General features: G+C 37.0%; 3 protein-coding genes and 3 long non-coding RNA genes across 8 annotated transcripts; 3 read left to right on the top strand and 3 right to left on the bottom strand.

Annotated features, from left to right (window-relative positions):
• The first annotated feature begins 20,332 nt into the window (after positions 1-20,332).
• LOC120075615 (uncharacterized) lies at positions 20,333-35,237 on the top strand. Its single transcript, XM_039029169.2, has 7 exons — positions 20,333-20,813; positions 21,291-21,380; positions 21,494-21,574; positions 21,724-21,855; positions 32,985-33,203; positions 34,542-34,634; positions 34,818-35,237. Exons 1-7 carry the CDS (start codon positions 20,607-20,609, stop codon positions 34,977-34,979), a joined length of 984 nt encoding a protein of 327 aa, XP_038885097.1. The 5' UTR covers positions 20,333-20,606; the 3' UTR covers positions 34,980-35,237.
• A 2,179-nt stretch (positions 35,238-37,416) lies between these two features.
• On the bottom strand, positions 37,417-40,094 carry LOC120076735 (uncharacterized). Of its 2 annotated transcripts, XR_016529224.1 has the most exons (3): positions 39,612-39,957; positions 38,232-38,256; positions 37,417-38,152 (listed from the first exon to the last, which is right to left on the bottom strand). It is a non-coding gene; the product is annotated as an uncharacterized LOC120076735 (long non-coding RNA). The 2 variants fall into 2 exon arrangements; XR_016529225.1 differs by lacking the exon at positions 38,232-38,256 and having other exon boundaries at positions 39,612-40,094.
• Positions 40,095-41,974: 1,880 nt separating this feature from the next.
• LOC120076737 (uncharacterized) lies at positions 41,975-44,122 on the top strand. Its single transcript, XR_005481630.2, has 2 exons — positions 41,975-43,310; positions 43,466-44,122. It is a non-coding gene; the product is annotated as an uncharacterized LOC120076737 (long non-coding RNA).
• Positions 44,123-45,329: 1,207 nt separating this feature from the next.
• On the bottom strand, positions 45,330-58,218 carry LOC120076733 (inactive purple acid phosphatase-like protein). 2 transcript variants are annotated; one of them, XM_039030632.2, is made up of 11 exons: positions 57,625-58,218; positions 57,236-57,327; positions 56,878-57,071; positions 56,097-56,136; positions 55,087-55,168; positions 54,919-54,996; positions 54,713-54,838; positions 53,915-54,036; positions 52,156-52,195; positions 45,837-45,911; positions 45,330-45,765 (listed from the first exon to the last, which is right to left on the bottom strand). In XM_039030632.2, the coding sequence occupies exons 1-11, from the start codon at positions 57,897-57,899 to the stop codon at positions 45,600-45,602; spliced, it is 1,290 nt and encodes a 429-aa protein (XP_038886560.1). In that variant the 5' UTR covers positions 57,900-58,218; the 3' UTR covers positions 45,330-45,599. The 2 variants fall into 2 exon arrangements, with proteins under 2 accessions (XP_038886560.1, XP_038886559.1); XM_039030631.2 differs by having other exon boundaries at positions 52,156-52,228; positions 57,625-58,167.
• Positions 58,219-58,830: 612 nt separating this feature from the next.
• Positions 58,831-60,929, top strand: LOC150036694 (uncharacterized). The gene is made up of 4 exons (XR_016529426.1): positions 58,831-59,632; positions 59,712-59,861; positions 59,939-60,540; positions 60,618-60,929. It is a non-coding gene; the product is annotated as an uncharacterized LOC150036694 (long non-coding RNA).
• An 8,729-nt stretch (positions 60,930-69,658) lies between these two features.
• Positions 69,659-82,106, bottom strand: LOC120076659 (WD repeat-containing protein DWA2-like). The gene is made up of 13 exons (XM_039030542.2): positions 81,817-82,106; positions 81,622-81,705; positions 81,400-81,532; positions 80,849-80,960; positions 80,447-80,546; positions 76,245-76,372; positions 72,852-72,924; positions 71,491-71,579; positions 71,333-71,378; positions 70,959-71,029; positions 70,802-70,875; positions 70,662-70,720; positions 69,659-70,246 (listed from the first exon to the last, which is right to left on the bottom strand). Exons 1-13 carry the CDS (start codon positions 81,880-81,882, stop codon positions 70,208-70,210), a joined length of 1,074 nt encoding a protein of 357 aa, XP_038886470.1. The 5' UTR covers positions 81,883-82,106; the 3' UTR covers positions 69,659-70,207.
• Positions 82,107-127,570: the final 45,464 nt, after the last annotated feature.

The following is a 127,570-nucleotide window of genomic DNA, read 5'->3' as shown; positions in this document are numbered from 1 at the left end:
CGGGTGGACCATGTTTAAGTGATAACCTAAATGGTCTGTAGTAAATTGATAAGACTGGATACCTTATCCTTGTGACACTACGAGTACGACCCGCTTTGTAGATGTTACAATTATTGTAAAGTGCTACAAATGATAGATGTTGATAGACACTGATAGACTTCTATCAGCGTCTATCAGTGACATTGATAGACACCAGATAGAAGTCTATCATTGTCTATCAACATCTATCATTGATAGTTCTAAAATTTTGCTATATCTTGTTAATATTTTCAACAGTTTTACCATTTGAAATAATTTCCTTTACTATAATGTATTTGATACATTATAATATAAAGTTTATTTGAGAGAAAATAAATATTTGAATATGATTCAAATATTAATGATATGAATTTGATTCATATAATTAAATTTAATAGAAATAGGATTTATATTAAGTACCATTAGTGAGAGAATAAAAACTATAGGTTATATTGTATATGATCCAATATTAAGTTATAGGTTGTATGTTATATATGATATAACATATGGTTTTATATATATATAATAAGTTAGTTATTATATATATAATGGTTTTAATTATAAATTAAAATTGATAAATTTTAATTTTATTTTTTAAAATTTGATGGGAGGGAAATAACTTCCCTCCCATAATTCTCTCTTAACTCACAATGTGTGAATGGTTGGGTGGTTGTGATTTTGGGGATTAGGTTTCTTCTTCCCATTCTAGCTTTTCACATAAACCAAGACATATAAACGTTCTATAATCTTCTGATCTTCTCCTCCTCTCCTCTTTCAAAATAGTCAGAGCACACACAAACTCGTGGATTCTCACACAAAGAATACAAAGGTTTCATTGTGGTGATGTCCTTTTATTTGAAGGTTTTTACAAATGAAGGATAGTTTTCAAAGGTAAGGGTTTATGAAACTCATTACTATTATGTAGTTTTCGAGCATGCTAAAATTATATTTTAGATGCATAACGCTTGTTTGCTGTAAAATTCATAATTTTGTAAATTTTTTAATTTGGTCCAAATCCTGTTTTTTCCACTTAAGGACCTTCGATGGTTCATTCTGGTGGTATTAGAGCGGGATTTTTTGGCCCAATTTTTCCAAAATTTTGGAATTAATTTGATAGTTTCTGGTGGGATTTTACATTTTGTCTATTCATGTGATGATTGTGATGAATGTTGGTATTACAATTATAGATAGTTTTCGAGAATGGCACTTTGTTTATTGCTTTGATTTTACAAAATTATTTTGTAAAGGCCCATGTTTTGGGGAAATTTTTTTGCTATTGAGTTTGTACATTTAAGTTTTGAGTCGCTCGTGATGTTCCCAGTGACGATCTGGTGAAAACAGGGCCAAAATCCAAGGCGTTTCGAAACTGTACAGTGGGCGACTGTACAGTAGCGTCGTGTTGTGCCCTAGCATCGCGACGTTGCGATGCGGTGGACGAAAGTCATCTTTGTAGCATCGCGACGCTAGGACATGATGTCGTGACGCTTCGAAATGGAGAAGACCCACGGTCCAGCTCCGGTTCACGCATGGTTCGTGGTCTGCTGGTCCGATTCGATTTGTGGGTTCTTCGGTTCAAGTTGGTTGGGTTCTTCTGGATCGATTCATGGCTAGTTCAAGTTGTTTGTGGTCTAGTTCGAGCGGTTCAAGACCCGATTCACCTGTTTCGAACTGGATGACTTTTAATTTGTAATAGTTAGATTTATTTTGTTTTAGGCATCTAATCCCAGTCTATTAATTGCCTTTAAATTATGCATGTGATGTATGATTTAAATTTTATTATTATATGCCATATAGTATAGAATCCCACCATGGATTATGCATTTAATTTCATGCATCATTTATATTGTAAGTGTTATAATATATATTTGTATGATTTAATTTTATAGCATGCTTATGCATCATATAGTATAAATGTTATAATATATGCATGCATGCATTACATATACATGCATCATTTATATTGTAAGAGTTATAATATATAGTATGAATGTATGTTTGAAGTATGTTATTAATAATTTCATTACTTTATTATATAAATGTTATGTATGTTAGTAATGAAATTAAATTGCATGAAGCATGTATAAGGATGTTATGGTAATTTATAATTGTTATATTGTTACCTAAGTATACTTTCACATGCAATGTATGGTTTTAATTAATTTCATTATTTTTTATAAAATTTATAATTAAATGAAATTAGAATGAAAATCAATAATTCAAAATTGCATGCAAACCTTAGGTTAAAATTATCTTTTAAAATTGTTTTAAAATATTATTCATATAGACCTAAGATCACTTTTCTAATGATATTAGAAATTTAGTTTAATCTTTTAATCAGTTTAATAGGATTAAATTGATTCTTAATTAAAAGATTAAATTTGTAACAAATGTATCTATAAGAGACCTTTTGTCTAAGGATGCTTAATCTAGGCTGGGGTATTTAAGTTGACGGAAACGTAATACCCCTACCTAGGAATTTACCTGAAAATATGAATTAGATAGATTTGTTACAAGCATGCAATATTCAATTAAAGATTATTAAAATGTTTAATAAACATTAATCAAATTTGTTTAAACTATCCAAAATAAATGTTATTTTTTGGCAAATTAAACAAACACTTAGTTTAAATCAATTGTCGGATTTCCCTAGGTTAATTAACCATAGGTACAATGCTCAATGGGAGGGAAATGGGTATATAATACATCATTTTATCCTCTTCATGTTTCTCCCTAAAAGTTCACACCGTGACATCTATACTCTGCCTCGAGGCACCTTGAGTGTCCCCCTCTGGATAGTGTTTGTACAGATTAATATCAAGTGTTAAAACTAGAGAGCGCGCAGCGGAAGCGAAACAGATCAATAGCATTCTTATTCATTAATTTTGGGTATAAATTAAGCATGCTCATAAACTAATAAGAGGGTTTCATAACAAACCTTTGTAGAACCACTTGATTCTCGAATTCAACTGTAAATCTTCTCCAAATCAACTTGTGAATCACCTCAAGGCCTTCCTTACTATTCTCTTGGAGCCTTAGATTGAGTTGTGAGAATCAAAATAAGTTTGAATTAAGGAAATTTGGAGAAGAAGCTCACTGCTGCACCATGGAAGAACACTTTCTTCAACCACAAAGTTTTTCAACAAAAACTCATATGTTGCATTAGTTTGCATGCTCGATTCTCAACCCAATCTTCTCTATTTATTTCAAGACCATCATGCAAAATAGATTGCTACATGAAGAGCACCTCATGCTTGGAAGATTGAATCAAGATTTTGGTGGGAAATGAGTGAGCTACTAAGAGTGAAAATAAAGAAATCCCACTTCTTGAGATTTTCCATTTTCAATCTTTTTTCCAATTTTGATTTTTCAAATTAATTTCCAAAATCAATTTTTTTTTTTGTTTTCAATATTGAAAAACTTAATTAATTTTACAAATTAATTCATTAATTAATTTTCTAATAAAATTAATAATAAATAATTAATTAAACAATTTAATTAATTCTAATTAATTTAATATTAAATATTAAATTAATTCTAATTAATTTAATATCAAATATTAAATTAATTTAACACAAATTTCTCCATCATGAATCCATATTCATGACTTTAATATTTAAATCATATTTAAATATTAATTGATTCTCCAATCCCGTTTAATTCCAAAATTAATCGTGTGATTATATCACATATAATTACTAATTCTCTTAATTTTAATTTGAATGCTTCAAATTAACTTATCACACTACTCTAAGGCTAATCCATTTACGAGCTAGTAGGGGGACCTCGTGGACCTACAGATCATGGGCTCCAACGATCCGAGATTAATTAGCTAAACTCTTTACATCGAATTAACCCCCATTCATTAACTACTGGGTCACTCCACTAAAGCCCAGAGTTGCACTCCTCTCACTGTAGATATATTATGTCCACTCGATATAACCATGATTAGTAAGGTAACCCTTCACAGGTTGTTCGTAATAACGGCTGGATCAAATGACTATTTTACCCCTGAGATTATCTATTGTTCCTTAAGTTCCACTAATTCTTTAATGAACAATTGATTTGTGATCCAATCAACAAACCGAGTTCTTCTCGTGCCAATGAGAGGGTGGGTCTCTTTTTCAAGATCCGGAGTCAACACTTAAGGGAACAACCTCTCTACTATCCTTAAAAACGGATAGGAGTGAATTCCATCTTGCACCCTATGTCCCCAACTATCTACCTATTCTTACCCTTGAAATTAAGATTTATTGAGCCGACGCTGTTGAGCCAACCCTCACCTATGCAAATCTAAGGATAATCCCAAATAAAAAGAAGTTCATAGTTAGCTTAGGATTAAGGTCAAGTTACCTAGGTCATCGCTTTGAAATAGTCAGTCTTAAATAGTAAACGACGTTATAAAGTAAGTGTGACTAATTTCGTGGTCCAATCTTGTATAAAGTCATTGCATAGAACGCCTTCACTCCTCATGTCATAACATGTACGAATTAGGATCACATCGTCTGTAGCACTTTACAACTCCCTGTAATAATTACAAAGTGGACCGCATCTGATAGTGTTACCAGAATAAGGCACCCAACCTTATTCATATACTATAGATCATTTTGACTATTTTCTTGAACCTGGTCCACTTTTATGTCTCCACATAAAGTTCAAGTATTCATGTAATAGTCATGGATCTTTTAGTTTATTGGATTTATTTCTAAAATAAAATAAGCAATTCATATATTCAATAACAACTTATTGAATTTTTAGAATAATTTTTATTGTTTACAAACCACGAGTTTTAGGACATAAAACCCAACATCAAGGTGAACGGAGAGAGTGTTTATAGTAAGTGGGAGCGGGACGTGTGTGTCTAGAGCTAAGTAGGTATCGTTAGTTCTACCTAACTCGAAACAAACAATATTTATGAAGCTCGAACAACATCCTAACTAACTCGAAGTTAAAGTGGAAGTAAGAGGTTGATCCACAGGGAAATGTTATTTAATCCTTTCTTTAACTAAACTTAACGATGAAAGCTATAAAATGGGGGATTTTTTATTAAGACAAGAAACATGCTAAAAATCAAAAGATAAAGGTGAAGGAACTCTTAAACAAGAGTATCCATGAGCGCATGCGGATCTTTCCAATTTCATTGTGACTGAATTACCACACATACATTCTAACAATTAGATATGCATTGTAACACTAATTATAGGCATGCTTTAACAAATAAAGTACAAAAGATTGAGTAAACATACCAGTTGAAGACAATCTTCACTCGAACTCAGTCCAGCGAAAGCGAACCCCTCTACGCTTCTTATCGCTCAGCAAATAGTTGCCTAGCAACACCATGATCGTCTACACGATCGGCAGTACACGAACCAACAGCAACTGGGGACGACACCACCACTCGAAGCCCTCGGTATTCTTGGAGTGAGAATCCAAAGGGTAGACTTTGATGGGATTGGTAGAAGGAAGAGAAAAAGACGATCGTATAATACGAACAAGCAAGTGGGAGATAGTATAAGACTATTATATAGTCGGGTACTTGTCATTTAGGAAACAGTACACGATCGTGTAGGTTTTACTAAACGATCATCTAGCAAATAGTAAGTGATCGTTTAGGTCTGCTCGGTGCGCTAAGCGATCGTTTAGAAAAGGTAAGCGATCATTTAGAAATCGCGTGCAATCGTTTAGTGCGTGGGTGTGCGATCGTTTAGGACGATGGGCACTATCGCATAGGCTCTCAACGTTAAGTGATAGTAAAGTGTTCACACCGTGAGTGAAATTTTGAATCTCTTACAAAATGAAAACAATTTTCATTTTATTCTTTAATTATAAGAACCGAATTCGATCTTCCCATTTTCGCACGATTCTGGAGAAATTCTCGGCCAATTATCTCATAACCACCTAATTAATTAAATAATGAATATAATCATATTATATTCTTAACCTATACTCTTATATCATATATCTACTATAGTAATTTCTCCTCTGCTTGATATAAATCATATTTATATCCAATTTTCTCCAAAATAATGTATCTCATACATTTAGTCAATTATATCATATATAATTAACCAGTTCAATTATATCATATATGATCGAAATCCTTCTTGTCAATTTGAACATTTCAAACTGACCCAAAAACTTATTCTCAACTTTATCCAAGCTACCAAGGGGACCTTATGGATCTATGGCTCGAAACTCCAATGGTACGTGAATAGCTAACTAAACTCTTTAGCCACGAGATCCACCATCTGTTAATTGTCAGACATTCCACTAAAGACCAACAACTGAATTCTTCTTACCACATATATATTTTTGTGTCCATCGAAACTCCAATGGCACTGGGCGTTGGAGTGTTGTGCACGCGGACGATCATATAGCTACATGCGGCGCTAGATGATAGTGCTACACGATAGGCGATGGCACTACACGATAGGCGACGAAGCTACACAATAGGCGATGGTGCTAGACGATGGCACTACACGATGGGCATGAAGCGCTAGATGATGGGATGCGTTAGACGATTGGCATCAGCACTACACGATGAGTGATAGCGAGAGATACACGATGAGGGATAGCAAGAGCTACATGATGAGCGACAGCGAGAGCTATGCGATGGGTGCTGAGCTAAACAATTGAGGTTTGCGCACGTGCGAACCAGGATAGGCATTGAGCACTAGCTACTTAGTGTGCGTTAAAGCTGTGCGTAGGGGTAAGGCTTGCTGTGCGTTGGTCAAGCTTGTCATGCGATCTGTAGAGCTTGCGTGGGTCAAGCTTTGGAAAGCTGAAAGAGCTGAAGTTGTGTTGAGGCTTGAGGTCGAAAGGAGGCCAAGGCACATAACACATGCGTTGGAATAGGTTTGCATGAATAACTAAGGTGTGCGTTGAACCTAGTTGAAGCATGCGCTAATAGTAGATGAAGTAATCGGTCTTAACCACCGATTAAGGGGCAACAACTATCCTAAGCACCAGATTTAACTCCATTTAAGCTGGAGGTGTCATGCTAGGCTTTAATGATAAACAGTGGGAAGCAGTATAAAAGGGAGGCTGAACTTCAAAAGCCCAGTTTGATCAATTCCTCTGTGCAAATTGAAAGATCTTGGTGTCGTTGAAAAGCTCTAAAAGTCTAGTTTTAGTGGTAATGTTGCCAGAAGAAAGTCTCACTAGAATAAGGCCGGAGAAGGGAAAAAGTGACCAGAGGTTTAGTTCACGGGTGAATCCAGGGCGTTGATGGATAATTAAGGCTCTAGGACGAACCACGAAGAGTTTGAAGCTAAAATTTCAAGGTAAGATTCCTAAGACGACTTTAAACAAGTTTGTGGAAGGAAATTTCTTGAGATGACTCTAGAATTCTAGTTATTAATTCAGTAAGCCAAATTTGGAATTTTATGAACAAACAGAGAGCTGCTTGGGTTGAGTAAGTTAGCAGCTCAAAGTAGATGCTCGGACAGACTAAGGGTTGAGCACTCCACTGCATTGGACCTATTGTGCGGGCTGAGGAAAGCTTGCGTTGAAGTCTTGGATGCATAGAGGTCTTTGTGGATGACCATGTGTGGCTAAAGGAACACTTAGAATAAGTGTTGGTTGCACAAGTGAGATGCGTTTGTGTGATGAGTTGAACGCATAGTAAGAGCCAAAGTCTCAAGGAAATTTCTAAGTACTAGACCTACAACAAGGTAAGCATTTGAGTGAAAGGATTCTAAAGGAAGGCTAAATGCAAGGCTTATTTTAGAGTTAGTCTCAAAAGAGAGACCAATGCTAGTAGCTAAATATATGCTTTTGTGTCCACAGGATTGACACCAGTATTAGAAGCATATCTTTTTTATCTTTGAGGAGTAGTCCTAAAAGTTGTGAGTGACTAAATATTTACAATGTTTTAAAGAAACCATGTTTTAAGAAAGATTATTATCATACTAGCTAGTTTTACAAAGTAGTTCTCCAAGCAAACTATGAGTTATGTTTTAATGCATGCCATGTATGAAAGTTTATTGAAAAACTATTTATGTGTTTAAACACACAATGCATGCGTTAGAGCCTTTAAAGACATGTTTTGTCTGTTTTGCTTTACATGCTTTAAAGAGGAAGTCATAGTATGACTAGTATACTTTAAGCTCGATACTGAGAGACATTGAGAAGGTATCTGAGCACCTCGATACTGAGGGACCTTGAAAAGGTATCCGAGCACCTCGATACTGAGGGACCTTGAGAAGGTATCCGAGCACCTCGATACTGAGGAACCTTGAGAAGGTATCTGAGCAGTAGTACCTAAGGTATAACAGTACTTAGTTATAACCACATGCATGTAGGTAGTTAAAGTTAGAGATTGAGCAAAAGGGTTCTCTCTTGACTAAGTCAGAGATTGAGCAAAATGGTTCTCTCTTAACTAAGCAGTTGATGTTGGGATTTAACCACAGTAGGGTTATTCTCAACTAAGGAACAGTTTTATGTTTTATGATGAAAACAACTTTACATGTTTTATGATTGGAAAATGTTTATATTTCAGTACAAGGTTATTGTAAAGATTTATATTTCAGTATGAACTCTTAATCGAGACTTATGCATGAGAATCAGTTTTCTTTCTTAAGTCACTCATTGGTCTAGCAAGCTCACCCCGTTTTCAATTTTTTTTCTTTCCCCCAGGTAGTGGTCAAATCCTCAGAAGGTAGCTCTGCATCTGCTCTACCACTTAAAGATAAGAGTTATTGTAATCAGTCAGCTAGGTGGTTACTATAAATATTGTACACATGTTATAGTTGTTCATGTAAGGACTAATTTTTGGGTGTTTGGACTTATGAGACTTGTAATGTAATAGCCATAAATGTTTTGTGTTTAATAGTTAATGTTTATTTTGGCCAAAGAGGCAGCCGTTGTGTTTGAGATTGCATGTTGGTATCATATTATTTCCACTAGAGTTAGTAGGCCGTAAGTTTCATAAAAGGGTTGATAACTGCAACAGTCATGTCCTTTCCTAGGCTAATTGAGTAGTCTGGGAGGGGTGTGACATTAACGGTCATATAAAAGAGAAAACACGCACATTAAGCTCTAGAATTCAATTGCATTGATTAATTGTTAAGATAGCTTACTCAATTAACCGAATTTTCTCCAAATCTATTAATTAGTGCGTCCTAGGTTAGTTAGCCATTCGACACACAATTATTATTGCCTCTTGGAGATCTTTGCTAGACATTCTATCGAACACATTAAAAGCAACGTATTCAATCATGAGTGAATATGACAAAACCAAGCATTTAGGCTAAACATGCTCAAGATATAGATCATTCAACGTGCTTCAAGAATTAAAACCAGATTCAAGAATGCTCAAATTCAGATTTCTAATGATAAATAAAAGTAGAAAACTCAAAAGAATCTGCAAGAACTTTTGAAATAGAAACAAGATTGAATTACTTCATAAATTCATAGACAAATTCGTGAAGAATTACAACTTATTGATTACAAATAAAAAAGAAATCAAAATCTAACCTAGGTAGGAAACAAAATTACCATAGAGACTAATTGATATAGAGAGAAATTCCAGCCTCCATCGAAATCGTGCTTCCTCCCCTTGAGCAAAAATGAAAGAAACTATTTATAGTTGCAGGTTAGCGTCGTGATGCCAAGGCCAGCATTGCAACGCTAAATCGTAGAAAAGCCAAGAAGCTTTGGGCTAATGTTGCAACATTGCACTGCCGTTTGGTTGCTCAAGGTGCGGGGATGAATAGTATCAAAATCTGGAACGTTGCAACGCAACAAGTTCTTGTAGCAAAAAGCGAGCATTCTGTCTTTAACTCGATACTCAATGCTCGATAGTCCTTTACTCGATACACGATGCTCGATTACTCAATAGCATTTACTCGATGATCTTTTTTGTAATTACTCAATGACTCGACAACCTTACTCAATTATACTCGATAGTATTCTGGTAAATACTCGATGCTCGATTACTTGATAGTTGATTATACTCGATGACATTCTAGGTATTTACTCGATTACTCGATGCTTGATTACTCTATAGCATTCACTGGCATTTATTCGATGCATTACTGGATGGCCTTTTTAGTAATTACTTGATGACTCGACAGCCTTACTTGATTATACTCGATAGTATTCTGGTAAATACTCAATGCTCGATTACTCGATGGTTGATTATACTTTATGGAATTTTGGGTATTTACTCGATGACAATTTACTCGATTACTCGATGCTCAATAGCATTTCAGTAATAGTTTGAAAAACCTCTTGTGACGAGAATAATATTCTACAACGAGCAATTCATTTTCAACACACTTCCATTTTAGTGTCATCCCCGCTAACCCGAGTGAGCGCTACAGATGGTCTAATGAGAGGATTTTCTTTTTTGTCTAAAAAAAAAACCTTTGAGTTGAGTCCAATATTGAAATTCTTCGCTCGCGGTAATTGTGACCTCTCGGGAGAATCGATGACATAATTATTAATATTTATTTGAAATTTCGCCGCCGATTCCCTGTAGTCGAGCGGCATTTCTTTAGACAAAGACTCCGTTTTTTCAATGCCTATGCTTTATTCTTCTGAAGGTGGGAAAAAAACAAAATCAATGTGAAATTTTTGCAACAAAATATTTTCTTTGTGCGGCGAGGGAATTTCCGGTGGAGCGGTGAAAAGATTTGCTTTATCCGGTATCAAACGCGAGCCCAAATAAAACGAAGTGGTAGAAAGCAACGTGCGACTTGAAGGGCAAGAAAGCTCTATGGAAAAAAGATGAAGGGGTCATCCGAGCGTATTTAAATAGATACTTGGAGAATGTCAATAAATTCCAAACAATAGGATTTTCTTAATCCTCCCTTCCCGAAATACTCGGTTCTCTTCAATTTGTTGATTTTCTTGGTCATTTTTTATCCTTTTGTTAAATTTTCTCTTAATGACTCCTAAACGCCTCGATGACCATTTTACCTACAAAATTAGCATTTAAAGCAAATAATCAACACAATTTTGGAAAAATTAACATAGAAAATATACATCCTTTAAAAACCTAACAGTGTGAGAACACATCCCTCAGTCTCTCTCATTAGTTTGAAGTAAAGTCTCATGCACGGTCTCGTGGCACCTTGAGTGTTCCCCTATGGATGGAATTTTTGCATGACGCTTTATTCAAACTCCAAATTTGGATAAGGGTTACTTTAGTTTTTGCCCCAATCGATTTTTCCCTACGATTGGCTCATTAGGGCGAAACTCTAGAATCTAAAATGAAGGGTTACACTTACAAGAAATGTTCAGTGAGTTTAACAATTTCTGGACTGAATGATGGCGACTGATAGTTACAATAACAAAGAGTTGTTCTGTCTATTGGTTGAGATTGTCTCATTTCAGTGAAGGGGTACCTGATCACCCTACAGTGGCTTTTGTCCTATCTTACTGAAGCATCATTACAAAATGAATGTCACATAGGGTAGATTAGATTATTTTGCTAAATTTGATTGGTTTTTCTAAGTGGTTTAATGCAAATATACTAATATAAATAATTTGTATGATTTCAGCAAATTAATTCATAATGACTTCCGCGACTCTTAATTTACTCACAGTCGACAAACGGATGATAATTATGCAACTTGAAAAAATACAATCAACACTATCTTAATCATCGATGACCTCCAATTTGTCCTAATAGAGGATTGTCCCCCCATTCAAACTCTAAATGTTGCTCAAAATATTCGAGAAGCATATGAGCGATGGACACGGGAAAATGAGAAGGTCTGAGCGTAAATCTTGGCAAGCCTTTCTGAAGTCTTGTACAAGAAGCATGAGCCTTGCTCATGGCCCATGAGATCATGGAGTCCCTGAGGGAAATGTTCAGACAACTGTCTGCACAACTCAGGCATAATGCTCTCAAATTCATCTTCAATGCCTGTATGCAAGAAAGGGCATCTGTTAGAGAGCATGTTCTCAACATGATGGTTCATTTCAACGTGGCGGAGATGAATGAGTCTGTTATCGATGAAGCCAGTCAGGTTAGCTTCATCCTAGAAACTTTACTTGAAAGTTTCCTATAGTTCCATAGTAATGTTGTTATGAACAGGATTGACTACAACCTCATCACCTTGATCAATGAGCTACATACCTTTCAATCCTAGATGAAAACCAAGGAATAGAAGGGTGAGAAAAATGTTGTTTCATCCTCTAATAAATTCTTCAAAGGTTTGACCTCTAGGACGAAGTCTATGTGTTCTTCTTCTGGCACCAAAAAGTGGAAGAAGAAGAAAGGTGGAAAGGGGAAAACCAACTCATTAGTTGCTGCTCAGAAGAGCAAGAAGGCCAAGGTTGCAAAGGAAATCTATTTCCATTGCAACCAGAAGGGATATTAGAAGAGGAACTGTCCTAAATACTTGGCAGAAAAGAAGAAGGCCAAGCAAGGTAAATTCGATTTGCTTGTTTTGGAAACCTGTTTAGTGGAGAATGATGATTCGACCTTGATAACTTTGCCTAATTAAGTGACACCACATGCCCCTAACCTTTTTCTTAAGCCTCTAATTATTCCACTTAGCCCACCAATTATGTTGAATAAATGGTCTCCCTTAGTATATCAATGCCTAAAGTGGCATGACCTTCACACCCTCTAGTCTCTCGGCCAAGGGCTCTCCTCACCACTCATGCTGCTACCTTGCCATTGCCTAACACTTCCAATCTTTCTCGCCCAAGGCTCACCTTCATTTCCTTGCCTAGGCCTTCCTTGAAATCTTCCTTGTCTATGGCCAAGCTTCCCATGACTTTCCCACCTATGTCATCGTCTAAAGCTTGCCAACACCAACCTTTCTTTGGCTCGTCACCAAGGCCTCCTAGGCACTTCCTTCATGCTACATGTCTTCACACATGGCTCCCTTCTCTTAAATACTTGAAAATTCCACTAACTGTTGGAAACTTTTATTTAACCTGAGAACTTATTTTTCTATACTTATAATATTTTCCAACTAAACCTTAGTTCCTTCCTTTTATAACTTAAACACTTAGAAAAAATTCTTCTTTTATTATTTCACTTACTAACTTCAAAATCAATCAAATTAAAACTAACTCCCTAAACATTCTTTAAAGCAATTATCAACAACATGGACTTTCAAGCAATACTATTTTAAAATTCAAGTTCTAGGGTTTACAATTTACCTTTCCCTTAGAAAAATTGAAATTTTAGTTGAGCATTCTACAAGAAGAGATGGGGATACTTGTTCCTCATTTGATCCTCTGTCTCCCAAGTGGCTTTTTCCACTCCATGGTTCTTCTATAACACTTTCACTAGAGGAATGGTCTTGTTCCTTAATACTCGTACCTTTTTATTCAGAATCTATACCAGTTCCTCCCCATAGGTTAGGTTCTCTTTTAATTGAACCAATTACACTTGGAGAATATGTGATGGATCTAGAACGTACTTCCTCAATATGGATACATGAAAGACATCATGTATCTGAGACAACTCCATAGGCATACCTAATATTTAAGTTGATGGTCTGACCTATTCTACAATCTCATCTATATACCTTGGACTCGACTTTCCTATTCTATCAAAATATAGCACCCCTTTCCATGGAGATAGTTTAAGAAAGACCCAATTTCCAACTTCAAGCTCTCACTCTCTTCTTCTCTTATCTGCATAACTTTTCTAACGATCTTGTGCTATCTTTAAGTTTTCTCTAATTAGCTTAACATTATCTGAGGTAACTTGAACTAACTCTAGTCCTATTAGTTTTCTTTCTCCTACCTCATTCCAATAGACTGGAGTTATGTATTGTTTTCCATCCATTGCCTCGTATGGTGCCATCCCAATACTGGAATGATAACTGTTGTTGTATGCAAACTCCACTAAAGGCAAGTGGGTATCCCAACTACTTTTAAATTGTAGCACACATGCTTTTAACATATCTTCTAGTGTCTGGATGGTCCTTTCTAGTGACCATCTATCCGTAGGTGAAAAGTTGTACTGAAGGGAAGTTTAGTTCCAAGTGCTTCTTGCAAACTTGATCAAAACTTTGAAGTAAACCTTGGATCCCTATCAGATACTATAGACACTAAATCTCTATACTAGCTCACTATCCTGCCCACATAGAACGTAGCCAACCTGTCAAGCGTAAATGTTACCTTGACTGGCAGAAATTTGGCTGTCTTTGTGAGCCTATCCACAATCACCCAAATGTCATCATAACCACTAGGAGTTCTGGGTTATCCAAAAAATACATCCGTTGTCATATGCTCTGTTTCCACTTAGGTAGTGGAAGTGGGTTTAGAAGCCTTATCGGATTCTGGCATTCTACCTTAACCTGTTGACAAATCAAGCATCTATCTATATGGTTAACTATATCATGTTTCATTCCTGGCCACCAATAAAACTTCTTTAAAATCCTATACATCTTAGTGGTTCCTAGGTGCAAAGCACAAGCTGAACTATGGGCCTCTTCTATAATAGCATTCTTCAAAGTCATACTATTAGACACGCATACCTGTTTTCTATCAACAAGGCTCTGTCTTACCTCATCATGTAATCCGTTCTCCAATTCAGACTTACCTCCCTAGCTAACTTCTAGAGAATTGGGTCTCCAGGCTGCTCCTTGCTGGCACTAGACTAAGCGATGGGCTAGATGTGTTAAGGCTATGTGTGGGCCAAGGGTTGTACGTTGATTGTGCCACACTATGGTGAGTTGATAGTGAAGCCTTGCATTTATAAATGGTGATTACAACTTAGTCACCCACTCTAATGGGCTAGTTGTCGAAATTAAGGGAACTAATCCCACTTAGTGGGTTAGCTAACATGGTAGGACTCAAGTTGAAGCATGCAGTTTTCACTATAAAGGAAGGCCTCAATTCAGAGAGTCGGTTTAAGCATTTGACTCGTGCTAATGAAGTGATTTCAGAGCCATTTGAAGGCTTGATGAGTGTAGTTTAAGTCCTAGGGGTGTTGAAAGGAATCTCTAAGAAATTAAAGTCTAAATTTGAAGAAAATTACAAGAAGGTCAAGCTCTCGGATGAATAGAAGCCAGTGATGAAGATTTTAGGTTTCTGCACAAATCACGAAGAACTAAGAGCTCACATTTTAAGGTAAGCAAGTTAGGACATTTTTAAACAAGTTTATAGAAGGAAATTTTCCAAGATAAAGTCTGGAAAATAAGTTATTCGAGCTTAAAGTTGAAACTAGTTTTTGGTTGAACAAGCAAGCAGTTGCAACCGTTAAGCAAGCAGGCTGCAGGCGCGCACGAGAAGCTGGTTAAACACAAGGCATGTGTTGGGTCGTGCGTGAGGGTATGCATTGAGCTGTGCGGGCGTGTGTTGAAGTGGTGGGCACAAAGGGGCGCTGACTATGCGTTGATGTGCGACTGGTTGGGTGCATAGGGGCATGTGATGGGCACTTGGTGTGTGCTTGTTAGCCGCATAGCTAAGGCTTAACTAGTCAAGATTTTCCTAAGTGTTGGACGCATAAGAAGGTATGCATTGAAAGGGAAATTGATGTTTTAAGTTGAATGTTAAGTTCATTTAGGTGGGTTAGTCTCATAAGAAGATTAAAGGCACTAGCTAAACATGTTATTTATTTCCACAGGGTTAATGCCAACAAGAAAGGAATATCAACCCTAGGAGGAACGCCCAAGGCTGTGAGTGACAAAAATAATGTTTCCAAATGTTAGTAACACATGTTTTACTTAAATGTTTAGACTCATACTTGCTTATGTTAAAAGAATGTTTGAAATGATTTCCAAGTAAACTATGTTTCATAAAGCCATTAACGCATGCTAGTTTAAAGAAGTTTATAAGCATGACTTAAGTGTTTCCATATTTATTTTACAAGAAGCATGCGTTGGAAGTTGATGATTTATAGTAAAAATATTTAAGCATATGATTTATGTTGCTATGCATTCAAAATATGATTTAATTCAAAGTATGAGTTTTATGATGATTATTAGAACCTGATACTGAAGGACAATGAGAAGGTATCTAGGCAATAGTACCTAAGGTATAACAGTACTTATTTATAGCCACGTGCACGTAGGTAGAATCGATGTTGGTTGTGTTGAGAATACTCCACACTAACTAAGGTTTGACGTCGAGGGATAGAGCAAAAAGGTTTTCTCTCAACTAAGGATTATGTTAAGCTATGTTTTGAGCTATGTTATGTTTGAAAGTTTTAAATATGATTTTGCTTGATAGTTTTCAGTTTAAAAACATAATGTTTATGATTTATTAGCCACTCTCTAGGATAGTAGCTCACTCGTTTTAAATGTTTTCATCCTCCCCAAGTAGTGGTCATCTCCCCAAAGGTTAATTGCACTGCTGCTCTGAAGACTCAGTTGAAAGAGGAAGTTTAGGTGTTTGCTCTGTAAATATTTGTACACATGTGTCTTCATATTAGGAACTAGTAATGAGTGTTGAACCTACTGAACCTTGTTTCTGTATATATGTTGTTAAGTATGTTGTGTATGGAGCCTTAAGGTTATTATAAATGTTTTAAGTTATACTAGCACCTGAATGTTAAATATGTTATTCTAGGGTTTCCTAAGCAGGTTAAACAACCCAGTTAGACAGTAAATGCCACAAAAGGGTTGGTAACTATTGTTGTCACATTCTCTTCTGGATTAAGAGGGTAATTTGGGAGGGGGGGTGACACCTCTAGAATAGTCTAAGCTTCTGTAGCAGTTCTAGAGAAGAGAGATCTTCCAGCAGTAGCATCTAGAATGGATTTAGTGTTGCCATTCAACCCATCATAGAAGAATTGTATTTGCAACCAACTAGAGTATCCATGTTGTGGCACTTCATAAGGAGATCTTTACACCTTTCCCGATATTCAAATAATTGTTCATCCAGTTGTTAAGAAAAAGAAACAATTTCAGACCTCAATTTAGAAGACTTGGAAGGAAGGAAATATTTATTCAAGAAAAATGCTTGAGCTAGCTTCTCCCAAGTGGTGATGCTTTTTGATGGAATGGTCTCTAGTCAATCCTTAGCCCTATCCTGCAAAGAAAAAGGAAACAGTCTTAGTCTAATTGCATCATTTGTAACTCCATTAATCTTAATTGTTCCAAGAATTTCAAGAAAGGATCAACCCTAGTTTTAGCTCAAAATTATTTGCAATGATCACTGTTCACAATTTCGGATTGAGCAATATGAGAGATGTTTGGAAGTAATCCTTAATTGCTTTCTCATGCTCCTCGACCATTTCTTCTTCTACTCTTTTCTTGTTCCTAAGAGTTTTCCTCAAGGTACATTCAATCTCAGGGTCAAAAGACAAAAGAGGAGTGTCTTTGTCACGGGACATGCACAAGGAAAAACCAAACAAGATTAGGAAAAAAAAACCCTTAGTCTAGAATGTCTCCAACCCTTAAAATATTAAACAGAAATTGTTATTTTGATCCCCAACAACAGCGCCAAAAACTTGGTGTGGTATTTTTGTGTTACACGCAAGTGTACATGGTCAAGTTATAATATTAAAACAACTTGTAAGGTCGAGAATCATTCTTTGGGATCAAATTAATAGTTATTGTTTAGCTATCTTAGAATTGTGTCAACTTTAGCTAAGGAATTGAAACCGAGTTTGAATTTGTGGTTTTATAAAGAAATAAAAGAAAGCAATAAAGTGTTTTGGAAATCTGAGAATAAGAGAGTTCAGGGTATTGAATCCGTTTATTACTTCATTAAATCTACTCTAGTCAATTTATTGAATCATGTATAAATATTATGCCTAAGTCTAGAAACTTAGTTCAAGATTACTTTCTCTAAAAAATAACCTATTCTCATGCAACTTAATTGATAGCTAATTTTCTTGAAATCAAATTTAGAAACAAGACATTAGGAATTGTCATCAACAACTTTCACTATCAACCTAACTATTTACATGAAGATTAATAATGATTTAATGATATAAATCCCGTAAAACATTCAATCCTCAATTAAACATTCAACCTAATAATCATTGATGGCCAATCAATAAGAATGAAACACAATATCATTGAAAAGTAAAGAGTTTAATAAAAATTCTTGAAAGAAACTAAACTTAATTTAAATCCATAACAACTTTATAAATATCCTAAAACAAGCAAGTTTATTTTTTTTTTTTTATGTTAGAAAAGACCGTGTAATTACGCTCAGCGCTAGCATAACTACGTTGGTTTGATGTTGCCACAGTGTAAGGTTACGCTAGTTGTAGCGTAATTATGTTGCATCTTAATCGTAGCTACTGCCTTCAAACATGACGGGTAGCGTCGCAACACTACGTGTTGATGTTGCCCCATCATACTGTTTTTTTTATGACGTACAAAAGATGGCAGACAACAGAAATCTGCACATCTTCATGTTTTCTTTCTTCTTTTCTTCCCTCTTTTCAACATTAGCTTGGGTTTGACTTCTTTAAGCATAATTTTATCCTTTTTGGCTCATTTTGACTATAATTCAATTCTCGATCATAAAACCTAAAAATCACTAGCAAACACATCAAATCTCATAAAATCATATAAAAAATAATTCTAAATCTGAGGTAAATACCACACATTTTGTGTGCATTTCAATATATAACAAATCTAAAAAAATACACTCTTACAACGGGAATAAAAAGTATTAGAAACATACCGATGAATAAAAAATTCACCGAAAGAACTCAAGTTTGTGGATAAAACAAAAAAAAATGCAGATGAACACCCAACACACAACACATGTGATTAATAAACAACCCAAACATGGAAAGAATTATAAGAGGCATGCAAATGTGAAAATACATATTGGTATGTGTGAATAACAATCGGCTATTAATTTGAACAACTTAGACCGCACGTGACAAAGAACACAGTATGAACCCTAAGTGGTGTTTCAAAGTGTGTGGAAAACATTTATGCATTAATTATCGTTACTGTTTGGGTTTGAGTTTTACCGTTTAGGCTTCAGTAAGTGTTACCAAGAATGTTTAATGTTATGGAACTATACACACACACGATCAAACTATTGCAACGTCATATATTTACCATTTTCGTGACCCTTAAGGTTACCATTTCCATTACAGTTTATTTATAAACTAATCTGAACATTAATTGACGACTTCTAATCATTTTCTGTCGATGCACATCGGGAACCATAATGTCACTAATCCACAAATTAAATACATGCATTCAATTAAGTTAATCATGACCAAACGGTAACTATTACATTACATGTTCGCATATGGATGTCACACATATATGCTTATCGCTTGGGTTCACTTCAACGGTAACCCAAATGGAAATGGAAATGGTAACAGTAAATATGTAGTGTTTTGTGAAGCGGCATGTCATTTTCGAATAAACAGACCAGATGTCCCTCCGTCTTTCTCCCTCAAACCATGCACCCCTTGAACTATATATATACAACTACCATTCTGTAAAATTTTCACATTTTTCTTGGACAAAAGAAAACAACTTTGACTCATACGAGTACCCAACGACTTCTCAATGGTCTAGTTTAGAACTAAATAGCCCCACCAACTGCTGCAACCACACCAGAGTCATCCATGGACGACTCTTCATATTTCGCTGCTACCAAGGGGTTTGGAAGTTTGGACAATGAATCCCCCCATCTATCATTCACTTTGTCTCCAAAAGACGAGAAGGAGCCTTCACAGCCAAGTGTGAACAGGCCTTCCCAGGCATCCCTTAGCTCTGTCAACGACCTTCCACCACCAGGCAGGACTGAGGAGAATAAAGAGAAGCAGTGTGGAAGAGATGTAGGGATGAAATGTCGTTGTGTGGATGAAGGACCTATTGATGGGAAGATGGTGGCCAATAAGACGGGCATTGGTGATCATGTTCAGTGACTCGGAATAGGGTGTATTTTGTTTTCTTCTTCTTCTTCTTTCTTTTTTTTTTTAATTTTGTTTTCGAGAACCACCATTCGCCATGAAAAAGCAATCTTTTGGAAAAAAAAATGTAAACCTACGTATTTTGTTTATAAAATATTTTATTTTGGGTTTGATCAATCTTACCGTATTCCTTAACAAATAAACATTTCCTGGTAGTGAACAAATGCATGCAAAATATGAATATAAATAACAGGGATGATAAATTTTTTTATCGATAAGATTTCCGATTCCATTTAATGGTAGACTGAAAACCCTAAAAATTGGATCAATGATAACAGTCATTTAGACCACTCATCATTACCTATCAACCCAAATGGTGCAATAATAACGGATGACGTGTGAGGGCAAACCAAAATATAAATTTATCAATACGATTTATGGTTTCGTGCAATGCCGTGAAGGTAAATTTTGGAAACTCAAATAAAATTATCAACAAAAAAGACGTGGATCCCATTCAATATTCAAACACAATTCGATTCATCAGCACACGCTTTTCATGAGATTATAACTTCATTACGGAATTCCAACGGGGTAGTGAAAGGAGGCCTGAATTCTGAAATATCGTAAACGTGCGAACCCCAGCTCTCGTGCGACTCCATAAGCGCTACTGCTGCATTAGCAATAGCGATAGCTTCATTATAGCCTTCTCTAATGGCGATAATTTTTCATTAGACCACTTTAGATTTCCGGAGCTCACTCTTCGATAGAGCCAACTTATATGCTACTTTAATCCATCTCTTCTCCTTACACTTTTCAACAACGGAGCTTTACCATGTCTTCGTCGACTCTTAAACCCTTCTTTCCTCCCACTAAATTGCCTTTACCCTCATCATCTTCTTCGTCTTCCTGTACTTTTCCTCCAATTTCCTTCTCTAGGAAGCTGAGAAATGGTGTCTCGTTGCGACTCTGTGCTTACGACTCTTCCAAGAGCGGCAATCCCGATGCCTCTGGCGATTCCAAGCCTCCCAACGGTACTTTGGTATTTTCCCTTCTCCCTATCAGCTTCTCTGCTTTTTCTTGTTGCGTATGGATTGTATAGTCAAATGGGTATGTTGTTAAAATGTCAACTGAAACTGGATTTTGTTTGAAGCATTCAAGTAATGTAGGTTTTTGGGTGTACTATATTCTCTGCTATATTTAGTGGAATGGTCTGAGTCAACGTTTTTCAAAATGAATCTGGTTTGGTCAAACTATTACAGCCTAGCAGATAGATGTGAGATTATATTCTTTACATATCACTGACAACATTGAAAATGTGGATGCTATATTCAATTTCCTTATAGAGCTTTTACAAGATACTAGATATTAAGTGGTGTGGTACTGTTTAATTTAGATGGGTTTTTTTTTTCGTCATCTTGATGAACCTGATGGCTGTTATATTATATAATTAGTTCCCTTTATGTTTTCTAGATTTGACTTTCTATAATTGTTCGAATATCTTTTATGTAACTGACAGCCAAAAACTCGGAGAGACATTCTGCTGGAATATGTTAAAAATGTCCAGCCAGAATTCATGGAATTGTTTGTTCAGAGGGCACCACAACAGGTGGATCTCCATTGGAATTAATACCAATTTCTTTGATGCAGGATTTAGCTTACTTTCATTTTCAATTCCATAACTTTCTCTGATAATTTTATACTTCTCCGGTTCCTTTCTAGGTCGTTGAAGCAATGCGCCAAACAGTCACAAATATGATTGGAACTTTACCTCCACAGTTTTTTGCAGTTACTGTCACCACAGTACGTATATACTAGTTGTGTAACTCTTACATTCAAAGTCACTGAAATGGCCAAATATTTGTTGTACAATTGATATTTGGTAAGAACAGGTTTGACTTTTAAATATTATTTACTATGCAACCATGTTTAATTTTTAATATTTGGTTCAGGTTGCTGAAAATCTTGCACAGCTCATGTACAGTGTAATGATGACTGGATATATGTTTAAAAATGCTCAAAATCGCTTAGAACTGCAGCAAAGTTTAGAGCAGGTTGCTCTTCCAGAACCAAAGGATGAAAAGGTAGTTTGAATAGTTTTATATAGTTCTCGAAGAATTTTACATTTGTTATAGTTCCAACATTAAGGTTATTTTATTATTGTAAATATCTTTGTTATATTTTCCTTTTATGGTCTTTTCTACGATTTCCTTCTTTGGTCACTTTTGTACACTTGTAGATATATATTTCTTTAGTGAATGGAATAAAGTATTCTGATTCTCTTAAACCTAAGAGTTTTACATGGTATCAGAGCTTTAGAAAATTAGGGCTTTGTGAACCCTACTGTTTGAGAATTTAGAACCTTTTTGTGTTACATTTAGGGTTTTGTGGAGGGGTGGGTTTATACTTTTGCCCACTGCCACCGTCTTCGGTCTGTTCACTATTGTCAGCCGTCGTCGTCAACAGTCCTTGTCGCTATCAGTACAAGTTGGGTCGTTTTTCTTTGTTATTTTTCGACACCGCCCAGTCCAACGAGGAGCTCAGTTGCCGATCTACAGATTCCCAAATTTCGGTGTCCATCTGACTAGCGTGTGAAGCTCACGTGCCGCCAACTCACTTTGCCCTCCGATCCACATGTTGGCACCTGTAGTTGCGTGCATCGATCCTTTCCATTCGTCTTTTGTGGGTATCATCGGGGTCATTTTCTCTTTGTGGTGGTATGTTTGTTTGGGCTATATACTCACTGTTTGTGGTTCATTGAAGGAAAAACCTCTCGGGTAAATTAGGGTTTGCTTCAACACAACTTTCCTTTAGATTTTAATCTATATTTCTGTCCGATTTTTGAGGTAATGGTTGACAAGAAACCAGTAGTCACGTTTGAGATGATTTTTATGGTGTCAAAAGTAACTAAACACAAGTTGAATGGATCAAATTACTATTCAAGGAAATCAAATGTTTGCCACTTTATTAGGAACATTGAGATGGATGATCATATCACAAAAGAGCCATCGACTGATGCTACTAAAAAAATTTGGTAGTAGGACGATTCAAGAATTTTTCTACAAATCAAGAATTCTATTGACTGTGAAATCGTTGAGTTAGTAAATCAATGCGAATCAATCAAGGAACTATCGGAATATTTGGATTTTCTTTATTCTGGAAAATAGAACATTAACTGAGTGTTTGATGTTGTAGACTCTATATCAACCTGATCAAGGAGAGAAATCCCATACCAGTTACTTTATGGAAGTAAAAAATACATGTGAGGAAGTCAATGCCTTGATGCCAATTAGCACTGATCCAAAGGTTCTAATGGCTCAATATGAAAAGTTGTTTATCATGAGTTTCTTAGTTGGTCTTTCATCTAAATATGAGATGGCCAAAGATCAAGTTTTGTCAAGCTCAAACATCTTGTTGTTGGAAGCAGTGTATACTTGAATACTTCGTACAGAGAAGCCACAAGCAACTATGCCATCTGATTCTAGTAGTGCTTTGATTGAGGGCACAAATGACTATAGAGGTAATAAGAGGGTTGGATCAAATAGCTCCAAAGGTTATCCCAATAACCAACGATCAAATTCAGGAGATGTTGTTTGTTATTACTATCGTAAACCTAACCATACGGAAAGTGAAGGTAGAAAATTGTTGAATAAGGATCAAAGGATGCCATTCGCACGTGTCGCTTTTACTTTTGATAATCTTAACAAGTCAATTACGATTTCTGCAGAGGAGTATGCTAAATTTCACCAGTATCATGAGTCATTGACGACATCATCTTCTACTCCTACTACTCCTATTACTCCATCGTCGAGACAGGTAACATCTCTAAATGCCTTCTTTCCTCCACTTTGAAATGGGTCATTGACTCTGGCGCTACAGACATATGACAGGTAACCCCAGTTTATTCTCTAACCTTTGTACATCTATCTCTTCACCTAATGTCACTATAGCTGAGGAACCTCCACTTCTGTTTTAGGATCGTGAATCGTTCATCTTATTGAATCAATTTCTTTGTCCTCAATTTTAAATTTACCACAATTCTCTTTTAATTTGATTTCAGTCAATAAACTCACTTGTGATCTTCATTGTTGTGTATCCTTTTTTCTTGGTTATTGCTTGTTTCTGGATCTTAGACGAAGTAGACTATTGATAAAGGGCGTGAATTTAAAAGTCTTTACATCTTTGAACCACAAATACCTACAACCATCACATGCTTTAGTGTGTTGTCTCCCTTTGAAGAACATTGTCGTTTGGGTCATCCGTCTATCTCTGTGTTGAAGAGTCTTCGTCCCCAGCTTCAACATTTGTCTTCTTTAGATTGTGAGTCATGTTAGTTTGCTAAATTTCATTGTTTGAGTTTGTATCCTCAAGTCAATAAACGACCCAGTGCTCCATTTGAATTAGTCCATTCTAATGTTTGGGACTCGTGTCCTATTGAGTCCAAAGGAGGGTTTTGGTATTTTGTTACATTTGTCTATGACTATTCTCGTGTAACGTGGTGATATTTATTGAAAAATCATTCTGAATTACTTTCTCATTTTCATAACTTTCATGCTGAAATTCGAACTCAATTTAGCGTTCTTAAAATCTTAATGAGCAATAATGCTAAAAAATATTTCTCTCATGCACTTAAAGTCTTATTTAGATGTCCATGATATTCTTCATCAATCTTCTTGTGTCGATACTCCATCTCAAAATGGGGTTGCAAAATGAAAGAATCGTCATCTTCTTGAAACAGTTAGAGCCTTAATGTTTCAGTTGCACGTTTCAAAATCCTTTTGGGCTGATGCGGTTTCCATAGTCTGTTTCTTAATAAATCGCATGCCCTCATCCATTCTTAAGGGTGAGATCCCTTTTCGTACTTTATGCCCTAAACAACATTTGTTTCCCATTCCACCCAAAATATTTGGTTGTAACTGCTTTGTTCATGATGTTCGGGCTCAACATACCATGCTGGATCCAAAGTCCTTAAAATGTATTTGCCTTGGTTATTCCGTGTTCAGAAGAGGTATCGGTGTTATTGTCTTAGTCTAAATAAATATCTTGTCTTTCCTGATGTCACATTCTTTGAACATTCATCATTCTTTTTCTCACCTTCTTTCTCTTCGAATAAGAGTTATGGGGAGCATAAGGAGTTAGAGGATGATTTCCTTGTCTATCCAGTTGTTTTCCCTTCTGATCATGTTCCCTATTCATCTCTATCTGTGCCTATCTCTATTCCTCCACTGATCGCCAAGGATTCGACAAAAACCTCCTTTAGTTCCATGCCCTGTACCAGAGACTTCTTCGTCTCATTCAGTTCCATGCCCTGTACTAGAGTGGTGTAAGGCCGACAGAGCCCTTTTGAAAAACTAGTTAAAATGATGGGAGTTAGCTAATTGTTAGTTGTTATGATAGTTAGTTAGACATTTTGTAACTAATTTCTTCTATAAATAAGATCATCCTTTCTCATTTTGGGAGAGATTCATTTTGATTTAAATTTAAAGTTTTGGTAATACATCATAATGGTATCAGAGTGATGAATCCTCGGACGAATGGCGGAAAGAAGAGTTGCCCACCCGAGAGGAGAAGATGCTCTGAAGCTAGATCAAGAGGTGAAAGAAACCACCCCCACCCTCTCTCCAAGAACTACAACGAAACGCTTGCTGTCCGTTGAAGGCTCGTTGGAGGGAATTCACGATTCGTTGAACAACCTTCAAGAAACGATGGCAACACTTGTGAGAAGGATGGATGCATTGGCAGCTCCAGCCCAAATTGAAGAAGATGGTTCGTTCAATCAAAATTGGGGAAGAAGAGGAAGACATGGAGCTGGACAGCCCAGAAACTTCCAATTTCAGCAAGAAATTCATCAAGAAAGGGTTCCAAGAATGCGTAGGCATCTCCAAGAAAACCCAAGAAGATGACCAAATGCTCAAGAAAGATTTCAAAGAAGACCAGGATTGGGGTGCTTCGAGTGAAAATGATTAAGAAGAAGAATATTTTTTATGCAAGAAGGGGTTAAGAAGGAAGATATGAAGCTAGAGGTGATCCATACGACTTCAAAATGAAGATAAACTTATTGTTTTATAATGGTAAGCATGACATTGACACATTTCTTGATTGGATCAAGAATACGGAGAATTTCTTTGATTACATGAACACATTGGATCACAAGAAGGTTCGATTGGTTGCCTTCAAGTTGAAAGGAGGAGCATCCTCGTGGTGGGATCAATTGGAAGTAAATCGACAAAGACATGACAAGAAGCCTATCTGAATGTGGGAGAAGATGAAACAGTTGATGAAAAAAGATTTCTTCCTCCCTATTATGAGCAAACACTATACAATTATTACCAAAATTGTAGACAAGGCCCTCGGACAGTAGTTGATTTCGTGGAAGAGTTGCTAATTTGGCTGAAAACAAACAACACTTGATAGCACGGTTCATTGGTGGGCTGAGAATGGACATCAATTAGAAGGTAAAACTTCAACAATTCAATTTGTTTGATGTGATTGCTTTTACTGAAATAGTGGAAGAACTCAATGAAATTCGCTCCAAGAAAGCTTTAAGAAAGACCCCATGGGAAGTATCCACAAGTAGGAGAGTGAATTCTTCATCAGAAGGTACTAACCAGCCGTCATCCACATCTTCGGCCAAAGAAAGGGAGAGAGAATCTTGGGGAGGCCGTGGAAAAGAACACTGAAGCTGCCAACAAGAAGAAATCCCAAAATTCTTACAACCAGTCTTCATTGGGCAAATGCTTCCGATGTGGCCAAGCTGGCCATTTGTCCAATGAGTGCCCTCAAAGGAAGATAGTAGCTTACATGGAAGATGAAGAAGAAGTCTTAATTGAAAATAGTGAAGAAGTTGAAGAAGAAACTGCATTCATTGAACCGGATGATGGTGAGAGGGTATCTTGTGTTCTCCAAATGGTGCTAATTGCTCCTAAAGGAAAACCCTAACCCTCAACAACATTGTCTTTTCAAGACAAGATGTACAATCAATGGGAAGGTGTGCAACTTGATTATAGATAGTGGAAGTAGTGAGAACTTCGTCTCCAATAAACTAGTGACAGCCTTGAACCTCAAGGTAGAAGTTCATCCAAACCCTTACAAGATTGATTGGGCGAGACACAAGTAAGTGAAAATTTCACCACTCCTTATTTCCTTTGTCAATTGGTAGTAGTTATAAGGACCAAATAGTATGTGATGTGTTAGAAATGGGTATTTGTCACATACTATTGGGAAGATCAGGGTAATATGACACTCGAACCTTGCAGAAGGGGAGAGAAAATACTTACGAATTCCATTGGATGGGCAAGAAAGCGGTGTTACTCCCATTGAATGAAAAGAACAAGGAAGGAGTAAATTCAAAGAAGGAGGCTAACAATCACCTATTCACCACAATAAGTGGTAAAAAAAACTTATGAAGGAAAGGGAGGCCGATGTGTTAGGGCTTGTTGTTGCTGAAAAGTCCAATGACATGCAAGATGGTGAAATCCCTCTTGAAATACAAAAATTATTTGATGAATTCCCACAATTGAAAAAAGAACCCGAGGGGTTGGGTTACCCCTACTACGAAACATTCAACATCACATTGATTTAATTCTGATAGCGATATTACCACACTTACCTCACTATAGGATGAGTCTTAAGGAGTACGAAATCATTCTTTAACATATTGAGGATTTGCTAAAAAAAGGGCATATTCAACCAAGTCTGAGTTCGTGTGTGGTGCCAACCCTTCTTACTCCTAAAAAAAATGGTAGGTGGAGGATGTGTGTGGATAGTAGAGCCATCAATCGAATCACTATGAAATACCCCTCGAATAAGTGATCTATTTGATCAACTTGGAGGAGCATTGATCTTTTCTAAGTTGGACTTGAAGAATGGATACCACAAAATATGTATAAGGTCGGGAGATGAGTGGAAAATGGCCTTCAAAACTATTGAAGGATTGTTTAAATGGCTAGTTATGTCATTCGGATTATCAAATGCTCCAAACACTTTCATGAGACTCATGAATCAAGTACTTCATTCTTTTTTTAACAAATTTATCGTAGTGTATTTTGACCATATTTTGGTGTATAGCAGGAACTTTGAGGAGCATTTACAGCACCTTCAAAGCTCATTTCAAGCCTTGACAACAGAGAAGTTATATGTCAATCAAAGAAGTCTTTTTCTTGTGAAGGAGATTGCATTCCTTGGCTTCCTAATTGGCCAAAATCAAATCAAATTGATCCAAAGAAGATTGAAGCAATCACTCATTTGCCAACTCCATCAACAGTGAAAGACGTCCAAGTTTTCCTTGGTTTGCATCATTTTATAGGAAGTTTATTAAAGACTTCAGCTCGTTGACAGCACCAATAACTGATTGTTTGAAGAAAGGCAGTTTTATATGGGGTGAAAAGCAACAAACTAGCTTTGATTGTATTAAAAAGAAGTTGAGCACCGACCCTATTTTGAAGTTACCAAATTTTTCAGCTCCATTTGAAGTAGCAATTCACGCATGTGGTGTCTTGTCTCAACAAGGCCATCCAATAGAATATTTTAGTGAGAAGCTTAGAACCTCAAGGCAAACATGGAGTACTTATGACAAGAGTTATATGCTCTTGTTCGAGCATTAAAAAAGTGGGAGCATTACTTACTATTCAAGGAGTTCCTTTTGTTGACTGATCACTTCTCATTAAAATACTTGCAAGCTCAAAAGAACATAAGCCTAATGCACGCAAGGTGGATTTCATACATCTAACGGTTTGATTTTGTTATCAAGCATCAAGCCGACAAAGAAAACAAGGTTGTCGATGTCTTGAGTTGAAAGAGTTCTTTGCTAACCATTTTATCCACTGAAGTGATTGCATTCAACCACCTTTTAGAACTATATGAAGAAGATGTAGACTTTGGGAAGGTATGGTACAATTGCACTAATCACATAAATTCGGAAGATTTTCATATCGTAGATGGCTTCCTATTCAAAGGTGAACAATTGTCCCACACACATCTCTTCGAAAGGCTCTAATAAAGGAAGTTCACTTAGGAGGATTGGCGGGACATTTTGGCCAAGATAATACTATTGACTTAGTCTCCATGAGATTCTATTGGCCACAAATTCAAAAAGACACTAATAATTTTGTTAGAAAATGTGTCATATGCCAAAGAGCCAAAGGGACTTCCACAAATGTCGGCTTATACACACCTTTACCTATATCCACAATCATTTGGGAAGACTTATTAGTTGATTTTGTACTTAGACTTCCTAAAACACAACGGGGATGTGATGTAGTTATGGTGATTGTTGATTGCTTTAGCAAGATGTCTCATTTTCTAGGCTTGCAAGAAAACGAACGATGCAGTCTACATTACTAACCTCTTCTTTAGAGAAGTTGTTAGATTTCATGAAGTGCCTAAATCCATCATATCAGACAGAGATGTCAAGTTCCTTAGCCATTTTTGGCATGTTCTATGGAAGAAGTTTGACATTACACTAAAATTCAGTACTACATCTCATCCATAAACAAACGGTCAAATGTTGGTAACCAACAAAACATTGGAAAATCTTATACGTTGTTCAAATGACTCAAGACCTAAACAACGGAACTTAGCCCTTGCATAAGCCGAGTTTGCCTTCAACAATATGAAGAACAGATCAATTGGAAGATGGCCACTTGTAATATATACTCGAGTTCCAAGACTCACATTTGACCTTGCCAACTTACCATCCTTTGTGGATGTAAGTATTAGAGCTGAAAATATGGTGGAAAGAATACAAGAACTACACAAGGAAGTCTATGATCACTTAGAAACAAACAACCTTATCGTACAAAGAAGCCAAGGATAAGTCAAGAAGAGAAGTAACGTTTGATGAAGATCTCGTAATGGTTCATTTACACAAAAGCTGATTTCCTACTAGAACTTATAATAAATTGGCTTGGACCATGTAAAGTACTAGCAAAATATGGTACCTACCAATGCTTATCGAATTAAGCTATCGAAAGATCTACATGTCAACCCTGTCTTCAATATTTCTGATTTGAATCCATATTATGCGCCGGATGACTTTCATTTAGCTTTTTAGCTCACTCAAGGACGAGCTTGATTTTGGGAGGGGTGGATTGGTGTAAGGCCGAAAGGGCCCTTTTGTAAAACTAGTTAAAAGGATGAGAGTTAGCTAATTGTTAGTTGTTATGATAGTTAGTTAAACATCTTGTAACTAGTTCCTTCTATAAATAAGATCATCCTCTTTCATTTTGGGAGAGATTCATTTTGATTTAAATTTAAAGTTTGGGTAATACATCACAAAGTCTTCTTCGCCATTGGATCCGAAAACGAGTGATGATCTTCCTGTTGCTCTTCGTAAAGGTAAATGTAAGTATGCTCATCCTATTTCCTCTTTTGTTTCATATAACCATTTGTCGTCTTTTACATGTTCATTCATTGCATCCTTAGAGTCTGTATCCATCCCTAAAACTGTTTATGAAGCTTTATCTCATCCTAGTTGGTGTGTCGCAATGGTGTAGGAGATGACTGCCTTAGATGACAATTGTACTTGGGATTTTGTTTCGCTTCCTGCAGGAAAGAAGCCTATCAGTTTCAAATGGTTGTTTGCAGTTAAAGTCAATCCTGTTGGTTCTGTTGCTTGGTTAAAAGTACACCTTGCAGCGAAAGGTTATGCACAAACTTATGGCATTGACTATGCTGATACTTTTTCTCCCGTAGTAAAAATGGCATCTGTGAGGTTGTTTATTTCATTAACTTCAATTAATCATTGACCTTTACATCAGCTTGACATTAAAAATGTATTTCTTCATGGTGATCTTTAAGAAGAGGCGTATATGGAGCAACCACCCGGGTTTGTTGCTTAGGGAGAGAATGGAAAAGTGTATCGCCTCTGTAAATATTTGTGTGGATTAAAGCAGAGTCCATGAGCTTGGTTTAGCAAATTTAGTCAGGTGATTGAAAGCTTTGGAATGGGAGGAGCACGTCAAATCATTCGGTCTTCTTAAAGAGATCTGAGGGTGGTGTCATCCTATTAGTCGTATGTGTTGATGATATTGTGATTACTGGTGATGATGATTTAGGTATCCACCTTTCTCCATAGTCAATTCCATATGGGCATGTTGAAATACTTCTTAGGAATTGAGGTAATAAGAAGCAAGAAATGAATAATATTATCACAGAGAAAATTTGTACTTGACTTGTTGATTGAAATAGGGAAGCAAGGGGCTAAGCCATGTAGTTAGGGTTGGCAAAAATCCCCGTGGGGTTAGGTCCTCGTGGGGCAGGGAATCCCCGATTTGACCGGGGATTCTAATTGGGTCCCTAGTCGGGGACGGGGAGGGTATTCCCACTCTGTCCCCGACCCCGTCCCCGATTAAATTTTTTAATATATATATATATATATATATATATATAGAAAGGATGGGTCCCTGCGAGGACCCATTGCCCGACGAGGAATCTCCGTCCCCGTCCCCGCCCCTGCCTCCAATTGGTGGGGACGAGGGCGGGGACGGGGAGTTCCCCCCCGGCCCCATTGTCAACCCTACATGCAGTCACCCTATGATGCTCAACTTACAGCTCACAAAAGATAGAGAGATCCTGAAAGATGTAGGAGGTTAATGGGAAAACTTAATTACCTTACAGTAACTCGATCTGACATAGCCTATTAAGTGAGTATTATGAGCCAGTATATGTCATGTCCTACAATTGATCACTGGACTGCATTGGAACAAATTCTGTATTATCTGAAGGTTGCTCCTGGGCGTGTTTTGTTATATGAGGATTATGGTCATATTAATATTGAATGTTTCGCAGACGCCGATGGGGCAGGATCTAAAGAGGACAGAAAATCAACTTTAGGATATTGTGTTTTTGTTGGTGGTAATTTGATTTTTTGGAAGAGTAAGAAACAAAATGTGCTGTCACGTTCAAGTGCAGAATCAGAATATAGAGCAATGACACAATCTGTGTGTGAATTAATTTGGATATATCAACTTCTTGTTGAGTTGGAATTTGAAATCACCATACCGACAAAATTATGGTGTGATAATTAAGCAACACTTCATATTGCATCGAATTTAATATTCCATGAGAGGACTAAACATATTGAAGTTGATTACCATTTTGTACATGAGAAAATTCGACAAGGTTTGGTATCTACAGGATATGTGAAGACTGGAGAACAATTAGGAGATATCTTCACGAAAGCAAAGCATTGAATGGAACATGTACAAATTATCTGTGTAACAAGTTGGGCATGATTAAACAGATATGCTCCAACTTGAGGGGGAGTGTTATAGTTCCAATATTAAGGTTATTGTATTCTTGTAAATATTTTTGTTATATTTTTCTTTTATGGCCTTTTCTACGCTTTCCTTCTTTGGTTACTCTTGTACACTTTGTATATATATTTTTTTAGTGAATGGAATAAAGTATTTTGATTCTGTCAAATTTAAGAATTTACGACATTTAAATGTTTTCCGTCTGGAGTTTACCTTGCCCATTAGTATGCTCCCCCACAAGAAGTAATTAAAATACTGTCAGTCTTGTAATGTGCATCTGTTACTTCACTGTGGGTTAGAAACCCCATCTGCATTGATGCCTGTTAATGTCATGATAACTTTGTTTTTCCTTTGCCTATTGTTTATGCGTAATCATAATTTGGTTTGGGCCTTGGCTAATCACATATGTCACTTCAATTCTACATTAGTACATGTTCCATCTTGTACTTTTTGTTTTGGCAAAATCATTAGCTTTTTTATTATTTTTTTTTAACCTCAATAGACTACTATAGTGCATCTGTATTTATGCTGTGGCAGAAGTTGATGATTTGTGGACTTTTAAACACAGTAGGCACTAGGGAATGATGTGGAATATTTATGAAAAGCTTTGCTCTACAGTCTGTTGGTCCCTCAATCTGCTAGTGTTTCACTCTTAAAATTCTGCAAGTGAATGTCTTGTATCACTCTTTTTTTTCCCTGCTGTAGATCGATCCTATTTTCTCTTTGAGCATTCCATCTTTCTTTAATTATCGATATTGTGGTTTTACTCCATTCTAATATAGTCATGGCTAAATTTGTCAGTGTTCTGATACAATCAGGTCAGTTAGTGCCTATAAAAACATTCCTATACAATTTCATTATGCATTTCTCTGCCGTTGCCAAACTTACGTGTGGCATACTGTTAGAAGTGTTTGGTTTTCACTAAAATTTATGTATGCATTAATCCTGTGATTGGTCAGGATGATTCGAATTATGCGGCCGGTACGCAAAAGAATGTCACGGGTGAAGTTATCAGGTGGAATAATGTATCTGGTCCCGAGAGAATTGATGCTAAAAGGTACATAGAATTACTTGAAGCAGAGATAGAGGAACTGAATCGTCAAGTAGGTAGAAAATCTGCAAATGGGCAAAATGAACTCTTGGAATATCTCAAAACACTTGAACCCCAAAATTTGAAGGTAAGAAAACTTCCTCTTCATATGTTTATTAGCTTTTTGCTTTTGTTGGCCTTGTTGGCTGATAATTACATTGTTGATTACTTATCTGGTACGTGAGTCTCTTGGACTTGCAACCTCATCTAGTCATCTGTGACAAAAGTGATTGCCTATGTTGGGAAAAAGTGATTCTCTTTTATTCCTGAAACAGGAAATACTTCTCATTTACATATCAATAAGTCCTTGTTATAACAAAGGTGATGATACTGATAAATGTCTCTGCTCCAAGATATGATTGACATGGTTGTGGAACCGAATGCACTTGCAATTCAGACAAGATATCATGTCTTCATTTAAATGCTATTCCTTTACCCATGGCTTTTAGGACAAGCTATCGTTGGTGAGCGGAGTAACAGCAAGATTTTATTAGAGGTATAAGCCATTAGCAAAATAAGCATGGGTTTGAGTATTCTTTTCTTTTTTTCTTTTTTGGAAACAAGAAACCGGAAAATTTTATTGAAATAATGTAGAGACTATCGCTCTAAGGATATAAAGCTTTATTGAAGAAATAAAAGAACTAAAAGAAGGAATACAAAAGGAATAAATAACAACTCACATAAACATTAATCTTCTACGAAGAGCAATAAAGAAAATAATCCGAACAAAACACAAAAGTAAAGGTCAGGAACAATGAGTTCTGAGCAAACGAAACCAAAGGAGGGGGGAGCCAAAAGAAACTGAAGAGCAAAGATCTTGGAAAATGAAGATGCACAACCGTGCTAACACCAAACCACCAAAGTATAAAGCCCCAAAGACTTCCAAAAAAAGCTTCAACTGACAAACTTTGAAGGTCAAAATAAAATTGAGAAAGATCTTCAAGACAACACTAAAATAACAGCCCCGAAGCCTTTGAAGTGCCACACATTGCAATACTATCTATAAAGACTAGTGAAACACAATTAGATCATAATTTGTGGTGATTGAGGCAATTTATTCAATCTGTAGTTTTTTTTTTTTTTGGGGGGGGGGGGGGGGGGGGGGGAGATTTCAGTATAATTTATATTTCATTCTCTGGTTTCCATCGGGAAAAAGAGAATCATTTGATATTGCATGCATACAAGTTCTCTTCTAACTATAACTAGAATGATGTTATAAAGGATGTGCCTTATTCATCTGGATCCTTACTCTTTTTCCAGTGTAGTGAACCATGCAACCATGTCATATTGATCATACCCCTTTCAAGTTAGCTGCTTCCTTAATTTTATTCTTCTGAATCTAAAGAAGCCTAATGGTTCATTGATTAGTTGTTTGTACCGTACTGATATTATGCACAGTCTCAACCTTTGATTATCTCAAATGTAGGAGTTGACAAGTAGCGCTGGTGAGGATGCTGTCGTTGCAATGAATACATTCATAAAGCGCCTATTAGTGGTTTCAGATCCAGGTCAAATGAAGGTCTGTGTCCAGACAAACATTCTCTATCCTATTTTATAATTGTAACTGCCCTGGATCGATGTTCGGTTTAGCTAGTTTGGTTGAGAACTAAACCAAGTCTAACTGATTTACTTCATTACATGAAACAACATTACAAAGTTGTATCTGAACTTCCCCCATATATTATGGACCTTTGTATTTCAGACAAGTGTAACAGAGACAACAGCACCGGAGCTGGCAAAGCTTCTGTATTGGCTAATGGTGGTCGGGTACAGCATTCGCAACATTGAAGTTCGATTCGACATGGAAAGAATTCTGGGGAGTTCACCGAAGCTTGCAGAATTACCTCCTGGAGAAATTGTGTAAGCCAGCAAGCAAGGCCTGAATTTTGAGTTTTTGATGGGACTTCAGCTGGAAGCAATTATATAAATCCATAGACGACTAAACTATATGTTCATTGTTCGGGAGGAGAACATCTGCCATCGCCACCCACTATTTAACTTTTACGACCGTTTTGTAAACGTAAAAGAATGAAGTTACTTGGACTTATATTGTAAGTTTTGCAATTTGTAAGATGCAACAGACCTTAACAATTTACAAAATTTTATTCTCACGTTTTATTTATTTATTTATTTTTAAGTTGGAACAATTGCATGGTAGATGGTCAAATCGTTGACCTTAGACAAGATAATTTTTTCTTCCTTTTTTTAGAAAATGGTAATTGGTGTCATTGTTCATTTAATTGTGATACTCATGTTTATCTACTATTAATATTTTTGGACATAATCTACACTATTCATTTTTAATTTTAATTTTTAATAATGTGAACCATGATTATGATGAGTTTAAATATGAAAGGTTTTTGGAAATTTTGACCGAGTTGAAAACGAGTGAGTATGGGAAGAATTGAATTTTGATCCACGGGAAAAATTGGAGTGTATAACAACATTCTAGATTTCATTTGGATATAGGGTAAGAATCAATTTTTTTCAAAATTATAGCCAATCGCTCTTGATTTTTGGATATATCTTGATTGTCTGCTAAATTATCTCCCCACTATTTTGAAATTAAAAAATTGGATGTATTCTTCTTCTTCTTCTTCTTCTTCTTCTTCTTCTTCTTCTTCTTCTTCTTTTTTTTTTTTTTTTTTTTTTTTTTTTTTTAATTTCAAATCTTATTTTATTCAAGTTTTTCAATTTTTTTTTATCCTTTTCCTACTGATTCTATTTTTTGCATTGAAATCTTTTAGAGGTGTTTTTAAATTTAGAAATCTAAATAAAATATTTATAAATATAGCAAAATATTACTATCTAGCAAAGTTAACCTCAAAAGATCGCGATAAAAATTTATCAATAGATGTCTATCGCAGTTTATAGTCTAGTAATAGATGTCTATGAGGGTCTATCGCTATCTATCACTAGTAGATAGTGACATTTTACTATTGTTTGAAAATATTTTCAGTCGTTTATCTTTAAAATAATTGTTTAATTTTTTATTGCATTTTTTATATATGGTTTTTTAAAACAAGGAACTCAATGGGCGCTTTGCAACCATTGTAGCCATTGTTGCGCGACTTTGATGTCCAATTTGCAAGGTATATTTTTCCGACTATGGAAGTTGTAGTTTTCAGCGTTGGTGTTTTGGTGAACTTTCAAAGAATCTGAATTCTAGGCGTCTAGTCGAAAATCTCTAGTGAAAGGAAATTATAAATTAAGACCGTTTATCTTTGTTTTTTATATTTGGTTTTTAAAAATTAAGTATATTTTCTTTTTATTTCTTACAATAATTTACATATTTTTTTAAGTATAATAATTGATTATTTAGTCAAATTTAAAAGACAAAAACAAGTTTTTAAAAGCTATTTTTTTAGTTTTTCAAAATTGGCTTGGTTTTTTAAACCGTTGGTAAAAAGTATATAACAAATGAAGAAATTTTAAAGTGTAAGTAGTGTTTATAGGCTTAATTTTCAAAAACAAAAAACCAAAAACTAAGGCCCTATTTGGTAACTATTTGATTTTTTGTTTGTTTTTTAAAATTAAGTCTATTTCATCCACATTACTTACGATGATTTGCATATTTGTTAATTTTATTGGTTGAATTCTTAACGAAATTCAAAAAACAAAAACAACTTTTTCAAAGCTACTTTTTTTAGTTATCAAAATTTGGCTTGGTATTTTAAACCATTGATGAATAATAGATAACAAAGAAAGAAATTTGAAAGTGAAAGTAGTGTCTATAGATTTAATTTTCAAAAGCAAAAATAAAAAACAAAAATGATTACTAATGGAGCCTAAATGATTACCAAACCCGTTATCTCCACCATTGGTGTGTTTAATCTTTTGTTTTTTTGATGGGGTCAGTGACATCATAAAAAACTTGTAAAAAAAAGCATAGTAATGTATTAACCATTCTATATCTGTTTATCTAAATTGGAAAGGCTACTTTAATCTGGTCACACCAATACTCAACAGATACCTAAATTTGATTGTAACATATAATCATTTAAACTTTAGGTTACACTAATGAGTTTGGCTAGTTTATATTCAAAATTTTCCTTTGCCATATATATTCATCTACAAAACAACATGTAAATTTGTCATGGATGTTTTAAATAATATTGTTATTAAAATCGTTCATTAACAGTCAACAATTTGTTGGGTTATTTCTTTATTGCTCAAATACAATTTATTTGTTTATTTATATAATATGCTGGTATTTGTGTTGTGGTTAATTATGTTGAAATTGGCTATTCAATTTCTTCAAATATTGTGTATTTCTATTTTTCTCTTTTTTGAGGCATAAGTAGAAGCAAACAACAAACTCAACTACTCCCTAGTCATTTCATCAAGAATGAGAAGAAAAATACATTCTAGAAAAGCATCTTTCCAAACCAAAGAAGAACCTTGAGAGAAGGCCAAAGTCGCAAAAGCATGGACGCCTTTGTTTTCCTCTCGAGGAATATGACAAAAACTCTCAACATTAACAAATTTTTTAACCAAAAAAAATGTCCTCAATAACAATTTCAACCTCCACAAAAGAACGATCCTCTCAGTTAAGAAGTTTGACAATCTCAAAAAAGTCAGACTCAACCTCAATGTGTGGGTTAGTAACCCACACATTCTTTGCCAATTGCAATAAGGCCCTTCAAAAGGGCTTCAACTTCAAGCACGCAAGCACTCCAACATTGTTTCTTGAATTTGCAGCCACCAAGAAGAGCACGACTCAAGTGATCGCGAACAATCTATTCGAGACCATCTCTACCTTTCGCATTCAACCAAGCATCCACATTAGTTTTCACTTACCACGCCTGACGACATCCAACTTGAAGGAGGAGGTGGGATGGAAGGGGCATCGAAAGAATCCAGCTTTGGAATGACATATGTCCCATCAACTTCAAGAAGATGAGGCTCAATTTTTAACTTGAGGGAGGAAAGGTTCACACTTCCCTTTTTGAAACACACCTTGTTTTGCAAATTCCACGAGCACCATAGTACAACGACCTCAACAAATTTCAATAATCCAAAGGCATCCAAACGCCTCTGCCGACATCAAAAGAAGCAACATAAGATGGAAGAAAAATATTCCAAATTTTCCTAGAAAAATTACACTCCCTATTACATGGCTTGTAGTCTCCTGATGCGACCTGCACAAATAACACAAATAACACAGAGAATTAGCATGAATTCCTTTAGAGTGAAGATTATGTATGGTAGGGATTAAATCGTTAAAAGTCCTCCAACCGGTGATTTTAATTTTTGGTTTGACCCTCGTTTTCCACAAATTTTTCCAAGACTTTGAAGCCTCTATCCAGTTTGAGGAAGAAGGCCTGGAAAATAAGTCGAGTTGAACCCCAAGATGATACGCTCTCTTGATAAAGAAAACTCCTTTCTTGTCGAAGCTCCAAAACGTCTCATCATCGATCTTCCTCCTATCTAAGGGGATCCTCAGAATTTCATTCGCATCATGAGGGAGGAAATCTCTCTAATAAGGTTCTCATCCCAATTTCTTTTTTCCTTAATAAGCAAGGACACAAACAACTCCTTGGCTCTATTAGGCACCCAACTTGGTTTGAATTTCTTATCATTTGGGATTCAAGGGTCGTTCTTGATAGAAATGTTCATTCCATTACCAACTCTCCATCTAACACCACGAGAAAACAAATCCCTCCCCCAAATAATATTTTTCCAGTGTACGAAGGATTGTGACTAAGATTTGCACTCATGAAAACACTCTTATTAAATATTTGCCCTTCAGCACTCTCACCATAAGACTATGAATTTTTAATGATTCTCCAACAAAGTTTGGCCAACATAGCTTGATTAAAAATCTTGAATTCTCGATAACCCATTCCCCCAAGATCCTTGCTCACACCATCTTTTTCCAGCTTCTCCAATAAACTTTCTTCTTATCTGCGGATGTACCCCACAAAAAAACGAGAACACATATTATTTAAATCTGCAAGAGGCTATCTGGAAGCTTAAAACAACTCGTCATATAACTAGGGATAGCTTGGACCATGACTTTTAACAAGACTTCTTTCTCACCATCTGAGAACAACTTCCTTTTCTAGATCTAAACAACTTTTCACACCTTCTCCTTGACCACTCTAAAAGCCTGGTCTTTATCTCTAGAATTCTGAGAGGGAAGGCGTAATAAGACCCAAAGGACCTTACAGCCAGAACTCTAAGTCAACTCTCTAGAGTCTTTCTTTTTCCAAGAGAAACATTTTCTTCTTGGCGATAAACATGGATTTGTTTCTATTAATGGTGTGGCTTGACGCATTCTCATCATCTTCAAAGATCTCCTTCATTTTTTTTTTTTTTTTTGACATTCTTTCTCTAAATTTTTGAAAAAGAAAAGACCATCATCTACAAAGAAAAGATGTATTATAATAGGAGAAAATCTAGAAAATTTTAACCTAGAGAGATTCTTCCCTGATAAGGCGGGTAGAAGGACCCTCAACGCAAAGGATAAATAGATAAGGAGATAGCGGATCACCTTGTCTGAGACCTCTGGACGGCTTGAACACCTTCCTCGGAACCCCGTTCGCCAGCACAACAAAACTAACTGATTCATTACAACTTAACCAAATTTTCCCATCTTGGGTCGAAGCCTAATTTTTCATCACCTTATGCAAATAGCTCCACTCGACTCTATCATAAGCTTTACTAATGTCAGTTTTTAGTGCCATTCAGCCCACTTTCCCTGTCCTTTTGCTATTGATAGCATGGAAGCATTCATACTCGATAAGAGCAATATCCGACCAGGAACAAAGGCCAACTGAGAAGGATGGATGATTTCGTTAAACACACCTTTCAGTCTATTAGTCAGAGTCTTTGTTACTAATTTATAGATCACATTACACAAGCTAATAAGGTGGAAATTGGTCATTCTTTTGGGGAGCCTTGATATTAGGAATGAGAGAGAAAAAGGTAAAGTTGACTTCCCCAATATCCACTTGACGATTTAGCATACTTAAACAAATGTTCACCATTTCATCTCCCACAATATCTCAATATTTTTTGTGGAAAAGAGCTTGCCCTTGAGCTTTAGTAGTATTCATACCTTTAAGGGCTCTCTCCATCTCTGATCTACTAAAACTTTTCATCAGAGACTCATTATCATTTCAATCACTTTATGCGGGATGTACTCAACTATCCTCCTCTTTTTAGTTCATGGGTTCAAGGTAGAAAATAAGGCCTAAAAGAAGTTTATAGTAGTCGTCTCATTGGCCTTATCGTCCTCAATCCACTGGTCATTATCATCCATGATTCCACCAATCAAGTTCTTCTTTCTCCAATATGAAGCTCTTTGATAGAACCATTTAATATTGCGATCACCCGAAGAAGTCAATCTTCCTTATCTCTGGCTCTCCAATTTCTTTCTTCCTCATCATGCAGCACCTACAGATTCTTTTCTGCTTTAGTGACTTTTTCTCTCCAATTCGGCTCCAACCCCCGATAAAGAGCCTTAACATCCTCTTCATTTTTTACAATCGCCTCTTTCAAAGAACCACCAAACCTAGCTTTATCCCAACTCTTCATTCTTTTTATACATTGATCCACTTTCACTTTGAAGCTCCTAACACTTGAAATAGGATTGCCTTGCCAAACTTCTTTGATGATGTCTCTGCAACCCTCAATCTTAGTCCACCATTCTTCAAATCTAGATGGATGATATCTCACACTATCCATTTTTACATACCTTTCTTTGTCTTCCCAAGCAACAATAGGCATTTTCTTTCACATCTTGCCCTTTCTTCAGGAAATCCAAAATGGGTTACCCTCATATATGAAAAAAGAGCCAAAAATTCAGAGTTAGCATCGAAACGATTGAGTCTCTCCCGAATGAGATTTCCATCTAATTTCAATTAGTCCAAGTAAATCTGTCACCCTCAAAACCCAAATCTTGCAATTGACAAAAATCGTGGGCTTCATAGAACTTATTCATTTAAGACTCGTTTCTCCAATAGCTCCCCTATTTTTCAGCAAAAGAGGTAATTTCATTAAAGTCTCCTCCAATCAACCACAGAAAATTTCTAAACTTTATAAGGCACCTCAACAGTTTCCACATGTCTTTCCTTAAGTTTGTAATCGGATTGCCATACATCCCTGTAAATCTCTATCTTCTACTTCCATCCAACACCAAAATATCAATGTGACTCATAGAAGCCGATAAAACCTCAACAGTAACTTTATTTGACCAGTATAGAGCCAATCCACCACTTTTGCCTTTGCAAGGAATGCTAAAACACCCTTCAATATCCAAATCACTGAACTTCTCATCAAATCCCTACTTAGTCTAGTCTCGGAGAGGAAAACAGGCGATGGTTTTTGGTTGTCCACTTGTTTAAGATTATGGAATGCTCGTGGGTTCCTCACTCCACGAACATTCCAACATAGTGTTTTCATGGCGATCGGCGCAGCTGCTCCATGGCCTTCGCCGATAGCAAGAGATTAAAACTCTCCTCTATGCAAATCTTCTTTTGATCATGAAGAAATTCATAAGAGTCAACATCATGTTTCTATCCCGATAGAGGTCCCATTTTGTCTTGATTTTCTGAGTCCACTTTCTAAGCTCTCCGTTTCTAAGACTTTGCTAAATCCCTTGATTTCAAATCATTATTATCCTTTTGAGACTCATTTATGTCTTTAATAAAAGTTCCTCCTTTTGACAGGTTAAAACCTTCATATTTTTCTTCGTCCCAAAAAAGCTCATTCCCTTGCTTTTTATCATTTTCTTCCCAGACTACAAGCCCAACCTTACTTCCTGCTCGGGGCCCATGGTAATTGGATTAAAGCTCATAAGTCCAACAGTCCCTATTTTTTCTATTAATTTTGGTTCAACGGTCACTCCTGAACATTGGATTTCATCATGTGCATGTCAGCCTTTTCTTTTCCATCTTGCCCTTTAGCCATACTTGTCTCCTTTCGTCACCATTCATCCGAGTCAACTGTTCTCCTTTTGCTATTCTGCTTATCGTTTTTTTAGCCAATTCCGACCTTTGGATTGTACCATCATCATCGTTGATCTTATCTCCCCCGAATTGGTCCGTTCCGTCACTGCAACTTCTAGCCACCATTTTTATCGCCGACTGAAATTTTTTCGCCTGAAAAGCATCTCAATTCCCCACTCCTCTACTAACTTTTTCTATAAATCCTTCCTTTTGGGAGAAGATTGGTGTTGTCTTCTACTTTTCTTTGATCCTTCCTATTTCTTTTCCTTCTGCCCTTTTTCCACTACCTCTACTCAAACCATTGAATCACAACAAAGAGCTATATTGGAGATCCTCCTCTCTGAACACCATAATGGGTTTCACACTCTTTTATGATATGGCCAATCAGTCCACATCCATAACAGAAATCACCCATTTTTTTCATACGAAATTGGTATTACTGTTTCCTCAGCCATGGACCCATGCGAACCTTGACCAGTCTTCTTAATGGTTTGAGAATATCTATTTTCACCCGTACACGCAACAATCTACCCCAACATCTTGCTTTTTCTTCAATATGAGCTTTCTCGAACTCACCCACCATATTCCCCATAATCATAGCCATTTTCCTTGTGAAACCTACAATAGGTAGGTTATGGAAATGTATCCAAAAGGAAGCATACCTTACTCTAAGGCTGGTTATACTGCTATTGCCTTTTAAATCCTCAAATAATAACAGAGCTTTATCGAAGAACCACGATCCATTGTCCAAAATCCCTTTCATGTCTCTTTCCAAATCGAAGTAGCAAACATACAAGTTCCTTCCTACGTTCTCCAATCTAACACGTTCCTCAAGATTCCAGATCTTTGGCATTAAGATTTGGAACGTCTCAGCGTGTATGATCTTTTGTCTTTGAACTTTGCATGCCAAGGTTGTCTTCAATCTTTTGTTAACATTATCGATGTCATCATCTTCAATGTCCACGACAACTCCTTCTTCCGATAATTTTAGCTTTTCGAGATACCTATTAATGCCTTCTTCGTCTATCTCAAAACACCCAGATGAAATATCAAACCCCCAAGATAACCAGAGCACAACCTAAACAGATCACTTGGATCCCCTTCGCAACAAATAAGTCGCCCTAACGTTCATCCAGACTTTCCTCTCGCCGATGTGAAACACATATATATACTGTGCATTTTTGTGTAAGTATAGTATATTTGGTTGAAGTTACACCTTATTCCAAGCTACTTGAAGAAAGGTAAGTATTTTTATGGGGAATTGTATTGAGTGGCAAATCAAGCAAACATGATTTCAACTTTTCAAATGTTGCAAGTATGGCAAATTATTAAGATTAGCTTTGTAGTCGCGTTGTCAATAACCCACAATGACTAACTTGCAATGGTGCTTCATAAGGTGGTAGACCAGTGACAACGACAATGGCGGACTAGAATGAGAGGTTGAACGCGACAATGACGATTGTGGGTAAAGGTGGTAATGTTTGGAGACAGATTAGCAACCAGATCTAAGCATGGATGGTTCTGAGATGTCATCACAATTTGTGGAGTTGCCTGCCTTCATCATACCATCAATTGCCTGCCACGTCACTCGCCGATCACCAATTGTTGTTGCGATAAGTTCCTCTACAATTTTCTCTCTCCTCTTTGTGCAGCAACCTTCTCCTTTTCAATTTAAGGTGATATATGAAGGAGCCCTAATTAAATAAAGATCAATTTAATTACAAAATTTCCACAAGTTTATTTACTTAAATGCCCATAAATTTAAAAGACTTAAATAATTAGTCATCTTCAACCATTTAACGATAGTATATCAAGTTTATCAAGTGTATATCAATAGTGTAATCGTGTGTATCAGTAGTGTATCAGGTATATACTAGTAGTGTATCAAATATATATCAGTAGTACATCAAGTATATATCAGTAATGTATCAACTATATCAAGGGTACAAATATATCAAGTGTATCACATGGGTCAAGCTTATTTTTTTTGTCATTTTTGTAAAAGTAATAAATCTAAGTTATGTGCCTAATTTTTTAAACTTATTTTGTCAAATTTAAAGAATCTCTATTTAAATAGAATTTAGTGTTTTTTATCATTCAAACATCTTGTACTTTGTAAGAAATGTGTAATTTGTAGCATTCGGAGGTATTTTTGACATTAATTAATTATTAATTAATGAATCATTAGTTTTTTTTAGTGTTTCTCTAATTGAAAACCTTTTTGTCATATATACAAATGAATTTTTAAAATTTATCAGTCTTCTTGTCAGCCTTTAAGTATATTAATAAACCTATATTACAAAAAGGCATCCAAAACTAAATAAATGTCTCTCAATGCCCCCAACATTTCAACATACTTAGATATTTCACACTATCGTAAAATAAAAGAGCAACTACAAATATCCACCCATGCAAATCTGTGATTCCCCTCCAAACATGCAAGATGATGGTTTTAGTACAAATTTTGTCTATACTTTCAAATGTTTAATCCTCCTAATTTTAATAAACATTTTAATAAAACTCATATAAATAGAAAAATTCTTAAAAATATTTATACTTTATAGCAAAAAATTCCAAAATACTTGAATATTTATGCTTTTGGAACTTTTTACAAGTGTAAATATTTAAGTATTTTTTTTATATTTAAAAAGATCCCAAATCTTAAAATAAATCTACCATTAGTTTGTGATAACTTTGCAATCACGCTAGATGAACTTTGAAAATGTACACATATGGGCTTTCCGATTGAAGATTATAAAAATTAACTTCGAAGTAATAATAAAGAGTAATTTCAAAATTTATTGAAAATATAGAGATTAATTTTAAAGATTTGAGAGTGAGTGGACCAAAGTGCTTATCGACTAAAATGGTACTTGACCAAAAGACAATTCCACGACTTTTTCATTTTCAATTCACCCCTTCCCTATCTTCCTCAAATGAAGTAGAGAATTTAGATGAATTGAGGAAGCTACACAAAGTATATATCCAAAAACAATTTCAAGAATTAATACTTTCGATCAAAACCATGAGTTAGATATCTGTTTCTAAAGAAGCAAAAACTATTCATGGGTTTCACAAAGGAATTTACCTCAGGAATTCAAATACCTTCCTATCAATCTTGTCACACCTTTATTGGATTTCCACTGTACTTGTAACTTTTCTGGGTATATTCAATCAAACCTTGAAAAATGATTTGATGTATTGATTCAATTGCTACCCAAATTTTACACACTCTCCATTATATTGTGAAGACAACGAGCTAAGAAAAGCTGCATCCTCCATACAAATCCCATAAATCGGAGCATTAGAAGTCAGAAATGGGAGTGAGTGATCCAATGACAAAAGTTATGAGTCAAATAGTTCAGGCATGTCGTGCACATGGGACACGAAATTGATAACATTAAAGAATGAATAAACGTAGTTCTTCACGATAATAAACTGAATCGGATATTTCCAATATAAATGGATTTGGAAACAAAAAATTCCTAACCGACTAAACCAGAAATGAGGGCCTAGAAATCACCAGGTCTTCATTGTGAAGGAGGCAATTCTTGTGGAGGCTCCTCAGTTGGGGCAGGGGGGGTTGATCCGAAGTCGAGATTCGGGTAGACACCGGGTGGCCTCTCTCGAGGTTCTATTGACAGCAATTGACTGGAATCGCCAACTACATCTGCCCATCCGTAGTGAGGTTCAGCCCTTCAATGAAAGGGCAAGGTTGTTAACATGTCATTGATCCTTCAGTTTGTGGATAAGTTGAGAAAACTTACTCATAATATGTTTCTTCATCCACAACAATATCCCAACTTTCCCCTGTCGTACTCTTCCCATATTTGTGCACTTTACTGCGTACAGATAATGGTACTATTATTAGCTAGTAATACAGCTTTAAAGTAAACAAAGCAATAATCTTTTAAAGCAGATTGCCACATGGTTATAGTCTACGACCCATTTTACAACTATTTTGTTTTTTATTTTCTATTTTGAAAATTAAGCTTATAAACTCTACTTCAACCTACAAATTTTTTTTGTATTACCTACTTTTTAAAAAAGTTTTAAAAAACCAAGCTAAAATTTGAAATTTAGAAAGTTATTTTAAAAACTATTTTGTTTTTTAAATTTAATGTGTTTTTTTTAATAAAGGTGAAAAACTTACCAAAAGATTACGAGAAAACAGAGCCTAAGATTTTTAGTGTGTTTGGAAATGTTTTTCTTTTCAACATTCTAAAATTGTTTTCGACTTGTTCAAAAACCCAAATCCCAAAAGCATTTCCAAACACATACTAATCAATCTAAGTCTTGAAAAGTTAGGGAAAAAAAAACACCAGAGTTACGTGGAAAACCCTAGACCAGGGAGAAAAAACCACGATAAGAGTTTTTATTTTTAATTCAGATACACAGTACACAATACAGGAACAGGTTTAAATAACCAAACAATGAGAAACCCTAGACTGATAAAAGACAAAAACGCCCTTAGGGCTAAAATATAATTTCAACACTCCCCCTCAAGTTGGGGCGTAGATGTCAATGAGACCCAACTTGCTAACACAGGTGTCAAAAGTCTGTCTGGGTAACTCTTTGGTGAGAACATCCGCAACTTGTTGGCTGGACGGAACATAAGGAATGCAAATGCTACCGTTATCCAGTTTTTCTTTGATGAAGTGTCGGTCAATCTCAACGTGTTTGGTTCTGTCATGTTGAACGGGATTGTGTGCAATATTAATGACAGCCTTGTTATCGCAGTAAAGTCTCATCGGGTCATGATTTTCTTGATGTAGATCTACCAAAACCTTCTTCAACCAAATTTCTTTACATATACCCAAGCTCATAGCCCTATATTCGGCTTCAGCACTGCTTCTAGCCACGACGCGTTGCTTCTTACTTCTCCAGGTAACTAAGTTTCCCCACACGAAGGTACAGTATCCTGAGGTAGATTTCTTATCTGTAACAGAACCGGCCCAGTCAGAATCTGTGTAGGCCTCGATACACATTTTATCATGCTTTCTGAAAACCAAGCCCTTTCCATGAGAAGACTTCAGATACCTCAGGATTCGTGTGACTGTCTCCATGTGTCTTTCACATGGAGCCTGCATGAACTGACTGACCAAGTTAACTGCATATGATATATCAGGTCTGGTATGTGACAGATATATCAGTTTCCCCACAAGCCGTTGATATCTTTCTTTGTTTACAGGAACATCATCTGCTGACTCTATCAGATTGAGGTTGGCTTCTACAAGTGTATCTGCAGGTTTACACCCTGTCATTCCAATTTCTTTCAACAAATCGAGTGTGTATTGATCTTGCTACACTCTGAGACACTGAGATCCCTTCTACTGATCTTGCTACCTTCATTCCTAGAAAATATCGCAAGGTACCGAGATCTTTTATCTCAAACTCATCTGCCATTCGTCATTTTAACCTGTCAATTTCTGCTGAATCATTTCCTGATAGTATAATATCATCAACATAGACAATCAATACTGCTATTTTTCCTGGTGCTGACTTCTTAGTGAACGAGGTGTGATCTAAATGCCCTTGAACAAACCCCTGAGATTTAACAAAGGTGGTGAATCGATCGAACCAAGCTCTAGGGGACTACTTCAGTCCATACAAGGATTTTTTTAATTTGCACACCTGATTGCCAAACTGGGCTTCAAAACCTGGAGGTGGGTTCATATAAACCTCTTCTTCCAGTTCACCATTCAGGAACGCATTTTTCGCATCCAACTGATGGAGAGGCCAGTCTTGATTAACAGCCACAGAAAGAAGGACACGAATAGTGTTAAGTTTTGCCAAAGGTGAGAAGGTTTCTGAGTAATCCACTCGTCTGAGTGAATCCTTTTACAACCAATCTGGCCTTATATCTGTCGAGAGTTCCATTTGACTTGTATTTGACAATAAACACCCACCTGCACCCTACAATTTTGTGCCCTCTCGGAAGACTAACCAGATTCCATGTTTTGTTAGTCTCAAGGGCCCGCATCTCCTCCATAATTGCACCTCGCCATTCAGGAATTTCTAGAGCCTTGTGCACATTGCCCGAAATTATCACATTATCCAGGCTGGTAGTGAAAGCTCTAAATCTCGTAGACAAGTTACTATAAGACAAGAAGCTTGTCATAGAGTGTTTGGTGCATGACCTAGTACCTTTTCGTAGAGCTATCGGCAAATCCAAGGTAGCATCAACCTCAATCTCATTGGTCTTGTCAACTTGTTGATCTGTACCCAACTGTTGTTCATTTTCAGTCCCCTGAGCACCACTGGGCGCTTCATTATTGCCATCATCCCTGACTTCACTGTCATCATCTTTGACTTCACCTGAGTCCCCTATATCACCTTCAACATACTCATTGTCATTATGACTAGGGGTACCTTGAACCTAAGCCGGTTCTAGTTCTAACTCTTGAACACCTTCCGACGGAGCAACAGGGGAAACAATTTCGAGAACCATTTCCTTTCGGAGATGCTTCCTATAGTAGGTTATCCAAGGCACTTGTTTTGTAGGAATGATGGTGGGGTTCATTTGTTTCTGTTTTAGGGATAGGTTCGGGAAACAAGTCTAAGGGAACAGAGTAGGTGGAAGTGTTAACCTCTTCACTCGAAGTCTCCTCCTGAAGAGGACTAACGGGAAAGAATGGCTTGTCCTCCAGAAATGTGACATCCATGGTGACAAAATACTTTCGAGAGGAAGGCTGAAAGCACTTGTAGCCCCGTTGATGGAGCGGATAACCAACAAAGACACATTTTTGGGGCCTAAGAGCAAATTTACTTTGGTGTGGACCATGATTATGGACGAACACGGTGCACCCAAAAACTCTAAGAGGAAAATCAGGGAAAAGGCAAGTGGACGAGATGGATTCTTTAAAATATTCTAAGGGGGTTTGGAATTTGAGCACACGGAAGGGCATCCGATTTATGAGAGAGCTGCCGTAAGAACATCCCCCCATAGATACGAGGGTAAGGATGCAGGTATCATGAGGGATCGGGCTACTTTAATGAGGTGGCGATTTTTCCATTCAGCCACCCCATTCTGCTGAGGTGTATAGGCACAGGAATTTTGGTGGACAATTCCTTTCGAGTTTAAGAACTCACGAAGGGTCTGATTAACAAATTCACGCCCATTGTCACTTCGAAGAATGGCGATTTTGGTATTGAACTGGGTTTCGACGGTAGTGTAAAACTGTTGAAAGACCGTCATCACTTCAGACTTGTTTGTAAGAAGAAACACCCATGTAAGACGGGTGTGATCATCGATGAAGGTAACGAACCACCGTTTACCTGATACCGTTGTGACATTCGAAGGACCCCAAACGTCACTATGTATCAAGTGGAAGGGCCGGGAAGGTTTGTAGGGTTGTGAGGTAAAAGACGCCCTAGGCTACTTAGCACGGATACAAACATCACACGACAAAGATGACACATTCACATTACGAAATAAATGAGGAAATAGATATTTCATATAATGAAAATTTGGATGTCCAAGACGAAAATTCCATAATAAGAAATCAGTTTCAGAAATAGTAAGAGAATACAGTAAACAAGTGCTAGATAAACTCCTAAACGAAGCATCGTCGGAAAGAAAATAGAGCCCCCTATTGTGCCGGGCAGTGCCAATCATCTTCCCCGAGCTCAGGTCCTGAAACAAAACATTATCTGGTGAGAACACAACTTTGCAGTTCAAATCTCTGGTTAACTTACTGATTGATAGCAAATTATATGATATTTTTGGCACATGTAAGACATTATGCAAAATCAGTCCTTGAAGTGGGGATAAGTGGCCCTTTCCTGCAACGGGGGCAAATGACCCATCTTCAATTCTTATTCTCTCATTTCCAGCACTTGGATAATAGGAGAGGAATTGGTCGGATGATCCAGTTAGATGGTTCGTTGCTCCGGAATCAAGGATCCAGGATTCATTCCCTCAGTAAAGAAACTAAAGGAATGGGGAATACCTGACTGTGCAATATTACCGATTCCGACCGTACCTGGATCCACCTGGCTCATCCCCGGAGGGGCACCATCAACAGCTTCACTAACAAAGGCGCAACCGGACTTAGATTTGTCGTTCGGAGGACGCCGCTTGCTATTTGGAGGTCGACCATGTAATTTCCAGCATTGATCTTTCGTATGCCATGGTTTCTTGCAATGCTCACAAATTGGAGGGTTCTTTCCATTTTGTTTGTCATTTTCTGAATTCGATGACTTGGCTCCAAACGCAGCAGAGTCCAAGGTATTAGGCGTTGTACCATTCATAGTGCTGGTTCGATCTTCTTCCAATCTGACCTTTAAGCAAACTTCCATCAGGGACGACATTGGTCTTTGTCCCAAAATTCGGCTCCGAACACCATCAAACTTCGAGTTTAAGCCAGCCAGAAAATCATAAACACGGTCAGCCTCCTCAATCTTCGAATATTGAACCCCGTCAACTGGGCAATTCCAAACTATTTCCCGACATTGATCCATCTCCTGCCACAACAGTGATAATTTATTGAAATAGGATATTACGTCGAGTGTCCCTTGCTTGCACTCATGCACCTGTTTTCTCAAGGTATAAAGATGTGAAGCATTCTGCCTCTTCGAGTAAAGTTTCTGGACAGCTTCCCAGATATCCCGAGCAGAAGCTGAGTAAAGAAGAGGCTTACCGATCTAAGGCTCCATACTATTTATTAAAATTGAGCAAAGGAGAGAATCCTCCCCCTTCCATATCCGTTCCTGAGGAACCCTGGGGTTAGGTCTGGGTATTTCCCCTGTTAAATACCCGAACTTGTGCCGCCCCTCGAGAACCATTCTCACAGATTGTGATCCAGAAAAATAATTTTGTCCATTAAGTTTTTCGCCAATGGAAATTCCTGTAGAATTGCCTATAGACCCAGACATAATGTTTGTGAAAGGTAAAGTAGGGTAAGTAGTTACCGGAGTTTCTGAACATAACGGAACCCCCGGGTATGAATCTGGTAGAAAATCTGTTGAAGGATTGGCCGAAGATCTAACAGCTGCTCCAAGTGCAGAAATTTGGTGTTGAATACTAACAGTCCCACCATAAATCGTTGTAGGTTGTTTCTGCCCATAAACCCCTGAAGATATCGTTTCTGTCGGTGTGGGAAAACCAACGGGAGGAGTTGGCTGACCAGAGGAAAAATAGTGGGAGATAAGAAGTTGTTGTAAAGGGTTCGGTTGGACCGGGTTCGGCTGGACCGAGTTCGGTTGGACCGGGTTCGGATGGACCGGGTGGTTCAAATGATGTTGTGGGTTCTGGTAGATCGATATATCGGGCACATTCAGAGGGCTTGGAAAACTCGATGATGAAGGAAGACTCGATGGGTAGACAGAACTAGGTAACGCCGGAAGGGAGAACGACTGACCTGAAACACTTCCGCCGGTGGGATCTGGAGCGGAATCAGTGGCTGTAAAACCCGGCGGATGGAAAACATAGGAAGTCGACGACGGATGCTCGTATCTGGGTTGGGCTGACGGTGGATGGTCGAGTCTCGACGGTAGCAGCGGCAGTGTGGTTGAAGTCGTCGTCGACAGCGGCGGGGGTCCTCCGACGACAACGACGGTAGTAACAGCTGGATCGATTAGGGTTGGTTGAATATGAATCGGTCCAAGTAATGACCGTAGGTATTGATCGACGGTAGCCCTAATTTTAGCACTGTTAGAGTTTTCTCTTGGAGTTCCATCCCCTACTAGAGTCGATGACTAAATCTCTGCTATTCTAGTAATGTTCTCATCACCATGCTCTGATACCATCTTGAAAAGTTAGGGGAAAAAGAAAAAACAACAGAGTTACGTGGAAAACCCTAGACCAGGGAGAAAAAACCACGATAAGAGTTTTTATTTTTAATTCAGATACACAATACACAATACAGGTATAAATAACCAAACAATGAGAAACCCTAGACTGATAAAAGACAAAAACGCCCTTAAGGCTAAAATATAATTTCAATACTAAGAAATGCAGATGAACTTAGATGTAATTTATCCATATAAAAAGTTACTCGAGAGTGCCATCACAATCGAAATGATGATAATATTTAGTATGTTAACTGCAAAATCCATAATGCCATTAATTAGCTTGAACCTTACCCATTTCCAAAGTGTTCTTCGCCCCACGTTCTTGACCAACCTTGTACATGTGACGGGAAGGCAGTTAGTTCCACTTCTCTCATAACCAACAGAAAATGCAAAACACAACGCAAGATTTAGCACAAATTTTGCTTCACAAAGAAGGATTTAGTCATAGTGTAGCCAACAAAAGAGACCAAGGCGGTTGGCTGCCCCACATGCTTAATTGATTGAAATTAGATAAAGATAACAATCATTTACTACACAAAAAGAATGGCATTCTTTGAAGAAACTATGAAAACTAATCATAAACATGACAGCTTGATTTCATTACTCTCTAACCATTTATGGAACTTGTAACTACTGATTGTCATAAAAACGTTAACATATATTCTCATTGCAATATTCAGCTTTAAGCTTCTCGTAAAAAAAATATATATTCAACTTTAAGCGAATAAATTATATATCTTTGAGGGCATGCCACTTTCCGCCACCGATATATAGAGAATAATCCAGAAAAATACATGGTGTCTTTCAAACAAGAAAAGCTTTCATCTCAAGCATCTTCTGTAGATGCTCGAAAAAGTCACATCAGTCCCTAGGGTTTTAACTTGGAAAACTTCAGTTTTCCTTATCACATAAAACTTACACGTTTCTTTGTCCTTCTCTGTTTAATTTCTTAGTGGCTCGAGATTCTAAAACTTGGGACTGGTAACGCCAGGCGTATATTTAGTAATTAGTATGTAGGTTCAGTTGTCTGGTACTATGAGTTTGCTAAACTTACCGACAACACATACTCAGGCTCTTGAAACCCCAAGCATGAATCACTGGTAAACGTAAACCAAACTCAAAGTTGAGTAAATTAAAGTTTCTAATGCTCATCAATCACAAACCTAAAACTAAACAAGATAAGCTAGATAAACTTAAGCTAACACATTACTATAACAATCTGAATATAGGATCAAACTTCTGAACTCTAAAATTCTTAAATCTAACCCAAATATCCTCTTCAAGTGTCTCAAACATATATTTGCATAAATTATAAAGAATCGCACCAATCAAACTACCAGTCCATCAACAGCATGCCTTTACTTGAAATGAAACACTATGCGAGTCTCAATACATCCTAGGTGGTGGGCACTACTTCCGGAAAAATAAGTAAATAAACCTAAACTATTCATATATTAAATAGAACAAGATTTATAGATACCTTCGAATTAAGTTATAAAAAAATTCCCAATCTATTTATTTTGCTGGTGGCTTAAGTCAATCAACTAAGTCGTGATATAAATGATTTCATATAATACATAATTTTCCTCTTGAAAAAAAAGGATATTCTCAAAAGAACAAAGATAAGTTGCAATTTAAAAATAAATCATTATTGTACTAATGTTCTTCAAAAGAAAAGTTATTGTACTGATGTAATTACAATTAAGAAAAAGTAAAAGGAGCGTGCCATGTTACTTATAAAAGTAATATGAAAATGAAGTTAGGGTAATTCTCTCAAAATTTATATAAAAAAGAAAACATCGAGACTTGAATATATACTTAACACTTGCGTTGAATTGTAATATGAAGAGAAATTTAAAATGTATTATAGTTTGAACAGAACGACGGGTTCATGTTAAATAGTGTAAAAATGAAATCAATAGCAACCAACCCGCAAATAAATGGTTTCCGATGCTTTCATTTGAACTAGATCAATTAACCAATTTTAACTATTAAAAATTCAAATCCACCTGATTTAGATGAATTGAATATGATGCTAGAGTAGACTTACGTTCACCACTAGGAGATACATGCCATGTCTCCCCTTGCCGAGAACCAATTCCAGAAAAGAACTTCTCTTCCCACTTGTCTCCCCATTTTGTACCCAATTCAGTTTCAGCCCACTTATCCGTCCTGATAAGTAGGCACAAAAAGAGATCTACTGTTAGCATCCCAGAGCTATTTGAAGAAGCTTTTACCATTCAAAATTTGAAACAGAAAAAAGAAAGTAGCTTAAGTACTCCATATAACAGCATAAGAATGAAGTTGATCCAAATATTTTTAGGCCTCGTTTGGTAACCATTTGATTTTTGGTTTTTTGTTTTGAAAATTAAGCCTATAGACACTACTTCTTCCTTTGTTATCTACTTTTTACCAATGGTTTAAAAAACCAAGCTAAATTTTGAAAACTAAAAAAAGTAGCTTTTAAAAACTTATTTTTGTTTTTGGAATTTAGCTAAGAATTCAACAATTGTACTTAAGAAAGATATAAATCATTATAAACAATTGGGAGGAAATAGGCTTAATTTTCAAAAATAAAAAACAAAAAAAGAAATGGTTACCAAACGAAGCTTTAGTTATTATCAATATACGAAAGCTTTTCAGTGACACAAAATTAACACCAAACATGACCACTGTGCAACCACCAAGTGTTCTGATCAATGAAAAGAAATATATCTGACTGATATAAACAAAGTATATAGTATAACGTTATCCAGATATCTCACAATCAATGAGATTATGTATTGTATTATCCATAAATGATGCATGGAATATGTTGCAAAGAATGTGAAATCAAGGAGTAGAGAACCATTTAAGAACAGATCCTCTTCCATCATAATGCTCTCCCCACTTCTCCCACCATGACTGTTCATTCAATCTACCGTATTTATGTGCTCCTTTCTCAGTCCATCCTTTGGCGTCGTATTTCTCCCACCTGTATCACTTGAACAAATTAAGAATTTTCTGTACTACAAATCTATCCCATAATTTCAATTGCATTGAATATGATCTCACCATTTCTCATGCCATCCAGCATTTTCAGTGCCAGATTTTGCTTGTTTCTGTGCACTCCTTTCAATCCTTGCAAGATTACTGCACCATCAGAATTGCACAGTATTTATACTTGGTAAGAAGTGATCTCCTCTACATCACTGAGCCAGTGTACTATAATAGTAAAAAAACCTCCATTCATCTTGATGAAGAACTTCTTGCCATGTTTCCCACCATGAATCACCTTCGACATTTTTACCCGATTTTTCCACTCCTATCAGGGGATGCAAAATTCAGTCAGGACTAACAAAAAGAAATCATTAAGAGCAAGATAGATGGTGTTATAGAAGAGACAACGGTTGATGAAGGCAGGCTTAAAAGCATGGATACGAAACAACTGGCCATTTTATAAAAATCTAAGACAATGAAACGGTAAAGACAAGTTTATTAAAACATACATTTTCTAAAATATATATCATTTTTATACAAAAAAAAAAATTTAAGTCGATGAGTTTATGCATTTATATGATTCAAAAATTACTTTGATGTATTTCGCTCTCAAAATTCATTATTTTTTCCATATTTGTGTCTAATTAGCTTAACATATGTTTGAAGCATGTTAACAAATGTTGAACCTAACTCGACTATGTTCAACTAGTGTCTAATAAAGCTATTGCACTAACAAGTGTCAGATACGTGTCCAACAAGTGTTTGAGTGTCCAAGTGTCCAACACGTGTCAGACATGAGCATGATAGCTAGACTAAAATGTTTGTGCTTCTTAGAGATATGTATCTAGTGAATTTCTCATCACAGTTGAAAAACAGGGGAAAAGGCATTTTGTGATTCCAGTATTGATACCAACCACAAATAAGGTGAATAATAATCAGTTTTCACAAATTTAACTTTAAAAGCTACATTAACCATCAGTTCTTGACAGTCGAATCAATATCTACAGTGATCTTATTGCTTGGATGTTTACAAAATCTAGCTCTTTGAAGAGATCAGAAGAGAATGTAGGGGTAAGGGAAGCTACATTCACATCTGCTCTCTTCGAAGAACTAGATTCTGTATATGTCCAAGCAACAAGATCACTATAGAGAAAAGTTATCTATAGGATAAGGTAAGTTTGATTGTCTTCCATTCTCTCCAAAGAGTTAGGTTCTGTAAATACCCAAGCAATAAGAGAAAAGATGAAAATTACCAAGCTCTTTGTATCCAGTCCAGTCACTTTTCTCCCACCACTGTCAATGAGATCAATAAATCCATTAAATGCAGTCACCTGGGATGATACTTCATGAAGTTATAAAAACAATGTCAAAGTGGCAACAACATTTTATGATGCTTGATTTTAAGCGCAATTTTTACATTACATAAAATACCATTCAGAAGTTAATCACTAATGACTACGCACTAACCAGAAAATGGATGAATTTGCCCAACTGGCTCAGAGGTAACTGTTGTTTTATTTTAAACTGAAAAACCTAGTGGAGACTTATCTGTATTTAAAAGAAACATACAATTCAAATATTATCCAGAGAGTTGTACTCGTGACCAATGCCCCAAGTTGAATTGATTGAGAGTCCATTTAACAGTTGCTCACCAAATTTTTCTTTGGTGGGGAAACTACAATTCTATGGGAAATAGTGTAGCACCAATATGGACTAAGAAGATGATAAATCAGGATAATAAAGATGAGAATTAAGACATACATACACGTTCCATAATGGAAATTCAATTCAAACTATAGTCACGATGGAAAAAACTATTCCAGTGAGAACAAGAACTCTAACTTGCTTACACAAAAGTATTTGCACAGGGGTGACAATCATGAGTTTCTTTTTCCAATGTAGATTGGCCAAGGCCACAACCATGGATTGTCACAGAGATTCCCTATTAAGAGAGTTAATTTACAACATGCTTAAGTTCACTTCACTCTGGATCAACAACAAAGCCAATTACACGGAAAAATACAAAATTAATACCGTTTCTTTCCATTCGGAGTAACCATCATGTGATTGACCACCCATTCTGGTCCATCTACATCTGTATCCATTATCACCAAGGTCCTCCCCACTTTCACGATACCAAGTACTGCCATCTTCATTCGTTCCCGACTCGCTAACATTTTCATTCAACAAGTTGATCCCCCAGTCCTTCTCATTTGCAATACCAGTGTCTACAGACAAGGCGGATATTTTCGTCAGTTGTGACTAATATTCAGTTAAGATAATTATTCAAACATTAAAAACAGAAATTTTATCTAATGCAATAATGCTACACAAATATTCCTTTAGACTACCTGGGCTAGCTATGAAATTCCCATAAAGCAATTTGGATTACCTCTTTTTGGCGGAGTATCACGTGACTGTGGACCAGAGCCCCTTGGGGTGCAGCGAGGATAAAATTTTTCTGGTTTGGAAATAAACCGAGATCTGCAGAGAACCAAGAAGATCAAGCAACCCCGTGAGAATACACATTCCAAAGCAATATATAACTTGCGTAAATACTGATCATTAACTTGAACTATTATTCCCACGTTCCACAACATGCGGTCCAAGCGTCATTCAAAGTTATGCCTAGCTAGAAGTAAGAAGTAATCACTCCTTACCGGTGAAAGGAGTTAAAATCTCCACCTGATTAATCCAATTGCATCGCGCAAAAAAGGGTAGAAGAAAGCAACAACGATTGATTATAAAAGTAGTGGCATACAGTACAAAACTTCAACTTACTGAGGAGAGGCAAAGGGCATTGCGGGAGTGGCGTGGACACGGAGTCTACGAGGGGGTTTTTTGGGATCGAAACACCAATCTTCTTGCTTCTCAACGCTCTTCCCAGACCCAGTAGCTCTGCGTATCGGAACCATAGAATCAGAGCAGCAGCAACTAATAGGAGTAAACCCAACTCGATTAATCCCAAACAAAATCCTCCTCCATCTCCTCCGCCTCAGCTCCGGCCCCCCATGGGCAGGCAAACGAAACCACTCGAGTCTGCAAGAGGCAGCCATTGCTTACAAAAATTCCATGGGGAAACACTGAAACAGCAAGAGCTAAAAGACGAAATGTGGGTAGAAGGGAAGAAAAGCAACCCTAATTTGGAGTGGTCACTGAAGTTCAAAAGAAAGTGGGAATGCGAAGGAATAGGGGAAAATGGGAGTGGATGTTCAGAAGAAGAGAGAAGAAGAGAAGAATGTGATGGGAAGAGGAAGAAGCATTTGAAAAATGGGAGAAATTGGGGTTTGAAGTTGAAAGGGCGGGCGGAGTTATGAGATCGGTGATGGTGGCTCGGCGAAGGGAAGGAAATTCGGGAAATTGTACGGATGCCCAAAAATTGGGCAAATGACCTATTTTTAAAAAATAATGTTAATTAACCCTCTGCTGACATCATCGTCATATCAAATTACGTAAATTGTTTTCACTTCTTCGTTTTCTTACCTTTTTACTGAAAACTCACTAAAACTAAACTATTCTTCATTCAAATTTTCTAAGGCTAACGGTTTCGTATCGCTCATAAACGAAAAAACTATTTCCGGCAACGATTCTACTGTCGCCGACAAATCAAATCTAATTAGTAAATCTTTCAATATGTGCCTGAAAATGTCTTACACTGATCGGTAATGGGGCTTTGTGGGTCATTCTGGGTTTAGAAATACACTCATATGGTTTTTTTTGTTTGTTTTTTTTTGTTTTCGATGTGTTCTGTAGTTGAAGACGAGTAGAAAGAGTATGTGAGCGAGATAAGTGAGAGTGAAATCGGTAGAGCGACACCGGAGAGAGTGAATGTGAGCGAGATAAGTGAACCTATTGTTTTTTTTTCTGATTTTCGATGTGTTATGTGGTTGAAGACGAGTAAAAAGAGAGAATGTGAGGGAGATAAGTGAGAGCGATACCAGAGAGAGCGACACCAGCAAGAGTGATACCAGAGAGAGCGATACCAACGAAAGCGATGCCAGCGAGAATTAAATAGAATGTTGTTTTACATTTTTTTTTTTGAAGGAGTTTACTGATTGAATTTTTATTTCATGCAGGAGTGATTTAAGATGACTACATGTTTCAGAATAGCTGAAGCGACCGATTTCCCAGTCAAGTGACCAGCTTGGCCCACATTGCTAATGCAAACCAGATTGTCAAGGAGAAGCTTCCGCCAACGTAGTTGGGCATATTTAAGAGAACGATTTTTGGGCGATTTGTAGACATTGACATGGTGTTTAACAGCCCAATTGTCCATCACATGTTGCTTAGAGAAGTGAAGAGGACAAAATCAGACTCAATGTCATTCTCTGTCAGTGGGAAGGTTGTCACTTTTTTTAAGGATGACTTTTTAGTGATGACTGGTTTGTGACAATCCCCAACACGAGTTGATCAGAACCAGCAGTCCTCATATGAACTTGCTATCAAGTATTTTGGTAATCGAGTGAAGAAGAACACTTTACACCTCCGTCAACTTGAAGAAAAATACAAGGACTTAGAGTTTGAAAATGATGATGATGCTGTGAAGATCAACCTAGTTTACTATACTGAGGTCGCAATGATAGGGAAAAACAAACAGGAAAATGCAATCGACCTCAAAGGTTTCAAGGACGTTCAAAACTTGGAGTACTACAATAGTTTTAATTGGGGTACCATTATTTGGGAGAGGACATTGGATGCCCTAAAGACTGCGTTGAAGGATAAGAGCAGTCTAACAAATAAAAACTACGTTGTGAAGTACTCCTTACGTGGATTTCCACAAGCGTTTCAGGTAAATTTGATTAACATAATAATCATGTTGTTTGATCTAACATTACTATTGTTCTTAATATATTTCAAAATTTATTTAGGTATGGACGTACGAGATCCTAGCTTCATCGATAGCTGGGAACATTGCGGCGCAAAGGAGCAAGGTGGTTTTGCCCCATATATTACGATGGCCATGCTCCCACTCAGTGTTCTTCAAAGTACTTGAGTGAGAGATATTCGAGTCTAACAATGTACGTTTACTTTATGTATAATATGTTTATCTGGTTGTTAAATTGACACTAACCAGTTTACTGGGTTGTTAATGTAGATAAAGGTTAAAGAAGGCACTGTCATGTCAGATGCTGAAAGGGAGTTTCGGGATACCCAGTGGAACGACGACCTATATTTGATCTAGGTGCGGATGATGATAGTTCTGAAAGTGGCAATAGGTCAACGAGTGAAGGGGGTAGTCGTGAAAGTGAAAGTGGCAGTGATGATCATCGTGGAGATGACAATGATGAGGTTGTCAGGGTGGAGGGAGGGGATGAACCCAAGCATTCTGAGCACGAGGATGCTGAATATGGAAGGGTGGAATGAGGGACATACACACCTAGTGATGATATGTTCCATGATATGATGGGGGATGTACGTGAGGAGGATGAGTTGAACCAAGTTGATGTCTATCTTGTGGACTTCAGTACAGAGCGACAAGTGGATGAGAAGTGTCCTGAGTGTGCTGCCCTTCGCAGAGAGGGAGCCAATCCCGACGAGTCTATTTATTCGTACCCGCGGTCTATTGACAACTCACTATCGAGGTTGGATGGCTGTATATTGGGTTTAGATAGTCGTGTATCCAGTATGGAGGAAAACATGACTGACATGAAAGGGCAATTATCAGTCATCCTGTCATTGTTGCAGTCTATGTACAAGGTTTGCATCATTTTATGTCTTTATGTGTTTAGTTTTTACATGTTCATGAACTCACCATTTTACTTTACTAATTGAAGGGTTCCACGGTGAATGAGGAGACGACCAGGTCACACATCCCATCTCGGGATCCCGATACGACTGCGACTGCCTCTGACACTCCCATCCACATCCCCCCTCTACAGCCCGATACCACCACTTCACCTACTCTCACCCCCCCTTGTACAGCCCGATACCACCACTGCCACGACATCACTAATTGACGTTGAACCTATACAGGCCGACGTCCCACAAACAGAGCCTGACATGTCTGCCTTACTCACCATGCCACATACAGAGGCTGACATGTCTGACATACAAAGGCCGACACTTCTGGGATTGTTATGACCACATAAAGAGTTCCACTAGTGAGTAATTTATTGATCAGTAATCTTTGTTTATATTTTTATATTTCTTGATGAGTAACGTTTTGTTATCTGTTTATGTAGGAATCTCGAAGAATTAGTCGTAAGAGAAAACCTATTGATAAATATACACCCCCAGCCCAAGTAAAGAAGAAAAATGTGGTTAAACATCCTCTCTCAGGTGTAGCTACGTCAATATACAGATCGATCGTCACATATAACGTAGCACATGATGTTCCACACAATATCCTGACAGAAATGATGGGCTGGATCTCGAACAACAATACAGACAACGAGGTTCAAGAGAACTTCTTTAAACCATTCGTCAGGAAATTCTTCAAGGAATTGATTACCCCGAATTCGTTGGTCGAGTGCGATGTAAATGTCCTAATCTTTACGTCTTTACATGCTGGCATCTTGTACTTTTACTGACATATTAATTTTTCGTGCAGACCATAAATACTTTATTTTATTTTATGAAAGATAAATTTTATACCCGGTCCAACATGTGTATACACAAGTTCACCATCTTGCCAATTGATGTAACAGTAAATTTTGATATTTCGTTTTTTAACTTCTCATTTCGTTAAGTTTCCTGGTCTTTAATTCTTTACTTAACTTCTCATTTTATTTGACAGAGTCACCTTAATGCTCGTGGCGGGGTATTTAAACGAATAAAGAATAAGTCACTTATGGAGGTTGCCCTAGCATGGGAAGATGAAGACATATATAAGGACTACGTCACCAGTAAATTCGATGTCAAATGGGCATATGTGGATTTCGTTTATATGGCGATGAATATCAGTGACCACTGGATGGTACTTGCAATGGACATTAACAGAGACCACATATTCGTGTTCAATTCACTTCTGTCATACACACCAATGATAAAGCTGGTGAATTGGCTAGAGCCATTGACGGTCACAATATCATCCTTACTTCACTACTGTGACGTGGATTGATCGAAGCCGGACCTATCCACAGTCCGTTGGAAAATCTCATGACCTATGAACGTCGACATACAACACGGGTCGCTTGATTGTGGCATATTTGCAATCAAACTACTAGAACATCTGGTGACTGGTGCTGATCCATCCGTAATCACTCAGGAGAAGATGAGTGAATATAGGATGCAATTAACATGTCAACTATGGGCAAACACTCCACATTTTTTATATGTATAGAACATGTATTTTTTATTGTATTTTTTATGTATGTAAAAACATTCATTTATTTTTTATGTATGTAAAAAAATTCATTTATTTTTTATGTATATAAAAACATTGTATAATTGAACATATATTTTTCCTATGAAAGTTCAAAGTTCAAAGTTCAATATCAGAATTTTATCAGAACATGCATTTTTTATGTATAATAGAGCTACTGCTCTTTTCATTGTTTAATTGAACATGTATTTTTTATGTAAGTTCAAAGTTCAAAGTTCAATATCATAATTTTATCCGAACATGCATAATTGAGCTTAGAACATTATATGGTTCAAGGTTCAAAGTTCAAAGATTGAGAGAACGAGATTGTGAGAGAGAACGAGATTGAAAGAGCGAGATGTTCAGAGAGAGCGAGATTGTGAAAGAGAGTGAGATGTTCAGAGAGTGAGATTGTGAGAAATCCAAACGATTGTTTAGTTATCAGTGTACGATCATTTAGCTTACTACACGATCGTCTAGACAAATCCAAACGATCGTTTAGTTTACCAACGCTCCTAGAGTTAAATGATCGTTTAGCTTTACTATACGATCGTCTAGACAAATCCAAACGATCATTTAGTTATTAATGTAAGATCATTTAGTTATTAGTGTATGATCGTTTAGTTTACCAGCCTCCCAGAGTTAAACGATCATTTAGCTTTACTATACGATTGTCTAGACAAATCCAAACGATCATTGAGTTATTAGTGTACGATCGTGTACCTTTACTAAGCGATAAAGCCTGAAGTACACGATCGTTTAGCGCGCTCCACGTAAGTAGTAATTAAGCGAGAGAGCGAGATTGTGAGAGAGAGCGAGATTGAGAGAGTATTTGTTATCCATTTTTGTTACAAGTATGAATATTGAAAGAGTATGAAGTTATTGTTTTTTGTTACAAGTATAAAGATTGAGAGAGTATTTGTTATCCACTTTTGTTACAAGTATAAAGATTGAGAGAGTATGAAGTTATTGTTTCTTGTTACAAGTATGAAGATTGAGAGAGTATGAAGTTATCCATTTTTGTTACAAATATGAAGACTGAGAGAGTATGAAGATGGAGAGAGTATGAAGATTGAGAGAGTATGAATATTGCTATTATATAAATACTCCAGCTTGTTATTGTTTTTTGTTTACAAGATGAAAGTATGAAGTATGAAGTGTTACAAGTATGAAGTATGAAAAAGTATGAAGTATGTTACAGGTATGAAAAAGTATGAAGTATGTTATAAGTATGACGTATGAAAAAATGATCAATGGTATTTATAACTAAACTGGATGAGGGGTGTTTGTGTCTCGGTCTCTGGCATTTTCGGCACGTCGCACGGTTGTAAGCAGTTCAGTACAATTTGGCGGTTATGTCCACAATTCCCACACCGACCACATTTCATTTGTCTGCGAAATTCTCCTCTGGATGATATTCTTCTCACTCTCCGTCACCCAACTTATGGCACAAACTTCAGAGGAAGGATAATCTTTTCTACGTATCTAGAAGGTCTTTTCCATTCAGATATGTGGCCAAGTGGATTTATAGACTCCGCGTATGCAGTCATTAGAGAGTCCATTGTATAAAATTGGCTGCAAAGACTGTGGATGGGTATATTTCTTTCCTTGGCAGCAACAATTGCATGGGAACACAGGATACCAAGTGAATCAAATTCCTTACACGTGCATTCCTTCGTGTGAAGATTGACAATACCATTCAATCAATTATCTCGCATGTGTACTCGATAACAATCAATAGGCTCCACTCGATATCGTCTGCCCTTATCGGCTTCACTTGCCAATCGAGTTTCACAGTAGTCAGAGTGCAATGTCGTTCGAGATGCCCAGTAATTCCTCTGTTCGTAGAACCTTGATTGGAGCATTCCTCTAACATGTTCAATCAAGCATATTATGGGCATTAGTCGATACTCTTTAGTTAAGAAATTGAAACACTCTGCACTGTTGGATGTCATGTTATCATATCTTCGTTATATTTAGTAAACCCGTGCCCACCTTTGAAGACCGATGTCTTCCAAATATTTTGTGACAACACCGTCTCTAAAATTGCGGAGTTCGTCCCATTTTGGCTGAACTCTATCATGCGAAATGGCCTTGCTGCATCTCTAAATATCTCAACAACCGTGCTATCTTAAAGTTTGTAACCAGATTTTGTTATATATGCCATGTGCACAATCCATGAAATGCTGTGGGAAAAAATGCACAAAAAGCATTGGCGATAGATACCATCCGATCAGACACAAACACCAAATTATCGGGTTATCCGATACTGCATTTTAAGTTTGACATAAACCATTTCCATGATCGATCGGTTTCATTGTCCACTATTGCATATGCTAGTGGATATAATTGATTGTTCCCGTCCAAAGAAACCGCAACCAATATGGTGCCTTTGTATTTGCCTTCAAGTGCGACCCATCAACAATAATACAAGGCCGACAGCTTGCAAAACCTCTAATACAATGCCCTAATGCCATAAACATATACTTGAAATGCATCTCATCTTCAAGTTCGATCTCAAAGACTGTACCCGGATTCTCTATTTTTAGCGCTTCTCCATAAGCATGTAGTATGGAGTATGAGTATTCTAGAGTACCTCTAGTGAGATCATATGAGGCTTCTCTTGCACGCCACACTTTATCATAACTTATGTTCACGCCATAATCTCTCCTCATATCCTCAACGATGTGACAAGGTTTATAAATACGTCTTATGCCTGTGAATTTATCTTTGATGAGTTGACCAACAACCGTAGCAATTGCTTGTCTATGGTTGTGATTCAAAATTCCTATGGAACATGTGTGCGAACTGCAATACTTTGTGATCTTAAATATATCAGACCCTTCCATTTTGACTACACGAAGACTCCACTTACATGTCTCCCCAATGAATTTGACAGTGAACAGAGATTTGGTTGATTTCTTGACCTTAAATTCAAAATTTATGTTGATGGACATAATAGATAATCTCATTTTCAAGTCCTTTTTGCTCAAAAATAGTTGACCAACTTCAACAAACTTTGTGAATTCCCCGTTGAAAGAGATTTCTGTCCTAGATGAAGAGGTGCCAGGCATAATCAACTCTGTCCTATGACTTGAAGACATAGATGGTGGAACCATTGAAGCTGTTATAGAACGATGCACATCTCCATGACCACGATTCATTTCATTCAATCCTACTGGTTGCTCATTCACATCCACATCCACTGAAGGACCACAATCCATATAATCGAATGTTGATGGTACAGTGCTGGTAGACAATGAAATATCAGTGTTGGTAAACAATGGAATATCATCCTCTTCTCGACGAAACTGATATGATTCCTCGTATTGTCTGTCCACAACTGTATCATCATAACTCACATTTCCAAACCCCATTCTAACCCTTTCGTCCTGTTTAGACTTCAACTTTACAGCTATCTGAAGTCTACTAAGCTCTTATCGCAAAAGAAGGAAGTGAACATCATCATCATCCATTATGCATTGTGGAAGGGCTTCAAATTCAAGATTATATTTAACTTTCAGGATAAGATCAAACTCTGAAGGACTGACTTTTGTAGCTCTGTAAATGCGAGATTTAAGTTCTTCATAATTCACTGTAGGGGGCACAATGATTCCTTTCAACTGTCCCCCAATATACGAACTTTCATTCTCATCCTAATCACCTCCAAATCGAATAAATAGACACTTTTCTGTCATCCTACAAAGCAAGAGAACATTTGTTATTAAGCTGTACAGGTAATTGAAGTGTACTCTCGCTCTCTCTCAAAATCTCGCTCTCGCTCTCTCAATCTTGCTCTCGCTTAAAATCTCACTCTCTTACTCTCGCTCTCTCTCAAAATCTTACTCTCTCTCATAATCTCGCTCTCTCTTTTACTCTTCCTCTTTCTTACTCTCTCCCAATACAAAATTTCGTAATGTTACCTTTCCAGAAATAACACAAAAAATAATCAAATAGATTCAAAATAATTCACCTTTCTGAAAAAGCTGTTTCTTTCTGAGAAAGCCTCGTCTTGGAAATCCCTGTTCAAAAAATCTCCGTTCAACAAAACACCGTCGAAAATCAGAGAAGTAATCACCTTTAAAATGGAGTTTAAAGTTTAAAGAAATCACCATTGTATTGTGTCTAGGTATTATTGATTTGATTTGAGGCTTCCGTCGTGACATTTTGTCAAATCAACAGTATATTGACGAGCAATCACATTAAACTAGGGAATTTCAAGTGAGAGCGAAAGCGAGAGCGAGAACGTTTAATCAGACGAGAGCGAGATTTACCTCGTGAGGCCAGTGTAAGGGCGATTTATGTAATTTGGTATGACGATGATGTCAGCAGATAGTTAATTGACATTATATTTTTAAAAATGGGTCATTTGACATTTTGGGCCCAATTTTTAGGTCATCCTTACAAGTTTCCCAGGAAATTTGGAGATTTAATCAAACACGTAAGCATGGGGAAGAACGGGTCCCACTAGTCCACTCGACACTCCACGTGGCACAAACTGAGCACGCCACTTCTCTATCTGTATAATAAATCATTAATATTATTTTAGTAGTAAGATAGTTCTTAATTTTTTTACAGCGTACTCTAATGTTTGAATCTTCTTGTCATACAATCACGTGTGATGTGGATAAACTTTGATAAAAAAAAAAGTTTATGTACTTTTTTTTCTTTCTCAAATGCACTAAATTGCAAGAAATGTTTTAGGTTAAGTCAAACGTAAACAAAAACACATCAACAAGAGTTATGACCTCCAAAATTAAGTTTGAAAACAGATCCAGAGGAAAAGCATCTACATGAATCCGCTCTATGGAAGCTCCAAACTACTAAGAACAACAAAAAAATCATATCGAAGAACGTGACAAATCATCTGCGAGGGACTAAGGTAGCACCATGTATCCAAAGGTTATGTTCCCTCCAAATTTAGAAAATGACAACATACCAAACATCTGTCGATACCTTTTGTTACAGATAATTACCCACATGACAAATCTAGTTAAGCTTTATGCCCCAATGAGAAACCTTATGTGAGCATCATATCCTATAAGAGCACATTCTTTGATGAGCATCATTACCTCATAAGAGAGCACATTCCCCGACTAGCCCAATTAAAGGGTCAAACAAATAATAAATGATCTAGAAGCTCGATCCTATCATTGTAAAGAACACAATCATTAGAGATATATGTACACTAGCGACAATATGATCTCCATAACCTACCTTGCACGAGGTTGTGAGCGTCATTACCTCCAATCCATTGGAGACCAGACCAAGGCATCATAAGGTGCCTAAGACGCAAAGATTCACAAGCATTGGTGATAGAAAAGACTTCGATTTCATAACGACAAGGAAGGCAAGTCACACGATCCTCCGAATGTTAAATTTATTTATTTGATTATATTAGATTTTAAATTGACTAAATTACACGTTTAATCCATGAACTTTCAAATTTATTTCTATTTGGTTTCTAAACTTTAAAAAATACTTAATGGATTCATAAGATTCAAGTTTGTGTCTATTTGGCCCATATACTTTGAAAAATGGTCTAATAAATTTTAAACTTGGAATTTTTATCTAATAAGTCCTTCAAGTTTCAATTTTATATCAAAGGTCATTGACCTATTTAACGCTTTTTAAAATTCACAAATTACTGGACATTAAATAAAAAAATTAGAATCTCATTATACATGTCCAACTCTAATATATTAGTTCATTTTTAAAAGTTTAAAATTTAGGAATCTCTCATCGTTTTTTTAAAAAATATTTTTAAAGTTTATTGCATTTTTATGTTTTTTTTAATGAAAATGCACGTTATTATTATAATTAAGAAAAATTGCAAAAACTGCACAAATCATCTTCGAACCAATGAGAGTTTATTACAATTACTCTGCCTATTTTTTATTTGATTAACCACTCTCTTGAACTATGTGGGGTTTGTTACAATTACATCCCAATACTTTTAATTCAATCAATTAGTCCGATATAATTTTTGTTATTTGTTTGCAATCAAACTCCTATGCTAGTATTGATATTGATAAATTTGTAAACTTAATTTTTTTTTTTTTATCGATATTAACATCAATATTTTAGTCCTTGATTCTAAATGTTCCTCAATAGTGATGCTGAACCCATCTCTCTCTCTTTTAATTAATATTTACGAGTTTCCAAGTCAGCTTAATTTGAGACAACCCACCTGACCCTATAACATTTATGACATGTCAATATTTTAATTTTTATTATGCTCTTCATCTTTAATTACAAATGTTTTCTAATTATTATTTAATTAGAAAGTTTCAATTTTTCTTTTACATTATACTTCAATTCATTTTGTTAAAAAAAAAAAACTTTTAAACTTTTATTTCGTTGAAGGACACTGCAACAAACAAAATTAAAAATATATTTGTAACTCACGAATAAGGGTGAATGTAAAATCTCAATCTTGATTTCTAAATGTAAAATTAAATTATTATTTAACTATAAAACTCACAAATAAGGATAAATATAAAATTTTAACAAACTACAATGCAAACTATCAGATATTGATCAAATTAAAAGTTATAGAGTATAATTGTAACAAAAGACAAAGTTTAAGGGATGATTGATCAAGTTAAGAGTATAATTGCAATAAATTTCACAGTTCGAGAGTGGCTTGTACAATTTTCTCTAATAATTATTAGGTTAAAACACCTATATTTTGAAGTCGGTTCAATTTTAGTTCACGTACTTTCAATACACCTTAAACTTAGTCTCTCAAAATTAATTTTTACCAACATTTATTTGATAAAAATAACAATTTTCATTCAAAAAAATACATTATTTGAATATGTTTTCAAAATTTATCGTAAAATGCTAAATTAATAATGAACTAAATTGAAAATACAAATACTAAAATTAAATAAATTTCATAATATAGAAATCAAAATAATATTTTAACATAACTATTGTATGAACCGAGAGGAGCCAAACCGACGCATCAAAAGAAACATTTCGAAGACGGCAAAATCTCAGAATTTTCTTTGCTGGCAATGACGTGGCAAGTGGCTGCATATTATTTGTTTAAAAAAAATGTCGTAAGTGGATGGGAATGGGATCCTTGTTGGAAAGCAAAAGCTCACTTGTCAAATTTCTTCAAATCTTATCCACCTTCTCCCCCTTTCCCTGCTTTGCACCTGGTTACAACACGTGTCAACCTAAATCTAGGGTGACATGGCAAGATTCTGATTGATAAAGGCACCTCATTGTTTGTGGATAATATGGAAAAATTACATCCAACGTGGCAAAAATACACGTGGTTAGTAAAAGTTCCACATTTTCAATTCAAACGAAACACAAAAGAATACGTGGAGAGAAACCTTGGTGTTCAAACCTGTGCTACTGAACGAGGAAACCGAGGTTTTACCTCCCCAGCAGTCCCCTGTCATGGCCTTTCTTGTTGTCTCTCATCCAAGTATATTGGATAAGTATCAAAGCTCCAATCATATTCATCCACATCTTACCAGTAAGACGCAATAATCATAAGGAAAATCATTGCCAACTTTTTCCTTTCTTTCAAGTCATTAATTTGGCAATCCAATACCACATGTACCAATTTGTCTCGGAGGTAAAAATTTTGACAGATTAGACGGTTGGGTGTTCTTGTTTCCCAAGCAAGAGGACATCAAAATCTGTAACATTATTTTTCTTTTCTGGTTGAAAAAAGTTTAAGCTATATGCACTAGTTGCTGAGCAAGTTCAACACAACAAAACAATGCATGATAGAAGCATAAGATGTGACTTGGTTGTTCATAACAGCTATGCAATAAAATTATTCCCTCAGTAGTAGTGTGTATACTTTCTCCTTTACTGGATAAGTCCTTGCACATCGTGTGATCTCAATTCTCAATCTCATCGCTGACATCGAAAAGACGAGTGAACCTTTGTTCAGTAACAAACAATTACTCTCGCTGATGGAAGAGAGACAAGCTTTGAGAGAAGGTTGTAGTAAGTCCAGTTGCCGAAATGAGAGTTCAAATCAAACTGAGGAAGCAATCAATATTGAGAAAGAAAATATAAAAATGAACTCCATTATCTTGAGAGAAAAGGCTTCACTGATTCTACAACAACCTGTTTCACAAGAAAAAGAAACAATTGAACTATGTCATTCTGTAGGATCACAAAATTGTTCGGTCTACAGACACAGATAATCAGCCTTTAACGCTGGGAGAAGATTAGATGAGTAATGCGCTTATGTAAATGATCAACCGACTTTGCATAACTACTTGACTTGACACGATTAATTTAATGATATGTAAAACCTCAATTTAAGCAAACAGAAGAATAGCAAAACAAACTTAGATGACATGAAACTCCATGCAGGATATATCCATAATCTATTAACACTAGAAGAAACTGAAGGCACGACAAGAACCAGTAAAAAAGACGAATAAAACTTCCACGAGCACCCGGTACAATTTTTTGGTATAACCAATGTCAATGCGCATGTTCGGCTACTGTTCTAGAAATAGGTGATGCTACTTACCCTGCCATCGTAGGACAACGATGCGAAGATCCAAGGCTCACGACAGCTCCAAGCAAGGCCTTTGAATTTGAAATTAAAATCACCCAATCAGTTTGACCAAGTGAAAATATATGTTAGAATAACAAGGCTACAGCTGTTACCATAAACACTGTCTTCGTAGTCACTGTAAGAATGCAATAATGGATCACCTTGCCGTGGTGGTGAATCGACCTTCCTGCTCATTAATTAACATGAAGCAATATGAGCATAAACTTTAAAGACAAACAGAAACAGGAGCATCCTAAACGAAAAGATGACCTTTCAGATTTTAGTTCACCATCAGACATGGATGCCAACCATAAGTTGACAGCAGAATCGGTACCAGCACTCTGCAATCGCTAACATTGTGTCATGAACTAAAAAGATATTTTGAAAAGTTGAACGAGCTTGTACTAAAAAATGATTTCACTTACGATCTTCAAGGGATTTGATTGTCATACAGTTAGTCTATAACTTTATATGAAATTTAAAATAAAACAATCGGCCACAGACTTCACAAAGGATACAATCAAATTGGAAACAAATATGGAAGAGAAGTATAAAATGGAATCCAACAAACATGAACCAAACAGTAAAATGGGAAAGAAAAAAATAACTATATCTAGAAATGGAGAGAAGAAAGGAGAGCAAACCAAGATTAGCCCATCATATTCAGGATTACAGCGAACAGCGCATGTCCTGTAGAAATGTTAAATACAAAGAATCAAAGTTAAACCATTTAACTTGAGCATAGAACAGATTTTACAGTTCAATAACATTCTAGGAAAACATGGCCTCTTTAAAAAGATACCAGTGGGTATGTCCAGGAAGTTGTTGGATCGGGACTTTTGGCTTTCTAAGGTCCCAGATAGATATTCCAGTTTCATCCTCAGCAGTTACCTGACACACACAACTTTTTATTAATGCAAAGATGGAAAAGAAAAAAAATAATAATAACAAAAAAATAAATGTTGTCCAAACACCAGATTGGGAAATGAAATATTTGTTTAAAGAACAGAAGGGGCTGCCGTTCTTATGAACTTGTAAAAGGACCTCTGCTTTTCACATGTCATTCATTGTTATGGTGATTATCATTTCTTTTAATAAGAAATTAAGCCCTCATTATGAATATATATATATATATATATAGAATACCCATACGAAAAAAGAGAAAGATGGAGGCAAGTTATAAGAATAGCCTCCAATCAAGCAAAATAATTCCTAACAAATAATAACAAAGATGTTTCATAACCAAAGCCCACCACAAAACATAGAACCTCGTAAGGAAGCAAAATCTCCAACCCTCTAAAGTCTAAATATCCCCTCATTCCTTTCCCCCCACAGACCCCACAATAGCACACAACAACGTGACACAAAAACTTTCCTTTCTGACAAAAGGGAGGATGGTAAAGAAACTCCTCCATCATCTCTGCGCAGTCTCGTAAGTCAATATCAAACTCCTCAAACAACCAAGTCCTAACTGCATTCTATGTACTGAGCCATCACTAGTCAAAGTAAAGCTCAAATAATCTATAGTATAGGTCCAGACAAGTGATGGATAATGACTCAGTTCGTAGAATGCTAGTTAAACATCAGACTTGATAAGTTATAAAGGTTAAAACAAGCAAAGGATGTTCGGGAAAGAAGAAATTTTCGAAAACAAGCAGATAGTTGTGATTATATACAACCAATATGAGAGGCATTCAGCTGTGGATAGGACAAGTAAAGACGTTTATTGATAGAAATTGTTATAACTTACAACTAACTATTCAAGATGTCCGTGCTCTGTTTCTAAAAGAAAAAAAGGGTCTGCACTCAAACGCTCACAATTTTCCTACACCCTTCTGAATCTCACTAATGTCAAATACTGTCGTTTAACCAAGCCAATTAACATTGCAGCTCTGACTCACTAACTTAACCCCAACAATAAACGTAAAAATCAACAAGTCACCAGGCAAGTTGTATTTCCTTTCTAGCATAAGAAAACACAGCAACATTCTAGTTACCACTCTGATATTGACATGAGATTTATGATTGTAGTATGATTTTATTGACAAAAGCCTTTCCAATTTGCATTCACCAGTACATAGGAGAGATTTTGAATTTGATGCTCCTAGAGAAAAGGAAATACACAATAATAAAAACAATAAAATAAAATAGAAGAAGCCTTACAAGTAAATGTTTCTTTTTGGGGTTGTAATCCACATTGCGAACATATGCAGAGCATGCAATTGAGTCTGTCTTCCTGCAATTCACTTCTCATAAGCCAATGCAGAATTTATCATTTATCATTTTCCTTTTTAAAAACCAAAAACAAAGATTTCATTGAGATAAATGAAAAAATAGAATACAAAAAACAAACCCACCAACAAAGACCACCCCCCCTCCAACACACACACACACACCCAATTACGTAAATGGAAGTATGGAACCCAAAACAAAATAATAAACCCAAGCTAATAATTACAAAAAGCCACATTAACAGACATCTAAGTATAGGTATTAAAACGACTTGCCTCCCAAAGCTCCTCACTGGACCTCTCAATCCCTATAAAAATCTTGCTATTTCTCTCCAACCAAATGCCCCACATAAGGGGAAAAAAGCAAGCCTGCTACAAGACCCTTCCTTTGTCTCGAAGGAAGGATTCAGGAGTACCTGCTCAAACATAAAACACCATCTTCTATTATGCACCAGAACAACCCCAAAGACTCCAAAGAACTGGCTTCAAAGAGAAAGGGAAGTCCCATAAAAATGATAAAATTCCTCCTCTTGCTTCCACCAAAGAATACACCATTGTGGCCATTGATAACTTGTTGAAATACAAGCTATTATAGCCTAGGATGAAAATATGTGTTGAAGTGAATGATGGGTTGTTCGCAGCAAACCTTTGCCAAAATTCGAGAGAGAGAGAAGTTTCATACCAGGATGTGCCAAGGGTCCTTGCCGGTTTGAACCTTGCAGCGTGAATGGTAGAGAACCATGTCTTGGAAGCTAGGACCACTGGCAACTAAATCAGAGGCGTGCAAATGTACCCCCCCCCCCCCCCACACACACACACACACACACACACACAGTAGAGTAGTGGAGCAGAGGCCATAATTGCCAAGTAGCACTTAGTGATTGATGGAAGCATGCTACTTAAGCAAAGAAATTTGGAAAAGAGGATCCAAAAAATTCATGGTACACTTAGCAACCATTTTCTTGGAGAGGAAGGAGGGCCTATCAGAGTCATGACAGTACTTGAAAGCATGTTTCAGCCGGTTGACAAATTGCGGTAGCAACAAAGCCACGTTACTCCTATTCTTGCAGCACACTTTAATATAAAAGCGTAGTTTGTATTTTTATTGAGATTATTCTTGTTAAGAACATTACATAATTCAACTTAATGCAATGTTTAGTTCATCTTCATTTCCTTCTTTTGCTTCTGGCACGGATGCTATGAGTGACTAAGACTTTGGGAAGGTTGCTGTGCAACCCCCACTTAACCAAAAACTCGCAAGCTTGAGCTTGGTAATATTGGGTTCCTTTAGTGGCATTCGAGTAGAGTCTAAACCTCCATCCGTCTGACCAACCTAGAAGAGGTATAAACATAAGTATAATGCTAAGAGGGTTAGATTGTGTGGAAAGACACTAGGAGAGTGAGGGTAAACATGCCTTACTATATTATGCTAGAAAGAGGATAATTTCTCACAAGCAAAAAGGGGTGAGAAATCACACAACAAACCACCCATAGACATGTGACATTTGCTACTCTTAACACTCTTCTTGAAAAAGGTATGGCAAGTAGCTTCGCTTACTTAACCTAGGAGAAACCATGCTCATGCAAGCAAGTTGAAGGGAAGAGTGGTGGGGAAACAGTAGACAACCTCCATTAACCACAGATTAATCCTGTGTCCAAACCTTGCCTTTATCATTAGTAAACATTTACTAATAGTTGTCAGCCATTGTTTAGACGATACCATCCAACAGAAATTTATTGTACTTCTACATTTCATTGAGTTTTGATTGAAGATTTGAGTAAATTCTCAAAGAATCAGGCCTTGAGTTCGACCTAGGTTTATTGCCTGCGTATTACTTGCTCTCTAAGAGTGTACACTTACATGCTTTGGGAGGTGGTTTAGTCGTTGCATTTAGTCGTTTCAACATTATATTTGTCACATTTTGATTATATTTTCAAATCAAACACGCAAGTATATTACCACAACAGCCACTCCACCAAAAAGGAGTCTTTGTAGTCTGTCCTGAGTATTCATCTTACCATGCAAAGAATTTTACAAAATTTATCTTCCAAAGTGAGAAAAACGATGAGGCTCCCTGAGAGTGAGGAGAGGCACAAAGAATGTGGAAAAAAGAGCTACAAGAGAAACCCTCTAAAGGCTTTGGGACCCAAACCCGTGAATCCCTTCTCCCAAGACAAAACACCTAGTTAGAAATAATAGTAAAGAGACTAGCCACCTCATCTGCCTCTTGGTCATTGGGAGACAACAAAAACCCAAGGAGAGCAAGGAATAAATATCAGAGGGAAAACCATAGGCTACCAAATGCATCATTTATTTGACAAATGATAAAGATGTGGAAACAAAGCACACAAAGGTCTCTCTCCCCACCCAAGAACCTTCACAAAAATAGCAGGCTAGAGATTTCTGTTAGAACCCTTAAACCTGAACCCCCTTCAAATCAGTGAGGTCCATGCTTACTCACCATAATCATCCTCCACAGGGCATTCGTCTTTGAAGAAACAATTTTGCCAACAGGGTCTCATTATGTAATCCCAGGTTCCCAAGGCCTAAGCCTCCATCCTCCATCAATTTCGAAACATCTCCCACTTAACCTAATGTATCCCTCCACCCTCTCCAAATCTTCCAACAAAAAATTCTCATCGACCTTTCAATGTTTTTACTTACGAAAAGAAGCATTTTGAGACACATTTTCAGACAAATAGTAGATGGGATTCCCATGTAAAACAAATTGAATCAAGGTGCAAAATTTATTAATGAACAGCATCTATGACTTTATAAAATAAATTATCACGACTTGGTTTGACAACCATTTCATTTTTGGATTTTGGTTTTTGAAAAATACTCCTATAGACACTACTTACACCTCCAAATTTCTTCCTTTGTTAACTACTTTTTACTAATGGTTTAAAAAACCAAGCCAAGTTTTGAAAACTAAAAAAAGTAGCTTTTAAAAACTTATTTTTGTTTTTTAAATTTGGCTAAGAATTCAACCATTGTATTTAAGAAAGATGCAAATCATTGTAAAAAATGGAGAGGAAATAGGCTTAATTTTCAAAAACAAAAAACCAAAAATGAAATGGATACCAAAGGGAGCCCAAAAAATTCTAAATCTTACAGAAGGAAGAGAAGCCTAAAATCCCTCAAATCAATCGTGCACATTTCATCTCTTCTCAAAACGACATAGAAACATAAAACATCCCACTATATTATTCAGAAAGATTATACAGGCCGGAGTGCATACACAAGAAGCGCATGTACCAAAATAGGCTCAACTAGATGAAAAACACATAATAATATATGCATCAAGCATAAATGATAGCATACTTCATTGTCCTTAAATCCCAAAATTGAACGGATGATTCACTAGTCGCTGCAATAGCATTTGAATCATGTGGATCCCATGTCCCTCCAGACAAATAATGAAGCATCCCAGCTGACTCCTTCGATTGCACCTAGATTGTAGTAAGCCCCAAATAAGATCATCATAAAAATACTTGAAAAGAAATGGTATTTCACAGCATCTAACTTGTCAATATGACAAATGAATCAAACATTATTACAACCTTTATTTTATCACCTTTGATATGGCTAACTTTATTATGTTTCATTGTCTGTTAACCGAGGGGTTTTACTTTTACCGTGAGATTTGATTTCAAGTCATGTAATTCTTCGTAAAACAACAGGTCAATTGGTCGTTGGCTGTTTCAGTTGCTTAGCTCGTATAAATAGTCTGCTTTAGCCTACGGTGCAGTTTCTAATAAAGAAATTCGATTGAAATCTCGGAGGTTTGATACATCAATTTGTATCAGAGAACAATTACCAGATTATATAGCGCAAGATATAGTCTTCTGGCAAGGATGAATTCTACAACATTGGAGTGCAAGAACGAGATGGAAGAATCTCAAGAAGACAACAAATTTGTCCAAGAAGTTCTGGAACTCAAAATGAAAATTGACCTCCCTAGCTTCAACTAGGATGGATGTTGAAAACTTCCTAGATTGGGTCAAGAAAGTGATTTTTTTTTTAATAGTCCAACACACCCGAGGACAAGAAAGTAAAATTAGTGGCTTTCATGCTTCAAAGTGGGGCTTCTATTTGGTGGGACTAATTACAAAAGTATCGAAGATGTCATGGGAGACAACCTATCAAGAAGTGGCCCAAGATGCTTCTGTTGGTGAAGAAATGGTTCTTCCTCAATTATCAACAAATCCTATACAACCACTACCAACAATGTAAACAAGGTGGACAATCAATTCTTGATTATATGAAGTAATTCCACCTCTTGGAGGGCACAAAATAACTTATCCAAGACAAGGTAGCAATACAATTCAAGATTTGTTAATGGGTTAGGGAATGACCTTAAAGAAAGTGGTCAATTTACACCCTTTGGTTCACATAGAAGATGCTATAACTCTCTCCACAAAACTTAAGAAAATGAAGAGGTCAAACCAATCAGGAACTACCAAAGAAGTACAGGGGACAGACAGCAACAAAACCAAAGAAAGACTCCCTCCAAACAACTTCCGCAAGAGACTGCTTCCACATCTAACCAACAGAACAAAAAGGAGGATCTCCCAATAAACAATTCTACCAACTGCAAATGTTTCGAATGTAGGCTCTAAACGAAATTCTAACCCTTATAATCGTCCTACTCTTGGTAAAAGTTCAATGTGTGGATAACAAGGCCACCTCTCCAACGAATGCCCACAATGATGAGCCTTGGCGATTAAAGAATTGAATAATGGTGATTATGAGGATAACCAATTTCAAGAATATGAGAATTGAGTATGCTCAAGCGGATGATCGAGAACAATTTTCATGTGTACTTCTCACCCCCAAAACCAAAGTTATCCTCAACATCATTGCCTATTTTGCACAAGATGCACCAATGTACAAGATTTGCTAAGTCATCATCGACAACAGAGGATCGAGAACATTGTTTCTGAGAAGTTGATCTGGAAAATCAGTCTACTCTAAACCCTACTAGGCTAGTTGAATAAAAAATGGTGGAGAGTCCCCCCCCTGCAAAAAAAAAAAAAAAAAAAATGGGCGACCACTACAAAGATCAAATTGTTTGTGATATTTTGGACATGGATGCATGTCACATTCTCCTTGGGAGACCATGGCTATACAACAATCAGACCATTCACAGAGGCAAGTACAACACTTATGAGTTCTTTTGGATGAGAAAGAAAGCTGTGAACTACCTTTGGGCAAAACGGAGAGTTAGAAAAAGGTTTGCTATGATCCTAAAAACAACATTTTTTGCTTTCACAGGGCAAGGATATTCTGCATCCAAAAAGGAGGGCACTGGGGCTGATATGTGGAGCTCTCACAAGCTATCTTGGAAAATTTATCCCAGACATGATGAACAAATAAATTGAGGATTGGGCCAGCCTTCTTGTTGCTCTTGAGGTGGTTATTCTCAATTAATCATCAGACATTTAGTGCTGGAATTTAGACACAATTGGTCTTTTTCATTGAAATCTTTAAACAGAACTCTATGCTCGAGAGGAGACATGCGTTATAAAGACCTATACCTTTCTATTATGAAAGGTCAACATCCCAATTCCAAGAAGGTTAAAATTTCTACTTGGGAATTGAGTCATATGTGCATCAATACGTATGACAAGCCTCAAAGACATGCTCCTTGGCTTACTATCTCCCCAGATTGCTGCAATATTTGCAAAAGCAATGTCGAATCACCAAACCATCTTTTTATTTGGAGTCTGGCTAGAAACTTCCAGGACTTTGTGGTTGATGCTTTCAGTTGGCAGTTAGCGTTTCCCTATGACATTAGGGATCTCCTTCCCCTTTCATTCTTCGCCATATTTTTAAGAAAGGGGGGAAAAGTTTTTTTGGCTGAATTTTATTCAGGTTTTTTTTGCGGTATATTTGGTCGGAGCATAACTCTCACATCTTCGGTGATAAGGATCAAGACATTCGATCTTTCTTCACTTCTATCACTTTTCAGCTTTTCGTTGATGTAAATAGAGATCTCCTTTTTGTAACTACAGCTTTACAAATCTTATGTCCAATTGTAAGTGTTTCCTTATTCCTTTGGATAGGATCACCTTTTTGTAATTTTGTGAATTTTGTCTTATCAATGAAAGGTTCATGTTTCCTACTAAAAGGAGAGAGATTCTACATCCAAAGGCTGAAACTTTAGTGCCTTCGTTGACATAGAGGATTCAATAGATTCTGTCAATAATACAACACTGGACAACCAAATCTCCCATAGTGAAGTGAATTCCTTGGCTTAACAAACACACCAAAGTCTCTACCACCACAAAGAGAAATCTGGCACTATACTGACTTAATACCAGGCCATACACATCCTCACCTTCCCCACTATCAAACGAGCCCAAAACAATATCAAATCCTCCATAATCAAATCCATGAACTTCTAGAAAAAGGACATGCACCACCTAGTTTAAGCCATTGTGCCGTTCCAGTCCTCCTTGCTCCTAAAAAAGACAGGTCTAGTTGTTTTTGTATAGATAGAAAACCCACAAAAAAAAATCATGACTAAGTATAGGATCCTCAATTCCCTGGCTAAATGACATTTTGGACCAACAGGGAGGTGCCTCTGTTTTTCCTAAAATAGATACTCGAAGTGGCTACCATCAAATTAAAATCAAACATAGGATGAGTGGAACAGCTTTCAAAATCAATGAGGGTCTTTTTGAATTGGAAGTTTGATACATCATATAACCAACTAGCTATACAACCAACTACAAATTATACAATTAACCATTGAAATGAAAATTACAAAGTCATTTATTTATTGTGCTACATCATTAACTCTAAACCTTAATAATCTGCTGGCTTGGGAATTGGAAGGAGAAAGCTCCTAAAGAAATGAGATTTTTTCTACTGACTCACCTTGGGAACGATGAAGTCTGACCTTGTTCGCAACAATATCTGGGCAAAGCTATCTCTCCCCAGTGGTGTATAATATGTAAGAAAGAGAAGGAAAACTAATTTACCTTTTTGTGGACTATTGTTTGTGACAAGATATTGGCAGGGACTGGTAGAATAATATGGTGTGTCAAGCTACTAGGCCTTTTCCAAGAGGTTCTGGAATGTCTACCTGGATCAGTTGCTGTGGATCACCTTTACCGCTAAAAGCTGTAAACCTTAGAGAAAAGGCTGTTCTAGGCTTCTAGCAGTTTTTTTTTCCGAGATTTGGTTTGGAAAGAAAATCCAATGCATGGATATTTCTATAGAGAGAAGAGAGTTGCAATTTTTGGCATCCATGGAATTCTTTAACCAGCCTTTTTATGATTGTAATTCCTTTGTGATATGCCCCAATTGCAGAAAAACTTCAATTCTTTTGGTGTTTTGAGGTTGATGCCTTAACTTCGATAATATAGCCTTTCTTGTTTAATGAATTCTCTCTAATCTAAAAACTTATAGCTCTGAACCTTAACCTGCTCATGCATATACTACAACGTGGTGCAGAAGTGAAAGTTGCCCGATTTAGAATCCAGTCACTAGAACATATAATTTCCATTTAAGTCTACCTGAGCAGCTTTTCTTGAACAATCCAAGCTCCACAGTAAAATATTTTCCTCATCAATGCTGATAAGCTTATCATGTCTTCCAGATGGCCACCAAAGAACGCTGTCCAGAAATTTTTGTTAGGAAAGAGAGCCCAAATTTGGGAGTGCACGCATATAGATCACAGAAAAAGAAAATTAATGAAAAGGAAAGGGAAATTTCAGTAAAATTCAGAGAAAACATTTGAAGGTTAAAATATTAAAGAGAAATACAATTCGATGAGCATAAATTTTACTTCAATTAATTATGAGAAGTAGAATAAAACATTGATTTGGTATATATTCTGCATTTTATAGAATATGAAAGGCCAAATGCAGTTGGACACAGTTAACCAAGAAAAAGAATTGCTTCCGAGAATCACTCACCAATTTATCTTACTAGCATGTTCATCAAGAGATGTAACCCGTTCCAACTGAGGAGAATTCAATTCACCATATAACTCAGGGATTTGCCATATTGCTGCCCCAAAGTTTTCACCTTAAGAAAATGGAAGAGGAACAATTCAAAGAAAAGTGGAAGCAGAGAATTTAGAAGAATCCGTAACAAAAATATGAATCCCCGCACAACTGTGATTGAGAGGCGACGTATAGATAGATTGCAAACATGTCAATAGCAGACATGACCGCAAAATAACAAGTCAATCGCACAATGCTCACGACTTCTGAGAATTAACAACGGGAACTGGACATTTTCTGTCTGAAAGTTATTCGACAATTCCCACATTCTGTAAACAGATAGGTCCTGTACTAAATGCTTAAACTCCCTCGCCTAATTCCATCGTTGACTTATCAGTTCAACTAAAAGTAGCAACACTAAACTAAAAGAATAACTAAACCAATCCATTCGTAGAAATCATCTCGGGAGCAGGCACGACAGAAAGTTGAGTTCGAGCAAGCACAGAAAACCAATTAATTACCAGTGGAAAAGACAGTAGAGAAAATGCGCTGGTCGAAGGGGCAAGACGCCAGGTCCCAGATCTCATTGGGGTGAGAAAACAAACCTTCACATATGAGCTCGGAGCCACTCGATGAAAGACGAATCAAATGCACCTAATAGACTTCAATTGCATCAGATCCATGTCAAAGACAAACATGGACAATCAAGCAAGGAAACAAATCAGAGTAAAGCTGAGCGTAACCTCATTTTCGTCTTTGAGACTGAGAGTGCCGGTGATGAAGCTGGTGTGATCAGTATCTGCGTTGACATCGGCAATGCATCGAGCCTGGAAGTAGAGAAGAATTTCGAAAATGGGAATTAGGGTTTAAGCTTAAGAAGATCTATGGGGTTTGAATACCATGAAAATATTTATCATTAGAAAATGAACAACATTGACCTGGTATTTCAGGCCGTAGCCAATGCCTGATGAACCACCTTGCATGGCGGAAGTAACTGGCAGCATAATCAATCGCTCAACGATGATCAAACGCCACAACGATGATCAAACGCTTACACATTCATGAAATTGTAGGTAGGAAGTGCGTCCTAATGGCGCTAAACTGAGCTGGCGCCACGCCTAGGTCTGTGTTGCTCAGATTTCCGTTTTCACTAGCTTGGGTTACATTACAAACTTCCAAGCTGAATTTGGATCCAATGGCTACAAAGTGAAATTGACAAAAATAATCTAAAATATTTTTGTTATTCGATAATCATTTGTTTTTTATTTTTTGTTTTTAAAAATTAAGTCTATAATACTATTTTCATTCTTAAATTTCTTCATTAGAAGATATTTCGAATTTAGTGATTATATCAAATCGTCACATCTCAATTGCAAAGGTTGTCTCAAGTATATTCCCTGATGCATTTCATGCCTTATGTATATACCATATTCGAAACAATTTGATTAACAAATTCAAGAATAAGGACATAATCCTACACTTCTACATAGCAACGAAAACTTATAGAATGTCTGAGTTTCAAATGTCTTGGGCTAAGCTACATCAATATTTTAGTGTGACGGCCTATCTTGAGAATATTTGATTACAACGATGGGTAAGGGTTTATCAAGTCCATTGTAGGTATGACAAGATGACGACAAATATAGTAGAATGTCTCCATGGAGTTTTGAAAAATGCACAAAAACTACCAATCACGAAGCTATTAGAGCATTGATGGAACAAACACATGCACAACAAAAGAAAAACGGATCTAAAGTACTCAAATTAGGTTAATTATAAAGATAAGCATGCAAATTAAGCAAATAAAAGGGAGAAAAGAATGCAACCTTTATAGACTTTGAAGTTTCTCCAAATCCGCTCCAATCTCCACACGAACGATTTATAGACCACCACAAGAGTCTTTCCGACTATTCTCCGGCCTTAGAACGGGAGGGGGGATCCGGTGAGTGACTAATTTGGAGAGGAAAATGTTAAGACTTCGAGAGAAAATTTTTCACTTTGAGTTTGGTGAGAATTTGACATTAAAAAATCCACCAACTCAAAGTGGGATTTAGTGGAGCAAGTGTCTTCAAATGAAGACAACACTTAGCAATTCAATAGTTGGAATTTTCCACTCACAAATGTTGGATCTTTCCACTAACTTGGTCAAAGTTTGATTCTCAAAGTCCAAAGTCAACAAATTTGATTTTTTGACTTTCAAAAATCAAAAGTCAACAATTTGACTTCTAATGCAAGTTTTGACCAATTCCATTTATTTTCAAAATTAATTCTAATAATCAATTTTAAAATTAAATTAATATTAAATAATTAATTAAATAATTCAATTAATTTAATTTAATATTAAATCCAACACTAATCCCAATTTATATGAATCCCTATTCATAATCTTGATATTTAAATCTTATTTAAATATCTTCTATTTTCTCTCTCTTTAAGTTTAATTCACAATTAACATTAGGTTAAATATATTATAAATATTTAACGCTTTGCTCCAAAAACCAAATTTAAACACTTCAAATTCGTTCGTCACACTGTTCTAAGGTTTAGTTCGATATGAGCTAGTAGAGGGACCTTATAGACCTACAGATCATGGGTTCTAACGATCCACAATTAACCAACTAAACTCTTTAACCTAATTAACCACCATTCATTAACTACCGGGTCACTTCACTAAAGCCTAATAGTTGCAGTCTCTTCACTGTAGATATATTATGTTCACTCAACATAACCATGATTAGTAAGTTAACCCTTCACAGGTTGTTCGTAATAATGACTGGGTCAAAAACTGTTTTACCCCCAAGATTACATATTGCTCTTTAAGTCCCATTAATCCTTTAATAAACAATTGATTTGTGATCCAATCACTAAATCGAGTCCCTCTCGGACCAATGAAAGGATGGGGCTTCTTATTCAAGACCCAGAGTCAGCACTTAAGGGAACAATCTCTCTACTATCCCTAAAAGCGGGTAGGAGTGAATTTCGTCTTGCACCCTATGTCCCCAGCTATCTACCCGATCTTACCCCTGAAATGGAGGCTTATTGAGCCGATGATGTTGAGTCAACCCTTACCCATGCAAATCTAAGGATAATCCTGAATAAACAGGAGTTCATAATTAGCTCAAGATTAAGGTCAAGTTACCTAGGTCATTGCTTTGAAATAGTCAATCTTAAATATTAAACAATGTTATAAAGTAAGAGTGACTTAATTCTTGGTCCGATCTTATGCAAACTCATTGCATAGGACGCCTCCGTTCCTCATGTCAATACATGAATGAATCAGGATCACTTCGTTTGTAGCACTTTACAACAATTATAACAACTGCAGAGTGGGCCGCATCCAATAGTGTTACCAGAATAAGACACCCAACCTTATTCATAAACTATAGAGCATTTTGACTATTTACTCGAACCCGATCCACTTTTATGTCTCCATATAAAGTTCAAGTACTCATGTAATAGTCATGGATCTTTTAGTTTATTGGATTCATTTCTAAAACGAAATAAGCAGTTCATATATTCAATAACAACTTTATTGATTTACAAAATAGGTTTATTGTTTACAAACCACGAGTTTTAGTACATAAAACCCAACAAACTCCAACTTGGACTAAAACTCCAGCAGATTTTAACGTATATATACAAATATATATATAATGTTAAGTAATGAGAGAATAAATACAATAAACTAGGACATTAGATACTCAGTACTTCTCCCACTTGTCCTAGTTCTATCTATTTCGCAGTTCTAGTCCCACTAGGTGACCCTCGAACATTTTAGCCGAGAGGGTTTGTAAATGGATCAACCGAGTTGTCTTCAGGGGCAATCTGCGTGACAATCACGTCTCCTCGGTGTACATACTCAGTTCTATGATGGAGTCAGTAATAAAACTTTGCTTGATACTCGTCCACACTATAGCTCCTCTGTTCAAAGTGAATACTGACCCCGAAGTAGATTTCCTAGAATTTATATTGGTCTGAAAGTCTGAATCAATGTATCTAATAAGGATCATATCCTTAGCACCATACACAAGCATATAATCCCTCGTGCTCTGAAGATACTTGAAGATGTTTTTAACGACAGTCCAATGATCATATCTAGGATTTAACCGATATCTGCTGACAATTCCAATTGCATAGCATATGTCAAGACAAGTACAAAACATGACATACATTAAACTCCCTACTACCGATGCATATGAAATTCATTTCATAACCTCAACCTCTTGAGGTGTCTTAGGACACTGTTCCTTAGACAGATGAACTCCATGCTTGAAAGGCAACATACCTTTCTTGAAATCTTGCATTAAGACAACATCTTGTCTATATAAGATGCTTGAGACAAGGCTATCATTTTGTTCTTACCATTCCTAACGATTCAGATCCCAAGAACATATTGTGCTTCTCCCACATCCTTCATTTGGAATTGCGTGGCTAGCCATGTTTTAATGTCAGCTAGAAATTCTCTTTCATTCCCAATGAGTAGAATATCATCAACATATAAAACCAGAATTTCTACTTTATCCACATCACCCATTGCTTGTTTAAAAGTTAATGGATCCTCTAAGCCAACATCAAATATGATGATCTAAGTTTCAGTTAAACCCATGTACGGTCAGGCTGTTGCACAACCCTCCAACTACGTCGAGGCATTCTCAACTCTTGAGAAGGATGTGAAGTACCAGTTCTATCAACAACTCTTGTTAAAGGTGAAGAATCTCTTGTGAGGAGAACCTTGAACGGAAGTGGATCGATCAAATTCCATAAATTATCAAATGTAAAGTTTACCGTAAACATACAACAGATATGCATTTAAAGTTAAATTACAACATGCTTTTACAAGAAAAGGGTTCAAGATACATTACCTTTGAAGAACCTTTTCTTTGCGAAATTCCCTCGAACAGTCACCTAAATGGTCTGTAGTAGATGGATAAGGTTGGATATCTTATCCTGATGAAACTACGAGTACGACTTGCTTTATAGATGTTATAATTGTTGTAAAGTGCTACAAATGATTTGGTCCTCATCATTCATGTGGAGACATGTGAGCGAAGGTATTCTATACAAAGGAGCTTGTATAAGACCAGACCACGAAATGACTAGTCTCATTATATAATGTCATTCATAATTGAGACTTACATTTCACTAGGATGACCATAGGTGACATGACCTGAATCCTAAATGAGTTGTGAATTCCTGTCAATGAAGGCGATCCTTTGATTTGTATGGGTGAGAGTGGCCAGATTACCGACTCAATAAGCCTACTATTTTGGGGATTTGTCTGATTGGGGAGCTGGGAACATAGCTACACAAGACGAAATTCATTCCTTCCCGGATGTCGAGGTAAGTAGATAAATTGTTCCCTTAAAGGCTGATTTTGGGGCTTGAACAATGTGGCGCCACACCATCTCCTGGCCTAAGAGAGGTTTGGTCATAGTTGAACTATGACTTATTATTCATTAGAGGGATCAGTGGTACTTAAGGAGTTAGATGTAACTATACGGATAAAATAGTAATTTTGGCTCAATTGTACTTACAAGCAATTTGTGAAGGGTCATCGCCCTGTTGACTGGTTATATCCAATGGACACAGAAATATATCTGTAGTGCGAAGAATGCAGCTGTTGGTCTTTAGTGGAGAACTCAACAGTTAATGTATGTTGAATAATTTAATTAAATGAGTTTAATTATTCAAGTACCATTGGAGCTTCAAGCTACAGATCCATGAGGTCCCATCTATAGCTCAACAGGGATTAAATGAGAACCAATTTTGGATAATTTGAATTGTCCAAATTAATTGAGGGAATTAATTATATGTGATATAATTAATTTTACATAATTATATATGATATAATTAGTATAATGTATATGATACATTATAATATAAAGTTTATTTGAGAGGAAATAAATGTTTGAATATGATTCAAATATTAAGTATGTGAATTGGATTAATATAATTAAATTTAGTATAAATGAAATTTATATTAAATATCATGCATTTATGAGAGAATTAAAACTATAAGGTATATTGTATTTGATACTGTTAGGGTTGGTGTCCTAAATCTTGTAGGGTCCTATAGTTTGTAATCGTATTGTACAAATATTTTATTTATCTAATAAAATATGTGATGTTTTAGTTGACATTTAGTTGCATTAATCCACAAACCAATTAACTAACATCCAAGGTTATCTTCTAGCTTAAACATGTATGTAGAGACATACAGGTGGATCATGTTTAAGTGATAATCTAAATGGTCTGTAGTAGATAAATAAGGTTGGATACCTTATCCTGGTGACACTACGAGTATGACCCGTTTTGTAGATGTTACAATTGTTGTAAAGTGCTATAAATGATCTGATCCTGATCATTCATGTGGAGACATGTAAGCAGAGATATTCTATCAAAGGAGTTTGTATAAGACCAGACGATGAAATGTTTAGTCTCATTATATAACGTCGTTCATAATAGAGACTTACATTTCACCAGGATGACCATAAATGACATGACCTGAATCCTGAGTGAGTTGTGAACTCCTGCCTATGAAGGCAGTTTTTTAATTTGTATGGGTGAGAGTGGCCAGATCACCGACTCAACAAGCCTACCATTTTGGGGATTCGTCTGATTGGGGAGCTAGAAACATTGCTACACAAGAAAGGATTCACTCCTCCCCCTCGGGATAAATAGATAAATTGCTCCCTTAAGGACTGATTTCGAGGCTTGAACAATGTGGCGCCACACCCTCTACGAGATTTACAATAAAAAAAAATGGTGAGATTTTGGGTGTTCTGCCGTAACCCACCCAACTGAAGGATCCCAAAATTGAAGGAAATCGTGAGCAGAAGAAAGATTGTCCTAAATCCCATTTTTCATTAAATGTAAATTTTACAGTAAATCATGAACAAGATATGCATTTACATAAATCACAACATTCTATATAATTAGGTTTTAGAAACCTTACCTTTGAAGATATTTTTTTTTTTTATCAAAAATCCCTCGAATAGTACATGAACGCCTTGAAGAATTTTTTCAAGAAAACCTCGATCACTACCACAAAGGCTTCCTCAGTATTCTTAAGTAGAGAACCCAGGAGTGGTGGACTCTAACTACTTTGGAATGAGACAAAGTTTTGTATAGAAAGGAAGAAGTTTTAAAGATCGTTCACTAACAAAAATCCAAAACTCACAGAACTCTTCTGTCTTTTCTCTTTCGATCAAGAAGCCACTCAATTGGGAGAAAAAAAACTCTCCTTTTCAAAAAGCTAAATATAACAACCACCCACGTATATTGGTGGAGAGAAAAGAGGGGGAGGGAGTTGTAACTTCCCCTTCATTTTTATTTAAAATAAAAAATGACATTTAATATATATATATAAATATGATAACTAACTTATCATATAATATATATATATATATATATATATATATTAAATTATATGTTATATCAAATATAACATATATCCTATATTTTTAATATTATATCAATATAACCTATAGTTTCTTTTCTCTCTTATATAGCATTTAATATAAATTACATTTATAGTAAACTTAACAATTATGAATCCAATTCATATTAATAATATTTGAATCATATTCAAATATTTATCTTCTCTCACTAAAGCTATTATATATCAAATACATTATAATAATTATATCACATATAATTAAAATAACTTAATTATATCATATATAATTAAATTCTCTATAATTTGAACAATTCATGTTAATCCAAAAACTGATTCTCATTTTACCCTATTGAGCTTCCAAGGGGACCTCATAGATCTATAGCTTGAAACTCCAACGATACATGAATATTTAATCAAACTTTTTAATTAAAATATTCACCATCTGTTAACTGTTGGGTGTCACGGTCATGCTTGTCCAGGGCATGTTGCCCATGGCCGTATGACCGCCTCCACCTCTTTTTACTATGCTTTCATCCTATGTATTTTATTTTGCTAGGTAGTTAGGTTTATATGTACTTTTCTCAGTGAGTGACCGCTCGCCCATTTCCTTATGCAAGGGTAGCAGATGTGTTCTTGTTCAGAATGCACTATATAGGGATAAAACTAACCATCACTTCCCCATACTCGGAGTAGTGTGTTATAAAGCTGTTGTTGTTGCTTATTGCTTTCTAACCTACTACAATCTTTCTCTTCTCTATTCTTACAATCAAACTGTTTACGAAAACCTTTTCTCTAAACTCGTTTTCTAAAACCGTTTTCTCTAAAACGGGGGTGGAGGTTGTGAAAGGCACCCAGTGTGCCATTGACTGTTTGTATTCGAATTGGTTGACTTGTTCGTAAGCGGGAAGAAGTGCCGCACAATCGCTAAGTGAAGCTTCGGAAAGTGCGATTGTGACAGTTGGTATTAGAGCCAGGTCGGCTCGTAGAGTTGAGAAGTTGTGATCATGTCTGCTACGAAGTAGTTGGGCAAGTCCCATGTTGACCAATTGGTCAAGATTGAAGAGCAAATGCTCTACTTAATAGAAGTCCCTGATCAGGTTCGGTTCCTAGAGACTCGGTTACAGGAAGTCACCGACAAGGCTGATGGAATTGATGTGGTGGCTGGTCACTTAGACGGGATGCCCGTCAAGGAATCATTGACAAGGGTTGAGACCCAGAGGCAAAAACCACGATGGGTAGACCTCTTGAGTATAGGGATGGTTCGTCGGGATCTTTGCCCCGATAGAAGAGCGTGTCAAAGAATTAGACAGCTCACAGAGAGCGATCATTCAGATGGTGACCGAAATGTCCGAGGACTTCTGAGCCACCTCGATGTCATCCGGGTAGAGATTGCAGACATTGGTGCAAAAATTAACCTCACCATGAGAGTAGTGAGAAATCAAGCCTCAGTCGGGGGTGCAGCCCAATTCAACAGGGTAAAAGTACCCGAGCCTAAGCCCTTCTGTGGGGCTCGCGATGCAAAGGCGCTAGAAGATTTTATCTATGACATGGAACAGTACTTCAGAGCTACGAACACAACAACTGAAGAGTCGAAGATCACCCTAGCGATGATGCACCTAGCAGAGGATGCCAAGTTATGGTGCAGGTCCCATTTCATGGATGTCCAAAAGGGACGGTGTACCATCGACACTTAGAAGAGACTGAAACAAGAGTTGCGTTCTTAGTTTTCCCTCGAAAATGTTGAGATTTTGGCAAGACGCAAGCTACAAGAATTGAAACATACTAATACTATTAGGGACTACGTGAAACAATTTGTCGGATTGATGTTGGACATAAGAGACATATCCGAAAAAGACAAAGTTTTCTGTTTTATCGAAGGACTGAAACCGTGGGTAAAAACAAAACTGTATGTGCAGAGAATACAGGATCTTGAGGCCAAATGGTTATTTGACTTTATTGATGAATCTCAAGAGATAAGGCAACACTCGAGATCCCCTAATAGGGAGAGAAAGAGCAACGGTTTGAGCCCACCGAGAAATAGTGGGGGAGATAAAGACAACAATGGGGATAGTAGATCTCCTCAGCAGACGACTGGAAATACATGGCGGGGGTAGAATCAGAAGAATTTTTATCGGCCCTTATCCTGTTGTATATGAAAGGGTCCGCACAAGGCGAGCGAATGTTTGGAACGAGCCGCCTTTAATGCTTTCCAAGCCTCATTAGCTTCAGATTGGAAAGGCAAAGCTGTTCAGGTAGAAGACGAGAATGTGCAAGCAGAGAAAGATAGAACCCCACGGGTTGGGGCCTTAAGTTATTTAGCTGCCCTCCAAAAGGATGTAGGAGAAGAAAAAGGATCCTATAGAGGCGCACTGATGTATGTTGATGCTTGGGTCAACCACAAATTGGCCAAAAGTACCTTGGTTGATTCGGGGGCCACCCATAATTTTATGTCTGAAACAGAAGCCAGACGGCTTAATCTTCGTTGGGAAGGAGGCGCAGGTAAAATGAAAGTAATGAACTCTAAGGCCTTGCCGATTACAGGAATGGCAAATAGGAAGTCATAAATTTGGGGGATTGGAGTGGCCCTGCTGATTTCGTGATCGTTAAGATGGATGATTTTGATGTGGTGTTGAGAATGGATTTCCTGCTTGAGCACAAGGTAATACGATACCCCTCACCAAGTGTTTAGTGATCACCGGGTCTATGCCCACTATTGTGTATGCTGAGATCAGACGATCGAAGGGGATAAGGATGATCTCGGTTCTTCAGTTGGAGAAGGAATTTACCCACGAGTCAATCGAAACCGCGGAAGAGAAAGCCCCCTAAGACATTCTGTATGTCTTAGAGCAGTGTGTCATGTTGTTGAGCCAGACAGTATACACAAGTCCTCGACTCCAAAGAGGAGGAGAAGGAGAAGAAGGAAGCCTAGACATTGAAAGTTCCTATTAGAAGACTGGGTTCGAGTAAATTTGTGCCTGGGACAGTTTTGAAGTCGAGAGCAAAGAGAACATCGCCTTATGAGCAACTTTAGGGGACCGGTGGAAGTCATCAAAAGGGTTGGAAAAACCTCTTATCGGGTGCAATTACCATCGTGGATGGAGATTCATCCTGTCATCCATGTAAGTAGACTGAAACCCTATCATCCCAACCATGTCGAGGAGAGATGTAGGGTGGTGACCTGTCTGCAGGCCACAACGAAGAGAATGTAGAAGAAGAAGCCAACGAGAGACTTGCGTGAAGGAGCGACAGAGTAAATAGACTAGAACCAAGCTGGGAAGAGTTCCTGGAGAAGTGGAGAAACCTCCAAAACAGAGAAGTTTGTTGGGAGCGCATGGAAGGCCTCAAAGCCAGCTGCTCAACAATATACTGAGTTTGAGCGGAGTCGGTTGACGGGGATGTCAACCAATTGAGTGGGGGAGAATGTCATGGTCATGCTTGTCCAGGGCGTGTTGCCTATGGCCGCATGACCGCCTCCACCTCTTTTTACTATGCTTTCATCCTATGTATTTCTTTTTGCTAGGTAGTTAGGTTTATATGTACTTTTCTTAGTGAGTGACCGCTCACCCATTTTCATATGCAAGGGTAGCGGATGTGTTTTTGTTCAGAATATACTATATGGGGATAAAACTAACCATCACTTCCCAATACCCGGAGTAGTGTGTTATAAAGCTATTGTTGTTGCTTATTGCTTTCTAGCCTACTATAATCTTTCTCTTCTCTATTCTTACAATCAAAATGTTTGCGAAAACCTTTTCACCAAACTCATTTTCTAAAACCTTTTCTTTAAAAAGGGGGTGGAGGTTGCGAGAGGTACCCGGTGTGCCATTGGCTTTTCGTATTCGAATTGGCTAACTTGTTCATGAGCGAGAACAAGTGCCGCACAATCGCTAAGTGAAGCTTCGAAAAGTGCGATTGTGACATCGGCCATTCCACTAAGGACTGACAACTGCATTCTTCGCACTACAGATATATTTCTGTTTCCATTGGATATAACCAATCAACACTACGATGACCCTTCACAAATTGCTCGTAAGTATAGCTAGGCCAAATTACCGTTTTGCCCATGTAATTACATCTAACTCCTTAAGTACCACTGATCTCTCTAATGAACAATAGATCATAGTCCAACTATGACTAAACCTTCTCAGGCAAGGAGAAGGTGTAGTGCTACATTGTTCAAGTCCCGGAATCAGCCTTTAAGGGAGCAACTTATCTACTTACCCCGACCTTGGGGAATGAGTGAATTTCTTCTTGTATAGCTGTGTTCCTAGCTCTCCAATAATACGAATCCCTAAATTGGTAGGCTTGTTGAGTTGGTGATCTGGCTACTATCACTCGTACAAATCAAAGAACCGCCCTCATAGGTAGGAGTTCACAACTCACTCAGGATTTAGGTCATGTTACCTATGGTTATCCTAGTGAAATATAAGACTCTATTATGAACAGTGTTATATAATGAGACTAAACATTTCGTGGTCTGACCTTATATAAACTTCTTTGTATAGAATATCCCCGCTCGTATGTCTAATACATGAATGATCGGGATCATAATATTTGTAGCACTTTACAACAATTGTAACACCTACAAAGCAGACCATACTCGTAGTGTCACCAGGTTAAGGTACCTAGCCTTATCCACCTACTACAGACCATTTAGGTTATCAATTAAATATGATCCACCCGTATGTCTCCACATATATGTTTAAATTACAAAGATAACCTTGGATGTTAGTTTATTGGTTTGTGGTTAATGCAACTAAAATATAAAATAAAATATCATATATTTTATCAAATAGACAATGAGTTTGTTCAATACATTTACAAACTATAGAACCCTACGAGATTTAGGGCATCAACCCTAACAATCTCCCACTTCATCTAAAGCTAGTGAGGTGTACAATAAATACAAAGTACACAAATAATAAACTAGGGCATAACATGCGCCTAGTACAAATCTCCCACTTGCTCTAGTCTAGACGTGGTCTGTCCCATAGACCCATACTATGCAGGTGACCATCAAACACCTTAGCCATAAGGGCCTTTGTAAATGGATCAGCAACGTTATGCTCCGAAGCTATCTGCATGACAATCACATCCTCTCGATGCACAATGTATCAGATGAGATGATACTTCTGCTCTATATGCTTCCCGCGCTTGTGACTCTTAGGCTCTCGGGAATTAGCCACAACATCACTATTATCACAATAAAGTGTGATGAGCTTTGACATGTCTGGAACGACTTCCAGATCAGTCAAGAATTTTCTGAGCCAAACAGCTTCTTTAGTAGCTTCACAAGCCGCTACATACTCAACCTCTATAGTGGAGTTAGCAATGCACCCTTATTTGGTGGTTCTCCATACTACTACCCCTCTATTAAGAGTGAACACTGATCTTGATGTGGATTTCCTGGAATCCTTATCAATCTAAAAATCAGAGTCCGTGTATCCCGTAAGGATCAAATCCTTAGAACCATACACAAGCATGTAGTCCTTCGTTCTTCATAGATACTTGAGGATGTTCTTAACAACGGTCCAGTGATCTAATCCTAGATTAGATTAATATCTATTGACTATCCCCACTGCATAGTAGATGTCAGGTCTAGTACATAACATCGCATACATCAAGCTGCCCACAACCGATGCATAGGGGATCCGTCTCATCTCCTCAACCTCTTGAGGTGTCTTAGGACACTGTTCTTTAGACAATGTCACTCCATGCCTAAAAGGCAATAAACCCCTCTTGAAGTTCTGCATCGAATATTTGACAAGTATTTTGTCAATATATGACGCTTAAGATAGAGCTAGCAGTTTTTTCTTTCAATCTCTAAAGATTTGAATACCCAGAACAATTGAGCCTCTCCCAAATCTTTCATTTGGAATTGGGTCGCTAGCTCGTTCTTAAATTCAGTCAGTAAACCTACATCATTCCCAATGAGTAGGATATCATCTACATATAACACTAGAAAAACTATTGAATTGTTGATAGTCTTCTTGCTCATCAACGTTTTGATCAAAGCCATAAGATTTGATCATAGTATCAAACCTTATGTTCCAAGATCAAGAAGCTTGCTTCAGTCCATAAATGGACCGATTAAGCTTGCAAACCTTTTGCTCTTGACCTTGGGTTATGAATCCTTCGGGCTGCTCCATGTAAGTGGCCTCCTCAAGACTGCCATTTAGAAAGGTAGTCTTGACATCCATCTACAAACTCTCATAGTCATAATATGAGGCAATGGACTAGAGGATCCGGATAGACTTAAGCATGGCAACAGGTAAGAAAGTCTCCTCATAGTCAACTCCATCAATCTGGGTATAACTTTTCACCATTAGTCTAGCATTAAAGGTTTGCACTTTCTCATCAGCACACCGTTTCCTCTTGTAGATCCATTTACAACCTATAGGTTTAACCCCATCAAGTTGATCTACAAGATCCCATACAGAATTGAAGTACGTAGACTCCATTTCGAGATCCATTGCTTTGATTCATTCTTCTTCATCAATATCCTCAATTGCATTCTTATATGACAATAGATCCTCAACTTCACCATCAGCTACCATAGCTAGGATTTTTATTAAAACCATATAGAAAACAGGTGGGTTCGCAACCCTCCCACTACGTCGAGGTTCCCTCAACACTTAAGGTGGATTTGAGCTACCAGATGATCTTACTTCAAAAACGCTTGTTGTGGTACTAGGTTCTTCAACAACTATTGTTGAAGATTTAGTAGTTTCATTAGAAATTTCAACATAATCTTACTTCTGGGCGTATGCTCCCTTATGTGGTCTTCTTCAAGAAAAGTAATGTTTGTCAATACAAACATTTTTTTATTTATTTAGGATCAAAGAAGTAACCACCTCTCGTTCCTTTGGGGTAGCTTACAAATAGGCATAGTCTTGAACGTGGTTCCAATTTCTTAGGATTAGCCTCAAACACGTGTGTTGGGCAACCCCATATTTTGAAATGACATAAACTAGCTTTACGACTATTCCATAACTCTAAAGGTTTTCTAGCAACACTCTTTGATGCAACGCAATTCAAGATGTATGGTGCAGTCTCTACTGCATAACCCCAAAACGAGTCAGGTAAGGAAGCGTAACTCATCATAGACCGAACCATGTCCAACAGGGTTCAATTTCTCCTTCCTGATACACCATTTTGCTGAGGTGTATCAGGTGCTTAAAGTTGGGATACTATTCCATGTTCTATCAAATAATTCAAAAAAGTTAAATCCATAAACTCTCCACCTCGATCAGATCGAAATGTTTTAATCGTTTTATTTAACGCATTTTCAACTTCAGTCTCAAATTCTTTGAACTTTTCAAAAGATTCAGACTTGTGTTGCATTAAATAAACGTACTCATATCTTGAATAATCATCAATAAAAGTGATGAAATATTCATAACCTCCCCTAACTTTTATATTCATTGAATCATAGTGTTGGGATTGGTGTCCTAAATCTTTTGTAGTCTCGTAGTTTGTAAACTTTGTATAAACATATTGTTGTTAATAAAATAAGTGTTATTTTATAAGCATATACTCAATCCAATAAACTAAAATCCAAGGTAATTTCATGTAATTTAAACAAGTATGTAGAGACATACAAGTGGATCTTGTTTAAATAATAACATAAATGGTCTGTAGTATATGGATAAGACTGGGTACCTTATCCTGGTGACACTACAGATGCGACCTGCTTTGTAGGCATTATAAGTGCTGTAAAGTGCTACAAATGATTTGATTCAGATCATTCATGTTGGAGATATGTGAGCGGGGTATCCTATACAAAGAGTTTGGATTAGACCGGACCACGAAATGATTAATCTCTTTATATAACACTGTTAATAATCGAGACTTACATTTCACTAGGATGACTATAGGTGACATGACCTGAATCCTGAGTGAGTTGTGAACTCTTGCTCATGAAGGCGATCCTTTGATTTGTATGGGTGAGAGTGACCAGCTTGCCAACTCAACAAGCCTACCATTTTGGGGATTTGTCTGACTAGGGAGCTGAAAACACAGCTACACGAGACATAATTCACTTATTCAACGATGCAAGGGCAAGTAGATAACTTGGTCCCTTAAAGGCTGATTCTAGGGCTTGAACATAGTGGCCACACCTTCTCCTGGCCCAAGAGGGACTTGGTCGTAGTTGGACGATGACTTATTATTCATTAGGGGGATCGGTGGTACTTAAGAAGTCAGATGTAACTACAGGGGCAAAACGATAATTTTGGCCCAGCTGCACTTACGAGATGTTACTGGGGTATAGTGTATGCCCTAATTTATTGTGATTTTGTACTTTATTTATATTGCACATTAGGCTCCCTAAGCTTTAGGAAAAGTGGGAGATTGTTGGGATTGGTGTCCTAAATCTCTTGTAATCTCGTAGTTTGTAAACTTTGTATAAATATATTGAAGGAAATCAAACATGAGGATTTCCATGAGTAGCAGAAGGGATCGTTCCAAATTCCATTCGAATTGAACACTAACAATTACAGTCTAAAGCGGAAACTAATAGGTCATGCATATACAGAAGTTACAGCATGCTATACGATGATACAAGGGATAGAGGATGCATATCTTTGAAGAACCATTCTTCAAGAATCCCTTGATCAATATCCAATGCGTCCACAGCAACTCTCGAATGCAACAAACAAAAACACCAACATCACGAACAACAAACACAGCCTCCACGAACCCAATCGAGTCCAACTTGATTCACGAACAGAGTGAGAACACCACCACAATGGTTACCTTGGTATTCTCGATGTGAGAATCCAGGAATTGTGGGCTCTGTATGATCTTGGCTTGAGGAAAAGACTAGAGTTCTACGATCGAGTAGACGATCAAGTAAGTGGGAGATAAGAAGCTGGTCTATCGTATAGACGATGTGCTCGATCGTTTATTAAACGAAAACCTATCGCATAGACTATACTACTCGATCGTGTAACAACGATCAACTGAATGATTATCGCATAGTCAACTCTACACGATCATTTAGTCTCTGTCAATGCTATCGCTTAATGAAACTCTTTCACTTGATAACTTGTCTTCGTGAGTACTTTTCGAATGAAGCAACTTCTAATTTAAGAAAATAATTTTCCTTTTATGTCACGGTTACCATAAAACTACCAATAACCTCCCACTTAATCGGTTATTAGAGAAAAAGAATTAATTATCGTATAATTAATATATTATAAATAAATAACCCTTGTGGATTCATCATAATTGTAGATAAAGGTATTGCTCCCCAGGGCTTTAACCTTCATTACAGAGCTTCGTAGCTCCGTCTTATATTCGGGGTTCCCCAATAATGAATCTCTTGTTTTCAACTATTGGGGATCCCATTTCTGTATAAATAAATATGATAACCAATTTATCATATTATATTTATAACATATAGTTTTAATATTTCATCTCATGAAACATACAAACCATAGTTCTTTTTCTATTTTATGATACTTAATGTAAATCATATTTACATTAATTCCTCCAAATAATGTATCTTATACATCACACCGATTATATCACATATAATCGAATTTTCTCTTGTTAATTTGAACACTTCAAACTAACCTCAAAATCTGATTCTCAACTTGAACCCACTGAGCTACCAAAGGGACCTTATAGACCTGTAGCTTGAAGCTTCAACGGTATGTGAATTACTAACTAAACTCTTTAGTTACGAGATCCATCATCCGTTAACTGTCGAGCACTCCACTAAAGACCGACAGTTGCATTATTCTTACCACAAATATATTTCTATGTCCATATTAATGAATCAACAACGCGATAACCTTTCACAAATCGCTCGTAAGTATAGTTGGACTAATTTACCATTTTGCCCCTATAGTTACATCTAACTCCTTAAAAGTACCACTGATTTCTCTAATGAACAATAAGTCATAGTCTTACTATGATTGAGTCCTCTCTTCCAAAGAGAGGGTGTGACCACTATGTTCAAGACCCAAAATCAACCCTTAAGGGAGCAATTTATCTACTTACCCCTACTTCGGGGAAGGAGTGAATTCCGTCTTGTGTAACTGAGTTCCCAGCTCCCCAATTAGACAAATCCCCAAAAAGGTAGGCTTGTTGAGTTGGCAATCTGGCCACTCTCACCCATACTAATCAAAAGACTGCTCTCATAGGCAAGAGTTCCTAAAACACTCAAGATTAAGGTCATGTCACCTATGGTCATTTTAGTTAGATGTAAGTCTCAATTATCAACGACGTTATATAAAGAGATGAATCATATCGTGGTCTGGTATTATACAAAATCTTTGTAGAGGACACCTTCGCTCACATCTCTCCACATAAATGGTCGGGATCAGACTATTGTAGCATGTTACAACACTTGCAACTATCTACAAAGCGGGTTGTATCCGTAGTGTCACCAGGATAAGGTATCCCTCCTTTATCCTTATACTACAGACCTTTTAGGTTATTACATAAGGCATGATCTACTTGTATGTCTTACATACATGCTTAAGTTTACATAAAATAACCACGAATCTTAGTTTATTGGACATGAGTAAATTCAAATAAAATATCACTTATTTTATTCATAACAATGTGTACAATCTATTTACGAACTACGGGACTCCGGGAGAATTAAGACACCAATCCCAACACATATTGTTGTTAATAAAATAAATGTTATTTTATAAGCATATACTCAATCCAATGTACTAAGATTCGAGGTTATTTCATGTAATTTATACAAGTATGTAGAGATATACAAATGAATCTTGTTTAAATAATAACCTAAAGGGTCTGTAGTAGATGGATAAGACCGAGTACTTTATCTTGGTGACACTACGGATACGACCTGCTTTATAGGTGCTACAAGTTTTGTAATGTGCGACAAATGATCTGATCTTGATCATTCATGTGAAGACATGCGTGTGGGGTATCCTATATAAAGAGTTTGTATAAGATCGGACCACGAAATGATCAGTCTCTTTATATAACATCGTTAATAATAGGGACTTACATTTCACCAGGATGATCATAGGTGACATGACCTGAATCCTAAGTGAATTGTGAACTTCTGCTCATGAAGGCGGTCCTTTGATTTGTATGGGTGAGAATGACCAGATTGCCAACTCAACAAGCCTACCATTTTGGGGATTCATCTGACTAGGGAGCTGGGAACACAACTACGCAAGACGGAATTCAATCCTTCTCTGATATTGGGGCAAGTAGATAAATTGCTCCCTCAAGGGCTGATTTTGGGGCTTGAACATAGTGGCCACACCCTCTCCTGACCCGAGAGGGACTTGGTCATAGTTGGACTATGACTTGTTGTTCATTAGAGGGATCAATAGTACTTAAGGAGTTAGATGTAACTATAGGGGCAAAACGGTAATTTTGACCTAGCTGTACTTAAAAGTAATTTGTGAAAAGTCATCAAACTGTTGATTAGTTATATCCAATGGACACACAAATTTATCTGTAGTACGAAGAGTGCAGCTGTTGTTCTTTAGTAGAATGATCGACAGTTAACAAATGGTGGGTAATTTAATTAAAGAGTTTAATTAATTATTCGAGTACCGTTAGAGCTTCAATGTACAGGTCCATAAGGTTCTCTCTGTAGCTCAACAGGGATTTAATTGAGAATTACTTGATTAATTTGAAGTATTCAAATTAATTGAGAGAATTAATTATATATGATATAATTAATTAAATTAACTATATATGAGATATAATTAATATAATGTATTTGATACATTATAATATAAGGTAATATGAGAGGAATTTGAATATGATTCAAATACTAATTATATGAATGAGATTCATGTAATTAAATTTAATATAACTATGATTTATATTAAATACCATAAATAAGTTGAGAGGAATTAAATATTTGAATATGATACAAATATTAATTATATGAATGAGATTCATATATGCGAATTTAATATAAATGTGATTTATATTAAATGTCATGTATTGTTGAGAGAAAATACATTTATAGGATATATTGTATTTGATACAATATGTAACTATAGATTATGTGTTATATGTGATATAACATATAGTTTATATACATATAATAAGGTTGTTATTATATGTATAATAATTATAAATTTAATTTAATTCAATTAATATTAATATTAATTAATTAAAGGGAGGGAGTTACAACTTTCTTTCCCACTAATTTCTCTTAGTCATATATGTGGGGTGAGTGAGAGAACATGAGTTGGTTAGATTCATCTTCTTCCTAGAAAACACTGAGTGAAAGAGTTCTTTCTGGAAAAAAACTCACAGAGAAGAAAAGTTCTTCTCCTTCATCTCTTTCTCTCCATCTCCCTTCCCTCTTCCAAGGATTCAAGAAAAGCCCACAACTCTTGCTTGAATCTTTTGTCCCAAGAGAATATAGAGGGTTCTCAAGTGGTGGTGTCCCATTTGGAGAAGGAGATCCGTTTGTTCAAGGGATTCTTGAAGAAAGTGTTCTTCAAAGGTAAGGGTTTCTGAAACCCTAAGTTTCCATTTATTTATTGCATGTTATAATTTATGTAAATGCATATCTTGTTCTTGTTTTACTGTAAAACTTAAATTCAATGAAAAATGAAAATTGGGTTGATCTTGCTTCTGCTCACGGTTCTCTCCAGTTAGAGTTCCTTCAATTGGTATCAGAGCTAGGTTGATGGTTATCTGATCCCAAATTTCATTCTTTTATTGAATTGTTTTTACAGTGTTTGTGGGTTTTATTGCATTCCGTTTAAAGTTCATGCGATGAATGGTTGTGAATGTGGTTTTGTTGATGGATGTTTTGGTCAGGATACTTAGTTTTAAGGCTTTAATTCGTTTACAAATTTGGTTTGTAAAGGCCCATGTTTTGGGTGTAATTATTGCTGCAGAGTCTATAATTCATTGTTTTGAGTCCCTCATGCTATTCCCGGGGAGCTTCAAAGAAGTGTTGCAGAGCATTGTTTTGATAAGGAAGACGAAGCAGTTCTACAACCACTTTAAAACTGTTAAGAAACCATGGCAGCATTATTAGTCCTAGTGGGGATTGCCTCGACCCACTTCGAAACATAGTCAACTGCTAAAAGATTGTATAAGTAGCCAAATGAAGAAGAAAAAGGGCTAATGAAATCCATACCCTATACATCAAAGATCTCACATACAAGAATAGAATTTAGTGGCATCTCATTCCTCTTAGACAAAGATCCTGACCTCTGACACCTCTCACAAGACTTACAAAATGCAAAGCAGTCGGCGAACAGAGAATCCCAAATCAACCCACTATCCAAGACCTTCCTAGCAGTTCTCCTAGGACTAAAATGCCCCCCACAAGCCATCTCATGACAAAAGGTGAGCACTGATTCAAACTCTTCATTTGGGACACACCTCCTAATGATTTGGTTAGAACAAATCTTCCAAAGGTATGGTGGTTTCCAAACAAAGTACTTTGAATCACTCTTCAATTTGGCCCTTCTAGAACTAGGCATATCATAAGGGAATTTACCTGTTACTAGGAAATTAACCATGTATGCGTACCATGGAGTGGGTGTGTTGATATGGATCAGGAACTCATCTGGAAAGTCCTCACGTAGGGGTATGGGGTCTTATTCTTGTACTATCCTGCTCAAATGGCCAACTACCAAGTTTTCTACTCCCTTTTTGTCTTTTATGGTCAAATTAAACTCTTGGAGTAGGAGCATCTAACGGACCAATCAGGGTTTTGACTCCTTCTTGGTCATTAGGTGCCTGAGAGCAGTGTGGTCAGTAAAGATAGTGACAAGAAACCCAATGATGTAAGAACGAAATTTATCTAAAGCAAAAACAATGACAAAAAATTCTTTTTCATTTGTGGTGTAATTAATTTGGTTGGGGTTTAGGGTCCTTGATGCAAAGCATATGATCTCGAATGGCACATCCCACCTTGGAGGTTGTGAAATCGGGGTAGTGGTCAGCTTTTCCTTTAAAGTGTCGAAAGCCTCTTGACACTTTTTGTCAAACTCAAAGAGAACATCCTTTTACTATAATGTTGATAGAGGAAATGCCAACTTCAAAAAATCCTTGATGAACCGCCTGTAAAAACATGCACTTCCAAGGAAAGAACGAATTTTCCTAACACATGTCGAATAGGGGAGGTTAGTAAAAACATCCACCTTAGCTTTATCTACCTCAATTCCTTTTGCAGAAACTAAATGCCATAGCACAATATCATGGGAGGCCATAAAGTGATATTTTTCATAATTTAAAACAAGATTAGCCTCAATGCATCGTTTTAAAACTAGACTAAGGTTATGCAAGCAATCCTCAAAAGACTCCATAAACTATAATATCATCCATAAACACTTCTATGCACTTTTCTATAAAATCTGAAAATATGCTCATCATACACCTTTGGAACGTACCTGGGGCATTGCAAAGCCCAAATGGCATATGTCTGGAGGCATACGTACCGTAAGTGCAAGTGAACATGGTCTTTTCTTGGTCCTCTTGGGCGATGGGGATTCGGTAGAATCCAGAAAAGCCATAAAGAAAACAGAAAAATGGTTTTCCGGCGAGCCATTCCACCATTTGATCCAGAAAAAGGATAGGAAAGTGGTTTTTTTTTTGTTACCTCGTTTAATTCTCGAAAATCAATTCACATCCTCCATGCGTTTTGCACACGCATTGGCACCATCTCCTCTTTGTCATTCTCTACAATGGTCATGCTGGTCTTCTTGGGAACAATGTGAATGGGGCTTACCCACTTGCTATCAGGAACAGGGTAAATGATCTCGGCCTCATTTAGCTTAATTTGAGAATGTCTTTTAAGTTGGGATTGAGCCTCGTGAGGGGTTGAACTGTGGGCGTGGCTCCTTTCTCTAGATTGTTTCTATGCATGCAAAGGGAAGGGCTTTTTGAGATCATCTAAGGTCCACCCAATAGCCTCTTTATAAGTTTTCAGGATGTCGATCAAGGATTCCTCTTAGGCCAGTGTTAATTTTTTGGAAATTATGACTGGAAGGGTATTCCTTTCTCTAAGGTACACATATTTCAAATGACTAGGGAGAGCCTTCAGCTCGGTCCCTTGTACATGCAAATCAAACATATCAAATTCAGAAGAAGGTTCATCTACTTTGGTAGCATCAACAACAGTAAGAGATAAGTCATGTGAGTCTAAATCAATACATGGAGCAATTAAAATGTCCGCATTGTCATCTTCATCATACAATATATCATCTATAAAATCATGTGCCTCAATCAAACATAAGGACAAATATTCCTCAGAAAATTTCATGGCATCATACATGTTAAAAGAAATAACTTCCCCATCAAATTCTACAGACAACAAACCCCTACCTACATCAATTTTTGTCTTAGCAGTTTTCATAAAAGGTTTACCTAGCAGATGTTCATCCATCTTTAATATGTAAAAATCAAATGGGAAAATTAAGTCCTTTACTTGCAAAAGTACATCTTCAACTATCCCTAATGGTTGGATATAAGATCTGTAAGAATGTATCAGCAACAACGGAAGCAATAAGGATCATTTAAGCACTCTAATTCATTAATTTTGGCAAAATATAAAGCATCCTCTTGTAGAAAACAAGTGAATTTCATGACATACCTCTTGTAGAACTTCTTCAAAGCTTGTTCTTTAGCTGCAATCTTCTCCAAATCTTATTGCAGACCACTTCAAGATCTTTCCTACTATTCTCTTGGTACTCTAGATTGAGTTGTAGGACTTAAAACAAGCTTGAATCAAAGGGTGATGGAGAAAAGCTCACAGCAGCAATCTTGGTGAAGAACACTTTCTACAACACGAATTTTCTAAAATTCTCTCTTGATTGCATGCCTGAAATTTGCTCCAAACTTTTCAATATATTGCAGATCAACATGCAAGGAAGAGAGTTGCATGAATTGCAGCTCATGCTTAGAGTAAATGAAGAAGAGCGAATGGAAAGTATGTGAGCATGCATAAGATGGATAATGGAAAACATAGTTTTTCCATTTTGTGTTTTGTTTTTCATTTTTCAAAATTTATATCAAAAATCAAAATTTGATATTTCTATATCCATTTTGTTTTTAAAATTGGAAAATAAAATTAATTTCATAAATTAATTTTTAAATAAAACTTAATTAATTTAATATCAAATATTAAATTAATTTTAACACACATCCATCTTTATATATTTAAATCATATTTAAATATAAATTCTCCTATTCCATTTAATTCTCAAATTAAATATGTAATTATATCTTATATAAGTACTAATACCCTTAATTCTAATTTGAACATTTCAAATTAACTTATCACGTTATTCTAGAGTTAGTCCATTATGAGCTAGTAGGGAGACCTCGTGGACCTACAGATCATGGACTCCAACGATCCGAAATTAATTGGCTAAACTCATTAGACCAAATTAATCCCCATTCGTTAACTAATGGGTCACTCTACTAAAGCCCATAATTGCACTCCTCTCACTGTAGATATATTATGTCCACATGATTTAACCATAATTAGCAAGTCGACCCTTCACAGGTTGTTCGTAATAACGGTTGGGTCAAATATCTGTTTTACTTCCGAGATTACGTCTTATTTCTCAAGTTCCTGCTGATATTCTAATGAACAATTGGTTTGTGATCCAATCACTAAACCAAACTCTCTCAGTCCAGTGAGAGGGTGGAGCCCCTTGTTCAAGACATGAATTCAGTATTTGAAAGAACAATCTTTCTCCTATCCTTAAATCGGGTAGGCGTGAACTCTGTCTTGCACCCTATGTCCCCAACTATCTATTAAGTCTTACCCCTAAAATGGGAGTCTTATTGAGCCGGCGCCGTTGAGCCAACCCTCACCTATGCAAATCTAAGGGTAATCCCAAATAAATAGGAGTTCATAGTTAGCTTAGGATTAAGATCGAGTTACCTAGGCCATCTAGGTGAAATAGTTAGTCTTATACAGTAAACATCGTTATAAAGTAAGAGTGACTTTTTTTTTTGGTCCGATCTTATGTAAACTCATTGCATAGGACGCCCCTACTTCTCATGTCATAACATGTACAAATTAGGATCACATCGTATGTAGTACTTTACAACTGTTTGTAATAACTACAGAGTATGCCACATCCAGTGGTGTTACCAAAATAAGGTACCCAACTTTATTCATGTACCATAGATCATTTTGACTTTTTACTCGAACCTGATCCACTCTTATGTCTCCACATAAAGTTCAAGTACTCATGCAATAGTCATGGGTCTTAGTTTATTGGATTTAGACTTTCATACAATTTATGAAATTAATAATAATTATATTGATTATAGAACATGTTTATCATTTTACAAACTGTGAGTTCTTAGGACATAAAACCCAACAAGATCTACTAGCCAGTTGGATGCACACAACAGTTTTTTTGTAAATCATTTAATTTTAAATCCTCATAAACATGATAGGGCATGACATTTATAGAAGCTCCTAGATCTAACATGGCATGACAAACTACTCTATTACCAATTATACAAGGCAGAGTGAACATACCAAGATCTCGGCATTTTTCAGCCGTATTATGTCTTAGGAGAGCTGATACATTCTTACTTACCACTACCCTTTCTTTGTCCTTACCTTTTCTCTTATTAGTACACAACTCCTTGCGGAATTTAGCATACCTGGGTATTTGCTGAATTGCATTCAAGAGTGGGATATTAATCTGAACCTTTTTTAACATCTCGATTAGCTATTCGTCCCTTTGTTCCTATTTTGCGTTGCTAGCCCACTAAGAAATGGAGCTTTAGGAATGTAAGGTTCAAGAGAAGGTGTTGGAGTGGTACTTACCTTAGAAGTAGATGGTTGTGTCTCAGAATCACCATCATTCTCTTCAGTTTCCTTGTTTGTCTTACCAATTGAAGAAGGAGTGTCAGAGAAGGTCTTAGGTGATGGAAGCTCCTTACCACTTCTTAGTCTTATAGCACTGACGTTGGCGTGGTCCGGTTGGGCAGGAAGCTTTTTAGAACCTTTGTTCTCAATTTGATTTATTGCAACAGCTAGTTGTGTGACTTGAGTCCCTAGATTGGCCATGCTTACTCTGGTCTCTTGTTGATAGGCTTTAGTGTCTTGGGACAATTGAATCGAGTCTTTCTGAAGCTGTTGGAGTTCTTGTTGAAACTTAAGAGAATTATCAGCCAAAGACTTAACAATATCTTCTAAAGACATACCTGAGGAAGACGACGATGGTTGATTGGAATGGTTAAAATTGTCATGCCCCTGTTCTTGGCCTCGACCTCTCCACTTAAGGTTAGGGTGATCATGCCAACCTAGGTTGTAAACTGGGCCATGAGGGTCGTACTTCCTTTGGTAACCCCCAACTGCATTTAGTTGTGCTTGAGGACATGCTTCAGATGCATGCCCAACTACTATACAGGCTCCACAAGCCTTGACTTGAGCGACTCCTCCATGAGCCAATTGTGTCACAAGAGATGTCAAATTAGAAATTTGAGTTTTAAATTCTTACTTCCAAATTACTAGATACATCAGATTCAGTGGCCCTAGTGCCAAAATTTTGGTTATTCTCAGCCATGCGTGATATCAATTCTTGGGCCTCCCTGAGTGTCTTGTCAATAAAAGCACCCCCAACTATTGAGTCGATTGAATTCCTGTCATTGGTAAGCAAACCATTTTAGAAATATTGAATTAGTAATTGGTCAAAAATTTAGTGATGGGGAAAACTAGCACATAAACGTTTATAGTGTTCCCAATATCCAGATAAAGATTATCCCACAAACTGTTTTATATTATAAATGTCTTTCCTTATGGAATGGGCCCTAGAGGTTGGGAAAATGTTTTCAAGAAATTTATTTTTCAGTTCATTCCAAGTAGTAATTGATCCAGGAGCCAAGTAGTACAATCAATCGTTGACGTCGTCCTGTAGTGAAAAAGGAAATGCCCTTAGGTTTAGTTGCTCTTCTGTGACTCCATGGGGTCTTATACTTACATAGACCATATGGAAATCTTTGATGTGTTTGTTGGGTTCTCTTTTGCAAACCCTTTAAAAGTTGGTAATAAATTTATCAGTCCCAGTTTTAGTTCGAAAGGCACCATAGTTGGTGGAAATACGATGCACAAAGTCTGCTGGTCCATGTCAGGCTCTGCCAACTCCTTTAAGGTCTTCTCACAAAAGTCCTCTCCCATTGTTATGTTTTCAACAACTTTTGGATTTTCTTCTTTTGGGATTTCTACTCTACATCTCCTTTGGATTTTCCTCTCCTTGTGGTCTATATCTGCAAGAAAAATAAAGTCTGGTCTCTTAGAGGAGCGGGTCATAAACCCATGGGAAAACTTACATTTTTTTTTCTAATAAAAGGGATTCAAAAACTTTCCTAGGCCGATTGCCAAGTCTCTCCGACAACGGCGCCAATTTGTTTGGGATTCGGGATCAATGTCGTTACTCAACCCCAAAATCGAACAAAATTAATTTATTTTCACCGGTCTAAGACTTGTACCACAGATGTAGCAAAGTGGTAAGATCGGGGTCGAATCCACAGGAAGACTGTTGAATCAATCTAGGACAATTTATGAATTCCAAATAAAAGGGGTTTTGATGGTTTTGGTTTTGATGAGGAAAATTAAACAAATAGAGAAAATAAGCAAGAGCAAGTGCAAAAAAAGGGTTTGAATCAAATTGAGGAAAAATCTTGGGATTAGTTTGTATTCTTTTTATTTTATATCCTTAGGCACTAGTTAATTTTTTTCCAATTATGTAAATCCCTCAACCTATTAGAAACTCTAATAGCCCAATTAACCAATTTTTGATAAAAATCTAAATCAGCTCTAATTCATTTTAAAAACTTTTCCTTCTTAGCGACATCCAAGTTAAAACTGAAAAGCATTAAGAAAGGGTTCAAATATTGAGACATACAACAAGCCAGAAAGTCATATCTTGTTGCATGATTTATTTGGGAAAGATTATATTAGGACCCACATGAACTCCGCCAGAAAAAGTCTAGACCTTAACCATGCGATCCTAATATTTGCAACTTAATTGATCAACGATGCATAGGCTAGAAAGATTTTACAAACATGAAATTCAACAAATCAATTTGTCAAAAAAATTTATTGAATTCAATTAAAAATAAAAAAAATTCCCCAAAGAGTTCACAACAATTAAATAAAATAAACTAGTTGGCCTTCAAGAATTAAGACATACAAACTATCCCAAGAAAATAATTTAGCCTCTAAAAGGCATATTTAGAATACAATAATAAAAAAGGGAATCGAGGCTGACTATACCAATAATTGCTCAACAAATTTGACTCAAAACACTAAAAAACTAGACAAAACTCTTAAATTCCTCTCTATTCGGGCTTGTTCTCAAATGAGTAGTGGTGTCCTTCAAGGCTGACCCCGAGGTTCCTATTTACAGCATCCCAGCAGCGTCACAACGCTAGGATTAAGTGTCGCGACGCTGCAGCGTTCTCCAGGAAGCGTCAATTAAGCATTGCGATGGTTAGGTGTGATGCTCGGTTGTGCCGCGTGCACCTCTGATTTTTCGTCAAGGTTTGTAAAGTCACGACGCTCTAAAGAAGCGTTGCAACGTTGTGCATCTGTCTTCCAGCATCCTCAATGTCAAGGGGCACTGCGATAGTGGTAGTGTCTCAACTCTGGAGTGTCGTGACGCTCGGGCAGCGTTGCAATGTTGCCTTTTCCTGATGCTACTGCCTTACAGTGTTAAATGAGCATTGGACTTAGGCTTAATATGAGCATTGCAACGCTGATGTAGAGTATAATCGTCCTTTTTCAACTCAACTCAATTTAGTACGTTTAGACTCTAGTTTTTTCGCTCTTTTGGCTCGATTCTTTGTCTTTTCCACGTGTTTGCCCCATAGGGTTAATTCTTCTACAAAATAAGACAGTAAAATCCAAGAATTACTCAAATATAATCCAAGAATTACCAAATATAGGAAGTTAAAGCCATAAATTTACCTCTTTTTTTAGAGCTAACAATCATTGGATGGTGGTCAAAATGATCTTCAAGTATCTTTGGAGAACAAGGGACTATATGCTCGTGTATGAAGATAAGGATATGATCCTTATAGGATATATAACCTATGACTTCCAGACTGATTGGGATTCTCGAAACTTCTCAGTAGGGTCAGTGTTTGCTCTAAATGAATGAGCTATAGTATGGCGAAGCATCAAGCAAGGATGCATCACAGACTCCACTATGGAAACCGAATACGTAGCTGCTTGTGAAGCTGCTAAAGAAGTTGTTTGGCTTAAGAAGTTTCTTACTGATTTGGAAGTTGTTCCAAATATGTCTTTTCCCATCACACTTTATTGTGATAATAGTGGTGTTGTGGCAAATTCTAAGGAACCTAGAAGTCACTGAAGAGGCAAGCATATAGAGCGAAAATATCATTTGATTCGAGAGATGTTGATTAAGGTGACATGACTGTTATGAAGATTGCTTCGGAGCACAATGTTGCTGATTCGTTTACGAAGGTTCTCACGACTAAAGTGTTTGAGGGTCATCTAGAAAGTCTAGGTCTACAGGATATGAGACATATCGTCTAGGGCAAGTAGGAGATGTTACTGGGGTATAGTGTATGGCCTAGTTTATTGTTATTTTGTACTTTATTTGTATTGTACATTAGGCTCTCTAAGCTTTAGGACAAGTGGGGGATTGTTAGGATTGGTGTCCTAAATCTCTTGTAATCTCGTAGTTTGTAAACTTTGTATAAACATATTGTTGTTAATAAAATAAGTATTATTTTATAAGCATATACTCAATCTAATGAACTAAGATCCGAGGTTATTACATGTAATTTAAACAAGTATGTAGAGACATACAAGTGGATCTTGTTTAAATACTAACCTAAATAGTCTGTAGTAGATGGATAAGGTTGTGTACCCTATCCTGGTGACACTACGGATACGACCCACTTTGTAGGTGTTACAAGTGTTGTAAAATGTTACAAATGATTTGATCCTGATAATTTATGTAGAGACATGTGAGCGAGAGCATCCTGTACAAAGAGTTTGTATAAGACCGGACCATGAAATGATTAGTCTCTTTATATAACGTCGTTAATAATAGAGACTTACATTTCACTAGGATGACCATAGGTGACATGACCTTAATCCTAAATGAGTTGTGAACTCCTGCTCATGAAGGGGGTCCTTTGATTTGTATGGATGAGAGTAGCCAGATTGCCAACTCAATAAGCCTACCATTTTGGGGATTCGTCTGACTGGGGAGTTGGGAACATAGCTACACGAGATAGAATTCACTCCTTCCCCGATGTAGAGACAAGTAGATAAATTGCTCCTTTACGTGTTGATTCTGAGGCTTGAACATAGTGGCCACACCCTCTTCTGGCCCGAGAGAGACTTGATCATAGTTGGACTATGACTTCTTGTTCATTAGAGGGATCAGTGGTACTTAAGGAGTTAGATGTAACTACAGGGCCAGAACGGTAATTTTGGCCTAACTATACGAGTAATTTGTAAAGCGTCATCGCACTGTTGATTGGTTATATCCAATGGACATAGAAATTTATCTGTAGTGCAAAGAGTGTAGCTATCGGTCTTTAGTAGAATGACCGACAGTTAATGGATGTTGGGTAATTTAATTAAAGAGTTTGATTAATTATCCGAGTACCATTGGAATTTCAATCTACATGTCCATAAGGTCCCTCTGTAGCTCAACAGAGATTTAATTGAGAATTATTGGATTAATTTGAAGTGTTCAAATTAATTGAGGGAATTAATTATATATTATAGAATTAATTAAATTAATTATATATGCGATATAATTAATATAATGTATTTGATATATTATAATATAAGGTAATATTGGAAGAATTTGAATATGATTCAAATACTAATTATATGAATGAGATTCATGTAACTAAATTTAATATAGATATGATTTATATTAAATACCAAAATAAGTTGAGAGAAATTAAATATTTGAATATGATACAAATATTAATTATATGAATGAGATTCATATAAGTGAATTTAATATAAATGTGATTTATATTAAATGTCATGTATTGTTGAGAAAAAATACATCTATACGATATATTGTATTTGATACAATATGTAACTATAAATTATGTGTTATATGGGATATAACATATAGTTTATATATATATAATAAGGTTGTTGTTATATGTATAATTATTATTAATTTAATTTTATTAAATTAATATTAATTAATTAAAGGGAGAGAGTTACAACTTTCTTTCCCACTAATTTCCCTTAGTTATATACGTGGGGTGAGTAAGAGAACATGAGTTAGTTAGATTCATCTTCTTCCTGGAAAGCATTGAGTGAAAGAGTTCTTTCTGGAAAAAACTCACGGAGAAGAAAAGTTCTTCTCATCCCTCTCTTCCTCTCCATCTCCCTTCCCTCTTCAAGAATTCCAGAAAAGCCAACAACTCTTACTTTAATCTTTTGTCCCAAGAGAATATAGAGGGTTCTCAAGTGGTGATATCCCATTTGGAGAAGGAGAATCGTTTGTTCGAGGGATTCTTGAAGAAAGTGTTCTTCAAAGGTAAGGATTTCTGAAACCCTAAGTTTTCCTTTATTTATTGCATGCTATAATTTATGTAAATGCATATCTTGTTCTTGTTTTACTGTAAAACTTAAATTCAATGAAAAGTAAAAATTTGGTCGATCTTGCTTTTGCTCATGGTTCTCTCTAGTTAGAGTTCCTTCACACAGAGGTCTGAATGTACTAGCTCTAAAGGTTCTTTGGCCCTATGACCCTTTCCAGTAAAAGGTCTCTTAGTCATCTTGCTTTCAAGGCATGACTCACAGAGAGGTAAAGAATTTTCTTCTAACTCACTTAGAAGTATAGTTGCCGCCAGGAGAGTGCTAAAGTTGATGTGTCCTAGTCTTAGGTGCTAAAGTTGAGCATTTTCTTTAGGAGAAATTTTAAGTCTTTTATATTGAGTTACTGCACTCTTAAACATTTCTGTGTTATGGAGGGCATTAGTTGCTAACGACCTTAGCACATAAAGATTATTTTCCAGTTTTGCAGAATAAATATCAACACGATTCTTAAAAATAAACATTTTATTAAAAAGAAAGTTGATATTGTATGAATGTTCAAGCAAACACTTTACAGATACAAGGTTCCTTTTTAAATCAGGAACTATATAAACATTTTCTCAAATGTTCTGTAACGTCAACCGGAGACCTCCCACTGCCACAACTGAGACAACTGAGACAACGTGCCCAATTCCAACCTGCATTGTCATCTCACCAACATCTAGTTGCCACCAGGAATTAATTCCCTGAAAAGAAGAACAAACATGATTAGTGGCCCCAGAGTCTATAATTCAGGTAGAATCATCATTCTCCACTAAGAAGGTTTCAAATACAAGTAAATCATATTTACCTTGTTTAGCCTTCTTTTTTTTTTTTTACCAAGTATTTGGGGAAATTCCTCTTCCACTGACCATCTTGGTTGCAATGGAAATAGATTCCCTTTGCAGCCTTGATGGATTTTCTACACCTTTGAGCAACGACTATAGGGTTAGCATTCCCCATTCCACCCTTCTTCTTCTTCCACTTTTTGGTGCCGGAGGAAGAAAGTACAAACTTAGTTCCAGAGGTCGAACCTTTATGGAACTTTTTAGAAGATGAAGCAATATTTGCTTCACCCTTATGTTCCTTGCTTTTCATGAAGGATTGAAAGGTCTGTAGCTCATTGAGTAGAGTGGTTAGGTTTGTAGTCAATCTTGTTCAAAACAACATTACTACGAAAATGAAGGAAACTTTCAAGTAAAGATTCCAAAAATGAAGCTAACCTGATTAGCTTCATCTATGCTCAACCCATTCATCTCCGCCACGTTGAAGTGGACCATCATGTTGAGAACATGTTCTCGAACAAATGCCCCTTCTAGCATACGGGCATTGAAGATGTGTTTCAGAGCATTGTGTCTGAGCTATGCGGATGATTGTCCGAACATTCCTCTTAGGGACTCCATGATCTCATGAGCTGTGAGCATGGGCTCATGCTTTTTGACCAAGACTTCGTTAAGACTAGCCAAGATATACGCTCAGGCCTTTTCGTTTACCCGTGTCCAGCGCTCGTATACTTTCTGAACGTTTCGAGGAGCATTGGGAGCTGGAATGGGAGGACGATCCTCCATCAAGAAAAAACGAAGATCATTGATGATCAGTATTGTGTTGATTGTATTTTTCCAACTAACGTAATTCTCTCCCGTTAATTTATCTGCAGCGAGTAAACTTAAAGTTATGGTAGCCATGTTAAAGAATTTGCTGAAAAAGAACAAACTATTTACATTTAGTCTACCTGCATTAAACCACTTAAAACAACCAATCGAATTTTTACCAAAATAGTCTAATGTACCCTAAGTTACATCTATTTTTCAATGATGTTTTAGTGAGGTAGAAGAAAAGTCATCGTAGGGTGATCAAGTGCCCTTTCAATGAAATGAGACATTCTCAACCATTAGACAGAAACAATACCTTGTCACTGTAACTAACAGTCACTATTGTTCGGTCCAAAATTTGTTAACATCCTTAACAATTTATGTAAATGTAACCCCTGACTTTAGGTTCTAGAGTTTCGCCCTAATGAGCACACCGTAGGGAAAAACCGATTGGGACATGAAACTAAAGCAACCCTATCCATTTTTGGAGATTGAATAAAGCATCATGCAATATTGCCATTTTTTAGGGGGACACCCACGATGCCACAAGTGATGCATGAAACTTTATTTAACCTAATGAGAGAGACCGAGAGATGTGTTGTTACACGTCCTGCTCCCACTTACTATAAACACTTTCTCAATTCACTTTGTTATTGACCTACCCAAATGCCACCCGTAGGGGGACACCCATGGTGCCTCGAGGCCGAGTGTAGATCTCACGGTGTGAATTTATAGGGAGAAACGTGTGGAGAATAAAATTAAGTATCATATACCCACTTTCCTCCCACTGAGTGTTTTACCTAGGGTTAATTAACTTTGGAAAAACTCGGCTACTGATTTTATCTAAGTGTTTGTTTAATTTGCTAAAAAACAACGCTTGTCTTTTATGATTAAACAATTTTGATTGAAGTCTCATTAAACTTTTTAATAGACTTTGATCAAACTTGTATGCATGTAACAAATCTATCTAATTCACAGTGACGTTTCCATCAACTTAAGTACCCCAGCCTAGCCAGAACTCGCCTTAGACAAAAGGTCTCTTATAGATACATTTGTCACATATTTAATCTTTTATTCAGAATCAATTTAATCCTATTAAACCGATTGAAAGATTAAACTTAAATTTCTAATCTAATTAGAAACATGATCTTAGGTCTATCTCAATCATGTTTTAAAACAATTTTAAAAAAATGATTATAGCCTAAGGTTTGCATGCAACTCTTAATTATTGATTTTAATTCTAATTTCATTTAGTTATAACGATTATAATAAATGAAACAATTAAAAAAACCATTGCATGTTTGACATACTTCAATTAATCATAACATTTATAAATTAACCTTAGGTAATGTCATGTTTCATGCAATCTCTATTCATTACTAATATATATATAACTATTATATAACTAGGTAATGGATCAAACTATAGCATACTTTCCATACATACATTCAACCATATATTATAACCATTATAATATAAATGATGCATGGATATGCTATAATGCATGCATACATATACTATAACATTTATACTATATGATGCATTAGCATGCTTTATAATTTAAATCATGCATATACATATATTATAACACTATAAAATGATGCATGTGAAGGAACTCTAAAACATAGAGAACCAATAAGCGGAAGCAGATCGTTCCAAACCCCATTGTGAAAGAACAAGACATTTACAATCAAACAAAAACAACTATGCATAACGAGTAAATTACAACATGCTACAAAGGTAAAACAAACAAGAGATCGAGTAAACATACCTTTGAAGAACTTTTTCTTCTAGTATTTCCTCGATCCAACAATAAAGCGTCCAACAGCACGAATGCAAAGCGAGCAATTCCAGCAAATAACACGAACTGACAAATACTTAATCACAACCGAGTAAAACACGATCCTCGACCCTCAAATGGAAATCGACACTACCACGAGGCACCTTGGTATTCTCGGTGTGAGAATCCAGGAGGTGTGAGCTCTGTATGGATTTGGAAGAGGGAAGGAGGAACTATACAATCACGTAGATGATTGAGTAAGTGGGAGAAGGAAGAAGTCTATTGTATAGACTTGGGTACTCGATCGTTGATGCGTTTATTGTGATATGCTATGGTGTGAGTTTGCGATGATGTGTTATGCGATGACCATGCAAGTTTTCCTAACAAGACCCAAGTATAAGCCTTCTTAGGTTTCCTGGTAAGTCGAGGGTCGAACACAAGGACTATTAAGTAAATATGCGATAGACTCTTCGATTCTATTGCGAGGATAAATAAATGAAGTGGGTAGTGTTTGAGTAAGATTTTTCCTATGCGACGGAGTTGAACGCAGAGTGATGAAAGCATGGAGTTACAATGAGTAGGCGATGAAGGGGTTGAGAAGGGGTTTAGCTAACATTTCCTAAGATTGTGCACAAGTTATGAAATCATACTACATACAAATAACAACATGTCATTTCTCATTGCAGAATGCCATAATTCCTATTTCTAGGACACATGCGATGGGTATGCTAAACAGTCGATAGGACTTATTTCTAAGCCTCTACTCTTGCCTATGCGATGATAAATGATGCACACATAAAACAAGGTGACCGCATACAATCACTTCTATTTCTAGGGTGCATGCAATGTGTAAATAGCAATAGAACTTATGTCTAAGTCTCTATTTCTTGTTTATGTGATTCTAATCCGACTCTCTCAAGCCTAGATTCTAATCTGACTCTTTCAAGCCTAGATTCTATCTTTAGACTACTCTCTCAAGTATGTCCAAATGATTAATGATGCATACATAAGACAAGATGATCGCATAAAATGTAAATCTTAAGTCATGTTAGCTAAGTACTTCTCAACCCATTCAGAAATTTAGCTACTCATGCGTGGTATGAAGAGATTGAACATAGATTTCCATTTTCTATAAATAAAGTATTGAATACAAAATATCAAATGGATTTGAGAGATAAGAAGTCCGGTAAGCAATGTCTTGCTTCCCGTGGCCTTTTACACTACTCTTTTTCACTCCAATTCTATTCTAGATGTGTATTCTTGCTCTCGCAAGTGTTGGCCCTCTCTCCTTTGTAATGCTTTCCGACAGTCTCTCGATCTGTCCGGGGATGATCTCTCGGCTTCCTCGTCTCCTTGCTCTTCTCCGTCCTCTAAGTAATAGTATGAGTATGTGTGTGAACAGACTAACTGATTCTCTAACTCGCTAACTCCTTTTTACACTGGTGGCATTCGATATTTATAGATTTCATGGTGAAGCAGTCTTTTTTGCTAATGATTGCAATGATGGGTGGCATTAATTCCCCTGCTCTGATGCACTGATTAATGGTCACTGGAAGTTTAGTGTACTTGCTACAGTGTGGCTTTTAACGACTTGTCAACTAAATTTGGAATTGATCGTTATCAGTTTTCCATCCCATCATGATTTATTATGTTGTCACTTTGATCGAGGTCTTTGTGCGGCCGCCTTTTTAAGAATCTTCTCATAATCACAATCTTTAAGCGTGCTGACGCATTGTGCATTTGGATCGCAATTTCATATGCACCATCGCATTGTTCTTGCACAAACTAGGTAAATTAACCGCTTTTATGTGACGAATGCTCGCGATCGCAATTCCTTTCAGTTTAACGCTTTTGGACATGATATTGCTTATTTTACCATCACATTCCTCTCATTGTTTTACTTATTTGAGCTGTAATAACTTGTATTTCTACCAGTTATCACATCCCCAAATTTGAAACAATGTTTGTCCTCAAGCATAAACTAAATATTTTCTTTAAAAAGTCAACCGCCTTTACCCTATCTAGACTTCTCAAGGTGCCTTATTCAAATTTCATGAACCAATGCCTTCTTAATTTCTATCCTGATCTTTTCCTAAAATATTTCTACTCTTTAGGGACCACAAGTTTAACCTTAAAAAAAAAAAACTTTACTTGTTTCTAGGGCATCGCATGATTTATTTCCAACTTTCTCCAACCGAGGTGTTCCAAGTGATTTTTACCCTTGCGTGATTCAGATATTCTTTTCATGATCTTGCGCTGATCCGAGTGCCCAACCTTCATTTTGTCTTGCCCCCATGGGTGTCATGCAAACATCCAACTATGAGAAAGACGCTATTTCTCAGTCAAAACTCATACCCATTTCTTTATTTGGCAGCGTAGTTACGATCACTTGGTTTATGCGTTGATCACGATTCCTACCTTCATTTTGGCTTGCCTCCACGGGTGTCATGTGGACATCCAACTACGAGCAGGATCCAATCTCAACTTTATATAATAATAATTATTATTTTTTTAGATTGAAATGAATTTCTAGAAGTAACAAGGTTAAAAATAACAATACCCGCACTCCCAAATTTAACATACAGCAACGTCCTCATTGCTGAGAGACGAAATAACTCATGCAATGGACTTAGGAAATTTCATACAACAGTTTTGAAGAAAAACTGGTAGACCACCAAATTTTAGAAATGTTTCATGAATTAATTTGTCCTAAAATCAATTTGACTCTAGTACATGCGGTCAGAAATAAAGGCATGAATTTTATCATTGAAGTCATAATTGGTATGGGGTGAATGCGGTGACTAAATAAAGTAATAAAAACTTCAATTACTGAGTCAAACTTGAGAGGACGCGTTAGTAGAATTTAGAAATATTAACTAGAAATGCAAGAAGTGCAAAATTGAAATAAAATGAGTCAAGGAAAGACACAACCTCCAAATTTTCTCTGTCGCCCGCATCATTTTTTATTGCATCCTTTCGTCCTAAAAAGATATTTTTGTTTTCAGGGTTATTCCTTGATTGCGATGGGCTGATCGAACCGGTCGCATCTTTGAGGTTATCGCATTGCTCCATCGCGATCGTTCACTATGATCATTGCTAAATATCAAGAGGATAAAAAGTTATTAAAGAAAGAGTTGTCATTTCTAAAGAGTAGTGGTTATGCAAAAAGTAAGATAGATTCATAGAAAAAAATATCAAAAGGATACTCAAAAAAAGAGATTCGTCCCTGATGAGTGTGTGTCACTTGTTAACGCAGGGACTACTCGTTTCTTCTTCATTCTGGATTCCTCAGGTCCACGGAGGTGTTCTCGCATTAAAAATATCCTGCATGATACATCTTGACTCTTTGTCCATTTACCTTAAATGCATTTGTCCCTTCTTCATTTGTTAATTCGACCGCACTGTGCGGAAATACCCTTTAATTATAAATGGCCGAACCAGTGTGATTACAATTTTCCCGGAAAGAGTCATAGCCTAGAATTGAATAGCAAGACCTTCTGACCAACCTGGAGATTATTTTCACACAGTCGCTTGTCATGCCAACGCTTTGGATGTTCTTTGTAGTTCTTGGCATTTTCATATGCCTGAAGTCTCCATTCGTCTAGCTCAAGTAACAGAAGTTTCCTCTCCTCCCCTGCAGTCTTCAAATCAAATTTGAGCTTCTTTATAGCCCGCAGTGCCTTATGCTCTAATTCCAGCGGTAGATGACATGCCTTCCCAAACACCAACGCATTCGGGGACATGCCTATGGGTGTTTTATAAGCAGTCCTATATGCCCACAAGGCATCATCAAGCTTCATGGCTCAGTCCTTTCATGAGGGATTCACCACCTTTTCTAAAATTAGCTTGATTTCTCTATTAGAAACCTCGGCTTGTTCATTCGTCTAGGGGTGATATGTGGTGGCGATCTTTTGGTGGACATTGCATTTGAGTAGTAGTTTGTTAATGATACGATTAACAAAGTGGGATCCTTCATCACCTATTATGGCACGAGGGGTGCCAAAACGAGTGAAGATGTTTCTCTGTAAGATTTAGAGACTGTCGCCACATCGTTTGCGATGCATGATACCGCTTCAATCCACTTGGAGACATAATCAATGGCCAACAGAATATATTTGTGACCATTTGATGGTGGAAATGGTCCCATGAAGTCTATGCCCCAAATGTCAAAAAGTTCCAATTCCAATATGATGTTCATCGACATCGCATTTTTCTCTGAAATGTTTCCAGTGCGTTGTCACTTATCGCATTTCATAGAATAGTCTCGCGCATCCTTAAATAGAGTTGGCCAATAATACCTGCTTTGTAAAACTTTTGCTGCTGTGTGCTGTCCCCCAAAATGTCCGCCATAGGATGAATAATGGCATTGAAAAAGTATGCACTAACAAGCAGTCTCTGGCACACAGAGTCTCAAGATTTGGTCTGGTCCCCTTCTGTAAAGATTCAGCTCGTTCCAATAGTTGGATTTACATTCATGAATGAGCCGCTTCTTTTGGTAGGCTGTGTAATTTTCCAGAAATTGGTTGCAGACCAAGAAATTGACAACACCTGCATATCACGGTAATTCTTAAAGTTTAAACAACTGCTCGTCTGGAAAGGATACGTTTACCTCCGACTGAATGCGATCCTCTTCAGGATTCTCTAATCTCAATAAGTGGTCAGCGACCTGGTTCTCCATTCCCTTGTGGTCAATTATCTCCATGTGAAATTCTTGGAGGAAGAGAACCCATCGAATTAGCCTTGGCTTTGCATTTTTTTTGGTCATTAAATATCTTATTGCCAAGTGGTCGGTGTGAACTATAACTTTGGATCCCAATAAATAAGGCCTGAATTTTTCAATCGCAAAGATTACCACTAGAAGCTCTTTCTCTGTGGTGGTATAGTTCGCCTGGGCGGAGTTCAATGTTCTGCTCACATATGCGATGGGGTGTAACATTGTCTTTTCCTTCTATGCTAACACTGCCCTCATCGCATAACCGCTGGCATTGCACTGAATGGCTTTGTCCAGTCGGGTGTGATTAAAATAGGCATTGTAATCAATGCATCCTTCAGTACTTTGAATGCGTTGAGGCATTGTGAATCAAAGTCAAAAGTTCTATCAGCCGCTAGCAACACACTCAACGGTCGAGCTATCTTAGAGAAGTCCTTCACAAATTGTTAGTTGAACCCTGCATGTCCTAAGAAGCTCCTTAGAGCCTTCACATTTGCTGGAGGTGGAAGTTTTTCAATGGCCTCGATTTTTGCTCTATCCACCTCTAGCCTCTTCTTTGAAACCTTGTGCCCGAGCACAATTCCTTCGTTAACCATGAAATGGCATTTCTCCCAAGTCAGCACCAAATTGGTCTCTTCGCATCTTTTTAGTATCCTCTCCAAATTTTTCAGACAGACTTCATATGTTTGCCCATAAACTGAGAAATCGTCCATAAAGATTTCCACTGAGTCATCGAGACACTCGGAGAAGATTGCCATCATGCACCTCTGAAACGTGCTCGATGCATTGCATAATCCAAACGGCATGCGGTGAAAAGTGAACGTTCCATATGGGTAGGTGAAGGTGGTCTTTTCTTGATCTTTTGGTGCAATCATTATTTGGTTGTAGCCCCCATACCCATCAAGAAAATACAAGTAGTCATTCCTTGCTGGTTGGTCTAGCATTTGATCAACGAAAGGTAAAGGGAAATGATCTTCTTCGTTGCCGCATTGATCTTTCGGTAGTCCATACAATTCCGCCAGTCGGTGACGGTTCTCATAGGTATTAACTCGTTGTTTGCATTCGGGAGTACTATCATTCCGCTCTTCTTGGGAACGCATTGCACGGGGCTAACCCACGTGTTATCGGAAATAGGGTATATGATGCCGACGTCCAACCATTTAATGATATCTTTTTTAACAACCTTCTTCATCGCAGGGTTCAATCTACGTTGAGGTTTGATAGAGCCTTTCTTGTTTTCTTTGAGCTGAATTCTGTGCATGCAGTATGTTAGGCTAATACCTCTTATATTCGCTAGCGTCCATCCGAGTGCTTATATATAATTCTTCAGAATGCTGAACAACGTATTTTCTTTTTCTTTCGATAGCGTAGAGGATATTATTACTGCCAGGGTTGCATTTTGACCAAGGAAAACATACTTCAAATGACTAGGTAGAGTTTTCAGCTCCAAGGTAGGTGGTTGCTCTAAGGAAAGTTTCTGTGTTTTTCTCTCTTCATTTAAATTCAAATTTTCGTCTTTGTTCACTATCTCCATTATTACATGGCAGGTTTCTACGGATGCTGTCGCATCCTCTCCTTCATCTTCTTCTTCGGACTTCAATTCTTCATCGCAACTGTGTTCATTGTCAGAATCTGATAGGCTTTCATCTTTTGGAAACTTCATCGCCTTGATGATGTTAAACCTGAGCTTTTTTCCATTGATATTCATCGGATCTCTCCTTTGTGCACATCTATTTTAGCACGACCAGTAGATAAAAATGGTCATCCCAATATGATTGGCACAACTTTGTCCGCCTCATAATCTAGAATGATGAAGTCTGCGGGTAGAATGAATTTATCGATTGTGACCAAGACATCCTTCAACTTTCCTTTAGGGTGAACTAGGACCTGTCTGAAAGCTGGAGAGTCACCTCGTGGGCATCAGCTGTCCCACATCCAACTGATTGAAGATTGAAAGGAGCATTAAATTTATGCTTGCCCCGAGATCGCATAATGCTTGATCGATGTAGATCTCTCCTATTGAGTAGGGTATCATAAAGCTGCCTGGGTTACGCATCTTTGGTGGGATTATAGAGTTTTATTTTTGTATTAATGCCACCATAGCGAATTTTCCTGTGTTTCTTTTCTTCGACACCATATCCTTAAAAAAATATGCATATTTTGGCATCTGCTCTATAGCTTCTGTAAATGGAATATTGATGTGTAGTTGTTTTAATATTTCCATGAAGCGATGATACTGACCTTCGTCGTTTTGCTTCTTTTTCAGTCTTTGCGAGAATGGCGGTAGCTGTACTTTCACTATTCTGTGGTCTAGAGGCTTAGAGGTGGTCACAACTTCAGGTTCCATCATCTCGGGCTCTTCTGATTCATTTTGCGTCAACGATTTCTTTGATTCCCTCGCATTCGGATTGGTCCTACTAGGCTCCTTCCTTTCTTTCGCAGTCATTTTTCCACTTCGCAGGGTGATTGCTTGGCAGTGTTCTTTTCCTATGTTCCTTGGGTTGCGTGATGGCTCAGTTGAGCTCAGCAGCGTTCCCTATGGTCTGTTTTTCAGCTCTCTCGCAATCTGTCCTATTTGGATTTCTAGATTACGGATGGAAGTCGCCTGGTTCTGGAGTACCGTCTCATTCTTTTTGATGTACTGTTTTATCAGGTTCTTCAGAGAGAATGATGGCAGTGCTTGAGAGCTGCTGGCTTGTTGTTGCTATTGACTGTTAGTTCGTTGGAAAAATCCTAGTGGTCCTTCTTTTTGCGCCATAAGTTGGTAACCTTGTTGTTGGTTATTTTTCCAAGAAAAATTAGGGTGATTTCTCCACTCGGGGTTGTATGTATTTGAAAAAGGGTTGTTCTTGACAAAGTAGATTGACTGCAGGTTCCGTGGACACTCTTCAATCGACGATTCTCCACATGTAGCACAACTGGTGCTTGTTTATTCTATTGCATTGACTTGCCCTCTTTGCATTCCAAGATTGTTGATTGCGATACTCTGTAACAAATTTATCATCGCATTCATTAGATTTTGCAAAGATGCAATGGCAACATTATTTGCATTACCTTCTCTGATTTTGAAAACCTGGGGAAAGGTTGAGATTGAGTTGATACTAGTCCAGTGTCAAAGCATAAATTCTTGGAAACCGAAGGGTTAAGTTTAGAAAACTTGAGGTTTGAGTTTAGTAAAACCAGAGGGAAGTGTGGTAGAGTAATGGTTTAAAAAGAAACCTAAGAATTAGTCAAGGTAGACTAAGAGGAATGGTAGAAGTGGCATGACCTAGCAGGCAACCGGAGTTGGAACTCACAACACTACCTAAAGATCTACCGAGGAAGGTAAGTGTGAATTTAAGTTATTCTCATTTAGTATTTGAGATAAAAAAGCTATGTTATAGATAGCTTGATTCAACATCTAGCTTCACGATGGCTAGGTGGGGTATCGTTGGGCAAACTAAGAAATTAATACCAGAGTAGCGCAGTGGAAGTGTGGTAATAGACAAGGTTATAAGAGTTACAATAGTGGTTGTCATGAAACCTTAAACTAGAGTTAGTTCGAGGATGAAATTTTCTTAAGATGGAAGTAAATGTGAAACCTAGATTTCCATTTTCCCTACTTAAGCAGGTGATTAAGGAAAATTCTAAGTGTTTAAATAAGATTGTTTAGTAGCTTTGAAATAAGCCATGACTAGTGAAAATTTGGTTAAGTATGAATCCAAAAAGAACTATGCGTTGGAGGCTAGGGAAAAGTATTTGACAATGCGTTGGTCTTGTGCTAAGCGTTGGTGTGGTGCCATGCGTTGGCCATGAACATTTGAGAGGTTATTTGGATGTTGAAAGAGGCTATAGTATGGTCGAGAGGAAAGGCTATGCGGGGACAAGCATTTGGCAACCAACATCTTGGGAGGTTAGTAGAGCATGCGAGCCTCAAGTTGTGCGGACATAGGTGCTAGGCACTAGAGCGGGTTGATCGCGTAGTAAATAGGGAGATGCTATGCGATGTATGCGGCGATGCTATGCGATGGTATGCAGCAACACTATGCGATGGTGTTATGCGGCGACCTTTCTAAAGGATGAGTTAGGCGAAGAAACAAGCTATGGTGGACGCATGGTGAATTGTCCTTGCATTGCTAAGGCTTGCGGTAATAAGGTTTATGAGGTTGGTTGCATTGGTCTTGAGCAAGAGACTACGGATGTTGAGAAGCAACAAGGACATATATGCATTGGTCATAAGGAATACGTTAGCAAGAGCCTAGGCGATGGTGAGCTATACCATGAGGTGTTGAGTTGAGAACTAGGTTGACCCAAAGGTTGTTATGCGTTGGTGATGTGTTATGTGCCAAGGACATCCGAGGCATGTGGATGCATAGAACAAGGCTTGAGCAAATAGTATGCGGTGGAAGAGGGTTGGTCATAATCCTAGTTGAGCGCATAAGGCAAAGGTAAGCCATGCGGTAGAGGGCATACAACCAAGGATGAGCCTTGCGAGCATCTAGCATATGCGACCAAGTTGCGTCAATGGGATGCACAAGGTAAGGTTGCTTTAATATGAAATGGCACAATCGAGGTTAGGTCACATATGGGGAAAGGTGCAAGGCGACAATGACTTGAAGGGTGTTATGTTGAGATTTAAAGACACCGCAAGGGCACAAGTAAGGTTGGATGAACGCATATGAAGTTAGAAGGACACATATGAAGGATGAACGCATATGAAGTTGGATGGACGCATTCAAGGTCGTCATCTGGACATGTGGCTTGTTGGGATGAAATCTTAGGCCTTAAGCAAATGAGGTGGACGCACAAGAAGACATGCAAATGTGAGGGCTATGCATTGGTAAAAGGGGAAGAGGACACCTTGGGTTGCGATGACGTAAGATTGTGTTAATAGTATAAGGAAAGGACACTTGGACATGCAGCCAAGTAGGAGGTGTCGACCTTGGAGAGATTTTGGACACCTATAAATAGGGCCAAGGACTTCTCTTCAGATCATAACTCGAGTTCTCTTCAAAAGGACATTAGGAAGAGTATATGAGGACTAATTGGGCGGAGACTATGCGTTGATGAAAGAATGCATGCGTTGGTAGTAAGACCATGCGTTGGTTAAGAGGTTCCAAGAGGGGAAGATGTTGTCGGACAGGAAGGTCTGGAAGTAGCATCAATTTGGGATAAGAAGTTCTCCTAGAATACTCGTGTGTTTGGAGTGATTCAAAAGCCACCTGAAAGCTCTGAGAGTCTAGTTTTCAGGGTAGGGCTACGGGAGAATAATCTCCAAGGAATCTGGCTGGAGAATGAGGAAAATACAAAAGGGTCGAACTGTCAGTAAGCTTGGGCCAGTCTTGATGTTTTGAATATTCCGGCTAAACCATGAGAAGTTATGTGCTAATATTTTGAGGTAAGGTTCCCAAGACATTTTAGAGCATATTTATAGAAGGAAGTAACTCGAGATAAAGCCTAGAACTATGAGTAATCTGAGCTTTAAGTTGAATATGGAATTTAGGATTCAAAAGAGGAGCTCGGGAAGATCAACGAACTTCTAAGAGAAAGATTCCTATCCTTACCAAGGTGAGTAGTACTTTCCTTTATGTCTTAAGCATATCTTTTAAACTAAATTATACATTCTTATGTTATGAATGAGTATCTAGCATGAGAATGAGATTATGTGATCGGGATGGTCAAGGGGTCAATAGACCTAGTTCTTGAGCCCGAAAGTAAAACCTCATCGGGTGGTCAGGGGGCCGAGAGGTCTAGTTCCTGAGCCTGTGGGAAGATCCTCGTATGGGATGGTCAGAGGGCCGACAGGCCTAGCTTCTGAGCCCATGAGCAGGGAGCTATGTACACATAGAAGACATTGGGAACAAAAGGGAATGCAAAAGAGTAAGTGTTTATGTTTAGTAACATTTAAGTATCTACCGTGTGTGTGTAGGTAGGTAACATACTCATTCTAAGTAGTTATCAATTTAGCTATCTGCCGTGTGTGTAGATAGAGTTGAGAATAGACCCATTCGGAGCCGAGGTTTGAACGTAACCTCGTATTTATGATATGCTTGTTATTTATGAGTTGAAATAGACTATAGAAGTTGCTTACCACTCATTTAGCTTTGTGAAGCTCATTCTTTCTTTTTTTTTTTTTTTTTTTTTTCATGTTTTCCTTCCCAGGTAGCGAAAGGTGAGGAGTTTCAGGGTGCTGCTAAGGTCAAGGTCTGCCACATGCCACAGTCGCACTTCCAGAGGGTTTTAAAAGTGGTTTTTATGAACTTTGTAGTTAAGTCTTGGAGTTGTATAAACTTTACATTGTTGTGAAATAAAATGGGCCTACTTATTCAGTTGTTGTTAATCTCCTTGACTTAAAGTTTACTGAGAGTAAAGAGGTTCAGATGGATTGTAGGTATCACAAAAGGGTGGTATCTGCAGTTTCTCATGCCTTTCCTCGGGCTCAGAAGTGCGGCCTCGGGGCGGGGTTTGACAGTTTGCGATGTAGGATTCAATCCATGATAGAAAATTTCCATCTGGAGGCAATCCGGCAATCTATTGTGTGGGTAATCTCGCACCAATCTCTTGAACCTCGCCCACGTGTTACTGAGCGATACGTCTTTTTCTTATTCAAAATTTGTGATTAACTTCCTTTTTCTGGCATTCTTTGTAGGAGGGAAATATATCTTCATGAACTTCTCCACAACTTGTTCCCATGAAGTTATCTCTCCTGGTTTGAGGAATTATGCCTATTTTCTTGCTTTATCGCATAACGAAATGGAAATAGTGTGAGTCAAACTTCTTCAGCAGAGATGTTAGGGAACACAAAAGTGTTACAAATTTCAATGAAGCTTCAGAGATGGGCGTGAGAATCTTCACCACGCTGTCCACCAAACCGTCTGGCTATCTGAATCATTTGTAACATTAACGACTTCATCTCAAACCTTGATCCATCCAAAGCTGGCCTCATGATTCCTGGGGAGAAATCATATAAGTTGGGTGACGCATAGTCTCGAATGGGTCTATTGCAATCATTTTCCAGGAGGATAGGATTAGCCATTATGTTGTTTGCATTCGTAGCTCGTTCTTCCAGTAATTCAGCCATTCTGGGAGTTCTTCCTTGTTGTCGGCGTCTGTTTCTCTATCTTCTTCAAAATATTCTTTCGATCTCTTGTTCATAGTTGAGCTCAGGAGTAGGTCCTTCACTCATTCGACGCTTGCTTTTTCCTTTACCGAAGGAATGGCAATGCACAGAGGTTGAAAGCTGCAAAGAAAATCAAAGAGGTTTGCTGTTAGCGCAATATATACCATGTCCCCGGCAACGGCGCCAAAAACTTGATGCGTTTATTGTGATATGCTATGGTGTGAGTTTGCGATGATGTGTTATGCGGTGATCATGCAAGTTTTCCTAACAAGACCTAAGTATTATCCTTCTTAGGTTTCTTGGTAAGTCCAAGATCGAACACAGGAGCTACTAAGTAAATATGCGACAGACTCTTCGATTCTATTGCGGTGATAAATAAATGAAGTGGGTAGTGTTTGAGTAAGATTTTTCCTATGCGACGGAGTTGAACGTAGAGTGATGAAAGCATGAAGTTACAATGAGTATGCGATGAAGAGGTTGAGAAGGGGTTTAACTAACATTTCTTAAGATTGTGCACAAGTTATGCGATCATGCTACACACAAATAACAACATGTCATTTTTCAATGCAGAATGC

This window comes from Benincasa hispida, chromosome 4 (assembly GCF_027475165.1).
Source record: "Benincasa hispida cultivar pf3 chromosome 4, pf3_genome.v1.1, whole genome shotgun sequence".
NCBI classification, from domain to species: domain Eukaryota; kingdom Viridiplantae; phylum Streptophyta; class Magnoliopsida; order Cucurbitales; family Cucurbitaceae; genus Benincasa; species Benincasa hispida.
This window is presented reverse-complemented; position numbering and strand designations above follow the sequence as displayed.

What these genes read in the sequence shown, in the direction of transcription:
- LOC120075615 (XM_039029169.2), top strand. Translation starts at nt 20,607, where the DNA reads ATGTCTTCGTCGACTCTTAAACCCTTCTTTCCTCCCACTAAATTGCCT. An exon ending in AGCCTCCCAACGGTACTTTG is followed by an intron (nt 20,814 to 21,290) that starts GTATTTTCCCTT and finishes TGTAACTGACAG; the next exon opens with CCAAAAACTCGGAGAGACAT. An exon ending in CAGAACCAAAGGATGAAAAG is followed by an intron (nt 21,856 to 32,984) that starts GTAGTTTGAATA and finishes GTGATTGGTCAG; the next exon opens with GATGATTCGAATTATGCGGC.
- LOC120076733 (XM_039030631.2), bottom strand. Translation starts at nt 57,899, where the DNA reads ATGGCTGCCTCTTGCAGACTCGAGTGGTTTCGTTTGCCTGCCCATGGG. An exon ending in TGATACTCCGCCAAAAAGAG is followed by an intron (nt 57,072 to 57,235) that starts GTAATCCAAATT and finishes CCTTGTCTGTAG; the next exon opens with ACACTGGTATTGCAAATGAG. An exon ending in GAAGAACACTTTGGAAATGG is followed by an intron (nt 45,912 to 52,155) that starts GTAAGGTTCAAG and finishes ATCTGTACGCAG; the next exon opens with TAAAGTGCACAAATATGGGA.
- LOC120076659 (XM_039030542.2), bottom strand. Translation starts at nt 81,882, where the DNA reads ATGCTGCCAGTTACTTCCGCCATGCAAGGTGGTTCATCAGGCATTGGC. An exon ending in GCTACGGCCTGAAATACCAG is followed by an intron (nt 81,706 to 81,816) that starts GTCAATGTTGTT and finishes CTCTACTTCCAG; the next exon opens with GCTCGATGCATTGCCGATGT. An exon ending in CTTCCTGGACATACCCACTG is followed by an intron (nt 71,379 to 71,490) that starts GTATCTTTTTAA and finishes ACATTTCTACAG; the next exon opens with GACATGCGCTGTTCGCTGTA.